Source organism: Panulirus ornatus, chromosome 65 (assembly GCF_036320965.1).
Source record: "Panulirus ornatus isolate Po-2019 chromosome 65, ASM3632096v1, whole genome shotgun sequence".
NCBI lineage: Eukaryota > Metazoa > Arthropoda > Malacostraca > Decapoda > Palinuridae > Panulirus > Panulirus ornatus.
Genome location: NC_092288.1, coordinates 12,786,936 through 12,915,845, shown reverse-complemented (window position 1 = coordinate 12,915,845; position 128,910 = coordinate 12,786,936). Strand labels below are relative to the sequence as shown.

General features: G+C 38.2%; 5 protein-coding genes across 7 annotated transcripts; 4 read left to right on the top strand and 1 right to left on the bottom strand.

Moving 5' to 3' along the window:
- Nucleotides 1-10,526: 10,526 nt before the first annotated feature.
- On the top strand, nt 10,527-18,573 carry LOC139746583 (RNA-binding protein squid-like). Of its 2 annotated transcripts, none has more exons than XM_071657976.1 (6): nt 10,527-10,809; nt 12,113-12,153; nt 15,167-15,294; nt 17,263-17,728; nt 17,873-17,968; nt 18,186-18,573. In XM_071657976.1, the coding sequence occupies exons 1-6, from the start codon at nt 10,628-10,630 to the stop codon at nt 18,248-18,250; spliced, it is 978 nt and encodes a 325-aa protein (XP_071514077.1). In that variant the 5' UTR covers nt 10,527-10,627; the 3' UTR covers nt 18,251-18,573. The 2 variants fall into 2 exon arrangements, with proteins under 2 accessions (XP_071514077.1, XP_071514076.1); XM_071657975.1 differs by having other exon boundaries at nt 10,536-10,809; nt 17,873-17,969; nt 18,176-18,573.
- A 5,718-nt stretch (nt 18,574-24,291) lies between these two features.
- LOC139746510 (ADP-dependent glucokinase) lies at nt 24,292-62,428 on the top strand. Its single transcript, XM_071657821.1, has 10 exons — nt 24,292-24,468; nt 26,626-26,822; nt 39,748-39,938; nt 40,675-40,774; nt 45,215-45,351; nt 48,412-48,575; nt 51,002-51,108; nt 51,246-51,420; nt 54,206-54,337; nt 62,255-62,428. The coding sequence occupies exons 1-10, from the start codon at nt 24,460-24,462 to the stop codon at nt 62,348-62,350; spliced, it is 1,308 nt and encodes a 435-aa protein (XP_071513922.1). The 5' UTR covers nt 24,292-24,459; the 3' UTR covers nt 62,351-62,428.
- A 15,804-nt stretch (nt 62,429-78,232) lies between these two features.
- Nucleotides 78,233-90,598, bottom strand: ND-24 (NADH dehydrogenase ubiquinone). 2 transcript variants are annotated; one of them, XM_071657822.1, is made up of 7 exons: nt 90,539-90,598; nt 89,095-89,154; nt 88,232-88,294; nt 86,184-86,374; nt 82,501-82,708; nt 79,209-79,361; nt 78,233-78,388 (listed from the first exon to the last, which is right to left on the bottom strand). In XM_071657822.1, the coding sequence occupies exons 1-7, from the start codon at nt 90,581-90,583 to the stop codon at nt 78,371-78,373; spliced, it is 738 nt and encodes a 245-aa protein (XP_071513923.1). In that variant the 5' UTR covers nt 90,584-90,598; the 3' UTR covers nt 78,233-78,370. The 2 variants fall into 2 exon arrangements, with proteins under 2 accessions (XP_071513923.1, XP_071513924.1); XM_071657823.1 differs by lacking the exon at nt 90,539-90,598 and adding an exon at nt 90,298-90,450.
- Nucleotides 90,599-93,143: 2,545 nt separating this feature from the next.
- LOC139746604 (beta-1,4-glucuronyltransferase 1-like) lies at nt 93,144-99,431 on the top strand. Its single transcript, XM_071658012.1, has 6 exons — nt 93,144-93,282; nt 94,646-94,859; nt 95,600-95,764; nt 96,533-97,507; nt 98,142-98,273; nt 98,918-99,431. Exons 3-6 carry the CDS (start codon nt 95,621-95,623, stop codon nt 99,005-99,007), a joined length of 1,341 nt encoding a protein of 446 aa, XP_071514113.1. The 5' UTR covers nt 93,144-93,282; nt 94,646-94,859; nt 95,600-95,620; the 3' UTR covers nt 99,008-99,431.
- Nucleotides 99,432-102,400: 2,969 nt separating this feature from the next.
- sotv (exostosin glycosyltransferase sotv) lies at nt 102,401-126,038 on the top strand. The gene is made up of 14 exons (XM_071658011.1): nt 102,401-102,558; nt 103,780-103,881; nt 104,674-104,864; nt 105,536-105,751; nt 107,287-107,490; nt 108,667-108,862; nt 111,094-111,216; nt 111,537-111,650; nt 113,490-113,723; nt 114,712-114,793; nt 116,244-116,410; nt 119,324-119,428; nt 120,795-120,962; nt 123,216-126,038. Exons 1-14 carry the CDS (start codon nt 102,427-102,429, stop codon nt 123,432-123,434), a joined length of 2,253 nt encoding a protein of 750 aa, XP_071514112.1. The 5' UTR covers nt 102,401-102,426; the 3' UTR covers nt 123,435-126,038.
- The last annotated feature ends 2,872 nt before the right edge of the window (nt 126,039-128,910 follow it).

Below are 128,910 nucleotides of genomic sequence, written 5' to 3'. Positions count from 1 at the left end.
AAAAGTTTTTATTGTGGCTGTAAGGCATGTGTACAAGTAGGAAGAGAGGAAAGTGATTGGTTCCCAGTGAATGTCAGTTTGCGGCAGAGGTGCGTGATGTCTCCATGGTTGTTTAATTTGTTTATGGATGGGGTGGTTAGGGAGGTGAATGCAAGAGTTTTGGAGAGAGGGGCAAGTATGCGGTCTGTTGTGGATGAGAGGGCTTGGGAAATGAGTCAGTTGTTATTTGCTGATGATACAGCACTGGTTGCTGATTCAGGTGAGAGACTGCAGAAGTTGGTGACTGAGTTTGGTAAAGTGTGTGAAAGAAGAAAGCTGAGAGTAAATGTGAATAAGAGCAAGGTTATTAGGTTCAGTAGGATTGAGAGACAAATAAATTTGGAGGTAAGTTTGAATGGAGAAAAACTGGAGGAAGTGAAGTGTTTTAGATATCTGGGAGTGGATTTGGCAGCGGATGGAACCATGAAAGCGGAAGTGAGTCACAGTGCGGGGGAGGGGGTGAAGGTTCTGGGAGCGTTGAAGAATGTGTGGAAGGCAAAAACGTTATCTCAGAGAGCAAAATGGGTATGTTTGAAGGAATAGTGGTTCCAACAATGTGATATGGTTGTGAGGCATGGGCTGTAGATGGGGTTGTGCGGAGGAGGGTGGATGTGTTGGAAATGAGATGTCTGAGGACAATATGTGATGTGAGGGGATTTGATCGAGTAAGTAATGAAAGGGTGAGAAAGCTATGTGGTAATAAAAAGAGTGTGGTTGAGAGAGCAGAAGAGGGTGTATTGAAATGGTTCGGTCACATGGAGAGAATGAGTGAGGAAAGATTGACAAAGAGGATATATGTGTTGGAGGTGGAGGGAATGAGGAGAAGTGGAAGACCACATTGGAGGTGGAAGGATGGAGTGAAAAAGATTTTGAGTGATCGGGGCCTGAACATACAGGAGGGTGAAAGGCATGCAAGGAATAGAGTGAATTGGAATGATGTGGTATACTGGGGTCAATGTGCTGTCAGTGGATTGAACCAGGGCATGTGAAGCATCTGGGGTAAACCATGGAAAGGTTTGTGGGGCCTGGATGTGGAAAGGGAGCTGTGGCTTTGGTGCATTACACATGCAGTTTCCTACTTAAATCAGCCACCAGAACTGTATCATCAGCGAACAACAACTGACACTTCCCAGACCCTCTCATCCCCAACAGATCCATAAATGCTACTTACAAATCCATCTGTTTTTCTGAGTATGTCTCACACACATTCTTCAAAGCAAATACCTGATCCACACATCCTCTACCACTTCTGAAACCACACTGCTCTTCCCCAATCTAATGCTCTATATGTGCCTTGACCCTCTCAGACAATACCCTCCCATACAGTTTCCCAGGAATACTCAACAAACTTATGCCTCTGCAGTTTAAACACTCACCTCTATCCCCTTTGCCTTTGTACAGTGGCACTATGCATGCATTCCGCCAATCCTCAGGCTTTTTACCATGATCCATACATACATTGAATATCCTTACCAACCAATCAACAACACAATCACCCTCTTTCTTAATAAATTCTACTGCAATACCATCCAAACCCACCTTCTTGCCAGATTTCATCTTCCACAAAGCTTTCACTACCTCTACTGTCTTAACCAAACTATTCCCTTTATTGACCAACCCCAGGTGTAGATGAACAGCTGGGTTGACTGATGATTGACTGCCGCAGCCAGAATTCAAACCTATACACTTGACCCTGGGCAGCCCGTGAATGTGTCACTAACCAATACACTGCCAGTTTTTGTGAATATTAGATATAATTTACAAGAAAATAACAATAGGATTAGTTTACAGGCTCCCTGTGCAGACACCACAGCCAGATGAATGTCTTTGTGACCAGGTAGCAAACAGGAGGGTGAAAGACGTGCAAGGAACAGAGTGAATTGGAGCAATGTGGTATACCGGGGTCAATGTGCTGTCAGTGGATTGAACCAGAGCGTGAGAAGCATCTGGGGTAAGCCATGGAAAGTTTTGTGGGGCCTGGATGTGGAAAGGGAGCTGGGGTTTCGGTGCATTACACATGACAGCTAGAGACTGAAAGTGAAAGAGTGTGGCCTTTGTTGTCTTTCCCAGGGCCACCTCGTGCGCGCAGGGGGGAGGGTGGTTCCATTTCATGTTTGGCGATGGTAATGGATGAAGGTAGCAAGTATGAATATGTACATGTATATATATATATATATATATATATATATATTTTTTTTTTTTGCTTTGTCGCTGTCTCCCGCGTTTGCGAGGTAGCGCAAGGAAACAGTCGAAAGAAATGGCCCAACCCACCCCCATACACATGTATATACATACGTCCACACACGCAAATATACATACCTACACAGCTTTCCATGGTTTACCCCAGACGCTTCACATGCCCTGATTCAATCCACTGACAGCACGTCAACCCCGGTATACCACATCGATCCAATTCACTCTATTCCTTGCCCTCCTTTCACCCTCCTGCATGTTCAGGCCCCGATCACACAAAATCTTTTTCACTCCATCTTTCCACCTCCAATTTGGTCTCCCACTTCTCCTCGTTCCCTCCACCTCCGACACATATATCCTCTTGGTCAATCTTTCCTCACTCATTCACACCATGTGCCCAAACCATTTCAAAACACCCTCTTCTGCTCTCTCAACCACGCTCTTTTTATTTCCACACATCTCTCTTACCCTTACGCTACTTACTCGATCAAACCACCTCACACCACACATTGTCCTCAAACATCTCATTTCCAGCACATCCATCCTCCTGCGCACAACTCTATCCATAGCCCACGCCTCGCAACCATACAACATTGTTGGAACCACTATTCCTTCAAACATACCCATTTTTGCTTTCCGAGATAATGTTCTCGACTTCCACACATTCTTCAAGGCTCCCAGAATTTTCGCCCCCTCCCCCACCCTATGATCCACTTCCGCTTCCATGGTTCCATCCGCTGCCAGATCCACTCCCAGATATCTAAAACACTTTACTTCCTCCAGTTTTTCTCCATTCAAACTTACCTCCCAATTGACTTGACCCTCAACCCTACTGTACCTAATAACCTTGCTCTTATTCACATTTACTCTTAACTTTCTTCTTTCACACACTTTACCAAACTCAGTCACCAGCTTCTGCAGTTTCTCACATGAATCAGCCACCAGCGCTGTATCATCAGCGAACAACAACTGACTCACTTCCCAAGCTCTCTCATCCACAACAGACTTCATACTTTGCCCCTCTTTCCAAAACTCTTGCATTCACCTCCCTAACAACCCCATCCATAAACAAATTAAACAACCATGGAGACATCACACACCCCTGCCACAAACCTACATTCACTGAGAACCAATCACTTTCCTCTCTTCCTACATGTACACATGCCTTACATCCTCGATAAAAACTTTTTACTGCTTCTAACAACTTGCCTCCCACACCATATATTCTTAATACCTTCCACAGAGCATCTCTATCAACTCTATCATATGCCCTCTCCAGATCCATAAATGCTACATACAAATCCATTTGCTTTTCTAAGTATTTCTCACATACATTCTTCAAAGCAAACACCTGATCCACACATCCTCTACGTCTTCTGAAACCACACTGCTCTTCTGCAATCTGATGCTCTGTACATGCCTTCACCCTCTCAATCAATACCATCCCATATAATTTACTAGGAATACTCAACAAACTTATACCTCTGTAATTTGAGCACTCACTCTTATCCCCTTTGCCTTTGTACAATGGCACTATGCACGCATTCCGCCAGTCCTCAGGCACCTCACCATGAGTCATACATACATTAAATAACCTTACCAACCAATCAATAATACAGTCACCCCCTTTTTTAATAAATTCCACTGCAATACCATCCATATATATTTGTGTATGTGTATATATGTATATGTTAAAATGTATAGGTTTGTATATGTGCATGTGTGGGCATTTATGTATATGCCTGTGTATGTGGGTGGGTTGGGCCAATACTTAACAATATTTGATTAGAGAGAATCTCCTTTGAATAGCTCCAAGGGTGAACTGAATCTAAAGTTACTTGATAGTGCTTCGTACAATTTAGAAACCTGCCCATGACACAAACATGTTAGATATGTTACAAGAGTGGGTAGAGAGAAGGTTTGGTGCATGTGATTCACCAACAGAATACTTTTGTACTAACTTTCGTTAGAGCTTCTCATGATAAAACACAGGATATAGACTTTAGAATTTTAATGATTTTTGCATCACCCTTAATACAGTAAGCTGGAATTACATCATTAAGTCACTTGATATGTGACTTACAAGACTCCTCTGTAATCTCCTTTTGCTAGTTCCCCTTTTTCAAGTTTATCCACCACTTGGGGCTTTTGCTGTAATATTTTCCACATTTTGCATCTCCAGTTTTAAATCCTGATTGTATTTGAGGCTGTATGCTTTAGTGACATTGTAAAATTCTTAAAAGCGGCACAATCAACCAGTTCTGATTGTATTTGAGGCTGTATGCTTTAGTGACATTGTAAAATTCTTAAAAGCAGCACAATCAACCTATCATTCCAAGGTAGAAGGTCTAACTTTTCCACGTAAGACTGAAGATGGTGCTCCCATTAGATAGTAGTAGTTTGGAACATTCAGCAAACACATTGAATACGAGCTTCTGAAAACACTGCATTAAACTTCCCCCCTGCCAGTGGCCTGTTAGGTAAGGAGCACTAAAGGCTAGAAAGTGGCACTGGAGTTCACCAGTTATGTACTCTTTTGCTGTGGCCATCCCTTCACTGGAATTCCTGAAAGGAATGGGCATCAGAGCTATAGATTGTAGATGATGCATTTTTTACATTTAAGTAATAATTAATGTGCTGTCAATAGGCTCAACAAGGACACATGAGGTGGTCAAAGTAAACAAGGGAACAGTCCTTACAACTTAACTGTGGATGTTAGGCTTTCATTTCATTACCTATTGCATGACAGTACGAGAATGGAAGAGTGAAAATGAGGCTGTTGCTCCACCTCCAGTGTGAATTGTTCCAATTTGCATCATACTAAAGTGGTAAAAGTGACATTCTTGTATGAGATTCTTCTTCCTTCCTTCAAACTATTCGCCATTTCCCACATTAGCGAGGTAGTGTTAAGAACAGAGGACTGGGCCTTTGAGGGAATATCCTCACTTGGCCCCCTTTTTTGTTCCTTCTTTTGGAACATAATGCAATATTAGGAGAGGATTAGGTAAGAGAAAGGGAAATAGTTGAAGCCCATAGAACTTGTGTTTTGAAAATGTTTTTTGTTTGGATAATGTTTCCTTCATTCCTAGCTCTCTTTTTGTTCACTTAGAATGGTTACATCTATCAAGCTATGAGTAGCCCAAATCATCTTGATAGCCACCTCCTCAAATTATTTTTCCTGCAGGCCAGCCAATAGGTTATCATTACTCCATATCATTTTTAATGAAGTGCATCATATGTTAAAGCTTTTCACTTTGCAATTTTAAGTTGATTTACCTACTGAGACCAAGGTTGTCATATGTCATATCTCCATACTTAAAATGTGGCCATTGCTTCCAATCCACAGTACGATAAAACATCATTTGAAATATCCTTAGCACTCATTGGTGTTAACAGCTAGCCACCTCTCAGTGTACTTCTTGTACCTTCTACTGCATGACATTTTTATGCATTACATAGTAACCTTGACTTTTAACCTTTTTACCTCATAATCGATAGGGACTTTTCTTGTTTGAACTGGAAGCACACACACTATGTGGTGATGAAATTCACCCCATTGGACTTGTGTAAAAGTGAAATCAATTCCAAAATTAACTCAGGGGTGCATCAGTGATCTGCAAACTTTTGGTCCCAAAATCAATAGCAATTATTTATTTTTTAAGTGTCTTGGTACCAAATTTGATGAGATGAGACAATGGGTTTTGCTATTACTCTGCAGAAATTTAGCAGGGACAGACAAAAATGCTGATTACTGTTGAGCACCACAAAACTTCCTTTTGCAGGGCTGTAATTAATTCCTCTGCTGTCCCTACAGACTTAGAAAGTAAGGGTGGTATGGTGAAGATGGTATGAAAACTGCTGGCTGGAGTAGTGGCACAGGTAGAGGCAGTGACGGTAGTAAAGTGGATGGCAGAGATGGCTCTGATGATAGTGGCAGAGGGGATGGCATATGGTTTTAGAGGTCATGTTGACAAAGGGGTTTGGTATAGGTGATGTAGATTATGATTTGGTGTTTCATGAATAGGCATGTACAGAATATTACTGCTACTGAAGGCATGTCTTTTTATTCATGAATGGCATTGACTTTGATCTTTACAGTATTCTGGTTCGAAAAAGCCTTAGTTTAATTAGAGGTTTATATCTAGATATGAATTGCATTCAGTGTGGAAAGCAGAGTACATCTTTAGAAAGAAACATAATCGGTGGTAGAGGTAAGGTAGTCTTATACTGTACTTTGCAAATTTTAATATACTTCAGATAGTAGGGAATGCCAAGGTATTGTGAATAATGGACTTTGAAATATCTTTCTCACTGACCTGATGAAATGTGAAATCTAAACTATTGGATGTTATGGACTTATTTGCAAAAAGAAGAGTGTATAATCTCATAAAACCTCTCAAACCTGAAAATGACCCTCCTTTTGGATAAGCAAACTAACAAAGAACCCTCTTCTTTATTATGTCTGAAAATTGATGTGAAGTACTTGCTAAGTTGGGAAAATCATGGATTCGATGCAGATGCCAAACAAATTAATAACCCACTTTCCTACAGTGTGGAAGTCGATTACCAGTTCTGTGTTATCTGACAGTAAGATAGTTATTAGTTCTGTATTCTCAGAAATAAATTGAAAAGACAGTTACTGTTTCAGTATTCTCTGAAAATGAGATGGTAACTGGTTTTGTATTCTCTGAAAATGAGATGGTAATTGGTTTTGTATTCTCTGAAAATGCAAAATTAGTTACTGGTTCTGTATTATCTAAAAATGAGGACATAGTTAATGGTTCTGCATTCTCTGAAAATGAGAGCAGGTTGTGGTTACTGGAGGGTAAGGTTGTTAAAGGTGACGGTTGGTGAAGCTGTGGTCAGTGGAGTCTGAGACTGCTGGGGGATGTGATTGAAGGATATTGTAGATGGTGGGAGATGTGGTTGATGGAGATTAATTGATGGAGTTTGAAGTTAGTAGCAGCTATAGTTGATAGGGGATTAAGTTTGGTGTAAATTGGAATGATGGGAGTTGTTTGATGCGAAATTGGGGTAGGTGTAGACTAAGGCTAAAGTTGCTGGAACCTGTGGTTGGAGGATGCTGAGGTCAGTGGAGGCTGAGTTTGGAGGAGAAGGTTGGTGGAGGCTTTGGTTGGTGAAGGGTCTGGTTGGTGGAAGATGTAGTTGATGGAGGCAGTTTGGTAAAGGCTGTGGTTGGTGGCTGATGGAAGCTGTGACTGTTGGGGAGTGTGGTTGGTGGAGGCCTTGACTAGTAAAGGCTACGACAGTTGGTGGAAGCTGTGACTGGTAGAGGCCGTGTCCACTCGAGGATGTTTGATGAAAGCTGTGGCTGGTGGAAACCATGGTTGATGGAGGCCGTGGTTTGTGGCAGCTGTTGTTTACTGTTGTCTGGTGCCGGCTGGCCTAGCAGATACTTAGGTTTATATTGATGTTGTCCTGTCTGATATTATTTTTGCCTCATAGTCGTTAGAACTAATGGTTCATACTTTAGGCTGTACGTAGACGATAGAGAGCTGAATATTTGCATTAGTATAGTACTTAGAAAAAGCTCTTACGTTTGTATATTGGTGTCTATTTTTCTAAGTTTCGTTGCTCATGTCACCAGAATGTTTTGCGAGGTACCGTGACTAAGCGGCAGGGTGTTTCTTTTTCACAGGCTGAGCAGTTTAACCGTATGTGTTATATCTTCACGGATACTCTACTTATAAAATCAAATGTTGAGCAGATTAAAGAAGGAACTTTTTGTTTAGTCTGTTGCAGAAAATTAATTTGCATGACATTGTCAAAGGCTATGATTGTGAGGCCATGTTTATCTGGGACTCTATTGCCATGTAGACGTAATGAGGTAGCAACGTAAGTTGGGCTTGTCTTGTTGATGTAACTTTAGTTAGAGAGGCGGCTGGTAATGCTAGCATCAGACTCACTCGCCTCAGCTGGTGAGGCCAGCATATGGTCACCCTTCAAAGCAGCTGGCAAGGTCAGCACCAGACTACCTCGCATCAGCTGGTGAGGCCACCACAATGCCCGCTGACATATGAGTAATGGTTATAACTTCCTTTGAACATGATTATCCGTATTATTATTGATATTGCTATCATTTTATTGTTATTCTTACGTTAGAGGTGACCTTTTCCCTGTCTATATTAAGTTTCTAAATCAGATTGATCGCTTGCTTTTGAGATCAGCAGGAACAGAACTACCAATATGGATAGCAAGAAGCTTTAGAAGCCTGCCAGAAACGACAGGGGAGGTATTGCTGCAGAAGCAAGGTGGTACATGACTGGAGCAAGGTAAGAGACGTAAATGTGAATGTTGGCGGCATATATAAGTTTAACACAAGCTGAATGATGTCTAAGTTTAGGAGATGGGGCCCCACCAGTATATATATATCTTCCCCTACTGTTCAAATAGGGAATAACATAAATGGGGTACATGCGTCGGGAAATTACATAAATGGTATATACATCGATACATTTAAACATTGGTGTGAAACAGTATGGAATTATTTAGTTATGAAGACTGTTGCTTTGGCCACCTCACTGAGGGAGTTCCTACTGGAACGAGCGTCAGAGATATAGATAGATAAATAGTATGACGGTTACGCATGACAAAAAATATCTTTTCAGGAACCGTTATCGCATAGATTTCATAACATCCGCGTATTTCTTTCAGAATCAGTGTCGCTTATGATATATATATATATATATATATATATATATATATATATATATATATATATATATATATATATATATATATATAAAATTTCATCCTTTTAGAGTGTGATCCTATTTAGATCGGCATTAACAGCCAAGGTGATAAACTTTTAAGTATTTTGCTATTCACATTAACTTCAGTATAGTTCAGTTTCTATCATGTATATGAAAAAAAGTACGTTTACGTCGGAAGAAGAAACAATAAAAAGCTTTATTCTAATTCAAGATATAATTTCAATATGGCCCGTCCCTATCATTTCGTAATATTTCTGTGCCACGTCTGTCAGTACTGTCTTATTGAGATAAAACCACTCTACAACTCAGGAGGTGCAGGCCCTATGCTCTAGGGCGGCCCGCTGGAAGTGAGGGACTGAAGCACTAGGATGAGGGGGCTGGGCTTGTTATCCACCCGGCCCCCACGAGTGCCAGGCTCCCTCCCTCATTATTAAGTTGGTTTCGCCACATTAAGCGATGACACATTATTACTTCGTTATATATAAAAATCAGGTGAGGCATTATCAGGCTTACCCCTCGTTCAGGCAGCATGACAACAAGGTAGCCCCAAACCTTCCAATGAAAACACTCTGGGGCCATGTTTCACGTCAACAAGGCAGCATGACAACAAAGTAGCCCCAAACCTTCCAATGAAAACATTCTGGGGCCATGTTTCACATCAACACAGTGGGCTGTCAATGGCCGCTGCCAAGACCCAATATAGAATTTTATCTTGCTATTAAAACTGGTCTCATGTATACCTACTTAATATTAAAGAAAAAAGTGGCATAATCTCTGCTATAATACATAGCAAAATGCCAAAATCTCTGATAACAGAAATAATTATGAGTTAGGGTTCTAGTTATACCGAGGTTCAATCACCGCAGTTTTTTGTTTTATTTTTTAGGCTAATAAAATTTCATTCATTCGGGGTAGTCATTTTAACTCCTCCTCCTAGAGTGTTACAAATTTCAGTAAGATTTATTTACGTAATATCATGAATCTATATATCTTCTGATATACCGCATGATATTCTTAGAAATATAGAAAAAATATATAGGCTATTCTTAAGTCAACACATATATATGTGACCCTGATAGGAAAAAAGTTATGTAACTTGGTGACATCAGCAACACTTTAAAAAAAAAAGGGATGCGTTCTTCGCACCAGTGTGCTCGTGCGTTTATATATGCATACGTATACGCAGGAAGACGAATAGACATATTACATCTGAATATACTATATTTAATATTTGCTTTTCATAATTATATTAATCAAGTGTAGGTTACTATTCTATTAATCTTACCATGATTGATTAATTGAAATATGAACAAACTGACTGTTACATATTTATTAATATCTTAAACCATTTTCTTGTATAAAACATGATCAGTAACAAATATTTGCCAAAAATCTTTGAATGATCCAATGTAATTTTACATAGATCGATAAATTCCCGCTAAGTAACGCCAAAATGTGCGTCTACCCTTAGCGCATGCGTACCAATATAAGGCTCATGCACTAGCTTGGCGGCCCTGTGATTGGTGAACATGTTATACTAGGAATGAAACGAGTTCCTTCATTACGGAATAGGCCACGGGGCGGCTTGTACTCTCTCAGCCGCTGGACTTCACATATGTTGGACGTGTAGATAGTATTAAGAGTAAGTTGAAATATTTGTAATGGCTGACCAGGAAATGGAAGGACAGGATTTCTCCGAAGATGTAACCGGGGAAAACTTTCAAGGCAGTGCAATGGAAAATGGTGACGGCGCCGGGAATGATGAATCAAATGACGGTGGTAAAGCCATGAGCAATGCTAGTGACAGTGGGGCAGCGGACGCTCCTGGCAGGGACGATGACAGGTATGTTAGTACGTTATTGTGAATCACCCCAATTATTGTCTTATTTGTAAATCTGTTAATAGAATTTTAGAAGTTATAAAGTACTTTAACATGAAATAAGAAAATGCTTATAGGCTTGTAATAGGTGAAGCTACAAGAGGCATCCCTGTACTTGTTTCATCCATGGATATCTCTAGCATCATGGCGTGGTTAGACTAATTTTAGTATAAATTGTAAAGCCTTGGGGTTTGGTGCCATGTTGACTTTATCCTTAAGGGGCATTGTCGCTTATATTTGTAATAAACGAAAGTAGACTATCGTTCACGGCACCTGGTGTCACGCCAAAATGGCGAAGCAGGCCACCATTACCCATGGGACGACGCCCCAGTATTTGAGTCTGATCAGAATGTAAATGATCAAATTTCTTCAAACTATCGCAATTACACCGCATCTCTTTTGTGTTTTCATAATTTCAAGTTTTAAATCCAGGTCGTTTGCAGGCTTTCATCGTCATTCCTCTTAAGCTTTGTTTTTTCCAGGTCAGATTTTAATAATTTACATTGCCCCATGTGGTGTCATGATCATGTTCTCTTCATGTCTTTGCAGTTGGTTCGCAAGTCCAATGTAAGGTAAAAGGTTTTATTTATCAAAGTTAACTTGTGTACCATGTCCGGTTTGGGGGTGGGTGTTTGGCGTGGGTGGGATGCCTCTTGTTTGCTGTTTGCAAATGGTTGTCACTTTCACGGAGTGTCCAGAGATCCAGAGATAACGTAAACTGACGCTCTGCAATCAGCCAAGTTCCGTCAAGGCCCAGCTTTATTGTGAAGGTTCAAAGTAAGACTAAGGTAACGTAAACAGGAGGCTTGAGTCCACTAGGTCCTGGGATCACCACTAACGGCGCTTGTTTTGCTTCCTCCCAGGTGGCAGCTACTTCGGGAAGAAATGTTGCCCCCTTGTAGCCCGCCGCATCCACACCAGGGTATTTATCTTGTGTTGTCTTAGTGGTTCAAAGGTTCATCTCACTGGTTCTAGCTTCTTGACCGGGCACTAGAACATTACCTCATTTTCATCTCAATCATTTTCTCCCTATAGTATGTACTCCTATGTTTGGCCCAGACTTTTCAGAGTAATTTAAAAGCAGAAAAGGCAGTTGACTTTGCCATCTAGCTTGACGTGCTGAAGTGTGGGTTAAAGATTTATGCAGTATTGTTCCCTGCCATCTTAACTTGAAGAAGAAAGTCAACCTAAGGTACAGTACTTTTAGAATTAAGTCAAGACTATTCCTTTTACTCTGTGAGTTTTCTAATGTATTTTTTTATTCCAGGAAATTGTTTGTTGGTGGCCTGAGTTGGGAAACCACGGAAAGTAAGTATTGGCAAAGAATAATCAGCTTTTGACGCAATTTAAGATCTAAGTGAATGAAAGACCTACTTAGGTGTAATGAATGTTCATGAAGAGTTAGATTTAATATATTCTGTATTGGAAAACGTGGGTGGATTGTATTCCCCTGCAAGTGTATACTGCAAGGGAGAGAGAACTGTATGGACCATGTTTACAACGAATGGAAGTATTACAGTTTTTGTGTGGTGCTTCTTACTGAGTTAATTATTTGCTCATTAATGGAGTGCAGTGTTGAAGCTGGTGGTACCTCATAATGTTGGTCTAAGGGCTATATGTTTTATTTGAAATTTGCAATTATCTTTGAAATCCTGTTTGCTGGAAGTTGTTACGAAATGATGCTTCAGTATGTATGACTAAAGCAAAAGTTATGATTTTTGCAAGGTGAAGTGTGGTTAACACATTTTAGTTGTCCATTGAAATACCGAAATAAACTCAAGTGAAAGTCTGTTTACCCTAATGAAATTAGCGTTGATTGAAATGAAGCTATTACTTGCATGAAATTGGTAAAATTGCATTGGTATATATAAATAGCAAATGAATTTTTTATACCACCTGTTGTGTTACCACAAACCCCACCTAGTGGTACTGATGTCTCAAAGAATACTGCCAGTATGTTTTTTAAACATTTTTTATATTTGTTGGTGTGGTTTGAGCCCCTTCTGATGGCAATTGGGCAGCAAGTCTGATTAACAGATTCCTTTGATTATAAAGTATCTTCTCAGTGGAATTTCACCCATTTCATGCAAGGAATAACTTTATTTGGGTTCATTGTTTTTTTTTTCATTGAGTTTGCAGACTTAGATTGTAGTTATTGTTTAGGGAGACCTTGTTGAATGCATTCTGGCATTTGGTGATTTTAAAAGTTTCATTGATTGAAAATTGAGTTTTGTCTGCAATATTCATGTTTCATGCTTACAATAGCTTTATTTAGGTTCATCATGCTTTTAGTAGGATGAATACATTTAGGTAAATCGATGGTCTCTCTTGGCGAATGTGACTCCTTATATAAACAAGTAAATTATCAGTTGAATGCCCCCAGGTTAGCGAGGTGTTGAGAACAGGACTGAGCCTCTTGGAAAATCCTCACTTGACCCCCTTCTCTGTTTCAATGTAATTTGGACTATGATTAAACATTTGCCTTATCAAATGTAAATCAAGTTAAGGACATAAAGAATCCTGGTTTTGTGGTTCATTTGTTAACTGAGTGGGATCAGGGTGAAGTGAGGATTACTTGAAATGTTCGACAACTGTTTCATTGGGAGTGGAATGGAGGAGAATGTTGCTTTTCTGTAAGTGAAGAGGCCATCCATTGTTAGCAATGTTGTGTGGCTTGCCTTTTGCTCAACAAATTCCTTTATAGGCTCATGAAGCATCTGTAAGCTTTGAAAGAGAACCCTGGGGCACATTCATAGCTGACGTTTGCTAAGCCCTAGGCCTTCGTAGTGAATTTGCTTGTGGTAAGGAATGTATTGGTGCCAGTATCAAGTTTTTATGCATCCACCTGCGAGTTCCTCATTGGTCAGGATCTGAATGGGACTTGACGACTTAGTCACGTTTTGACTTTAAAGCTAACACTTTTGGTAAGAGACAGTTGACTACCAGATGTGGGGCAAATTCTTGTTGCCTAAAACTCAGAACCATATCTTGGTGCCTAAAACTCAGAACCATATCTTGGTGGAAGGGAACAAAGGATACATGTTAGGAGCCTTCATAGAATCGATTGAGGGCTCTAGCACAACGTTGTAGGGATTTATGTAAATGACTTGATCTGCATGATTATTTGCAGATGTCTCGAAGGTCATGAGATTAAGATTGTATGGGGAACCTGGAGATGCATCAGTTTGTTTAATAATTAGTTGTTTAACGTAATGTGAAGTAATAAAGATGGGTCAATTTGAAATAAGGCTATGATATGACTTACTATTCAGCAAGAACGTTTGTGAGTTTTTCCCTAGGATGACCCTGTGGATTTTTGGAGAATAGTTAAGGAAGCCAAAAGGCCAAGTAAATATTAAAGTTACAAGTTCATGGCTAAGGAAATTTTTAGCTAGCAGATCATGCTGTACAAAGCTGTTCACATTATACTTAATACAAAAACTTGAGCTTGTTTGGTCACTGCTCTTACTGAAGCACAAAAGACCATTATAATAGAGTTGGTCCGGAGGAGAGCAGCATAAATTATTTCGGAATTAGTGTTAAGTTGTAGGGAAGGGCAAAAGAATTGAAATTGACCACCTGGAAAGGGAAGTGGCGAATGGATTTTTTAGTGATGTAGGCACCGAACTTCTTCAGAGATGTAGGAATAGAACATTGAGGACATAGCATGAAATGAAGTAAGAAACTTGTTATTAAAGGAATGAGGAAATACTTTATAGCACAAGTGGTGGAGAAATGAAATGGTTAACCTTGTGAATGCATACAGCACAAGGCATTGTAAAATGTATTCAAGTTAAGATGTGGAGCCCCCTTGGAGTGTAAAACTTGTTCCTTTATAGTATAGATAGATAATTGTATCTTCAGGCTTTAGCTTTTCCCAAATGTGCCAATGACTGTCATTGTATGAGGGTTCTTTATTATATGCCCATTTGATAGTTGTTCATATGTGGATATTTGAATATTGGTGTTGACATGGTTACCCACTTTTTGTAAGTGACACTATGAGGAATGATGAGGTCAGCATTCTAGGTAGTGGGTATTTTTATGACAGAATCCAGGAGGTGCATGTATAAGCAGTTGAGAAGAAATTGTGTAAACATGATCTGAAAGAAGCAATCGTTAGCAGTGTTATTGAGTGTTAATGGATAACATTTGAAAATCCACTGTTACTTGAAAACTGGGATTGATATTTTTGTGTTCAAATGATGAAACATTTTCAGTTCTGCTGCTGATAATAATGAAGAATACCACTCTGAATAAATATACCATTTTTGTATGTAGATATGTGCTTGTCAGTACTCACATCAATATGTTTCTTCAGAGGAGCTGAGGGAATACTTCAGTAAACATGGTGAGATCGACAGCATAAATGTTAAAACAGACCCCAACACTGGAAGATCAAGAGGATTTGCATTCATTGTCTTCAGTGTTCCAGAAACTATTGATAAGGTGAGTGTTGGTAAATGTGTGTACAGGAATTAGTTTACTGGCAGGAAGGTGGTTTATTTTCATTATATTTCCCAGATTGTGAATGTTTCTAAGCAAGCCCCAATTATTTAACACTTTTCCCTCACTTTTTTGCCTGCGTAGGATCTACTCAGATTTTAATAAGGAAATAGTTCATTGCCATTCTTTCGTCAGTTTCCTTGCGCTACCTTGCTAATGCGGGAGACAGCAATAAAGTATGATAAATAAATAGTTCATTTGCTCCGAGTAAATGGGAAGTGGAAGGCATACCACCTGAGGCTATGAACCAGTAAAGGTATATGAATTACACACAACATTCATGTGTGTGCATGCATTGTGGGAATTAGTTGTCCCAGAAGCAAATATAACATCAGTAAACCATCACAGAAAAATTTTTGTTCCCTCCATTTATTATGTATACTCTTGTCATAATTTCCTTGTGTCCACTATTTCAGCATACCCTTTGCAGCTCTTATCCTCCTCTACTAAATGTTACATCTTATAATTTCTAATTTGATTACCCCTCCTCACACATTATTCAGATTTCATTTTCTAGATCCCAACTTTTTCATGTTTTTATTTAAGGAACATACCTCAACCATAAGTTACTGAAGGTATTACTACACCATCAAACAAAACCCATCTTTGCCTTTAAAGACTGGCCTCCTTTTCCCCACACTTCACAATGCAAGAAGGACCTTTGTACCTTCAGTACATTGAAACATTCCACTTCCAAGTTCTATTCATCAGTCAACCCTCCTTACAGATATTATTCAGACATTTAATCCCCCCCCCCCCCCCAAAAAAAAAAAAAAAGTTATTTAATTAAAACCCTTGTTACTGTACATCCCTATATTACTTAAGGGACTACCATACCATGAAGTGCAACCTGCCTTTGTCCTTAAAGCTTGACTTCCCTTTCCACACTGTAGTGCATCCAGGACCTTATCTAAAACACTCCACTTCCAGTTTCTCTCCATTCAGCTTGCACGTGAAAATCATTCTTAACTTCTAAAATTTGTACATGTATTTTACTCATGCAATATTCATATTTACCCTCATTTCCCCTCACACACACACACACACACCAAACTCGTACACCAGCTTCTGCATTTTCTCAAATATTAACACCAGTGCTTTTGTGATCAGCAAACAGTAACTTGCTAAGTTATCCACTACGTGATGTATTGCCAGGAACATATAAAGGCATGGTCTTTTTTGCTTCCATCCATTCTCTGTCATGAGAAATGCATTGAAACTGTAGCCCCCAATTCAAACCAGGCTCCTCAGACTTTTGAGATTTCCCGATGACCTCTATATTTCCAGGTTCATTAACATGTTTTCTATGCACCACATTTGTATTTTACTGTTGCTATATGCTCTTTTTACATACACCCTATTGCTGACCAGGATGTGCAAAAATGGTATAGGCATCTAGGAAAGAGGAACAAAGAGACTTAAGATTAGAATATGTGCATAGAAGTGGAGGGAGCAAGGGGTATGGGGATACCAAGATTGAGTGGAGACTGAGTATAGGATAGGAGTGTACGCATTCAAAGGATTAGGGGCATGTATGGCATAGAATCAATTGAATGAGTGTGGGTGTATATGGAGCCATGTTTACTAAGGTAAACCATGGAATAGTATGGGATGTGGCTATGATAACTAGATGTATGTAGATGGAGAATGATGTGTGGTGTGGAACCTGATGGCCTTCGATGGCCTGGAAAATTATTGGGCATAAAGAATTAAATGTGAACAGAGACAAGTAAACATTTACTCAAGTGACAGTAGCCCAACCCGTTTTGATTAATTTCGGTGCATATTTGTTGTAGTTGAGATCTAGACATTGAGTTTGTTTACTACAATTTTTGAAGCTAGTCGTGTGTTTAAGGGTAGGAGTTGTAATCTGAAGTGCAAGCACTTATACTTCCGTTTTTTCTCTTACAGATCATAAACGCTGGTGATCACGTTATTAATGGGAAGAAAGTAGATCCTAAAAAAGCGAAGGCCCGCCATGGCAAGATTTTCGTTGGTGGCTTGAAACCAGATCTCTCTGATGATGACATTAAGAACTATTTTGGCCAGTATGGTAATATAATTGAGGTTGAAATGCCTTTCGACAAACAAAAGAACCAGCGTAAGGGCTTTTGCTTTATCACATTTGAGCATGAAACTGTCGTTACGGATTTGTTAAAAACGCCAAAACAAAGCATCAAGGGACATGAAGTTGATGTGAAGAAAGCCACTCCTAAGCCAGATGCTATGAGCATGATGCGCGGAGGTATGCGTGGTGCTGTGAGAGGTGGCCGAGGAAGCAATGTGCGTGGCAGAGGCAGAGGATGGGGAAACGGTTGGAACCATAGTGGTTACAGTGGCTATGGACAAGGGGGCTATGGAGGATATGGTGGTTACGGTATGTACTGTGATCTTTAGTATTTTGAAGCCATAGTAATTGAGAATTGGGACAGCTATGTAAACCATAACATAATTCGTTTCAAAATATTTTATGAATATTAAGGTCTGAAAGCTTATATATATTTTTTTCTTTTTGTTGCAGGTGCATATGACTACAGCTATGGTGGATATGGAGGATATAGTGGTTATGGTAGCTACAATGATTACTATGGCTATGGTAGTGGGGGATATGGATATGGTAAGTATCAGGCTCGTGCACCTGTACTGTGTTTTAGACGTAATAAACGAATTGCATGCTTATTATAATAAGTTTTCAGGTCTACATTTGTATTGTGACATTTAAAACCTGCATGTGGCCCCTGACCTTGGTAGTTAAATGGTTTGCTTAAGGGGCAGCCTGTACTTTTAGAGTTCAAATGAGACTGATGATTTATGGCGGTATTGGCCCTTACCAGGCGGCCAAGGGTACGACGGCAAGAGCCAGCGTGGGCGGCAGCAGACGCGGCACCAACCATATTGAGGGGGGACGACGTGAGTACAACAACGCTTGGAATGGTACGGTCAACTAAATGACAAGTTTGTTGCTGCCGTTTCTGAATTCCTGCCGTGCTGCAGCACCAACGCCCAAGTCAAGATTGCCTCATTTATAATTAAAATGTTTATAAAAACTGGAAAGCCAAAAAAAAAGTAACAAAAAGTTTATATAGTTTGTGAAGCATTCCTGTGTACAGGTAATTTCACTGTACTCTGGACAGTTCATACAATATTTTTACTTAATTTTAAGATTTTATTTCTCATCGCTGTACAGTCCGTATATGTATGAATAAAAGCGATTTTTGTGTATGAGTTGTTTTTATCTATCACCTTGTACCTAGTACTTAAAGAATTTGTCAGAAATATTCTCGACTACCAATTTGAATCATGAATGAACAGGAAAACCCAGGTACATGTGCTGAATGTGAATAAGGCACATCAAGAACTTTTAATGAAATTGAATGAAATGGCCAGAATGTTGAGCCGAGATACAATGAACTCTAATAGGCACATTGTGCAATTGGTCAACAGGCCTGCTATTAATGAATTGTCCCAAAAGCAGCACATCATTCTATATTGTGCTTAAAATGTGTTAAACTGGAAATGGATACAATTTTTCCCCTCTATGCAATGAGTACTATAGACGTTGTTGATCATGGTCGACTGAAATATCCCAGGCCTATCCATTCTAGCCACGTAAGAGACAACCGACGTAATACTTGACCTTTGGTCTTCATAGAGAGGGAACATTTAATCTCCATTACCACGCTATCTTTTTCTTCCTTTTCGTTATATATATATATATATATATATATATATATATATATATATATATATATATATATATATATATGCTTCAAAAGATGCTCCTCCAACACAGTTACCCCACGAATGAAAAGCCACCTTTGGCGAAGCTGTATCACGGGAGTACAATCACGTTTAAGAACGTCAAGCTTAAGCAGCCAAATACTTAATTTCCCTGCTACTTGAAATGCCGCAGCCTTGAAGCTGCAAGATGTCCTAGAAAAGGGGAACTGGGGCAGTTGTACATTCGTGAAAATGCCAACTGGGTTCTTCAAAGCTAAATTCGCAATAACATAGGAACACCTGTCGGAGTAAAACACGCACCACACATCTGTGTGCTAGACTTGTACATTTTTCAATGTTCAGTAATTCTTCAGCATGTCTCATTTGAAATCTTCCTTTATGAATACGATACTTCTTAATGAACCACATAGGTGTATGTTATCTATCAAATGCATTTTCGCTCTATCTTGAGAACCAATGAGGATGTTGGGATGAAAACTAAGACAAGAACAGTGGACTCCGTGTTTAGGAGAGCAATGAATTCCTTCTTTAGACAAGGAGAGCAATGAATTCTATATTTAGACAAGAAGAGCAATGGACTCGGATGTTTAAACAAAACAAAGCTGTCCGTTTTCAGCTAGCAATAGTCGCACCGATTGCTTCACAGCCATTCCAGGTTCTCTACAAATATGTACCTACATTAAATACATCATCTCTAGGGATAGGGGAGAAAAAAAATACCTCCCACGTATTCCCTGCGTGTCGTAGGCGACTAAAAGGAAAGGGAGTAGGGGGCTGGATGTGCTCCCCTCCCGTTTTTATTTTTTCAAAAGAAGGAACAGAGAAGAGGATATTCCTTCTAAGGCTGTCCTCTTTTCCTCACGCTACCTCGCTAACGCGGAAGACCGCGCTTAATCGCAATTCAATAGTTCACTTGCACTACTGAATTGCGATATCACTATAACTATCATACCGGACTATAGTGATATATATGTATATATATATATATATATATATATATATATATATATATATATATATATATATATATATATATATTGTCCGCCCCCACCCCTTCTACGTTTTCCAATGCGATGTCACACTTCAGTTTAGTACTTTGTCATCTGTACTCTGGTTTGACTACTATCTGCAGACGTATGGGAATGGAACTGGCAAGGTTCCTGGAGTATTATAGGTCCGTGTTTTGTGTCCATATGATGTTGATCTGAATGACATGTGACACTGATGAGGTGTTGCAGAACCAGCCGCATATTAATGACGTATCAGTTGTGTCGGGGAAATCAACGAGGCGCCTCATCAGTGATGCACATATACCCGTACATTTTGAAGTCGGTGATTTTCGAGATAAAGTTTACAGACATGGAATTGGCAATAATTGCTATAATTTTGGATGAAGGGGAAGAGGACGAGCATTACTCGAAGAATAGGAAGTGGGTACATGAGCCTTGGAAGAGAGGGAGTGAAAGAGTTTGCTACCTTAAACAAAAAACAAAAAAAAAGCAAGACCCGCTGGAGAAAGACTATAACACCGAGGGAATGGTTAGCAGTTTGTCTGAGGTAAGTAAAATTTCACAAGCATTTGTAGTTATTTATCTTTATATCCAATTACATAAAACAGTACATACCATCTGCTTTCATTTCTTGCCCTATCTTATTTCAAAAATCTAGTTTGAAACTGTTGTCCATATATTTTGGATTTCATATATAATAAAGAACACCAAGATTTCGAGCTAATTCTATAAGTCATTCGTCATTCATTTATGTTCACAAATCCAAACAAACTATAGGCAAGCCTGGTTGTGCATGGCTATCTTGCTAATGCGGAAAACTTTCATATATGTTTGCCATTTCCGGCATTAGTGAGTTAGTGCTAGGAGCACATGAATAAGGCTTCATTCGCTCACAAACCTTTCCGTGATTTCCCTAATGACAGCACGTCGTCCCCTGTATACCAGAACACTCCAATTTGTTCTAGCCCTTGCATACTTCGCACTCTCCTGTATGTTCAAGACCCGAACCTTCGTAGCATCTTTCACTCCATCTTTCCATCTCTTCCTTGGTTCCCCTTTTACCCTGTTTCTTCCATATCTGATATGTATCCGCAAACTGTCATCCTCTCAAAATGTCCATACCATTTCAGCATACCTTCTCCAGCTCAACCATACATACTCCTCTTAGTACCACACCTCTCTTACCTTACCATTTCTTGTTCGATCAACCCTCCTACACCACACAATGTCCTCAAACATTTCATTTTAAACAACCAACCTCTACATTTTGCTTAATACCCACGCCTCGCATCTATGCAGCACCAACGGGACTACTATACTTCCAAATATATCCATCTTTGCCCTTAAAGACAGAGACTTATCTTTCCATACATCCCGCAGTGCGCCCAAGGCCTTTGTGTCCTTACCCACCCTACAGCTCGCCTCAGCTCCCATGGTTCTATTCGCCGCCATATCTCCTTCCAGGTGCTTTAAACACTACACTTTCTCCAAGTTTTCCCAATTCGAACTGAAACTCCAAATAACCTGTTCGGCTGTTCCTCTACACTGCTAAACCCAATGACCTTGTTTTTATTCATCTAGTCTCAACTATCTCCTTTCACTCTCCCAAAGTCAGACATCCTCTGCAGTTTTTCACTCGAATCAGTCACCAGCCCCTAACCCCCCAACAGACTGCATACTTGTTCCTCTCTCTAAGGCCCTTACATTCACCTCCTTCATTACCCAATCCATATGCAACTTATTAATAACCATGGTGACATCACACACCCCTGACGCAGACCCAACCTTACCAGTAACCAATTACTCTCCAATCTACTTAGCTATGGCATACTTGCCTTACACACTTGATACTCTTCATTACTTCCAACATTCACTCGCAGAACAGACTTATATTCTTCAATACTCCTCACTACTTCTAGCACCTTTCCCCCTACATCATATATTTGGGACACCTTGCACACATCCTATCAACCTTATCATGTGCCCTCTCTAGACCCATAAACATTACATACATTACATACGGGTCCTTCCGTTTCTCTTTACGCATTTATCGCACACATTTTTCAAAGCAGACGATTCACACATCCTTTACCATTCCTGAATCAGTCAGAAGCTCTTTGCAAGCAACTATCTCTATCATTAGTCTCCCATAAACCTAACCAGTTACACTTAGCAAACTTGTACCTCCGTAATTTGAACATTCACTTTTGTTTCCTTTTATACAGTAAACATCACAGGCACTATTCAGCCAATCTCCAAGCACCTCGTCATGGGGTATAATTATATTGGGAAAATCCTCATTTACTAACCAGCAACACAATACTTCAGCCACTTTGCCGCACTCAATCATTTTGATCCGAAAAAAACTTAAAGGAGATTTTAGTGAAATGGCCCGTGTGACCGCCTTCAACCAAATTATTATTTGCAGACCAGCACAACACAAAATTCCAGAGAAAGTGAACCAAGATATATAATATTTACTTGAGACTCTGTGATCATACTCACACATGAAACGCATTCGTAGCATGCAAACTCACCAAGAAATAATACTGTGCTATCAAGCTGCTTTATCCTACCATTGCGCGAGCTGCCCTGGCCAGCTGAACATTGCATAGTTGCCAACTCTTGTTTGTCACTGAGCCAGATTCACCCTCAAAAGTATCTATAAATGTCGCTAGGAATACGTAACTGCATTCACAGTGAACTGCAAGTTAATTTGAATTTACATCTTGATTAATTAGTCAATACAAGCATGATGAAGGCAACCAAGATTATCATAATTAAAAGCAGAATGTCATATGTGACCGGGTTCGTTTTGTTAGCGTTGAGTGGTCATAATGCAGGAGATTTATATCCCGTGGCGGGATAGCCCAGCTAATTTGCATGTCTCCCGCTCACGTGGGGAGGGAGACTTGGCATGTCTGAGTGACAGATGTTTATGTTATGCCTAAAAAAACTTTTGAATATGAACTTGAATCATAAAACTTTTGAATATGAATTTGAATCATAAAACTTTTGAATATGAATTTGAATCATAAAACTTTTGAATATGAACTTGAATCATGCTGAAATGAATCACTAAGCGGTAATCACCAGAGGTATATATATATATATATATATATATATATATATATATATATATATATATATATATATATATATACCACAGAATGAGAGCTGTCTAGCCTCAGTCCTATTCATATTTGGTTAATAATGTTTAAAGTGACTACTATACAAAACCAGAGTTAACAGTCTTGGTAGAAAACCAATATGACACTAAGAACCGAGGATTCCATATTTAGACGAAGTTATATGTAACCTAAACCAAAAGGTTTGAAAATACCGTAGGTTATTTAACAACATAGTACTTTGGACTGTGCAAATAAGGTTCATCACAACTTTCACTTTGCGAAACCATGAAAGTGTAGCGTTACCTGCTATGTTTCAATGCTAGCATAATTTTGAGCAAGGATGATATCACGCTACCTAGTTCTAGTTTGATAGTGCCTATACATGTAAAAAGAAGCTGTGCTTCATGTCCTAAATTTGATTATACCTTTTTGCCAAATTAACACGTTTAGGACAGTATTCAACTCGGTTATGTAACAGGTTTCATCACTGTAACAATACAATAGAATGTTCATATATATGATTGGAATTTGAAACAGCTTTCTGCATTTTACTGTGACCTGGAACCTTATGGATATCATGAATATACATCAATTACGGAAGAAAAAAAAGGTTCCAATGTTTTGATGTACACAGCTGCACCGTTCATCAGCTGGCCGGCCCAGGATTTATCCCAGGACGGACTAGAACACTTCCACTATTGAATATACCATGGTACCGAAAAATAATGTTATATTGCATTTTTATTATCATTCAGTTTTGCCTAAAGCGGTAATTCAAGCACGATATGAAAATGTGAAGATACTATCTGTAAGCAGGATTCATAAAGGTAGTCATGCTTAATAAAGATGTTCAGGTATTTTCAGATGAGATTCACTTTGAATTTACTTGGACTTATCCTTACAGATGAATACTTTGGTAAATAGGTTTTGTTTTCGAATAAGATTTACGTAGAATTCACTTGATGGCATCCATACAAATGAATTCTTTCGTAAAAAAAAAAAAAGAGGGTAATCTTTTCTCGATTGCACTAGGATAAAAATAGGTTGGTGATAGTGGGGCACGGACTTGCCTCTCACGGACCTTGTGTTTACAGTGGCCACTATGGAGACCGGGGAGGGCAGTCAGCACCGTCCTGTCCATTGCGGTTTTATTTGCTGCTTTTTGGTACAGTCGCGATGACGGGTATTCCATATTACACAAGCGGCTTGAGCATGTCCTCCAGGCCATGTTGGAGGTAAGTAGACTCCTGTAATCTTGCGAAGAGTTAAGTATTTCGTCTTACAGTGTTGTGTGGACTTATCGCCCGGTGCGCAATGGTAGATTTGCTAATTCTTGTGGCTTCTTCCATGTCCTGATTATACTGACGCCATATTTGGATCCTCTATTAAAAGAAGGTGACTGCTTTATTTAGTTGGTATTCTTTTTACATTGGGCTAGACTGATTTTCCATGCTTCATGAAGCTCGTAATGATTTTATTTTTCTATTACGTTGCCAATTGTTAGTATTTTTTTTTTTTTTTTTTAGACGGCAGCAGTTATATTTGGAAGAGTATTCAGCTTATGAAATTCTCCTATTTATGTATGGTTATAAGAACCCCGTTAAATTTCAGATACTCTGGGAACGTGTGGTTTTTATTAGTTTTGTTGATTGATAATTTTATCAAGTATTTAAGTAACATTCACAGTAACTAAGTTCACAGTTTCCTTATCCTCATGGCTCTTCCAGCAATCGACCAAATGGGATTTCTTGTAAATGAGAGTAATCCACATCATGTTCCTTTATTTGTTATTGTATTCTCCACACAACACACCATTAATTCGAAACAAAATGGATGATATATCTGTATTCATGATGACTCAGGCAGTGGTTGTAAGAGGGAAATCATGTAGGAGTAATGACGGAATAGGTATAGGCATTGGTTTACTTAGCCATGCTAAAGTGTGGGCCCTTACTTAATTAGAACTATGTTTCATTTACAGTACATGTTGTAAAGATAATTTTCGTAAAGATATTTTAGGTAGATGTCAGTTATGAGTTACACCCACTTACTACTGTGTATTAGAATGCTGTTTTGAATTTAATTTTGTTCATTAAGCCCCTTGAGATTGTAATTTGCAGCCAGGTATGACATTGAAAGTGATTGAAGATATGGGTTCAAATAAAGGAAAAAGCATGAAAAAGTATTACACAACAAGCAGAACTTAAAGGAGTGTCACTTTTCTTTTTTAGGGGCTGAGATTTACCATTTTCTAAAGATATTTTTGAAATATGTTGCTATGTTTGTCTGCTTTTGTCTATTTGGTGTAGCCAAACAAGTTTGTAAGTCCAAAAATGACATGAAAAAGTCAGTTCAGATAATTATGTCATTGCTAAGCCAGGTGAACAGGTAACTGAGATTTGGCCTGGGCTTCAAGACCATGTTTAAGAAGCATGTAAGTTGGGATGGACTTGGTAAAATGACGAGGTTGTTGCTGCTATGTCACAAGAACTGTGGTGCTCATGATTTTACCTCCCAGTAGAGTGGGTAGGGTAGGGTTAAGGGAAAGTGATAATCAAGAGTAATTACTCTATATAACTAATTTAATTTTGTAGGTCTGAGTTTGAAAATAGAGGAAATTTATACATGGTTGTGCACATTATCAAACCTCATTTAACCCAACATCTTTATTATGCAATTTAGGGGTGTACAAATGCATGGAAAAACACTTAAAACACTGCCATCCTTAATGAAGAGAGTAATGGTGCAATGAAGCCTCAAGAAAACTGTTGAGTTCCTGGTTATTAAAAGGATTTCTTTAAAAGAGAATATTTATTCTTTAACCACTTTGAAATGAGGTTTGTTAATGTTCAGGTCACTATTTTCTTTTCAGTTGAATCATTGTAAGGATCAAAGAATTTTTGAAGGGCTCATCTGTTTGATTTTAATGTTCAAGGCTAGTATATCCATAAGATTATTTGTATGACTAGTATATCCATAAGATTATCAGTTGTTTTTTTTACACTTATACCTAATGGCTCTCAGTACTTAAAGACAAAGATGTGTTTAAAATAATCCAAGAGGCAGCAAGGAAGCATATTATCCTTCAGTACAGTATTCTGTTTGATCTTTGCTTTCTTAGAATTTATTTTTCTAGTTCGGTGATAACAGACACCATAAATTTTATTAAAATCTTACTCTCCTAATGCCTTTAGAGATGGATATATTCAAGTAAAATACCATGTTTATTTATTTTTAAGCAATTGTTTAGCTTTAGTATTATTACAGTTGAATCTAATGGTAACTATTGTGATTCTTTCATATAGAGTGTTGTGGCACATTCAGCTGTGAGCTGAGATGTTTATTGGAGTAGGACTAACATGAACAAGATATATGTTTACTGTTATCTGTAGGTGGAGCAGCAGTACCCTGTAGGTGAAGTGCGAATTGCAGTGGGTTATGGAGCATGTAAGGATATATTTGTTCATGGTGCAGATATGGTTGGTGTTATGACTCCACCATCACGGACAGCACACTTCAATCACATAGATTCCATCAATCAACTCAAGGAGATGTATGCACTCTTTTTTAGTGCTGGATCTGCTGCAGAGTAAGTTGTGCTTTTAAAAGTTGGCTTTCAAGATGCGAGATTGAATATGTTTGATTTCCAAAATTTGAAAGTGCGTATAAGATTTTTTTGCATTATTGTATATTGAGGAATGGAAGCAGAGTAAAGGGACACTTTTGGCTTTGAATAGATATTTGATGTGTTAACAGGTTAGTAATTGTTCCTTAAGTAAGTGGGTTTCTATGCCAGTGGACTTTGTGTAGGGTTTTGCATGGGGACCTCAGTTCTTGAAATTGATTTCCCTTAAAGGTACATGTAAATCCAAGTGGCAGCAGCATACTGATATTTATGCCATATATGGATTTTTATGGCCAAATTGAATATGAGAGTAATTGTTGAAAGAGGATTGAAGTTACTGATAGGTTTGTAGAGAGTAGTTTAGATAACAGGTGTGTGCAAGACAGGCCGATGGATAATGAAACATTTGACTGGAATAAAAAGTAATGAGATCAGGCTTGTTAGAAGTGTCTTTACATACAGCTGCATGGAGAAAGTTGTGGCAATTTTGATCAAAGACCAGAGGTTTAAGAAGATATTTGATTGCAAATATCTAAATTTAAGTTATATATTGGAAGTTTATGTACAATTTTGAGTGTTGCAAATGAACCATGTAATGAACTTTAAAGAAGAGTTGAGGAAAAGAGTCAAAGAGGAAGGGCTCATTGTAATGGAGGGCACAAATGGATAGATTGGAGATATGATAGATTAAGGAGTAGTAGGATGTGTGTGGGTTTCTAAAGTGAAAATGACAGTGGTAAAAGGAAATGTGGATAAGTGTTTCATTGTGCATGGGTGTTACAAGCACCTATTTCCAACACTAAGACATGTGATTTAGGCACATAGAAGGTTAGACATGACTATGAGCAATGTAATTCTGATAAATGAGTTCATGATAGTATGTAAGATGGGAGCTTAATCAGATCTTTGATAGTAATAAGTAGGTTATTTGATTATTTTAGGCAGTATTGAATTGAATGTGCTTGAAAAACAGAGTAAAAACTGTGAAATGAAGGAATGATTTTTTAATGTTTAACCACCCATTCAAAATTGATGGATATCTATATAGCATTACAAAGTGATTTGATGGACTAAACCAGGGCATGTGAAGCATCTGGGGTAAACCATTGAAAGGTCTGTGGGGCCTGGATGTGGATAGGGAGCTGTGATTTCGGTGCATTACACATGACAGGAGTGGATGAAGGTGAGCAGGTATGAATATGTACATGTGTATGTATGTAATGTCTGCATATGTGTGTCTGTGGGGTTTATGTACATGTATGAGTATATAAGTGGATGGGCCATTCTTCGTCTTTCCTAGTGGTCCCTCACTGACGTGGGAAACAGCGATTATGTATAATATGAATGTATATATATATATATATATATATATATATATATATATATATATATATATATATATATATATATTTTTTTTTTTTTTTGCTTTGTCACTGTCTCCCGCGTTTGCGAGGTAGCGCAAGGAAACAGACGAAAGAAATGGCAAAACCCACCCCCATACACATGTATATACATACGTCCACACATGCAAATATACATACCTACACAGCTTTCCATGGTTTACCCCAGACGCTTCACATGTCCTGATTCAATCCACTGACAGCATGTCAACCCCGGTATACCACATCGATCCAATTCACTCTATTCCTTGCCCTCCTTTCACCCTCCTGCATGTTCAGGCCCCAATCACACAAAATCTTTTTCACTCCATCTTTCCACCTCCAATTTGGTCTCCCACTTCTCCTCGTTCCCTCCACCTCCGACACATATATCCTCTTGGTCAATCTTTCCTCACTCATTCTCTCCATGTGCCCAAACCATTTCAAAACACCCTCTTCTGCTCTCTCAACCACGCTCTTTTTATTTCCACACATCTCTCTTACCCTTACGTTACTTACTCGATCAAACCACCTCACACCACACATTGTCCTCAAACATCTCATTTCCAGCACATCCATCCTCCTGCGCTCAACTCTATCCATAGCCCACGCCTCGCAACCATACAACATTGCTGGAACCACTATTCCTTCAAACATACCCATTTTTGCTTTCCGAGATAATGTTCTCGACTTCCACACATTCTTCAAGGCTCCCAGGATTTTCGCCCCCTCCCCCACCCTATGATCCACTTCCGCTTCCATGGTTCCATCCGCTGCCAGATCCACTCCCAGATATCTAAAACACTTTACTTCCTCCAGTTTTTCTCCATTCAAACTTACCTCCCAATTGACTTGACCCTCAACCCTACTGTACGTAATAACCTTGCTCTTATTCACATTTACTCTCAACTTTCTTCTTTCACACACTACCAAACTCAGTCACCAGCTTCTGCAGTTTCTCACATGAATCAGCCACCAGCGCTGTATCATCAGCGAACAATAACTGACTCACTTCCCAAGCTCTCTCATCCCCAACAGACTTCATACTTGCCCCTCTTTCCAAAACTCTTGCATTCACCTCCCTAACAACCCCATCCATAAACAAATTAAACAACCATGGAGACATCACACACCCTTGCCGCAAACCTACATTCACTGAGAACCAATCACTTTCCTCTCTTCTTACACGTACACATGCCTTACATCCTCGATAAAAACTTTTCACTGCTCCTAACAACTTGCCTCCCACACCATATATTCTTAATACCTTCCACAGAGCATCTCTATCAACTCTATCATATGCCTTCTCCAGATCCATAAATGCTACATACAAATCCATTTGCTTTTCTAAGTATTTCTCACATACATTCTTCAAAGCAAACACCTTTTTTTTTTTTTTTTTTTTTTTTTTTTTTTTTCCAAATATATATATATATATATATATATATATATATATATATATATATATATATTATACCCATTTATATTTCATTTTGCTTTGTCGCCGTCTCCCGCGACAGCGAGGTAGAGCAAGGAAACAGATGAAAGAATGGCCCAACCCACCCACACACACACGCACACACATACACGTCCACACACGCAAACATTCCCACTTTGCTCTGTCGCTGTCTCCCGCGCTACCTCGCAAATGCGGGAGACAGCGACAATGCAAAACAAAAACATCTGCGTGTGTGGATGTACATGCACATACATGTGCATGCGGGTGGGCTGGGCCACCCCCTCATCCGCCTCCCCGCTCCATCTCGTCATCGCGGGAGAAGGCGACAAAGCAAAACGAAACCCAAATAAACACTATATATATATATATATATATCTTTTTTTTTTCTTTCATGCTATTCGCCATTTCCTGCATTAGCAAGGTAGCGTTAAGAACAGAGGACTGGGCCTTTGAGAGAATATCCTCATCTGGCCCCCTTCTCTGTTCCTTCTTTGGGAAAAAAAAAAAAAACAAGAGGGGAGGATTTCCAGCCCCCCGCTCCCTTCCCTTTTAGTCGCCTTCTACGACACGCAGGGAATACATGGGAAGTATTCTTTCTCCCCTATCCCCAGGGATAAAAATTATATATATATATATATATATATACATATATACACATACATACACATATATACATATATATATATATATATACCTTAGCCTACACTAGGCAACTATTCATCACCCAGTTTTGAGGGCAGGATACATGGCTGAGGTGGTTGTGAGTTGACTGCCCTGCCCAGAATCTGAACCCAGGCAGGCCTGTGCACGATTCATAGTCAGCGATCCTAGCCACACCATGGAAGGTCATCTAGTGGTATATATATATATATATATATTTTTTTTTTTTTTTTGCCGATGTCTCCCGCGCTTGCGAGGCAGCGCAAGGAAACAGACGAAAGAAACGGCCCAACCCACCCCCACACACATGCACATACATACATGTCCACACACGCAAACATACACACCCACACAGCCCTCCACGGCCCACCCCAGACGCCCCACACGCCCTGACTCAATCCACCGACAGCACGCCAACCCCGGCACACCACATCAATCCAATCCACTCTATATATATATATACATATATATACACACATATATATATATATATATATATATATATATTATTTTTTTTTTTTATTATACTTTGTCGCTGTCTCCCGCATCTGCGAGGTAGCGCAAGGAAACAGACGAAAAAAAATGGCCCAACCCCCCCCATACACATGCATATACATACGTCCACACACGCAAATATACATACCTACACAGCTTTCCATGGTTTACCCCAGACGCCTCACATGCCTTGATTCAATCCACTGACAGCAAGTCAACCCCGGTATACCACATCGCTCCAATTCACTCCACTCCCTGCCCTCCCTTCACCCTCCTGCATGTTCAGGCCCCGATCCCACAAAATCTCCTTCACTCCATCTTTCCACCTCCAATTTGGGGCGGGTGTGGGGTCTGTTGGGGATGGGAGAGCTTGGGAAGTGAGTCAGTTGTTGTTCGCTGATGATGCAGCGCTGGTGGCTGATTCATGTGAGAGGCTGCAGAGGCTGGTGACTGAGTTTGGTGGGGTGTGTGAGAGAGGAAAGTTGGGAGTGGGTGTGAATGGGAGCAGGGTTGTTGGGTGCAGTGGGGTTGAGGGTCAAGTCAGTTGGGAGGTGAGTTTGAATGGAGAAAAACTGGAGGAAGTGAAGTGTTTTAGATATCTGGGAGTGGATCTGGCAGCGGATGGAACCATGGAAGTGGAAGTGGATCATAAGGTGGGGGAGGAGGTGAAAATTCTGGGAGCCTTGAAGAATGTGTGGAAGTCGAGAACATTATCTCGGAAAGCAAAAATGGGTATGTTTGAAGGAATAGTGGTTCCAACAATGTTGTATGGTTGCGAGGCGTGGGCTATGGATAGAGTTGTGCGCAGGAGGATGGATGTGATGGAAATGAGATGTTTGAGGACAATGTGTGGTGTGAGGTGGTTTGATCGAGTAAGTAACGTAAGGGTAAGAGAGATGTGTGGAAATAAAAAGAGCGTGGTTGAGAGAGCAGAAGAGGGTGTTTTGAAATGGTTTGGGCACATGGAGAGAATGAGTGAGGAAAGATTGACGAAGAGGATATATGTGTCGGAGGTGGAGGGAACGAGGAGAAGAGGGAGACCAAATTGGAGGTGGAAAGATGGAGTGAAAAAGATTTTGTGTGATCGGGGCCTGAACATGCAGTAGGGTGAAAGGAGGGCAAGGAATAGAGTGAATTGGAGCGATGTGGTATACCGGGGTTGACGTGCTGTCAGTGGATTGAATCAAGGCATGTGAAGCGTCTGGGGTAAACCATGGAAAGCTGTGTAGGTATGTTTATTTGCGTGTGTGGACGTATGTATATACATGTGTATGGGGGTGGGTTGGGCCATTTCTTTCGTCTGTTTCCTTGCGCTACCTCGCAAACGCGGGAGACAGCGACAAAGCAAAAAAAAAAAAAAAAGAAAAAAAAAAGAGGTGTGAGGTGGTTTGATCGAGTGAGTAACGTAAGGGTAAGAGAGATGTGTGGAAATAAAAAGAGCATGGTTGAGAGAGCAGAAGAGGGTGTTTTGAAGTGGTTTGGGCACATGGAGAGAATGAGTGAGGAAAGATTGACCAAGAGGATATATGTGTTGGAGGTGGAGGGAACGAGGAGAAGAGGGATATATATATATATATATATATATATATATATTTTTTTTTTTTTTCTTATATATATATATATGTATGTAAATTTCTTTGGAGTGAGTTCTTAGCCATGGATGGCTTTTCACTTGCTGTGTAACCTTATGTAGGTGGGGTTCAGTAACACCTCTTTTATATGAATATATAGCTTACTTTTTTTGTAGCTATTATTTGTGTTCATAGTAATTTCTGTTGCAGTTTGATGGAGTTGAGGAAGTCATTAGCACAGTCATCCTCAGGTGGTACTATACTGTATACTTTGCATGACATTTCAGCAAAATGCTTTAACAGATTACCTTTCCGCATCATTGCTAAGCTTTACTTTTCATTGCCAGAGTGTGGATTGTAAATTTACTTGTGTGCTGGGAAACTTGCTGTATTTTTATTTTATGTAAAAGTGAAACTTTTAACAATGACAAGCGGTGATATCCTTATAATTCCTGAGCAAACTAAGTGGTAAAGAGGCTTTCTTATTGAAGTGTTATGATTTGCTGGATGTGATGCAGTATAGGAGTGTTTATGCATCAGGAGGACACATGGTATCTTGATGATCACTAAGGTAGGTTACTTTTATCTTAGGATAAAATTGCTACAGTTTAGTTGTGGCAGAGTGGCATTTACCCTGCTTGCTGATTACAGCGTTAGGTACATAGTAAGCATTGAAACTGATGTTTCCAAAAACAGAAAAAAGAAAAAAAGTAAATTATGCATACATGAGGTTGCTTTACTGGTGTAATTAATGGAACTAACAGAATTTCTGGCCAGTGACCCATTCAGTAGATCAATGCAGGTAATACTTTGAATAGGGTATCACCTAATGCTTTGACTGCCACTATGTTAATCTTCTGGTATATTAGTTGCTTTGATTTAGTTTTAGATCAGTATCAGAAACCCTCAGACATTTTTTTTCCGGTATATGGCATAAGACATGTTCAGTATTCTCATTAGGTTTAGTTAGGGTCAGATGTATCACATGAGAGGTGGTATATTTGGGAAGATTAGACTTTCTTAGTATCTTATGTTCCAATAACTCATCAAAGTCTCAGTGATCAGGAGGATGTGAATAAAGTTCCTAAACTCCTGTTTTTACTTGAATTGAATTATTAATGCACTGCTTCATGGCAGTAGTGAATACAGAGATTGATTGTAAGGGAGCTCTGAGGATTCTACGAAATGCAATCCTCACATATGTTTGTTTAGTACCATCCAGTCATTTTGAAAATAGATTTCCTTGGCATGCACAGCTCAGATGCCCTTATTCTTAATGCCACTATATTTTCCTTTTCACCTGTTTACTTTGTATTCTACATTCAGGAGGTTTCTCACCCTTGTACCTTGTGCCTCTTTGCACAGTAAATCAGCAGTCCTTTAACCTCTGCCTTCTAATCAAACCTATCATTATGGGCACTTCCTTACTTTCTACCATTCTTTCTGCATTTTTCAGGTATTGTAGACTGCATGGTGATCTGACAGTCCTCACTTTGGACCACTTTTCCTTTGAGTCTGGTTCCCAGTTTTCATCCTTTGGTACTGTTCTCAATGTTAATTAGGGGAAAGAAGTAACTTCATTCAAAACAACAAAGCCACGAGAAAAATCTTTAATGCTTCTTTTGCATCTTTGTGTGCAATTGAAGCCACAACTCTTGATCATGTACCAGTATAAGAAGGGAAGACATTCTGCAACTTATTGATATAAAAGTTGGATATACTATCAGCAGTAAATGTAATGAAAGTAAATAAAATCGAAGGCTCAGATAAGTTTTCTCTGAAGACAGTGAAAGAGGAGAAAATGAGATAATGTAGTTAAGTCATTTGCGATGGGGAAAATTTGAAAGGAGTGAAAGTTTGCCAGTGTAATACTAATGTTCTAAAAAGTTGATAAGTCACTGCCTAAACATTTCTTTCCATTAATGTTTGTAGTTTGAATACATATGGAAATCATCTTTCAGGACAAAACTATAAACCATTTTGAAGACACTGCAAGATGAATCCCAGCATGGTTTTTGATGAAATTTTTCATTTTTGACAAATCTGTTTGATTTCTACTATGATATAATCAATGTGTATGAATAATCAACTTGTATGATAAAAGTGAAGCAGTTGATGTCATCTGTTTACATTTTCAGGAAGCACTCTATAAAGCTGTGCATCAAAGGATACTAGCAAAAGTTGTCACATGATATAGATAGGGTTGTACTATGTTGGATAGGAAATTAATTGAATGGCTGTAAACAAGAGTGCCACAGGGATTTGTTTTGGGACTGGTTCTCTTCCTCATCTATTTTAATGATATTGAAACTGGGCTGTATTGTAAGATATCAAAATTGACAAATGATACTAAGCTGGGAAATAGATGTACTACTGGACATGGTTGTATGCATCTTCAGACTAAAGCTTTTGTTATTGTTTTTTCTGTGTTGTTGTTGTGGCAGCTCGTTACTCCTCCAATCCTACTTTGATGTGTCCATGTTGATCCACGTTGAGCTAGGGAGCTTACAGAGAACTCTTACTGTGGTGCAGAAGATAGTCTTTCTCAATTTGAATTGATAGTTCCATATCACGGCTCCTTTGTCTTTGTTATTCAAGGTCTGTTGTTAGAGAAAGAAAGGACTGCTTTTCTTTTTTCTTTTTTATGATAGTGATCAGGGTTGGAAGTGTAAGGAGGGAATGGGAAGCATTTGTATGTTTTTACAGTGCTTGGTTGTCCTTAAATTGCTTTCTTTAATTCTTACCATGTAAAAAGGGAACGTCATACACCCTTGGTGAAAAGAAGGGAATAATAGAAATCTAATGGAATAGTAAAGAAAAATCTTTTTAAAGGTAATATTAGTTTGATTGCTGTTTTAACATATAAGTTCCCTCTTTAAGACATTAGTGTTCTAAGTGGCGGATCACCAGTAAAAAAATGAGGCCTTTCTGAAGGTAATGTTAGTTTGATTGCTGTGATGTCATATATGAACCTTCTTTAAGAAACGATGATATAAGGATTGAATGATTCATTGAATACAGTACTTTATAGGTGGTCATTCTATGTTGAGGATGGATGAAGGTTATAAGCTGTGCTGTAAAGCTTGAAAGTGACTAAACTTCCTCCTGGGATGTAAAGGAAAAAGTAATCTGTGTAAACAGGTATTTCTGGTAAAAGGGCTGCAAACCACAAATTTAAGGCTTGATGGGGAGTAGCTTTTCAAAAGAATGCTGTAATATGAGAGATGTTTGTAGTAGATCATAATGCCCATGATCACCATTTTGTGTTACTAGTGAGAGAAAGGTAGTTAGTTCCATGATTCTTTACCAGCCTTTCCTTTCTAACATAATGATATTAGAATAACTAGGATTTGATTTTAATTTCTTGGTGCTTTCCCTGACAGATTTTAAGATTTCTAAACATTTAGATAATATTTTGATGCTTCCTCACAGAGCAGTTATTGGTGAACAAGTAAAAGATTGTTTCAGGGGTACATAGTCATGGCCCAAACTTGACATGCATTAGATCCAGCTAATCAACAGTGTCTGATGATAATGAAGATGTAGTTTAATTTCAAGCATATAGGGCCTTACTTTTAAAGTAGCTGTAGTTTTGGACTGTGAATGCAGTGACATGAAATGTGATTTCATAACTTGGGATGATTATTTTTTTTGTGTTAGAACATTAACATGCCTCATTCCAATTTTTTTATTTATTTAATTCTTAACCATTACTTGCATCACAAACTTAAAAACTGATTCCTGCTGAAAGCCACACAGCAATAAATGGATTGACATTTTTTCTTGACATCAAAACTTTTTCTTATGCTTCAGTAATCCTAGACAGCTGTTTTATCTAGCTTTTATATTTTTATAGGACTTAGCTAGAAGTCATGATGAGTATCTGACTCATTTTTAACTGTAAGAAATATTCTTTGATCTGCTTTTTTTTTTGTCTTGTTTCTATTTGCAGAGGTACAACATAGGGATTCATTTTTCTTATACTCTTTTGTCAGTGTTATATCCATCATTGGTGTCCCCACTGTGGTTCACATTCTGTAAATATTTTCCTCTGTAAAGCAATTGTAACAGTTTGATATATATTTCTGAGTAAGTTTGTTGTACCAAAGCATGTTATTGTGTTACCTAATATTACAAATTGTGTGATGTAATTCTATAACACCTGAATGTAGCAGTGAGACAGTGACTTTATTTTTTTCTTTTTCAAATATGTCTCTGGATAACTTTAGTTGTTGTAAGATTAGATATTGGTAGAGTGAAACAGAATGTGTGAGAAAACTAAATAAGAAATATGCTGAATAGAATTAGATAGTAAGCTGGAGACACATATGGAGTATTTAGAAGGCTGAAGCAGATGTTAGATTTGTAGATGATTAAGCCAGTACAGGTATTATAGATAGAAATAAGCAAAAATAATTAAGTTGTGGGAGATTGGAAGATATGACGAACATAAAGGGAGATCAACCCCATATTGATTCCAAGGCATTTATGAAGGATGAAACAAGGGATTGTGGGTTGAAGTAAGTAACTGAGGTATTAGATAAGGGGAAGAAGTAAATAGGTTATCATGGAATTGGTATAAGTTTGTAGGATCTTAGTGAAGTACTAAGCAATCATATGATCATGGAAAGTTGTGAACGTAAAGCTCTTAATAAGATAGAAATTTATTGATATGATTATCATAACTTTTGTAGTTAAGATTGATATTAAACTGGACAATTTGAAACAAAAACCAATATTGTAGGAGAACTGGTTGAAGTTATGGAGGAGTATTGCTAGAATGATAATGAGGTTAGTGTATCTCAAGTGGTATGATGTAGAAATAGATTAGATGTATTAGATGTTAGGAGGAACATTAGTCAAGTGGTAACAGAAAATTTTGATGATTATGAGAGGTAGTGTGAAACAGGATCAAATTGGATATATGGAGCAGTGTATTAGCTTTAACCTTTTTCACTGCAGAAGGTACAGACAGGATAGTCTTTTTTTTTTTTTCATTTACTGCTGATGGAACAAATTGGGCTCCCCTTTTTTTGAAAAAAAAATGCTTTACAAAGTTTTGGAATGTAAATGTTAATGTTGTCCACTGACAACGAGCTTGTGTTGCTATACAGTAGATGCTATTTTTCTCTTTTGTGGGTTGGTAACCCTTAGATGTAGGAGATAGCAATATGACAATTTTGCACTGCTGCAGCAGTGAAAAAATACAGATAGTTTTAGGGATTGATTAGATTCCTTCAGTATAAGCATTTATGTAGAACAGATATCAATGTAAATTGATATGTGCTAGCACAAACTCGATGTACCTGTAGAGTATTTGTATAAAAGAATGAAGAAAAATGCAATGGCTTATTCAAACATTTGGCAGCACTGACTGGTTTGGATATGGTGGCTGCCTCATAGCAATGCTTTTGACAGTTGCATCCAAATGAAGTTCATACTTGTAATAAGAGATAGAAACTAATCTCTGCCACTGATAAAATATAAGATTTTTTCCTTTTCCTTTTCCAAAAATACACTGCACAGGATGTGGATGCTGGGTCATAAGCCTACTGCAGTGACAGGGTTAAGAGAAATGTTTAGAAAGGCATATGTGTTCATTTAGTATTTATTAATCTACAGAAATGTATACAACAGAAGAGGTCTGTTGAGTGTTTTTATTGTATGATGTTGGAGAGGTTTCTGATGTAAGTATGCCTTGTATCAAAAAGTGAGGAATGAAGGCCTTTGAGGTTGCTGTAAAAGTTACACAGATATTTGATGTCTCTGTTGTTGTATGATGGCTTTAGTCATGGGATGATGGAGAATTTGGCTGGCTAGTAGGGTTAGAATTTGAGAGAGCGAGGAATAGAGGTTAAGGATGTTGGCGCATTCATATGATATGATTTCAATGTTTGAGCTTTTGGTCTCTTCACTGCTCCATGTATCATATGACACGCATGGAGGTAAGCTCTTACTTTTCCATGTGTTATGATTATTTTTCTCCCTATGTTACAATATTTGTACATAGTCCTAAAAATTGATTTACAGCAAGTTAGTGGATTGACTTAATTTGGAATACAATTTTGGAAGTGAGAGGGTAAAAGTGAATAAGGAATGCAAGCAAAAGTCAGATGATGATTCAGTTTCCAAGGAAAAGATGTTTTATTGTGAAAGTATAGTTATGTAGCGGGATTTATACTTATGAACATTTTGGGAACATTTTCAAAAAGTGTATAGGAATATATGCTTGGATGTATGGGAGAGCTTTGAAAGATGGATACTGTATTGTGATGGAGATGAAGGAACAACTTGAGACCTTAGAGTTCTGTCAAGTTCATTTGGAATATATCATTTATCTTACTCATGTGTAGGACTAAAATAAGACTGTAGAACGACTAGGAAAATGCCATCGATGGATTTTTTGTTGTGGGGGTTAGGGTTTAGTTGCATGAGATTGGCTAGAGTGAATATGAGGATGTAAAAGAGAAAAAAGTGTGGAGAAAGTGGTATAGGGAATGGTGTTGTTATGATAAAGGCTGAAGCTATGGTTGTATGGGCATATGAAATTATGGATATGAAAGGAATGACAAAAGTTTAGTTTACTGAGATGAAGTGAGGAAGAGGGAGAATAAGGCCAAGAATGTGAGGGGAAGATTAGATCACTGAGACTATGGGTGAAAAGTTTGCCATTCTGGAATAGTAGAAAGAGATATATAAGGAAGTGAATGGGTAAAAAAGACTGCTAAGGTTACCAGGGTGGATTTTAGAAGTATCATATTGTAATTAGAAGGTGACTAAAAGAGGTGGGAACGGGAGGCTGGAAATCCTCCCCTATTGTTTTACTTTCCCAAAAGAAGGAATAGAGACGCAGGCCGAGTGATGCTACCTCACTGATGCAGGAAATGCTGAATATGTATGAAAGAAAATGATAGACATGCATAGAAAGGATGGATAGATGAAGTGCAGATTGTATATACAACAAAAGATTGGCACAGAGGATGATAGTTTATGAAAAGAATGTATTTAGAGAAAACAGCATGCAGTGTTTCTAGATTTTGACTAATCTTGTTGAAATGAAATGGGGTTGGAAATACTAAGGGTTCATGTTGGCTGAAAGAAATAAACAATGAGACTGTGTTGAGCTTTATTAAGTTGATATTTTGTGGGTTGTACTGTTTACTGTAAGTGACATGTTAAGATAATGCCTTTTCAAGTTTAGAAGTGTAAACAGTTAACATGAAAACCACATCCTTGAAAACAAAGGCTGATCTGGCTTTGAGTTTGTTATTCAAGTTGGTGGTAAAATCTGTTCAGTTAAGGAAAAGGAATGAATTTATTTTCAGACGGTATGTGGCAAATGAAACTCTTTTTAATGAGTTGTTGGCTGCAGCAGAGGCAGTGCCGAGCTCTTATTCAGCCTTAGGGGGCAATGCACCAGTGATGGCCTCACGATTTGCCAAGGAAGGGGCAAAAGTACTTCTTGCTGCTAAACGTAGCCCGTATATAATGGAAAAAATTCATCCAAGCATTATTGGTAAGGATTGCACCTTCTTATTACTGATGATTTTGATGTAGGTTATCATATTTAATTATTGTTATAAAGAACAGATATGAGAATTATTTTATTCATTTTTTCAGTTACCTGCCTAAGTTCATGGTAAACTGATGTTATATGGTAGATGGTCACCATGCAACAAAAAGTCTGTTGGAAAATATCATGTATCATGTTTTTTAAGCATAGCTCTTTTTTGTTTGCCTTTTTGCAAGCATATTGTTTTTTGCTTGTCATTGACCAATATAAATAATTTTATGTGGCACATCTCTCAATTCATCCCCATGTGTGTAACTCTTGTTTTTATGCTGGACACTAAATGGTGTGGTACAATGGGGCTGAAATGTGAGACTATGCTGTAACTTTTTATTGCTGTTTTTGTATCATATTTGATATTCTGGGTCATGGGAAGCCTTCTAAAGCACTAGCTTTCTCTGGTATGTGGTAAATCCATGACACTTAGAAGTAAATTTCTGGCCAGCATAATTCAAGCAGAATATGTAGTGAACTAAAGCCCCTTGGTGATTCTTGTTCATCAGGAATATGCTGATTTACTTCTGTTCAGTGTTGAAGCATTTGATAATTTTTTCAGTAGGTTGTATGATATACCAGGGCATATTATTAATTGGACAAGGTTGGTATTGCTTGATGTTTGATTATAGAATCAGATGATGAAAAAGCTCTTTTGATTATTTGTACTTTCAATATTTACTATCAGTTGGAGGAGTAGAAACAGAAGGTGCTGAAGACATCCACCTTATCATGGAGTACAAAGCTGGAGAGAACTGGGGCTCCTACCGGGCCCCAAGGGCTAACAGGTATGTTATTTCACAAGCATACCATGATGTTGACCTAGGTCATTTGAATTAGCAAGATTTTTTCTTGTTTTGTGCTTATGTCTTTAGCTTGTAAGATGTACATATGAAATGTAAGGGTTTTAATCAGAAATGACTTCATAAGTTTAGAAGTTTTTATAAAAGTTGATTACTAATTTTGTAATTAGAGTGAAATATAGCATTAAAATGTCATGTATAATTAGAATTGGTTCTCAAAGGTTTGAGAGGAAAATTTTTATTAGTTATTTTACCAGTCTATGCAGGTTTTTGAGCACAGCATTATTTATCTGTGCAATAAGTTTAATGATAAATGTGTTTAAAATATATGAGTAAGTTAGAAGGATATATGGTAAGGAAAAAGCAACTGGCATCGTGGAAGGGGAAAGTGAAGACATTTCCATAGAAGATCCAGGGGGATGTAAGGGAAATGCTACTGAGATGAATTTGGATAGGGTAGCTTGGAGACCTTTTCTGCATTTTCTGCATTCTGGGGATGCATTAGAATGTATTTTAGGGAATGAGAACTTGGATTTATTTACTTAATCTTTGGATGAAGATCTAACTAGTTCATGTGGTAGTCTTGTCCTTAGGATTTTTTGCCTGATACTCCAAAGTATACATGAGTTTGCAGCATCATCTTTTATTTCTATTAGGACAATTATTAACAACAAAATAAACAGCCTGCTGGCAGATGTGAGATTCATCTAAACTAAGTAAATACTTTACCTTCAAGGAATATATTTTAGGCCCGTTTGTTTTGTATGAGGCTGAATAACTGCATGCACCTTTTACTTTTTGTTGTATATCTTATTAACTTAATGCATACAGTTCTCATAACTGCTGTCCCCATGGCTCATAAAAATATTACAGATGTTTAGAGGGAGTTAATTTTTAATGATATTTGTAAATTGCTTATTATGAAAATTTCCAGGACTAGATTCCTTTTTGGAAAATATAGACTGGGTTGCAGTATACTATATCAAAAGCATGTGCTTGTCATTCTCACATAGGTATGTGATTATGCTCATAAAGCACTTTAATATGCTTTTTTTCCTTTTGTAAAGTTTAATTTAGTTGAGAACACCAAGAATATGTATGAATCTGATAATAGGCCTGTTTTAATACAATTTGACATGATATAGGTACTATATACAGTTGGACTTTTAATGTTTCATAAGTTCACTATGTTTAAGATTTTGAAAATTGTCAAATTATCAAGGACCTTAATGTAAAAGTCCCCAATGGTCCCCAATGTTCCTTAGAGCGGAGGAACAGAAATTGATCAAGTGGGAAGGAATTCCATAAGGACTGATTATTAAAGGAAAGACTTGTGAAATTTATGGTGCTTGAGAAATTTGATTGAGACATTCAAACACATTTTGAATACAACAGTAAAAATTGGAGCTCTATAGGGCTGTAGTTGTAGGTCAGCACACTTTCTTTATGTAAAGGTGTCCTTTACTTCATGAATAATCTGTGATTTTTAGTGGAGTCAAAGCTGAGTGAGGAAATGTTATAATGCTTAACTTTCTGGGCCCTGGTTCATATGGATTCAGAACAAAGCCATGGCTTCTAAAGAGAAATATTAATGGAAGTTGGGATGTTAATACCTGTACCAATGACTTTCTAAGCATTTTCTGTACAGAAAATATCATCAGGGAGAAGCAGTAGTCATCTAAAGTAACATTGAAGAAGTCTCACATATTAGTCCATAATTGGCATATTGAGGGGAAATAAAAGGAGAGGGAGTCAGAAGAAAAGTGGTAGCTACAGGATTGTGATATGAAGGTCCTAGAGGCTGTAGTGCTGTGTTGCTGTAGTAAAGTGGCATAGAGATGGGAAAGAAACTAAGGAATAAGTTTGGTTGTTAGGTTGTTACACTGCAACGTTAATAAGAAGTCTGACTAGTGTTGTGAGTATGTCGAGAACAGGATTAGGTCTCAGTGCTCAAGTATTTTGCTTTATTAAGTACAGGGGCTGAGTATTATAGTAAGTGATTTCTCTTATTAGAATGATAAATTGAATATAAAAGTAGCTTGTAAACTGCAGTCTATTAAAGAAGCACTACTGTCTTGAGCTAGGAGTGTTAACGGGGTGCTAAGAGCTATCGTTGACCCTTTGTGTCAGGATTGCTGGTCTTACTTCCTGTTTCATGAAAACTAATTTGAGTAAGCCATTACATCTCCCAACATACATCAGAAAGTGCATCCCTTTTTTCATTCTCTGTCCACATGTTTTCACTTCTGTATATTAGAAATGGTATGTTCCTTCTAAATCCCATGGCATCTCCCTTTTGGAAAAGCAGTTTTTCCACCTCAGAAACTTGTAGTTTATATTCTCCTTTTCTCTTCACCCTTAAATGGCATTTTAGTTTCAGAAATTCCATTACTGTGTGTGAAATGAATCCTTTTTGAATTGATGATTGACATGCAAAAATATAAGAAAATACACAAAAGGTGTTGACTTGGTAGAATGCTGAGTAAGTGGGAGGATGATTGGCTGGTATGTCTGACAGCTTCAGGTAAGAGGGGAAATATGGAGATCTAGTCTCTTTCTTTCTCTTGAATAAAGTTTCACATTGTACTCTTATTTCTTAACCAAGCACAGCATTGGTGGTGAGTTACATGCATATATTTGGAAATGCTACACAGTGTCCACTCTCACTATCATGCCCACTCCTGGGGTTTAGATGCCTAGGAGTGGACATGGTAGCAGATGGAACTATGGGAGCTAGAGTGAACCAGAGGATGGGTCTAATTGACAGATGTCCTTGTTGTGAGTGAGGAAGGAGAGGTCACTGGCTGTGAGGTCAAAGATGGGTTTGTTTGATGATATAGTTGTTCCATTGGTGTTGTGTTGGTATGAGCCTTGGGCCTTGTATACAAAAGTACATAAGAGAGTGGCTGTGTTTGAAGTGAAATACTTGAGGACAGTATATGATATGAAGAGGGTTACTTGTGTAAGGAATGACAGTGTAAGCGAGAGGTGCGTTTGTTAGCCTGGTATGAACTGAGAGCGCCGAAATGGTTTAGGCATATGGGAAGGGTGGATGAAAAGAGATTGACTAAGATGATACATGTGTCAGAAGTGGAGGGAAAAGGGGGGGAGTGGGAGACCAAAATGAGATGGAAAGGTGGCGTAAAACAGGTTCTGAGTTATCAAGGCCTAAACTTGTGGGTGGATGGGAGGTATGCATTGAGTGAATATGAGTGATATAGTATACAGCCATTGATATGCTATGTATGTGTTGAATCAGGGTATATGAAGAGGTAAGGGGAAATGATGGATTGGGCTGTGGGTTTGGCTGTGGACATGGGGCTTTGGTTTTAGAGCACTCTCCATGTAATCTTAAGAGTGTATTTGAACAAATAAAAATGTTGTTCTGTCCCTGGCTATCCCTTGCTGTGTGGGAAATGACATAAATAAAAAAAGAACAGCTGGTGGAAGGTGTGTGGCCAGTATTTCTGGGGTAGTCCTTCCTCACCTTCAGATAAGGAGAAAAGAGATGGAAGTTCTGTTTGTTTGTATCAAACTCTACTCTTATTTCTCATATAGGCACAACATTGGTGATGAATAGCCAGGGTATATGTAGATATACTCTACTCTTATTTCTCATATAGGCACAACATTGGTGATGAATAGCCAGGGTATATGTAGATATACTGAATTCACCATACACGACATTATACACATTGCATTACATACTTTTAAGTGACACTTTACAGTCTTTACTTTCACCACCTCAAGATTACATCCAGGAATAGTAGGTGCAGTTATTATGTAATGTATTCCATGTGACCAGACAAAGGCTGAGTGCAGGGTTGGTTAGGAAGCAGCTAGCTGGAGGGATCCTGTTCCCTGTTTCCCCGCTCAGTGCTCCTGCTAAAATTACTCATAGCAACTTATTTCTTCATAATTCTTCTTTGATTCTTTTTCATTATCTGCACCTGCTGATACATGTGATGATTATTATCCATCTTCATCACTTAGGTCATCTAACAACGTACATATTTTCCACAGGGACATTGTCTAGTATGCACTGTTTCCGAGGTTGATGAACATGCACCTGTAATGGTTGCTGCAGAGTTACTGAGGAAAGAAGAAATTTTTCCTTTGCTTGATAGACAACAGTAAAGCCTCATTTGGCTACTAATCGTGTGATATATCAGCTGTATATTTAAACAGAGGTTGGGAAGAATTAAGATCATTTGATGCTGGCCATTGTTCTTTGATAGATCATGCTATGTTGGCTTCGATTTAAGGGTTAAAACCTGGAGCTGATAAGGACATATGTCTGGGCTATAACCTTCTGCATAGAAGAATAAGATAGAATGTTTGCTGACATTGTAAAGCATAAAGGGCTGTTTGAACATTTATGTTCACAAATGAAGCTGGTCTGGTACTACTTTATTGCTGTTGCAGGTTCATCTTGCATAGTGATGATAGCAACCCAACTCTAAGCTCAGTAGAAACAATTGATGAGCAGCTGGCAACATTTGACCCACACTTGTTTGTGGTTGGTGGTCTGCAGATGATGGATAATTTTCCATTTGCTCCTGGTAGGTATTTAATTTTTTTAACTTTGTGTATGGAATGTTTAATACCATTGTACATCACTGTGAGCAAAATTGCTATAATTATATTGAGGATGGCTTAGACAAGGATTTTATGGTACTTTTATCCAGGTAGCAAGTTATAGTGGAGAGGTTCTTATAATGAGAGATATTAAGTAGAGGTAGTTTTCAAATACCCTTGTGGGGAAGCAAAATATAGGAAGCATATGGTTTTTAGATTGCATACAGGAGAATCTCTGGGACCAGTATTTCTCAGTACATAAGAGAATCAGGTATAGACATAGACCATCTGTGTTAAATATCATTTTCTCACATAACATTTAAGAAAAAACATGAGCTGTGCTAACCCATTGAGAGAAAGCAGTTTTTTAGTGCTTGGGTTTGATTGCATATTTAATGAGGATATATGGAAGAAAGTCAGAGGAATCCTTTCTGTAAGTGAAGATACAAGTAAAGAAAATAGGCAGAGTAGAATAACTTCATTGAAAACATAAAAAACTGGGAATTGGAATTCTGGAACCAGTGTAATGAGAGATTCTCTGAAATCTTGAATAAGGGCATATGTAGATGGATAATAAAAGCGGAAGAGGGAGGAATAGGAGGTAGAGAAAAAAGATCATTTACAGATGTCGAATGGTTAAGGAGAGCATAAATATTCGGTGATGTACATAATGACACAAGAGAGCAAGGATTAAGTGCAGTAGAGTAAAACAGTAGTCTGGAGGAACATTAGATGGCAGCCTTTGCAAACACTGCACTAAACTTGCCCCTCTACTAGTGGCCCAGTAAGGATGAGGTACTAAAGGCTAAGAAGCTGCACTGGAGTTCTTTAGTTATGGAGACTGTTTCCATGGCTACTCTCTTGAGGAATTTCCAATTGGGAATAGGCATCAGAGATAGAAAACAGGCAAAAGAATTATGAGGAAATAATGTGGGTAGGGCAAATGGACATCCAGAAATCATCCATAAATTTTTCAGGAGCAATTTGTGATGTAAGGAACACATTTTTTCATGAAGTAAATCAGAGGGAAGGGTTATTGAAAATGGAAGATGTATTTGTGGAGTCGGCTACTGTTTTGAAGTATATTCACAATTGAAGATACAGCCCACAGAAGTACCTGCCTGGGATAGAGGAGGTACCAAGGAAAGTATTAAGTTTGTTAAATGAGACAGAAGCAGGCTCATCTATGTATTTTTACTTTCACTTCTGTTCCTAGTATGCATAGGATGGTCAAGTGCATGCATTCTTTAGTTCTCTTACACACATTTTCCATATATGCTTAGTGCACTTAGGTAAATAAGTAAGTACGTAAGTAACTTGTTATTTAATCTATATGTGTACCAAGTTTATTACTCCTGTGATATTAATGCTTCCATTTACACCTTCACCATCACAAAACATTGACTCATAAATGAGCTGAAGTGTAAGATAGATGGCCCTTATAATGTCTGACTATGGTTATTTTAGTGAAGTTAAGAAGAAATAGACAAATGACTTATGATCTTTAGGAACTCCTTGCCAGATGGAATTATATTAAGAGAATGAAAGTGAGTAAATGCACTCTTTAGTTTTCTTACATTTTCCATGTATGCTTAGTGCACTTAGGTAAATAAGTAAGTACTTAAGTAACTTGTGATTTAATCTTTTTGTAACCAAGTTTATTACTCCTGTGATATTAATGCTTCCATTTACACCTTCACCATCACAAAGAATTGACTCACAAATGAGCTTAAGTGTAAGATAGATGGCCCTTATAATGTCTCACTATGGTTATTTTAGTGAATTAAGAAGAAATAGACAAATGACTTCAGATTTTTAGGAACTCCTTGCCAGATGGAATTATATTAAGAGAATGAAAGTGAGTTAATAGACCCATATTTAAGATCAGAGATAGGGCAAATGTTAAATTAGATACTCAGCTGGCCCTCAGCCCCACATCACTAGGATTCTTAGTAACTCCTTGCAACATGGAGTAGTACTAATATAGTGAAAGTGAATAATTTTACCCATATTTAAGATGAGTGATATGGAGACTCTTAAAATCTCTAGAGATACTCAGCTGGCCCTCAACCCCACACTTTCATGTACTGAGCAGAATCTCTTTTAGCTGTCATTAGCCATTAAATCTAGTGAAATACAGAGCAGACACAGATGTTGCCTCAGAAAGAGAGAGACAAACTCAAGCAGAGCCTACAGTGACATTCTTTTTGATAAGTTTGGTTTATAAACTGCTGGAAAAGAGATGAGAGCTTGGAAAGATGAAAGTGCCTCATTAAGAGGTAGCATGGGTCCAGAATACTTTGCTATTCAGTCTTCTTTATTGTCAAGCATTCCTATGATGAAGAGTTTCCTACACCCATTCCCTTGATATTTCATTATCTCCAATTAAATTTCTTATTAATGATACTGTTTGCTCACAATCTTTTATAACCACTCTTAAGAATAACCTTTCAGGTGGCTTGGTTCTCTTTTGTTTCTCTGTGTCTTTCAGCAGAACTCATTGTGTCTGATTGTAGAAATTTTCCTCTCATTATTTCCCATAGAGTGTGGTAATTTACTTGCTTTTCAGAACAATGATGCACATGGTTTGAATCATCGATCTTTGCTTAAAGTACTTCTTCAAGTTTGAAACGTCTAAAATTTCTACTTTCTGTCACTGCAACTATTTTCGTTACAGTAACTTTCCTTTCACAAACACGTCTACCGTGTTTTTATGAATATTCTTACACACTCTGCTGAGTTTCATCACTTGATTAATGCATGCCATTTTTTCTTCATGTTGTAAGACCCCGTTTTCTGAATGCCTGCTTTCCTTCCAGAGACTGTACTCTGTTTCGTCATTAGATGATGATACATTGCCAAAGGTGACTTTTTGCTCATGGCATAACCACAAGCAGTCCGATAATGCCTTTCTGTCATTATTACTCCTTGTAACATTTCTAGTTCTCATTTGCCAGCATTTGATGGTTTGCATCAATTCATGATTTCAGAATTAACATAGGCAATAAAGTAATGATCAAAAAGTTTCTTTTTCGATATTGCAGGGATAAGAGATGAACGTCTGATTGCAGTAAAGAACCAAATGATTTCACTTTCACCCAGTACTCGAATCCATTTTGAAATGGCTTCTTTTACGGACACAGAGCTTCTTAGTGGCCTTATTGAACACATCATTCCTTATGTTGACTCCCTTGGAATGAATGAACAGGTAATAAAATTTGTCTCACTTGTAATGAATTAAGTCTGATTTTTACTATGTCATCAGTATTTCATTTAAAAGTTATGGTTTTTTAGGTTGCATGGTGATCAACAAAGTTCATTCATTAAAGGTGTATTTTAACTCACCTGATTTGCCTGAGCAAGAAGTGCAGAGAAGCTGTTGTTACCATTCTTTATTAGCAAGCTTTCATGTGTTGTACATTTTTCTTTTGCATAAATTACCATAGGTATCCTTCTTTTTAATAAGGGGATGTGTTCCTGGAAAGTTGTGTGCAAATTGAAATGGCTTAGAATAACAGCAGTTCCTTTGGGAAAGTGATGTGTTACATTGTAAATGTCATTTACACCCCATCTAATTGCTCATGTATCACTAGATATGACCAATACAAAGGAAATAATATAACTGTTATTTTTGAATCCTAATCTATTATTTATTTTTTCCTTCCCTCGATGATGGAATTTCCAGACCATGCTTACAGTTTAAGGTTTAAAGCCTAAAAAGATTAGCAGTAGCAACATAGTCAGTACTAGCTGCCTCATTTATTAACTTAATCATGCAGAAAGACTGGCATTTTTGAAGCATCTCATACCATTGTTTACTTGCAAAGAATGATTTGTTTCATGCACCAGGTTATTGTATATCTTCAGTGTTTCTGCTTGAATTATAGAAATTAAGCACACCAATTGTCTGTTTGAGTCCTCTATCCATAAAGCCAGTTTTTTTTGTAGCAGAGGATTCCTTACTCTTGTGGTACATGTCATTTATAGTTGACTTGATTAAAGAGTGAAACTTTTGCATTTTCTGTGCATTATACTTGATCGACTGTAGAGTGACTCACTAATGTTTTAACAGCATCCAACTGCAGTGTCTTCCTCACCCTTCAAGCCTTTCAAGAACATTTACTTTTGTTTCTAATGTTATTTGCATATGCTTTTTTATTTTTTTTTCCTGTAGAACTTTGTGACTGCTTTGGGGTTGTCATCTTAATGAAAGTTGATGAAAGTATGTTCTATGTTATAGAAGGTAGGAACAAGCTGTCTTGCAAACAAAAACAAATTTGGAATTGTTTGTGCCCATAATATTCTTTTTCTTGTGTCCATAGTCAAAGCTGGCTTGTTAATTACGAGTGGGTGGTAAGATTTAGATTTTTAAGAACAAATTCATGTATACTGTGACCATCAAAAAAGTTATGAAATTGAACTCAGATAATTCAGAATTAGTTATCCTTGGGGATAGGGGAGGAAGATTACTTTCCACGTATTCCCTGCAGGTCGTAGAAGGTGACTAAAAGGGGAGGGTGCTGGGAATCCTCCCCTTCTGCTTTTAATTTTCCAAAAAATGGAACAGAGAAGGGGCTGAGTGAGGATACTCCCTCTAAGGTTCAGTTCTCTGTTCTTAACGCAGCCTTGCTAATGCAGGAAATGGTGAATGTGTATGGAAAAAAAATCAGAATTAGTGCAGTTGAGAATTATTTTATCATCAAAAATGGCTGCTGCTAGTGAAAGAATAAAAAGAAATTTCATGAATTGTTTTGTCAAGGTATATTACATTTATTCATGTGTGCCCTTGCATTTGAGGAAGTATGGTTTTATATGTAATTTATTAGGGCACGTGAAATTTTTCTTCATACTTACTGGGTCATTTACAACCATTTTACCTATTGTAGTCAGCTTGCTGAATTAGATTTTTAGAGATGGACTGACTGGGGTTATATGTGCCTTTGTCTAGGAAAGGAAGTTATTGTTGGACATGAGGTTGTAGAAGTTCCGAACTTATACAATAAAGGCAATATTATTTGAAGAATATATGAAAAATATTATCTAAACTATTTAGCCTGTGCAATTATATTCCTTGCATGGTTATTTATGGAACATGGGAAAGTTTTGATACCCATTTAGTGATACACATTCATGTTTCTCATGGAGCATCACTTTAGTATGTAGAATAATAAAGATGCATATTTAGAGTAGCTATCCTTAGGGATAGGGGTGAAAGAATACTTCCCACGTACTCTCTTCATGGCGTAGAAAATGGCTAAAAGGAGGAGGTTTTACTTTAACAAAAGAAGGAAAAGAGAAGAGGCCAAGTGAGGATTTTCCCTCTTAGGTTCAGTCTTCTGTTTTTGATGCTACCTTGCTAATGCAGGAAACAGCAAATATGTATGAAAAAAAGAGTAGCATCTTGTTATACACAGGCAGGATGTAGTAATTACTGGTTAATGTTAATGACAAAGGTAACTTTCAAATATTTCTAGATGTAGGAGATTTGATAAGATCAGAATTACAGTGTTGTGTAAATGTAAAGGTGTAAGTTTCAGTTACTTGTTATGCAGATAAGAGAGTGTGTAAAATTCTCCTTTTACAGAATCAAATTTTATTCCATTTGATGTATCTTATATATCATATTGGTTACAGGAACTGCCAAACCTTTACAGTATGATGAAATTTGGGAATGTAAGCTTAGTATCGGACTTTAACCCAAGAGTGGCAGTGGTGCTTGACCAGATGCGGGATATTTTCCGGTAGGTATTTTCTGTCTTATTTAGAGAGCAGGTGTAACAGGAGATACTGTTTGATATTACATTTAGTATTTATTTGTTATTATACATATTCTACAGGGAATCATGTACATGAATAAACATATAATGGTGTTTTGTAGACAGCTTCAGATGACTCCAGGTGAAAGAGGTCAACGGCGCTTGACAAGATTGCATTTACACACACTTGCCTACCAGGCTATTATGGTACAAAAGGACTCAACCTGGACAAACTCTCTGGCTGCTGCTACCAAGGCTGCTCTGACTGCCAACCGCCATGTTTGTGGAAATTCTGAGGTAGAGCTATTATTTTTTTTTACGTGAATAAAGAGATATTGGTGAAGTTTTTTTTTTTTTTTTTTTTTTTTTTTTTTATACTTTGTCGCTGTCTCCCGCGTTTGCGAGGTAGCGCAAGGAAACAGACGAAAGAAATGGCCCAACCCCCCCCATACACATGTACATACACACGTCCACACACGCAAATATACATACCTACACAGCTTTCCATGGTTTACCCCAGACGCTTCACATGCCTTGATTCAATCCACTGACAGCACGTCAACCCCTGTATACCACATCGCTCCAATTCACTCTATTCCTTGCCCTCCTTTCACCCTCCTGCATGTTCAGGCCCCGATCACACAAAATCCTTTTCACTCCATCTTTCCACCTCCAATTTGGTCTCCCTCTTCTCCTCGTTCCCTCCACCTCCGACACATATATCCTCTTGGTCAATCTTTCCTCACTCATTCTCTCCATGTGCCCAAACCATTTCAAAACACCCTCTTCTGCTCTCTCAACCACGCTCTTTTTATTTCCACACATCTCTCTTACCCTTACGTTACTTACTCGATCAAACCACCTCACACCACACATTGTCCTCAAACATCTCATTTCCAGCACATCCATCCTCCTACGCACAACTCTATCCATAGCCCACGCCTCGCAACCATACAACATTGTTGGAACTACTATTCCTTCAAACATACCCATTTTTGCTTTCCGGGATAATGTTCTCGACTTCCACACATTTTTCAAGGCTCCCAAAATTTTCGCCCCCTCCCCCACCCTATGATCCACTTCCGCTTCCATGGTTCCATCCGCTGACAGATCCACTCCCAGATATCTAAAACACTTCACTTCCTCCAGCCTCTCACCATTCAAACTCACCTCCCAATTGACTTGACCCTCAACCCTACTGTACCTAATAACCTTGCTCTTATTGACATTTACTCTTAACTTTCTTCTTCCACACACTTTACCAAACTCCGTCACCAGCTTCTGCAGTTTCTCACATGAATCTGCCACCAGCGCTGTATCATCAGCGAACAACAACTGACTCACTTCCCAAGCTCTCTCATCCCCAACAGACTTCATACTTGCCCCTCTTTCCAAAACTCTTGCATTTACCTCCCTAACAACCCCATCCATAAACAAATTAAACAACCATGGAGACATCACACACCCCTGCCGCAAACCTACATTCACTGAGAACCAATCACTTTCCTCTCTTCCTACACGTACACATGCCTTACATCCTCGATAAAAACTTTTCACTGCTTCTAACAACTTGCCTCCCACACCATATATTCTTAATACCTTCCACAGAGCATCTCTATCAACTCTATCATATGCCTTCTCCAGATCCATAAATGCTACATACAAATCCATTTGCTTTTCTAAGTATTTCTCAAATACATTCTTCAAAGCAAACACCTGATCCACACATCCTCTCCCACTTCTGAAACCACACTGCTCTTCCCCAATCTGATGCTCTGTACATGCCTTCACCCTCTCAATCAATACCCTCCCATATAATTTACCAGGAATACTCAACAAACTTATACCTCTGTAATTTGAGCACTCACTCTTATCCCCTTTGCCTTTGTACAATGGCACTATGCAAGCATTCCGCCAATCCTCAGGCACCTCACCATGAGTCATACATACATTAAATAACCTTACCAACCAGTCAACAATACAGTCACCCCCTTTTTTAATAAATTCCACTGCAATACCATCCAAACCTGCTGCCTTGCCGGCTTTCATCTTCCGCAAAGCTTTTACTACCTCTTCTCTGTTTACCAAATCATTTTCCCTAACCCTCTCACTTTGCACACCACCTCGACCCAAACACCCTATATCTGCCACTCTGTCATCAGACACATTCAACAAACCTTCAAAATACTCATTCCATCTCCTTCTCACATCACCACTACTTGTTATCACCTCCCCATTTACGCCCTTCACTGAAGTTCCCATTTGCTCCCTTGTCTTACGCACCCTATTTACCTCCTTCCAGAACATCTTTTTATTCTCCCTAAAATTTACTGATAGTCTCTCACCCCAACTCTCATTTGCCCTTTTTTTCACCTCTTGCACCTTTCTCTTGACCTCCTGTCTCTTTCTTTTATACTTCTCCCACTCAATTGCATTTTTTCCCTGCAAAAATCGTCCAAATGCCTCTCTCTTCTCTTTCACTAATACTCTTACTTCTTCATCCCACCACTCACTACCCTTTCTAAACAGCCCACCTCCCACTCTTCTCATGCCACAAGCATCTTTTGCGCAATCCATCACTGATTCCCTAAATACATCCCATTCCTCCCCCACTCCCCTTACTTCCATTGTGCTCACCTTTTTCCATTCTGTACACAGTCTCTCCTGATACTTCTTCACACAGGTCTCCTTCCCAAGCTCACTTACTCTCACCACCTTCTTCACCCCAACATTGGTTCATATTGGTGAAGTATTGGGATAAAATCAAATTTGAGGAAGAAATCGTAAAGATTGAATTAATATTCCGTTCATGTCTGGTATTAAGTGCCTAATGCCAAGTAAACATGAAAAAAGAAAAAATGTATATATGGTTGAAGGCAGGTGCCAAAAAGGGATGTACTACTGTTGGGAGGCATATTGAAAGAGGTGCAATGAGCCAAAACAGCAGTGGCTGTCACGTTTTCCCTGGCCAAGGTCACTGTCTTTCCTTGTCTGCTTGGTATATGCTTAAGTTGCTGGCACTCATTCTATTATCTTCTGCATTATTTCACTTCTTTTAATTCATGAAAGTTATATGTTACAGATAAGTCTTGAACATGCCAAAATGTTGATGGATGAAGGTTTCACACTGTCTGAAGCTGATGGTGCAGGTCGGATTTTGTTTGATAATCATCGGCCTGTATCTTGTTGGACAGAAGGTGACGGAAAGATAGAGGTGAGTTGAAGTGGTAAACACTAATGCTGTCTGGAATTATAATAATGTCAAAAGTAAAAGTAAAATATAGTTTATTGTCATTCAAGATTTGAATATAATTTCAGATTGTATTAGGGACATATTCAGGCTTCCTTCTAGTGTTATAAGATGTTCTTAATTTTTACACTTATGAAATTAATATGAAAATCATACAGTATAAGCATTAGTATTCAAAACACAGTTTGTTTTCAAAGATGACTGATTTGTAAGTAGTAGTTGGTAGGCAGCCAAAACCAGGGAGGGATATTAACTGACATTACCCGCCTGGGTATCGGGAGGGTTAGTGGTGGCTGTGTAGTGAGCCAACACTTTAGTGGTTGTCAGGTTGCACTACTTTGACCCATGTAGCTGTCTTTTCTTTCTGTCTCACCCACATGTAGACTGCTGGAATTCTGTCAACAAATATACAGTCTCCTTGCCACAAATTACAGTTGACAACACTTACTTCACACATCTCATTCGTTGCAACTGTAGATTTTCCTGCGGTGAGCTCTCTGGGCTAACCCAGCCTTTTTAAAAAATGGTAGGGTCAATAATTTGAAATAGTTGGTAGGAACGTTAGACTGTTGCTTTTGGTAGAAACATTAGGTGTAAGTTGAAGGCAGGAGCATTAGAAGTATGTGGTTGTAGCGCTATGCATGAATATTAGGGAGATGAATTAGGTAGAAGTAGTTGGTAGGAATATTAGGTAGGAGCTTCTGAAAACACTGCGTTCAGGTTGCCCTCTTTCAACAGCATGTTAAGGGTGAGGCACTGAAGGCTAAAAAGCGGCACTGTTGTTCAACAGTTGTGAAGACTTTACAGTTATGGAGACTCTCTTGCTGTGGCCATCCATTTGAGACAGTTCCCATAGGGATTGGATACCACACACTCCCACAGCTTCTGCTTCTGCAGTAGTGGTGCTCCTTCCTTACCTCTTGTCCTCTCACCAACCCCTGACTTTGCTGTAAAGACATCCCCAAGCCATTATTCCCCTTTACCCCTGAACTTTGTTTCACTCAGACCCAGAACATCCAGGTTTCTTCCCTCAAACATATCCCCCAGATTTTCCTTTCTTTTCATCTTGGTTACATCCGCATACATTTAGACACCCCAGCCTGAGCCTTCAAGGAGGATCGAGTACTTCCTGCTTGGCTTCTTCTGTTCCATCTTTTAAAGTACAAGAAGGGGAGGGTTTACAGGTCCTTGCTCTTGACCCTTTTGTCACCTTCTATGACAGCAGGGAATACAGAGATAGAATTCTTTGTCCCTTATTCCAGGGATGTTATGCCTATTGAATGACGCAAACAAAGAAAATAATATTATGTGGGCCAGTATTTTTAGAAAATTGTGTACCACAGAAATTTACCATTTGCATAATTTTCCCCAAATCAGTGGTTTTTAAAATACATCATCCTGATTTCATGCAAAACGTTGCCCCAGAAAAACATTTCCTTTCTGCTTCTGTTATGAAAATAAGAAATAAAGAGTGCATTTCTATCTAATATGTTGTTTAACCTACGAGTTAGGTACATACCAGGCTTCATATGCAAGCTATTTTGCATCAAAACACTGAAGATATGAATAATGGAGAATTGCATGTTTTTTTATTTAATTTGCTTTGATATTACTTCTGGTATGTATAATTTTTTTTTTTTTTTTTTTTTTTTTTTTTTTATACTTTGTCGCTGTCTCCCGCGTTTGCGAGGTAGCGCAAGGAAACAGACGAAAGAAATGGCCCAACCCACCCCCATACACATGTACATACACACGTCCACACACGCAAATATACATACCTACACAGCTTTCCATGGTTTACCCCAGACGCTTCACATGCCTTGATTCAATCCACTGACAGCACGTCAACCCCTGTATACCACATCGCTCCAATTCACTCTATTCCTTGCCCTCCTTTCACCCTCCTGCATGTTCAGGCCCCGATCACACAAAATCCTTTTCACTCCATCTTTCCACCTCCAATTTGGTCTCCCTCTTCTCCTCGTTCCCTCCACCTCCGACACATATATCCTCTTGGTCAATCTTTCCTCACTCATTCTCTCCATGTGCCCAAACCATTTCAAAACACCCTCTTCTGCTCTCTCAACCACGCTCTTTTTATTTCCACACATCTCTCTTACCCTTACGTTACTTACTCGATCAAACCACCTCACACCACACATTGTCCTCAAACATCTCATTTCCAGCACATCCATCCTCCTACGCACAACTCTATCCATAGCCCACGCCTCGCAACCATACAACATTGTTGGAACTACTATTCCTCAAACATACCCATTTTTGCTTTCCGGGATAATGTTCTCGACTTCCACACATTTTTCAAGGCTCCCAAAATTTTCGCCCCCTCCCCCACCCTATGATCCACTTCCGCTTCCATGGTTCCATCCGCTGACAGATCCACTCCCAGATATCTAAAACACTTCACTTCCTCCAGCCTCTCACCATTCAAACTCACCTCCCAATTGACTTGACCCTCAACCCTACTGTACCTAATAACCTTGCTCTTATTGACATTTACTCTTAACTTTCTTCTTCCACACACTTTACCAAACTCCGTCACCAGCTTCTGCAGTTTCTCACATGAATCTGCCACCAGCGCTGTATCATCAGCGAACAACAACTGACTCACTTCCCAAGCTCTCTCATCCCCAACAGACTTCATACTTGCCCCTCTTTCCAAAACTCTTGCATTTACCTCCCTAACAACCCCATCCATAAACAAATTAAACAACCATGGAGACATCACACACCCCTGCCGCAAACCTACATTCACTGAGAACCAATCACTTTCCTCTCTTCCTACACGTACACATGCCTTACATCCTCGATAAAAACTTTTCACTGCTTCTAACAACTTGCCTCCCACACCATATATTCTTAATACCTTCCACAGAGCATCTCTATCAACTCTATCATATGCCTTCTCCAGATCCATAAATGCTACATACAAATCCATTTGCTTTTCTAAGTATTTCTCAAATACATTCTTCAAAGCAAACACCTGATCCACACATCCTCTCCCACTTCTGAAACCACACTGCTCTTCCCCAATCTGATGCTCTGTACATGCCTTCACCCTCTCAATCAATACCCTCCCATATAATTTACCAGGAATACTCAACAAACTTATACCTCTGTAATTTGAGCACTCACTCTTATCCCCTTTGCCTTTGTACAATGGCACTATGCAAGCATTCCGCCAATCCTCAGGCACCTCACCATGAGTCATACATACATTAAATAACCTTACCAACCAGTCAACAATACAGTCACCCCCTTTTTTAATAAATTCCACTGCAATACCATCCAAACCTGCTGCCTTGCCGGCTTTCATCTTCCGCAAAGCTTTTACTACCTCTTCTCTGTTTACCAAATCATTTTCCCTAACCCTCTCACTTTGCACACCACCTCGACCCAAACACCCTATATCTGCCACTCTGTCATCAGACACATTCAACAAACCTTCAAAATACTCATTCCATCTCCTTCTCACATCACCACTACTTGTTATCACCTCCCCATTTACGCCCTTCACTGAAGTTCCCATTTGCTCCCTTGTCTTACGCACCCTATTTACCTCCTTCCAGAACATCTTTTTATTCTCCCTAAAATTTACTGATAGTCTCTCACCCCAACTCTCATTTGCCCTTTTTTTCACCTCTTGCACCTTTCTCTTGACCTCCTGTCTCTTTCTTTTATACTTCTCCCACTCAATTGCATTTTTTCCCTGCAAAAATCGTCCAAATGCCTCTCTCTTCTCTTTCACTAATACTCTTACTTCTTCATCCCACCACTCACTACCCTTTCTAAACAGCCCACCTCCCACTCTTCTCATGCCACAAGCATCTTTTGCGCAATCCATCACTGATTCCCTAAATACATCCCATTCCTCCCCCACTCCCCTTACTTCCATTGTGCTCACCTTTTTCCATTCTGTACACAGTCTCTCCTGATACTTCTTCACACAGGTCTCCTTCCCAAGCTCACTTACTCTCACCACCTTCTTCACCCCAACATTGGTTCATATTGGTGAAGTATTGGGATAAAATCAAATTTGAGGAAGAAATCGTAAAGATTGAATTAATATTCCGTTCATGTCTGGTATTAAGTGCCTAATGCCAAGTAAACATGAAAAAAGAAAAAATGTATATATGGTTGAAGGCAGGTGCCAAAAAGGGATGTACTACTGTTGGGAGGCATATTGAAAGAGGTGCAATGAGCCAAAACAGCAGTGGCTGTCACGTTTTCCCTGGCCAAGGTCACTGTCTTTCCTTGTCTGCTTGGTATATGCTTAAGTTGCTGGCACTCATTCTATTATCTTCTGCATTATTTCACTTCTTTTAATTCATGAAAGTTATATGTTACAGATAAGTCTTGAACATGCCAAAATGTTGATGGATGAAGGTTTCACACTGTCTGAAGCTGATGGTGCAGGTCGGATTTTGTTTGATAATCATCGGCCTGTATCTTGTTGGACAGAAGGTGACGGAAAGATAGAGGTGAGTTGAAGTGGTAAACACTAATGCTGTCTGGAATTATAATAATGTCAAAAGTAAAAGTAAAATATAGTTTATTGTCATTCAAGATTTGAATATAATTTCAGATTGTATTAGGGACATATTCAGGCTTCCTTCTAGTGTTATAAGATGTTCTTAATTTTTACACTTATGAAATTAATATGAAAATCATACAGTATAAGCATTAGTATTCAAAACACAGTTTGTTTTCAAAGATGACTGATTTGTAAGTAGTAGTTGGTAGGCAGCCAAAACCAGGGAGGGATATTAACTGACATTACCCGCCTGGGTATCGGGAGGGTTAGTGGTGGCTGTGTAGTGAGCCAACACTTTAGTGGTTGTCAGGTTGCACTACTTTGACCCATGTAGCTGTCTTTTCTTTCTGTCTCACCCACATGTAGACTGCTGGAATTCTGTCAACAAATATACAGTCTCCTTGCCACAAATTACAGTTGACAACACTTACTTCACACATCTCATTCGTTGCAACTGTAGATTTTCCTGCGGTGAGCTCTCTGGGCTAACCCAGCCTTTTTAAAAAATGGTAGGGTCAATAATTTGAAATAGTTGGTAGGAACGTTAGACTGTTGCTTTTGGTAGAAACATTAGGTGTAAGTTGAAGGCAGGAGCATTAGAAGTATGTGGTTGTAGCGCTATGCATGAATATTAGGGAGATGAATTAGGTAGAAGTAGTTGGTAGGAATATTAGGTAGGAGCTTCTGAAAACACTGCGTTCAGGTTGCCCTCTTTCAACAGCATGTTAAGGGTGAGGCACTGAAGGCTAAAAAGCGGCACTGTTGTTCAACAGTTGTGAAGACTTTACAGTTATGGAGACTCTCTTGCTGTGGCCATCCATTTGAGACAGTTCCCATAGGGATTGGATACCACACACTCCCACAGCTTCTGCTTCTGCAGTAGTGGTGCTCCTTCCTTACCTCTTGTCCTCTCACCAACCCCTGACTTTGCTGTAAAGACATCCCCAAGCCATTATTCCCCTTTACCCCTGAACTTTGTTTCACTCAGACCCAGAACATCCAGGTTTCTTCCCTCAAACATATCCCCCAGATTTTCCTTTCTTTTCATCTTGGTTACATCCGCATACATTTAGACACCCCAGCCTGAGCCTTCAAGGAGGATCGAGTACTTCCTGCTTGGCTTCTTCTGTTCCATCTTTTAAAGTACAAGAAGGGGAGGGTTTACAGGTCCTTGCTCTTGACCCTTTTGTCACCTTCTATGACAGCAGGGAATACAGAGATAGAATTCTTTGTCCCTTATTCCAGGGATGTTATGCCTATTGAATGACGCAAACAAAGAAAATAATATTATGTGGGCCAGTATTTTTAGAAAATTGTGTACCACAGAAATTTACCATTTGCATAATTTTCCCCAAATCAGTGGTTTTTAAAATACATCATCCTGATTTCATGCAAAACGTTGCCCCAGAAAAACATTTCCTTTCTGCTTCTGTTATGAAAATAAGAAATAAAGAGTGCATTTCTATCTAATATGTTGTTTAACCTACGAGTTAGGTACATACCAGGCTTCATATGCAAGCTATTTTGCATCAAAACACTGAAGATATGAATAATGGAGAATTGCATGTTTTTTTATTTAATTTGCTTTGATATTACTTCTGGTATGTATAATTTTTTTTTTTTTTTTTTTTTTTTTTTTTTTAATACTTTGTCGCTGTCTCCCGCGTTTGCGAGGTAGCGCAAGGAAACAGACGAAAGAAAAGGCCCAACCCCCCCCCCCCATACACATGTACATACACACGTCCACACATGCAAATATACATACCTACACAGCTTTCCATGGTTTACCCCAGACGCTTCACATGCCTTGATTCAATCCACTGACAGCACGTCAACCCCTGTATACCACATGACTCCAATTCACTCTATTCCTTGCCCTCCTTTCACCCTCCTGCATGTTCAGGCCCCGATCACACAAAATCTTTTTCACTCCATCTTTCCACCTCCAATTTGGTCTCCCTCTTCTCCTCGTTCCCTCCACCTCCGACACATATATCCTCTTGGTCAATCTCTCCTCACTCATTCTCTCCATGTGCCCAAACCATTTCAGAACACCCTCTTCTGCTCTCTCAACCACGCTCTTTTTATTTCCACACATCTCTCTTACCCTTACGTTACTTACTCGATCAAACCACCTCACACCACACATTGTCCTCAAACATCTCATTTCCAGCACATCCATCCTCCTGCGCACATCTCTATCCATAGCCCACGCCTCGCAACCATACAACATTGTTGGAACCACTATTCCCTCAAACATACCCATTTTCGCTTTCCGAGATAATGTTCTCGACTTCCACACATTTTTCAAGGCTCCCAAAATTTTCGCCCCCTCCCCCACCCTATGATCCACTTCCGCTTCCATGGTTCCATCCGCTGACAGATCCACTCCCAGATATCTAAAACACTTCACTTCCTCCAGTTTTTCTCCATTCAAACTCACCTCCCAATTGACTTGACCCTCACCCCTACTGTACCTAATAACCTTGCTCTTATTCACATTTACTCTCAACTTTCTTCTTCCACACACTTTACCAAACTCAGTCACCAGCTTCTGCAGTTTCTCACATGAATCAGCCACCAGCGCTGTATCATCAGCGAACAACAACTGACACTTCCCAAGCTCTCTCATCCCCAACAGACTTCATACTTGCCCCTCTTTCCAGGACTCTTGCATTTACCTCCCTTACAACCCCATCCATAAACAAATTAAACAACCATGGAGACATCACACACCCCTGCCGCAAACCTACATTCACTGAGAACCAATCACTTTCCTCTCTTCCTACACGTACACATGCCTTACATCCTCGATAAAAACTTTTCACTGCTTCTAACAACTTGCCTCCCACACCATATATTCTTAATACCTTCCACAGAGCATCTCTATCAACTCTATCATATGCCTTCTCCAGATCCATAAATGCTACATACAAATCCCTTTGCTTTTCTAAGTATTTCTCACATACATTCTTCAAAGCAAACACCTGATCCACACATCCTCTACCACTTCTGAAACCGCACTGCTCTTCCCCAATCTGATGCTCTGTACATGCCTTCACCCTCTCGATCAATACCCTCCCATATAATTTACCAGGAATACTCAACAAACTTATACCTCTGTAATTTGAGCACTCACTCTTATCCCCTTTGCCTTTGTACAATGGCACTATGCACGCATTCCGCCAATCCTCAGGCACCTCACCATGAGTCATACATACATTAAATAACCTTATGTATGTATAATGTATAATGAAATTAGAAAATATTATGTCTCATTATGTATTCAGTTCTTTTTATGTTTCTTGATCCTGAGCCCATCATTGCAGGTGTGCATTGCCCCCGTCTTGATTTGTACGTCAGTTCGCCACACAGCTGGTGGAGGGGATAACATATCTGCTGCAGGGTTAATCCTTCAAGTATAGTGAGAGTTAACTTCTCTTTAGGAATCAAGGTATTGGGTTATTAAGCTGTACTTTAAATTAAAGTATTACAAATAAAAATTTCATATGTATTTATGTTAAAGGTATACAAGAAACAAGTTATGATGAATTTTGTGTGCCTGAGAAATTTATGTAGTTTCTTTTAAATGTTATTTAAAGGCATAATAAACAATTAACACAGATAGACAGACACACAGACGGACACACAATCACAAAAACACGAGTTCTATACTAGACAAAATGTATACTGGACATTAACATTGTAATATAGAACTTTTGATACTATTAAAAGTATCAAAAAAAAAAAAAAAAAATGAGGGGAGGATTTCCAGCCTCCCGCTCCCTTCCCTTTTAGTCGCCTTCTACGACACGCAGGGAACACGTGGGAAGTATTCTTTCTCCCCTATCCCCAGGGATATATATATATATATATATATATATATATATATATATATATATATATATATATATATATGTGTGTGTGTGTGTGTGTGTGGGTGGGTTGGGCCCTTCTTTTGTCTGTTTCCTTGTGCTACCTTGCTAAATATAAATGAATATATATATATATATATATATATATATATATATATATATATATATATATATATATATATATATATATATATTTTTTTTTTTTGTCACTGTCTCCCGCGTTTGCGAGGTAGCGCAAGGAAACAGATGAAAGAAATGGCCCAACCCACCCCCATACACATGCCTTGATTCAATCCACTGACAGCACGTCAACCCCGGTATACCACATCGCTCCAATTCACTCTATTCTTTGCCCTCCTTTCACTCTCCTGCATGTTCAGGCCCCGATCACACAAAATCTTTTTCACTCCATCTTTCCACCTCCAATTTGGTTTCCCTCTTCTCCTCGTTCCCTCCACCTCCGACACATATATCCTCTTGGTCAATCTTTCCTCACTCATTCTCTCCATGTGACCAAACCATTTCAAAACACCCTCTTCTGCTCTCTCAACCACGCTCTTTTTATTTCCACACATCTCTCTTACCCTTACGTTACTTACTCGATCAAACCACCTCACACCACACATTGTCCTCAAACATCTCATTTCCAGCACATCCATCCTCCTGCGCACAACTCTATCCATAGTCCACGCCTCGCAACCATACAACATTGTTGGAACCACTATTCCTTCAAACATACCCATTTTTGCTTTCCGAGATAATGTTCTCGACTTCCACACATTCTTCAAGGAAAGGTTGATAAAGAGGATGATACATGTGTCAGAGGTGGAGGGAACAAGGAGAAGTGGGAAACCAAAGTGGAGGTGGAAGGATTGATTGAAAAAGATTATGAGTGATCAGGACCTGAATGTATAGGAGTGTGAAAGGCGTGCATGGAATAGAGTGAATTGGAACGATGTGATATACTAGGGTTGACATGCTGTCAGTAGACTGAACCTGGGCATGTGAAATGTCTGGAGTAAACCATGGAAAGGACTGTGGGGCCTGGATGTGGATAAACAGCTGTGGTTTCGGTGTATTACACGACAGCTAGAGAATGAGTGTGAACAGGTTTGGCCTTTTATCGTCTGTTTGGCGCCTTGCTGACGCGGGGGGTGGCAATGCTGTTTCCTGTGGGGCATGGTGGTGCCAGGAATGGATGAGGGCAAGCAAATATGAATATATACATGTGTATATAAGTCTGTGTATGTGTATGTATAAGTGTATATGTTAATGCGTATATGTGCGCGTATGGGCGTTTATGTATATAAATGTGTATATTAGTCAATTGGCCATTCTTTGTCTGTTTCCTGGTGCTACCTTGCTGATGCAGGAAACAGTGATCAAGTATAATATATAAATAAATATGAATAAATATTATTATTGTTACAACCATTCCAACTCTCATAGACTTTCATTTCATTAAGAGTCTGTAGATAGTAGGCTCTTGGTTCTCAGTAAGATCTTAACACAGCTTTGTTACAGTTAGACAGTTGCCTTACCATCCATGTTATGTGTTCATTTTTCACTGAAAAAGCCTGATTTCTCTAACTGCGATGTGTAATCCATGAGACCAAGTGCTATTTGATGGCATCAAGTTATGATTTATGGAGAAACCTCCAGTATTTCTGTGGAAAACCCACAGGTAATAGGAGCATTTTCAAGATTATTTTGAAATATAGTAGTTGTAAAACCAGTTTTTAGAAATTTTATGAAGACAAACAGGTGAATTGCTTATTTTGTGGAAGCAGGATGATTTTCATCTTCCATAGGGTTCAACTTTCATTCCATTCTGTTAGTTTGTCCATTCTTCATTCATTCACTCACTTTGTTTCCTTTACATTTTACCAAGTGAGAAAAATGTATTCTTCTTTCAGTGAAATGACTTTTTAGTATATTTAACAAGATATTTTCAAAGTAAGGACATTAGAAGAGGTAAGGGAGACACACCATCTGTTAAGAACTTATGTAATCTTTCCCCTTCAGTTTTAGAGCTCTAAAACAAATCCTTGAAAATATAGATATTTTTGTGTTTTTATCTGGTTGTATTCAGCTAGTTGTACTTTCTATATCTAAGATATACCATAAATTCGTATAAATTACAGTGATTGTGGTTGCAGTATAATGCTTTGATTTATACAGGATATTGGCATTTTCTTCTCAAGTTGAGAAAATCTTTCAAAGGTACTATATTGGATATAAGAAAGTCTCCATGAGTGAATATAATCATAAATTCAGACTGAAGGAAGATACACTCATATAAGATTTTTAAACATATGTATATTGATTAGTTCCTAATTGAAGAGTTTGTATCAAATGAAGTTTATTTCACATATTCATGTTTGCTAGTCAATAAGTGTATCAATGTGTGCCATAGTTTTCAGGATGAAGGTGGACTACACATTATTGTCTTGAAGTGCTGACACATTGTAAGTTCATTTTATAATGTGGCCCACATTGTTTTAAAGCTAATAAGAATTCCTTCGGATCAGATTTGGAATATTATAAATGTAAGAAGGTGGACAGCCTTTCTGTTACAGCACTAGGGTGCAGGGGATTATCTGTGGATATTCATTTAAGAGGATTACATTCTTTACTTTTTAAAACAAATTTCTCAAATAGAATGGAATGTACTTGACATTAAAGTCAGTCAGTGATGCTACAGTGAGCCTTCTTTTATTTTAATGAAGTAAACATGTTTTACCATAGGAGTAAGAATGTACAAACTTTTGTTGACTACATTTAATATGTGGTTTTAGCCTGTATTTTAAATGTAATTTTTAGCTTGTGTGTTACATTTGTTAGAATTTTATTACAGTATATACCTGTGTTATGTAGTTTGATTAGACAGTTGATTAGAAGCATGTAAAATGTCATTTCTCTGATATGAATGACATGTAATGCCCAGATAATTGTCAAGGTAGAAAAGTAGTTGAGACAGAATGACTTATGTCAGGTTCTTTAATTTTCTCAGTAAATAGTGTATTTTCTCCTGGGAATGCCAAGAACCAAGCTTTTAAAGCTCTGTAACATTTTGGGACATTATTGATCCCTGGTTCCTCAGATAATTAAACACCAGAGTATCAGATTGTTTCTCATATGTGTAATATAGAGCCTGAAAAGGACCCTGTGGTGTGTTAATGTATACATTCCTTTGTATAGGCTGGTAAACTTGTAAATTATTATAGCCACCAATTTTGGAAGAATTGTTTAATGAAAATTTCCATGGCAATGAAGCATTATGAAATATTTTGATATCTGCTAGGTTAACTTAGATATACATTCGGGATACATACAACATTATGTAACCTTTGATAATGAGGGAGTCTACCAGATTTAGTGGTGATGTATCTCAGTTATGTTCTAGTCAGATTTAGCTCAATCCTAGAACATTAGGTGTTGTGAATGTGAATCTTAACAAATGGATGTTTAGTAGACTAGATCCTGGTACACTAGATGTCTTAAATGTAATTTTGATTGAGTAGGCATAGAATTTTATGACAGAAAACAAGTTTCTAGTTACAGAAAGTGAGTTTCTAAGTGATATGCTTTCAGTATATTACATGAATATTTACTGTTTGTGCATTTCAGATTATGCAGTCAAGATTATTTTAACATACTTCTCATTCACAATGTAGTTCCTTAATGGTTTGCATGTTGCAATTTACTTTTTCTTTGAAAAGCCCTATGTGCTTATTCCTTTATGCTGTTCTTGCTCATTACATATGCAACTGCACCTTATTAACAGCAACTTAAAACATTAACCTACCACTGTTCATAAAATACCTGCCAGACATCCTTCTTTGTTTCCATCTGGGAGCTGCTTTGAGAAATACAAGGTAAACAAACATCCCACATTTTTAAGTTTCATCTTTGCTTACTGAACTTATTTCCTCTTTTCTCCATGATTTAAATTAGTTATGTTTACCAATACTTCAGAATATGCAGTGAACCCCTTAAAGAAATTTAATAACCTCTTTTTCATTATTTTCTGTTTTGCTCACATGAACTTTTATTTTGGCAACATTTTTGTATCTTTTATGATTTAAGTAAGTGTCATTCTGACTCTGTTGCTGTGGCCACCCCTTTGAGGAGGTTCCAATTCGAACAGACATCAGAGATACAGACAGATAGACATTATTACTGTATAGACGTTGTTACTGTGTCTTTGGTCCTCAATACCTGTCAAGAAATTAAGACTGCAGAGAAACAGTACATAATGACATCATGAAGTGATATGACTGAAATTTTAAACACTTGGACATGGTGCAAGGGCTGTGTCAGTAAACAAGCATTATTACTGTAATTAGATGATAGTACACGATAAAAAGGAAAAATGGAGAAACTCGTAGACTTATGGGTAGAGTACCAAGCCCAAAATTACCCTTGATTTACAGCAAAGTCATAAGCAGAGTTCCTCAAGATGGTAGAGATAGCAGGGTAGAAGGACATAGAGGTACACAACCTTGCTTTAAGAAAAATTGAGAAGCCCTTAGGCATATGGATAGAGAACCAGGCCCAATTAATACCTCCTCAACTGACAGCAAAGTTACTTGCAGAACTCCTTCTGGTAGGAAAAACAGCTGTGTACAAGGGTATAGAGTCAGACCCATTTGTGGAGAGAAGCATTAAGGTTAGAGGAGATCTCCAGGCTGTAATGACTTCCTTAAAGGATTGCTAAGAAAGCCCTGAATGAGAGAGCCAAACAACATCAGATCATCACATTCTTGAAACCAGGTGCTGTCTTTCTTCAGCCTTCTATTTCCTGTTGACATACTGTCTTGCCATTTGCATTTTTAATGTTTGTGTCGTTACTGAGGAATGTAAACCTCACAAACAGAGTACTATTCTTTTCTGAGGATTGAGTGAATTTTTAGGACTTCTTGTTAAACTAGTTTAGGAGTGTGAATATTGTTTAATATTAGACAAAAGCACTAATGAAACAGGATAGATTCTCAGATAATTAGAGTTACAAGTTCAGGTGTACCTAGTTTTTTAAAAAGTTCATACATATTTGGTGAAACTTATTTTTCTTAAGATCTGAGATGTTGCTGCCAAACTTCCCTGCTTTTAAAGAAAATGAAATGGAGTGGAATATAAGGAATGAAGTGAGCAACAGTGGAGTTTGATAATGTTTTCTGGTGAAAGTTCCTTTAAGTGTGTGCAGTCGAGGCACAGGAGGATGAAGAGGCTAGAGGGTGCCAGCTGGTATGACTCTCATTTCATGTTGATGACTCTGAAACATCCACATAGTGTAATGATCTGGGGTTGCTTTAGTGGGGCAGTGGGTAGGGGAGGGTTGTGCTTCTTACCTAAAAACACTACAGTGATTGGAGAGCAGTACATTAAGGTGCCAGAGGACCATCTGCTAACTTTTATGAGATTCATGGGTGTGATCACTTTATGCAGGATACTGCTCCCTGCCAAAAGGCTAGAAAGGTGATGAACTGGTTAACAGAGAAAAATATTCAACTAACAGAGTGGCCTTGGGAACTCCCAAGACTTTAACCCAATTGGGAACTGGAACCAGATGAAAGGCAAGCTTGCTTTTTGCAACACCTCATCAGTGCCTTGCCTCATTCAGATCAAAACATGGACCTTGAATACTTCAGGTACCTTGGCATTTCCACACCCTGAGGTCTGGAGATGATAATGAAGGCCAAAGGAGAGATTACAAGGTATTAAAATGTAAGGGGGTAGCAATGCTGTTTCCTGTGGGGCGGGGTAACGATAGGAATGGATGAAGGCGAGCAAGTATGAATATGTACACGTATATATATGTATATGTCTGTGTATGTATGTATGTGTGTATATGGGTGTTTAGGTATATATATATATATATATATATATATATATATATATATATATATATATATATATATGTGTGTGTATATGAGTGGATGGGCCATTCTTCTGTTTCCTGGTGCTGCCTTGCTGATGAGGGAAACATCGATTATGCATAATAAAATAAATATATAAATATATATGTATGGAGTGAATTTTTTTTTTCAGACTGACTATTTGTGCTTCTTCACTAAAAATATCTGCATGAATGCTCCATCTCCCATTCACTTAATTTGGCATTTTAAAGAATATTTGTAAATTAGCTATACCCCATAACATTTGGAATAAGGTTTGCAAGCAACAATGCTCAAAATACACCACAGCTGATGAGAAAAAGTATTGCTTTGGAGGTGAAATTGGAAGTACTGAGGATACTGGAAGCAAGTGAGTAGCAAACTAATGCAGTTCGAACTTACAAGAATTTTAAGAAGTGCTGATAACATTAAAGCCAAGACCTTCACTCCATTAACAACTAGGAAGTTAACCCAGTCTAGAGGAAGCTTATTAGAGAAGATGCAAAGCAGGTCAAGCATGTGGGTGGAAGACCTCATTGCAGTAAGCCAAATTAATCTATCATATATCACCCAGGGTAAAATGCTGTTAGGAGTCACATACCACAGTGTTACAGTGTTCCAATTGAAAGCTTTTAATCCCAGAAAGGATCTATAGTGTTTAATTAGGTATTCCTGTATATTACTTTTTTTTTTTTCTTTTTTTAAAGAGGACTGTGGTATGGAACAAGCTCCACTATTGGAGTAGATTCTGTAGTGATAAGCCAGTTCAGTGATAGGAATTGGTTGTTGGGATGGATAGGAATTGGTTGTTGGGATGCTGATAGGTATTAAGCTTAGCTTTTAAAGCTTTATATGGTCTGTGTTGTTGCTTTTTCTTTTCAAACTGTGGATGAGGCGCTTGCTCATTATATATGAAAAATTATTTCAGAGAATAACAGCTAAGATTTATTTTTTTTTAGCTTGGTCTTGATGATCGTTTCTTATTTTCGTACTAGTAAACAGAAAACTGATAAGTTGGTAATTGGATAGTGTCCATTAACCCTAATGTGTGTTTAACATACGTTAGTTTTAAATTCCGTACATGAATGATGCAGCGTAGAATTACTACAAGTAAATATTTAGTTTATTGTAACACTTTTTATACTGTCAGATCAGTACTGAAACAGTTTAGGTAATTAATGGAGTATTTTAATGAAATTTAAAATAAATTTCACATCTTATGATTGATGGTGGTATAATGTAATAGGACCACTTTTGTCTTGTATACTGTCTGAAGAAAAGAATGGTTTGTAACCAAAATATAGGAATTCAAATGTTAGGGTAAAGTACTTATGAAGGGGTGCGAATATGCATTTATTGTAAAAGATATGAGTTTGTCCAGGTATTGATGTACAAACCATAGTAGTCTAGGAAATGTGGTATATCATTTTTGTGTGTCAGAAGATGCTGTACATAACTCTTCTTTACATGTCTTGTACTTATATATACATATATATATATATAGGGGGTTCTTTGGGTTTGTAAATTTGTGCAAGTGTTCTCATGTTTTCCCTTTATATCCTGCAGGTTTCATGCCTAAGCTACCTTTTATTGTCATATGAATCCTGTTCTGCTACATTAAGCATGTAATTTAGTCCTAATAATCCCTAGCAAAGTTTCGTTAATTTTGAGAAATCGTTCAGGTTGTCTGATTCTTAAGATATATGAACATGAAATACTCTTAAATTGGTGTATGAATAGCATTTGAAGAATATTTACACTATCCAGTTAATTTGTGACATGTAACCAGTGTAACAGCTTACAGGAATTAGCTGAGGTATGGATACCCAGAGTAGCATTAAATGTGCTTGCAAGTGCTCCCTCCTGTGTCATATTTTTTCAAATGGAAGTAATTGCAAGGTAATCTTTTTTGAAGCAAGTTATCAGGACAACTGAATATTTCTTGCAATGTATTTGCTGCTGACTAGGAGTCACATGTCAATGTAAGTTCTAAGGACTGATATTAGAAGAAACAGTAATGTGTTTAAGACATACTATTTTCATAGTCTTTATGGGTTATATGGGTTAGAGTATTTACTGATATCAGTATTTTGTAATTCATATGTATTTTATGGATTATATTTTTCACTGCAGTGAAAAAAATAGTTATTCTTAAGCATAAATTTTGTATGGTGTACTGGTTGGTTAGTAATTACAATCCTTTATGGATATGCTATGAGTGCTCTGGTTATAGCAGTTAGTCATCAGAGATCATAGTGATCAAATTATTAAATACATCAGGGTTGCAATTATTTAAGAGATAGGGACAAAGACATGATTGCTGGCATAGTTGACTTAACCTTTAAAAAATCACATCGGTATTTTGATGTACATACAGTTAGGAAAGACTTATCCCCAAGCCCTCTGGAGTTCTCAAGTATTGTCCACTGTCAACTGACTTTCTCTGACTACAGCATCGTCCATATTTCACTTAGGTATTTTGATGTACATACAGTTAGGAAAGACTTATCCCCAAGCCCTCTGGAGTTCTCAAGTATTGTCCACTGTCAACTGACTTTCTCTGACTACAGCATCGTCCATATTTGTTGTTTAACTCTTATCAACTATCATTCCAGAGTCTGAATCTGTACTCATTATATTCTTCTATCATAGTGGTTGCTATCTTCTTTTGTTAACAAGCTATCTGCATGATCTTTTGTAGTATAACCAACTTGCTTTGTTCATTGTGCACACACTATTCTGTGCATTCATTTTGCTTCATAGCTTATATTACTCTTATACATTTAATCTCATCTTTGTATTTTTTTTTTTTTTTTTTTTTACATTTGTGGCTTTTGTTTGCCCATGAACATGTGGCGTATGTTTCATTTGTTGTTAGCAAATGGTTGTGCTAGCTGCTAGAATTCAACTTTTCACAGTATTGCATCATTTTATGGTTACAGTTGTTGTTCTTTCATGCTTTCAGTTGACATGAGTTCTGTGCTCTTTCATAAGTTCTGTGCACTATTTATTACATGTGTAATAGTTCAGATGCAATAATGTATTTTTTGGATTATTGTAATGTACATGACATGGTTGCCATTCACTCCACTTCATATAGCAGGTTCTTTTTGGAACACATATCCCTGACCACTTATGCTGAACCAGTGTCATCTCCATGCCTTCAGACTTTTCAGACTTCTTTTATTCCCAAATATGTTTTTGGCTAATCTGCTAAAACCCTTTCTCTCAGTATGTAGGAAACCCTCTTAATTGTGTTGCTTAGGGTAGCAACAGTAGGGTTCTTCATTGTGCACCTACCCAACTGGCCTTTTGAAATTGAGTGCATTACTTGTGCATTGTAAATTAATGTGGATAATTAAGATAGCTGTGATTCAGAATAGCAAATTACTTAATTGTAAGTAATTGCAACCTTAGTGTACTTACAACTTACATGAAGATTAATATTATAGCATAGCATTGGGAGTTAGCATCAGTTTCATAATGCTAAATTGTAGGCATATATTTCACAGCCAAATTAACACCTTTCCTTATCAGAATTGCTTTTATTTTGCATAGAATTTAGCATTTATCTCTGTTTTCATATTAGAACAAAATGCTGATACATACTAACTGAATGTTAATTTCTGTGGCAGAAATGCCCAGGAAGTACTACTGTACCGAGTTTCAAGTGATTCACATGATGGCCAGAAACATCTTATGCTTTTTGTTCTTTAGATTACTGGTCTTGCTCTCACTGAAAAGTTGCAGCCAGGCTAGACAGTTCTTTAGCTGGAATACATCGTACATGAAAAATTCTTATTTCACCTTTTGTGTTTCTACTTTCTCATCTCTTTCATAATCAATTTTAATTTCCACCTTTTTCATTCAGGGTATGGCCTCAATGAGGCCATGCTGAAGCTGTGGGAGATGGGAACTGTGTTATCCACGTTACATACAGAATTGATATTTCTTACTCTTTAGAAAGTATTCAGTAAATATTTACAGGTCCAGTTGCAATAAATGGCTTTCATTTACCTGGAAGGGTTTTGTGTACAAAACATGAGCTGTTGTATTAAGTGAAAATGAAGCACTTTAGTACTGTAAAGATGCTCTGCACTCAAAACTAATGTAGGTATAATCCTGTTACTATACTTAATTTAAAATGGAGTCATTCACAGTGACCTCTGTAAGGCTGATTAGGGGTGTATTAAAGACACAAAATGAATAACCCTTGACATTTGGAAAGTGGACAGCTTATGGAAGTGTAAAACAGAGTAAGTGATTTCTTCAATACTTTATAGGAATTAAGTTTACTGAAATTTACAAGAGAACTCAAGAAAGAAATAAAACGCTTTAAAAAAAACTCATTAATTTGACCACCAAATTCAAGATATATTTGCTTCCTTAACAGCTTATCTATTTGTACAGACTGGGAGGGTATTGCTTATCTAATTGTGCACATGGGGAGGGTCTTTACACTGAGGAGGGGTTCCTGTGTCAAACATGTATTTCTATCATATAAACTTAAATTTCCCATCAATATGAACAAAGTTTATAACATTGTTTCTGAAGATTTTTTTTTTTTTCCTTTCTTGCATTATTCTTTCCCGTGCTAAGTACAAACTGTACTTAACAACTTAATATTATCTATGGCATTTCATTCCTTCCTTTTTTTGTATATCTCTCTTGCTGCTCTTTCATCTGTCTTTCTCCCTCTCTCCTTTCTTTCACTCTTTACCATATTCCATAAGGTGAAGAGCAAATTAGTCTTTTGACTTCAAGAAGGTACAACACCTGGACTGCCATACAGTGAGATTATTAGTGGATGAAGTACTCATTATCTCTCCCTTAGTTTGACAAATACAATAGATCACATTTAATTTACATAGCAATCTGGAGAGGTTTGTGTGAAGAGATTCTCTTTGTAACGTTGAAAATAAGTTTCTGAAGCAATTTGATCTTTATTTGAGGAGGAAAATTTAAAACGTTACTGTACGTGAATAGTTTTGAGATATTTTAACATTTAGTTATGGGCATGTGTTCAAAACACAGTCCTCATGAAATGCACTAAACTCCTACTCTGGAAATCACAAAGAATGATGCTTGCTATGAGCAATTGTAAATAGGCTGTAATTTGTCAAATTTGTCAAATTTATGGTCATCTAGGAGTTTGTTAGCAGTAAAATCTTTATAATTCATGTTCAAATAAATCTAGTGCCTTCTTAATGAGTGTTTAAATCTATTCCTCACTTGATGCACATGTTCTCACCTAATTACAATTGTTGCTTTGATTGCAGTATTATTAATTTTTTGAGAGTATAAACCTCATGGGCCACTAATAACTTTACACAAGAGTATTATACATGTACTTCAAAATTCCTGCAGGAGGGTGAAAGGTGTGCAAGGAATAGAGTGAACTGGAACGATGTGGTATACCGGGGTCGACGTGCTGTCAATGGATTGAAACAGGGCATGTGAAGCGTCTGGGGTAAACCATAGAAAGTTCTGTGGGGCCTGGATGTGGAAAGGGAGCTGTGGTTTCTGTGCATTATTACATGACAGCTAGAGACTGTGAATGAATGGGGCCTTTGTTGTCTTTTCCTAGCACTACCTCGCACACATGAGGGGGGAAGGGGTTGTTATTCCATGTGTGGCGAGGTGGCGATGGGAATAAATAAAGGCAGACTTTATGAATTATGTACATGTGTATATATGTATATGTCTGTGTGTATATATATATGTATACATTAAGATGTATAGGTATGTATATTTGCGTGTGTGGACGTGTATGTATATACATGTGTATGTGGGTGGGTTGGGCCATTCTTTCGTCTGTTTCCTTGCGTTACCTCGCTAACGCGGGAGACAGCGACAAAGCAAAATAAATAAATAAATAAATACTTCAAAATTCCTTCAAGTACCTCACTTCTGGGCCTTTCTTATACCGAAGCCTAATTACTCAAAAACAATCACCCCTTTCTTGTGAAATTTATTATTAATCCCAGCTTTTGATGTTTTACCAAATATCTTTTTGCAGTACCTCATTTTCATCATCCAATTGCCATAAATCTCACTTTACATGCAAACTCATCCTAAATGCACCATATCCACTTCCTTATAATTTACAATATTTGAGTCCTTTCAAAATACTCCATCTCTTCCCACATTTGTAATAACTCCCCATTTTTGGAGATAAAGGCAAGTCATGGACCCAAGTTTACACCAAGGGTAGGCTTTAATTAGAAGATGAAAAATATTAAAGTGGGAAATAGGAAGAGTAAATCTTCTCATAGCTTTAAATTAAAAAATATACTTTTAACCATCTTTGGTGAGTAGCATTTTTCTGGCTCACAGTTGAAAAGATGAGCAAAATGATTTATTAATGAGTAGGTGCACAAAAAAATATATAATGCAATTTTTCTTCAGAATTTAGATTAAACCATTCCTAGGTTAAGGAAAAACATTATTTCTCAGACTGGCCAACCCCAACTACGGAAAAAAATTACCTTTTACTGATGCATGCCTTTGGCCTTGCCAAATGCAGTTTTAATTGTTTGGTGCCAACCAAAAGAAAAGTCCCACAGTGAAGCTTTACTCTGAAGCCATTAGGCTGTGCCAAACGCCATTAGAATTGTCTCGTATCAGCCATAAAAAATACCAATGAATATAAAAATATTAAAATAATTTTTCTTATGAATTAAGATATGTATTATTAGTTTAGCAGGGTAACATCATTTACTTGACTAGTAAATCCTTTTGTTGTGCAATTTATCCTTACAGCAAAATAAAAAAAAAATTTCAAATTAATTACTGCACCAGAAACACCAAAACCATTACTTTTTATGAATTAAGTGTTAACCATTTCTAGTGGAAATGAAGTGCTTTGGTACCTGGAAGTGTGGATGGTTGTGAATGGAACCATGGAAGTGGAGGTGAGTCAAAGGGTGGGTGAGGAGAGGAAAGGCTTTCGAAGTACCGAAGAATGTGTGGAAAGAGAAGTCATCGGGTGGGTGAGGTGTGAGGAGGGGAAAGGCTTTCGAAGTACTGAAGAATGTGTGGAAAGAGAAGTCATCAACAGGGAGGGTAAATACAGGCATTTAAAGGTATAGTTGTCCCAACAATGTATGGAAGTGAGGCATGGGCTACAGATGAGAATATGAGGAAGAGGATGCGTGTTGGAAACAATGTACTGAAACCTGAGCCTACTAAATTGGATTCATCCTTACGATGTGTATGAGTATTTCAGGGAATTTATGTTTACATGATCCTCTGTTCACTTGCTTCACAAGTGCTCTAAAGGTGCTAGCAGATGAAAAATGATGATTACATGCTTCTAATTCCAATAAAATTTCATAACTTGTTATACTGCCTAATCTTAGAATTTGGTATACTTATATATAACCTGATATCGGTAAGGATCACATTTTTGTGCGTGATCAAGATATTCCTATGAGTCCACAGGGTAGGAATAACCTGATATGTGTATATTATGAAAGAATTTGGAAACAAAATCCATTTGTGTAATGTAACATACGATCTTGATGTCTGATAACTTTTTCATTCAATTATGAATGTAAATTATGAAAGACTTAGGATAAAAAATGCAATATACCATAAAACCTTGATGTCAGATTCCTTTTTCATTCAATTAGCAAGACTAAACCTTTTAAATACTGAAAACAAGTTTCAACTATCTCCAATCTAGATGGAGTACCAGTAAACAAGTCAAAATGATATGCAATTCTGAAATGTTATAAAAATGATCTTTTTTAATATCTTTCAACTTTCATTCATTTCTATATCAATTTTTTTGCTACCAAACCAAGTTCTTATCATTAAAAATTTGTGTTGAGAACTTGACGGGGCAAACCCTTCAGTACACTAAAGTATAAAAACAATAGTAAGGGTTACTCAAACTTCTTAAATCTCTAGACTGTGATTTGTATGTATGCTCTCCACACCTAATGACAACAGTATAAAAAATAAAATAATAAGCAAACTAAAAGGGATGGGAGTTGGGGGAAGGAAACCCTCCCCTCCTTTTGATGTCACTATCCAAAAGGAACAGAAAAGCGAGCCAATGATTGCTCGCAAAAGGGTAAGGCTTGGTTATTTTTGTTTTTTTGTTGCTGACACTATTTCACTAAAGCAGAAAAATAGTGAACAAGTATGGAAAAAGTTTTACCCTCAGGGTGTGTGATTTTAAGAGATTTTATGACCAGAGCTACCCAACAGTCCTGAATTCCAGGCAGGTGTTCTAAAAGAGTCAAAACTAAAACGATTGCTGGGACCTGGCCTACATTAATATTAAAAACAATAAATTCAAGCATCTAAATCCCAGTGTACCTTATAATCTACTAAATTAATGTTCATGCAGGATTAGTACTTGTCAACAGGAACTACTGTAATTCTACGAAACTCTCAACTTCCACAACTTTCTATATCCGACTTGTTCTATTTAGGGACTCCATCAAGGGGGTACCCAAGGCAAAAGAGTCTCCATAACTCATGAACTCCAGTGCAGCTTCTTAGGTTTTAGTGCCACACGTCTAACAGGCCACTGGCATGGTGCACCGCTAGTGTAGTGTTTCCAGAGCCTCCTACCTAATGGTCCTACCAACTACTTCTCCCTAATATTCCAACCTATTGCTCCTACCATTTTGCCGAAAGGCAGGGTTAGTGCACAGCACTGGCAAATCTAGAGATACATGTTGTCAAATGTTATGTGTGATATGGAAAGATTGCATGTTTTTCTGGACAGAGTGCCAGTAGTCTACGTGTGGAGAGGCAGAAAGAAAAGACAGTAACCCGAGTCAAAAGAGAGCATCTTGACAACTTTTAAAGTGCTGGCTCATCATGCAATTGTCATAAACCTTCACAATACCCAGGCAGGTAGTACCAGTAACATATCTCCCAAGTTGGTGGCAGCCTACTAACTAACGTCCTTATTACTGTATTCACACTTGATGTACCTCAAAAAATATTTTTTTGATATAATTTCTCCAGAAATCAAGTTCCAATTTAAATGATTCATCTGAATATTAGAAAATATCAAATTACCATTTTTGTCCAACTTTAAATTTACTTTTTCCACCCATATTTCTTACTGCAACCTGTCTCTTTCCCAAATTACAGAAACACATAACCACAGCTGTTACCCTTAAAACACTCACACCTAGCTCTAATCACTTCTTAAAGCAGTTCTCGGCACCTCAAAAATCAAAAATACCTCTCATTTTTCCCTGATCACAGTATTACCGCAAACTGCATCAGGTGTATGTAGTAGGTAAGAACATTACGTGGAAGCATATGGCAGACGTAGTGGTTGGAACAATAGGTAAACTCATTAGGGTACAACCAGTCAGTAGGAATATTAGTTAGGAAGCTCTAAAAACACTGTGCTACAGTTGCCCTTTACCAGTGGCCTGTTACAGATGAGGCACTAACGGCTAAGAACTGGCAATGAAGTTCACCAGTTATGGAGACTTGTCACGGCCATCCCATTACTTACTGAGGGAGCCCCGAAAGGTTATATGTACTAAGAAAACTAGAATAATGATTACAACTTTATGTACCTATATACAGACAAAAATTAAATATTAAATTCTTTAATTATGGATGCACTAAATTTTCAACCATCAGTACGCATCCTCTTTATGGTGCAATCTTGTATTCGTCAGCTATGCATACTTTACAAATCATCACGAACCTGAAAATTAATTCAGATATTTTTCATGTACATTTAATAACCAACAAAATGTTTTATATATTTATCGGGACAGTGAATTATTTAGGTTAAACATGACCTTCTAAAATGAGTTTAGAAGTATTATGAAAGTGAGCTGTATGGGAAGCTGTGTTGTAAAAAGAAAAATTCAGTTGACTAAGTCCAAATAAAGTATTTAAAGTGAAAAATTTATCTCATGATTTTTACAGGATAAGAGGTAATTTTGGTGATACTTAGCATTAAATGATAAGTTTTCCAAAGAAACAGAATTATTTACATCTAAAGAGTGCTTGCTATAAGTTGCTAAGTCATATGTCATTTAAATATATGACATGAATAGGTGGTGAGAACTATTCCTGTTACTGCTGACAAAATTCAAAGATGTGCTCAGTATGACCAGCTACTTAAATAACTCACAGAAGTGGAGTTAGGGAAAAGGTGGAAAGAATTCTAAGTCTTCATGGGTATTCTATCCCAACAGCCAATTAATATGATGGTCATTCAGAAAAAGGTGAAAAGTTTGTATAATTATTTCAACTAAAAAAACTTTTTTACTTATACTTTTGGGAGAAAATTTGACCTGAAATGTCGCCAAGGGAAGACATATCATAAAGTTATGTTAAATCATGTCACTTAAAGTTGCACTTTTCAGGGATGTATCTCCAAAGTGTAGTAACGATTCCCAATACATTACCCCAGATGCTATGAGAACTACCCACCATAAACTAGTTAAATAAATACAGTATATTCTTGGTTAACTACTAAATACAGAAATAGCTATAACAGCAGGCAGAGCACTAACCCCGAAACCTGGTCCTGGTGGAGGAGCAGTGAGTGATGTAAGACCTCCAGCAGGTTCAGCAGCAAAGCGGCCACTTCGTGGTCCAGCCTTAGGTTGTTTCCCAGCAGCTAAGCTATCTAGTATTTCTTCTGTGTCATGTATTTCGAGATCCTCCTGTGAAAAAAGTGATATATTCAGCATCTTATTGTTCATGACACATATCCCTAAGTTCAAGAACACTTGATGTGCCTCTCGAGGTGAATATGGTTTTACCACTGAAAAATAAAGTGATCTGAAGCCGTACAATTCATGACAACCCAAAGCCATCAAGACCAAGGGTGCCAATTTCTGTTACAAAATCAGAAAATTTTACTGAATAATCTATATTCAAGTGCTAACAAGCCTACAATCAAAACCAATGTGACAGTTTTTGCGATTTCTGGTTTACAATATCAAGATGTTATTTCTATTTACATTTATTATACATAATCGTTGTTTTCCACGTCAACGAGGTAGTGCCAGGAAACATGGAGAATGACCCATCCACTCATATACACACACACGTACATATACATAAACAAATGCCCACATATGCACATATACATATATATACATTTATTCATTCATTTATTATACTTTGTCACTGCCTCCCGCATCAGCAAGGTAGCGCAAGGAAACAGACGAAGGAATGGCCCAACCCACCCACATACACATGTATATACATACACATCCACACACGCACATATACATACCTATACATTTCAACGTATACATATATATACGTACACAGACATATACACATGTACATAATTCATACTTGCTGCCTTTATTCATTCCTGTCGCCACACATGAAATGACAATCCCTTACCCCTGCATGCATGTGAGGTAGAGCTAGGAAAAGACAACAAAGGCCACATTTGTTCACACTCAGTCTCTAGCTGTCATGTATAATGCACTGAAACCACAGCTCCCTTTCCATATCCAGGCCCCACAAAACTTCCCATGGTTTAACCCAGATGCTTCACATGCCCTGGTTCAATCCATTGACAGCATGTTGACTCCGGTATACCACATCGTTCCACTTCACTCTATTCCTTGCACGCCTTTCACCCTCCTGCATGTTCAGGCCCCTATTGCTCAAAATCTTTTTCACTCCATCTTTCCACCTCCAATCTGGTCTCCCACTTCTCCTCGTTCCTTCCACCTCTGACACATATATCCTGTTTGTCAATCTTTCCTCACTCATTCTCTCCATGTGACCAAACCATTTCAATACACTCTCTTCTGCTCTCTCAACCACACTCTTTTTATTACCGCACATCTCTCTTACCCTTTCATTACTTACTCGATCAAACCATCTCACACCATATATTGTCCTCAAACATCTCATTTCCAATATATCCACCCTCCTCCACACAACTCTATCTATAGCCCATGCCTTGCAATCATATAACATTGTTGGAACCACTGTTCCTTCAAACATACCCATTTTTGCTTTACGAGATAACTTTCTCGCCTTCCGCACATTTTTCAACGCTCCCAGAACTTTTGCCCCCTCCCCCACCCTGTGACTCACTTCCACTTCCATGGTTCCATCCTCTCCCAAATCCACTCCCAGATACATATACATATCAACATATATATATACACATAAGCAGACATATACATACATACATATTCATACTTGCTTGCCTTCATCCATTCCTGTCACTGCCCCGCCCCACAGGAAAACAGCACTGCTATCCCATGCTTCGGCAAGTTAGCGCCAGGAAAACATACAAAAAAGGCCGCATTCGTTCACAATGACTAGCTGTTATGTGTAATGAATTTAAAGCACAGCTCCCTATCCACATCCAGGCCCCATAAAACTTTCCATGGTTTACCCCAGACACTTCACATGCCCTGGTTTAGTCCACTGACAGTACCTCGACCCCAGTGTACCACCTCGTTCCAATTCACTCTATTCCTTGCATGCCACTCACCCTCCTGTATGTTCAGGCCCCGTCGCTCAAAATGTTTTTCACTCCATCCTTCCACCTCCAATGTGGTCTCTCACTTCTTGTTCCCTCCACCTCTGAAACATTCATCCTCTCTGTCAATCTTTCCTCGCTCATTCTCTCTATATGTCCGAAGCATTTCAAAACACCCTCTGCTCTCTCAATCACAGTCTTTTTATTACTACACATCTCTCTTACCCTTTCATTACTTACTTGATCAAACCACCTAACACCACATACTGTCCTCAAACATTTCATTTCCAACACATCCACCATCCTCTGTACAACCCTATCTATAGCCCATGCCTCACAACCATATAATATTGTTGGAACCACAATTCCTTCAAACATTGCTATTTTTGCTATCCGGGGTAATGTTCTCTCCTTCCACACATTCTTCATTGCTCCCAGAACCTTCTCCCCCTCCCCTACCCTGTGACTCACTTTTGCTTCCATGGTTCCTTATGCTGCCAAGTCCACTCCCAGATATCTAAAACACTTCACTTCCTCCAATTTTCTCCATTCAAACTTACGTTCCAATTAACTTGGCCCTCAACCTTGCCGAACCTAAACACCTTACCTTTATTTACATTCACTCTCAACTTTCTCCTTTCACACACTCTTCCAAACTCAGTCACCAACTTCTGCAGTTTCTCATTTGAACCAGTCACCAGTTCGGTATCAATGGTGAACAACTGACTCACTTCCCAGGCCCTATTCCCTACATACTGCATACTCGCCCCTTTCTCCAATACTCTTGCATTACCTCCCTCAACCCCATCCATAAACAAATACAACAACCACGGTGACATCATATACCCCTGTTGCAAACCAATTCACTGGGAACCATTTACTCTCCTCTCTTCCTACTTGTGCCCATGCCTTACACCCTTGATAAAAACTTCTCTGCTTCTAGCAGCTTACCTCCCACACCATACATTCTTAAGACCTTCTACAAAGCATCTCTATCAACCCTATCATATGCCTTCTCCAGATCTAATATATGCCATATACAAATCCTGTTTTTCTAAATATTTCTCACACACATTATTCAAAATAATCATCTGATCCACACATCCTCTACCACGTTGAAACCATATTGCTCCTCCCCAATCTGATGCTCTGTTCATGCCTTCACCTCTCAATCAATACCCTTCCATATGACTTACCGGGTGTACAACAAACTTATACCTGTGTAGTTTGAACACTCACCCTCTGCCTTTATACAATGGCACATGGTGAGCTCTTATAAAATGTACAGAAAGTATAAGCCCTAAAATCAGCTGAGTAGACAAAATAAATTTTGATTAACTTACATAATAATCATCATTGACCTGAATCATGGGTGCATTGACACAGGCTCCAAGGCATTCCACCTCTGACAGGGTGAAGAGACCATCTTCAGTTGATTCCCCTGGCTTAATACCAAGTTTCTTGTGAATTGTGGCCAAAACATCATCAGATCCTCGCAGCCAACAAGGTGTGGTGGTGCAAACTTGAATGTGGTATTTGCCAACTGGATTTCTGTAACATTTAGATACAGTGATTGCAATGAATTTATATAATATCAGCTAGTAGCAGACTGGTTAGGAATGGTTGCATAAAGAAGCAATGGTATGGAAGAACAGCACTGTCCTACCCCCTCCCAAATCATGGGTACTTTACTACTACCTGGCAGCAATGGTAAAGGCAAACTAATTTAACTATTGTGAAATGGGAACAGAGAACCTCAAAGACAAAGTAAAAAAATAATGTAGGTATTTCCTTATCAAACAACAAATCACAACAGTAGACCAATTATGAAATAAATTCTCCAATGAGGAATCAATTTACCATAGTTTATCACCAATTAACCCCCTCTTTCTAAGAGAAAGAAGCTCACTTTGCTGTGGGTAGAAACAAATCCACTAGCTCTTCATTCAGATCAGACTGTCTCGTAAGTTCCCATGCCTGCCATGCAGGAGCCTAAAGTACAAAAAACAGGCAAAGGAATGAATGGCTTTCATTCCCAAAATAAATCGCTTCTAATCATAAACATTGTAATTTCTATGTCTTAACTGGACTATACAGGAAAAGGCTTTGAAATGCAGAAAACTGAAGAGATGAATATTGGCTTTAAAAGATCAGTTTAAGCTTTAACCATGAAAGAACACATTAAATCCTTTTTTTTTTTACCAAGTTTATTGCGTATGTGTTGCCATATTGGACTTTTCTATTTTGTCCACATGGAAATACAAAGTCCCATGTCAACTATGAGTAGTTTTGTTTCTTTTTCTTAAGACACTGTGGTTGGCAAGGTACAAGGATGAGGGTAAATAGGTTGTTAGGGGGAGAAGAACCTTGGGATACCTTAACTCCCATAATACACACTTCCGCTTAAAAACATGCATGTTAATATCTAAAACAACTTGCTTATTCTATACGAGTTAAAGAAAATGATGTACAAAACTAAGGTAATAACTTAAGATGGGAGTATGTCACTTACAATGTACAAAAAGATAAGGAACTATATATATATATATATATATATATATATATATATATATATATATATATATTATCCCTGGGGATAGGGGAGAAAGAATACTTCCCACGTATTCCCTGCGTGTCGTAGAAGGCGACTAAAAGGGGAGGGAGCGGGGGTCTGGAAATCCTCCCCTCTCTTTTTTTTTTCAATTTCCAAAAGAAGGAACAGTGAAGGGGGCCAGGTGAGGATATTCCCTCAGAGGCCCAGTCCTCTGTTCTTAACACTACCTCGCTAACGCGGGAAATGGTGAATAGTATGAAAAAAAAAAAAAAAAAAAAAATATATATATATATATATATATATATATATATATATATATATATATATATATATAGGGTGTTTTGGTCGAGGTGGTGTGCAAAGTGAGAGGGTTAGGGAAAATGATTTGGTAAACAGAGAAGAGGTAGTAAAAGCTTTGCGGAAGATGAAAGCCGGCAAGGCAGCAGGTTTGGATGGTATTGCAGTGGAATTTATTAAGAAAGGGGGTGACTGTATTGTTGACTGGTTGGTAAGGTTATTTAATGTATGTATGACTCATGGTGAGGTGCCTGAGGATTGGCGGAATGCGTGCATAGTGCCATTGTACAAAGGCAAAGGGGATAAGAGTGAGTGCTCAAATTACAGAGGTATAAGTTTGTTGAGTATTCCTGGTAAATTATATGGGAGGGTATTGATTGAGAGGGTGAAGGCATGTACAGAGCATCAGATTGGGGAAGAGCAGTGCGGTTTCAGAAGTGGTAGAGGATGTGTGGATCAGGTGTTTGCTTTGAAGAATGTATGTGAGAAATACTTAGAAAAGCAAATGGATTTGTATGTAGCATTTATGGATCTGGAGAAGGCATATGATAGAGTTGATAGAGATGCTCTGTGGAAGGTATTAAGAATATATGGTGTGGGAGGCAAGTTGTTAGAAGCAGTGAAAAGTTTTTATCGAGGATGTAAGGCATGTGTACGTGTAGGAAGAGAGGAAAGTGATTGGTTCTCAGTGAATGTAGGTTTGCGGCAGGGGTGTGTGATGTCTCCATGGTTGTTTAATTTGTTTATGGATGGGGTTGTAAAGGAGGTAAATGCAAGAGTCCTGGAAAGAGGGGCAAGTATGAAGTCTGTTGGGGATGAGAGAGCTTGGGAAGTGAGTCAGTTGTTGTTCGCTGATGATACAGCGCTGGTGGCTGATTCATGTGAGAAACTGCAGAAGCTGGTGACTGAGTTTGGTAAAGTGTGTGGAAGAAGAAAGTTGAGAGTAAATGTGAATAAGAGCAAGGTTATTAGGTACAGTAGGGGTGAGGGTCAAGTCAATTGGGAGGTGAGTTTGAATGGAGAAAAACTGGAGGAAGTGAAGTGTTTTAGATATCTGGGAGTGGATCTGTCAGCGGATGGAACCATGGAAGCGGAAGTGGATCATAGGGTGGGGGAGGGGGCGAAAATTTTGGGAGCCTTGAAAAATGTGTGGAAGTCGAGAACATTATCTCGGAAAGCAAAAATGGGTATGTTTGAGGGAATAGTGGTTCCAACAATGCTGTATGGTTGCGAGGCGTGGGCTATGGATAGAGATGTGCGCAGGAGGATGGATGTGCTGGAAATGAGATGTTTGAGGACAATGTGTGGTGTGAGGTGGTTTGATCGAGTAAGTAACGTAAGGGTAAGAGAGATGTGTGGAAATAAAAAGAGCGTGGTTGAGAGAGCAGAAGAGGGTGTTTTGAAATGGTTTGGGCACATGGAGAGAATGAGTGAGGAGAGATTGACCAAGAGGATATATGTGTCGGAGGTGGAGGGAACGAGGAGAAGAGGGAGACCAAATTGGAGGTGGAAAGATGGAGTGAAAAAGATTTTGTGTGATCGGGGCCTGAACATGCAGGAGGGTGAAAGGAGGGCAAGAAATAGAGTGAATTGGAGTCATGTGGTATACAGGGGTTGACGTGCTGTCAGTGGATTGAAGCAAGGCATGTGAAGCGTCTGGGGTAAACCATGGAAAGCTGTGTAGGTATGTATATTTGCGTGTGTGGACGTGTGTATGTACATGTGTATGGGGGGGGGGTTGGGCCATTTCTTTCGTCTGTTTCCTTGCGCTACCTCGCAAATGCGGGAGACAGCGACAAAGTATAAAAAAAAAAAAAAAAAAAAAAAAAAAAAATATATATATATATATATATATATATATATATCTTTCTTTTTTCTTTCATACTATTCGCCATTTCCCGCATTAGCGAGGTTGCGTTAAGAACAAAGGACTGGACCTTTGAGGGAATATCCTCAAATGGCCCCCTTCTCTGTCCCTTCTTTTGGAAAATTAAAAAAAACGAGAGGGGAGGATTTCCAGCCCCCCGCTCCCTTCCCTTTTAGTCGCCTTCTACGACATGCAGGGAATACGTGGGAAGTATTCTTTCTCCCCTATCCCCAGGGATATATATATATATATATATATATATATATATATATATATATATATATATATATATAGCACAATAACATTACCTCATAAACATTGTGTAAAAAGTGGCAACTTCATACACTCTCATCCTTGGCATGTTCAATATCTTTGCAACTGCATGCATTGCAGAAATGGGGAGCCAGTTTCCAACCTGACGCTGAGCCAGATCCAACAAAGGAATAACAGCTGCTTTTTTATGACCATCTGGGTAGATTGATATAATTGCCTCAGCACGCTGTAATATAAATGAAGCTGACCGTTATGACAAATCAAATGTATCCGAGTAAGTAAGTTAGTAAGTCATGTTCTAAAACCTAAAACTTACGTACAAATGCTGTTTGCAAAAACTTCAAAGAAAGAAAGTCAAGTAACAAACTATGAACTTAATAACAAGAGAGATAGATAAACAGGCAAATTGATGGTAATATATGTAATGGAAATAATTCACGAAAATTTTTTGGAAAAAAATTAGTAATAGGTAGTAAAGATGAACTGCTGAAAATACTTATATGAAACCTCAGGAAGGGACAAGGAACATACATGATATGATACGAACAACCATTAATAATGAGAACAGCACAGTGAAACCCTGTTCTAATGGACTTCAATGCTTACAAAATTGCCTCCAAATGGACTCTATGGACTCCATCAGACTACTTATGGGATCTAATGAAACATTCCATGGAAGTCCATCACATGACAAATTCAGTTCAGTAAAGTAAGGACCATCTGGACTGAGTTTGGGATGTGACAATAAAGTCCATTAGTTTCTGACCACAATCTGGGTTTTCTGCATGTGCAGAACAAAATATTTCATGCAAAGAAAACTAGATACATCATTTTCTCACACTTTTTTCATATTTCACAAGATATCTTGGGTTACAGTAATAATAAAAGTGCATATGTGGCATCTTTTTTTTTTTTTTTTTACAGATTATCATAATGTTTCATTTAGTCTGAATGCACACATTCAAAAAATGAAATAATATACTTTTCTGAAATATGAGTACAGGTTTAATTCACCAAATAAGGCCTCCATGAAGGCAATTTGCCACTTATTCTCTTTAAATCATCATTATACCTTATAACTTTTACTGCACAAATGTTTCTTAAATCTTCCGCACTCACAAACAGCCTTGAAAGGACACAGTGGTCTGTTGCTGTTTGGATTCATTTGTATTTGTATTCCTTAGCTATTCTCTTAATATGGGTCTCTGGTGACAGGTTAGGAATAATGTCTGCTTCAAAGTCCTTCTCATAAACAGAATCATCAAGCTTACTTCCTGTTAGATAATAATCCCATCCTCATCACCTTACAATTGTTTGTAAGCTGATGTCTGCCAGTCTGTGCTTACATAGATATGTGGGATTGTTTGTCTGTGCACATGTGGGTATGTGGAGTGCCTGCCTGTATATGTATACTGTATGTGTGCGTGTTAAGTTGATATTTGCTGGGCTGTGCTAACATGAATATGTGGGGTTATTGCCTGTGCACATGTGGCTGTGCAGGATGTCTACCTGTATGTGTATATTGTATGTGTGTGCATAAAGGAGGACATTCTGTCTCCATTTTCCTATTTCTACCCCAAATAAAAAATAAAAACCAATATTCTTATGTCATCATGAGAAACAATAACACACTTATGGTGATACAACTATATGAAAAACATTATGGATGCCTCAAAAAGTGTACAAAGCAGAGCAACTGCTGAAATAAAAGCATAAATCATGAATAAGATGGTGTAGTGAAATACAAAGAAAAGAGAATTGGCAATCTGGGAATGATTGTGCAAAATCTACAATATGACGACCAATATGTACAGCAGTGTGTGAAGATGGCCAAAATGAAGGAACATCTGTAGGAAAAAATATCATATTTATCCTCCAATGGGCTGCTGTGACTTAATAATCACACAAGGAGCATAAAGCATAAAGCCAGAGCAATTATAACTTTTAACATACTGGAAAATGTGAAAAATCAGGCATCCACAATGATAGTCTTCAATCTAATTTCAATAAATAATAAAACTACTATAACAGTTTTGAATTTGGTCAGACACCTTAGCAAAATGAAATAAAATTATAGCCTTACCTTTAAATTTTCAGATGTAAACTCAAATGGAGTTTCAACATTGTTGCTCGGTGAGTCTCTGTGCTGTAGTGAAAAAAAGAATAGTGTACAAATCTAAAATGCAATAAGAAATTTTGAAATTCATCTTTGGAAAAGAATCTGTAAATCATGAAGCACTTCAAGTTTTCATTCACACCCTTTATGTGTACTACTGAAAGTCAAATGGAAAGAGATAAAGATACAGTTTTCACTTATTGATTGCTTTTCAATACTTCATCATTTGCAAGGTATAACATAACCCTACCAAAGACATTTCTGAAATCAACTACATACTAATCATCATCAGAAATGCCATCATGTAAGAGCAATTGTAATCATCTCTTCTTAGCTGACGAACACACATTACTATTACAAAATAATGAATCAATGTCTTCTAAACATAAACTATTAAAGGCCTATATAAATGAGACATACTGGATGAAGGTTTTGGACACGTAAGTTTCAGAACAATCAACTATGATTAAAAATCAAAGTAATTTCAAAGAAACTAAATAATAAAAAAAGACTCCCACCATACAAGGATTGAAACTTACCTTGTCTTATGGCAAGTGTTTCACAAACCATCATACAATGAAAAGCCATAGATCCAAGATAACCATGTTTAAAAACTGTGATCATAGTTTCGAATAATGAGGTGGATTTCTAATTATGAATAAAATTAATTTGCTCGATGTTTCTATCATCCTGTCAAATAATTTAGGTACCAACACATTGTAACATGCGTAACTTCTCTTAAACATGAGCCAAGATTATCCAGTTCATAAGGGAACAGTCCTAAAGTTTCAAACTTCAAGTTGAATTGCTTTAGATGCTGAGTAACTCACCACGAACAGGTTGTCACTGCAGACAGCAGCACTTCTGTGGATGCTCCGAACACTCTGCACCTGCAATGGTAATAAAAGTATAGTTGTAAATGTCTCCTAGCTCTGTGTTTTTCTATGACACATTGAAAGGCTCTTCATTCTAACAATTTTGGCAAGGCTTTGAAATTTTTTTCTCCATCAAATGCAAAGAATCCTCTTTTCAAACATCAGAAGAGATACTTGTATGAATGAATATGGCTAATCATAACCCTGAGTTTCCATGAAATATCAATAACTGCAACAACTTTTCCTCCATAAGGTTAGTTAGCCACAAATAAAGGGAAACAAGAGCAAAGGTGGGAAGTTACTCAGAGTAATTAGCAGAGTAAAAGTAATGCCTTAAAATAACCAAGCCATCAACCTTACTTATCTCCAAATCAGGGTTTAGAGGGTCCTCTCCCTAAACTATTCTAACCTTAATAATGCTCAAACTGTGGGACTGTCCCATGTAAGAATCTTTTCACAAATATGTCTCATGTAAGAATCTTTTCACAAATATCTGTAGGAGTCTCAGTGATATATCACCCTTATTTTCTACGAGAAACGTCTATGTATTGGGTAATAGTGATGAAAGGAAAGTACCAAACTGCATTCTACCTGCAGCATTCACTTAGACAAATGTCTGGTTTAGAGTTAATTGGCACTGTCTTCCCTTCAATACTTATCTTTAACAAAAAAAAAAAAAATAAAAAGCAATACCATCATAAAACCCTCATCCAACCAAGCACAACCAATCATTCTTTTAAGTGATCACTGACATTAAGTAATCACTGACAATCTAAGAAATAATCCAATCTCCTTTATCACATTACTGCATTGTAATAGCTGTGATGGGTTAATAAATAACCGAGTCTCACTTGATTATTAAACTATGTGCAATATAAAGCTACAATTTGACAACAAAGTAATTCTTAAGATGGGTTAATGAACTATCAATGTACCTATCTATCTAATTACTGTATGTAGAGAATAATAAGGATTTCGGCTTCCCTTAAAGGTTAAAACAGCGACAGTCTCGGATCTTTACTGTTTTCACCAAGTCATAACACACAGGGTTGTGCAAGCAGTCTACCGGCAGCTGATGTTATCCTTATTTACTCACAAAACCTATATATTTGCACCTGTAATACTTCAATGTAACATTATCTACACAAAATTACATACCGAAGTGGAGGAAAGTTTCCTGGCGAACGAGGATAACATGATTACACAATAAAGAGTCTCAGTATCGCTAACCAAAACACGGATCAGCTGTGATGGTGTTCCTGCTGCTGCCACCTGGCGGCCGCCCTCACAATTAAGCGTAGATATGACTACCAAGACAAGAATGGGTATAGCAAAGTCATTGAATTATCGTGAACATCTTCCTCGTGTTCAAGATTTTCCGAGTGATGGTTATACTTACGTGAACGGCATTAAGAACCCTCGCAGTCAATAGACATAAGTCCATATAACCAACCAGAAGGACTAAGGTCCAAAGTCATCGGGATTTTGACCCTCCCAAATCTACACGGAACCCAGGAAAATGTGTTATCCAAGGGAACCCTTGGTGGGTTTGCACATGTATTCAAGAAGTATAATTCAATCCCCCTTTTTTTTAATACCCTTGCTTTTGCCGACTATTACACTGATATATCACCTGGGGTTACTTTTTTTTTTTTTTACTTCGGAATGAGCAAATCCTCAATAATCAGCCTATTGTTGTCATACATGTGTGCAAGAAACACGATGATCCTCGATCAGTTTCTGACGGCCCCACGCCCACATACATTGTCTTAATATCGTACACCGATAATCATCTAAAGTATCTGAAGGGGATTCACGTGTTCGGGCTTATTCGTCTGGTGGCCATAATTTAACTTAGGTTTAATGACCAGGTCATCCGAAAAAAATCTAAATCCATGACTAATTTATTACCAAGACAGGAAAGATTAACCATCTATCTATAATTACGATCTGGCAATAGAATTTGTATGCTAAAAATATCAACGAACGTACAAATATATTAACTCTGGTACAAGATGTTAAGTGCTGAAGTGCCTAATTCTTTCTGAAATGCTGTAATGATTGAGAGTGGGCTACAGAAATACAGGTAACATAATATTACTGTATCAACAAGCCCAGGAAAGTGCAGGTCAGTGCAGCGGTAGGAAGCGAGCTCGGGTAGTAGTCTCGCGATGCTGAGGCAGGAGGGATGATGAATCTTACGGATCTAATTAACGACCGAGTACCAGTTTATGCTTCATGGTGCTGCTGCAGGAGGGAGGAGGCGTTGTTTAGGCCCTGTGGTTGTGCAGCAGAAAGGAGGATGCTGAGGTCCCATGGTTGTGATGGTAGTGACCAGGACGTGTTGTACAGATCCCGTATCTGTGCTGCGAGGAGGACATACCGTTGCAGCGGTCTTTTGGTTGTGCTACAGGTGTTGCAGGAGGGAGGTGGAGTTGCCGGAGTTTAGAGGTTGTGCTGCAGGGTGGAGGTGTTGCCGAGGAGGAGATGTAGCCGAGCTCCCGTTGTTTCGACTGTGGGTTCTGGAGAGAGAGAGAGAGAGAGAGAGAGAGAGAGAGAGAGAGAGAGAGAGAGAGAGAGAGAGAGAGAGAGAGAGAGAGAGAGAGACATTGGAGTCATTTGCCAAAAGAAGTTTGAACCCTTGTGTGGGCAGCCGACCTGCTCACTTCGCTCATTCCCAGTGGCTGACCTGCGACTTGTGGCTAGTTCCAGCCGAGGTATCAAACATGATGCATGTAGAAAGGTCGATGAAGTTATGTGTCACTGAGGTGCGAAATAATGTTGCGACTGGAAAGGTCTTTGTGGCGACACAAAGGCTTGCGCAAGGCACCAGCTAACGTGGCACCTGGCTGCGAGCAAGAGAGAGAATTTCTTGGAGTGATCCCAGCTGTGATGGACAGTGGGTACACACACCCTTGTGGTTACGCAAGGCAGACAGGTCATTGACGCTTCCCACAGTAAGACCTCTGACCACAGACTAGGTAAGTCTTAAGTCTTGGAACAACAAGAAGGGTACAGACGAGACACACGGGTAATGGTAATCACGTCTGTGGCTTAGGTGCGGACAATTGAGGCGATGCTGGGGATGTCTCTATAACAGGGTGTGAGATTCGTGACAATATGATGGAAAATGTTCTTCAAATGTAACGAGAACAAGCAGATGACACCAGGGGAAGGAACTCTTACGTGGACTGTCAACAAGAGTCAAGAAGGGTGGGCGTTCGGGTGACGCAGAGAATGCCAGGCTCTTGCGCAGCTCCACTGCGTACGTCATTAAGCAAGTCAAGGAGCTACGATGGCTTTTTCTTATCAGTATATTTTTACTAATTAGCTGTCAGACATCGGCAGATGCAAAAGATGAAAAAGAAGAAGTCTTGGACGTCTGCGATAAATTTACTACTGAAATGAAGAACAAATCAAAAGATAAGTGACTTGATTCCGCATCTGAGAAATGGATACAGAAAACGGGTAAAATCATAATGCTATACAGATATCTTGAAGGGCTACCACAGTTATTAGACCAATAGCTACTCCTGGTGTGGGAATAGGAAAAGAAGTGAGGCATGAGGGCCCTTTGACACTGCTGTGGTGCTGGTCGAGGAGGAGGAGGCGTTACTGAGGTCCGATGGTTGTATTTCACTAGGGAGGCGTTGCCGAACTCCTGTGGTGATACTATGTAGTGCACTGCTTATCTGGAATACGTAACAAAACCACTTGCCATCCTCTACACATCAGAGTGACTTTAACTTCAGCTCCAAATCTATCGTTCATAAGCCCAGATTTTGGCGCAGTAACTTATAGACAGATTTCATCTCCGATAAAGGAATCCATTCTTGTAACCACCCTGAGCAAGAGGGAGATGCCCATCCTTATGAACTCCAGAGAATTTCGTCGTAAAGAATGATGGCAAGTGTGTCTTCAATGGCGCTGCATTTTTTTTGGTGGTGCATTGTCTTCCCACGGCCAAGGCAGTGCTGTCCGGGCCACGATTTAGGGGCTGGCGCCTCCACGATAGAGACGCACGCAAGATGATAGCGGCGCTATATAAAGTGCAACAACCTCGCTTATTGTCAGTGTGGCTTAGATTGGACGTTGGTATCCATACATTATTTGAAAGCAAGGCGTGAACAGGATCTATAGAGGGTGAGTGCTTTTCTGGAATAACCACGCGTGTGGACTTATCGAGAGTTTTGAAAAACACAAGTTCCACGCAAGTGAGAAAAAAAACATTGGATCTACAGGAGACTCCGTGAAGATGAGGGCTGGACCCCGTACTTAGATTCTAGTGTTACTCCACGTAAACCCTAGTCAAACCGTCATGTATAGCATATCAGTGTACAGTCTTCCTCTATGATAGACCCACGGTCTGGGGGATATATTGTTCGTCTCTTCAGTCCAGACCCTTTAGTCGTGGGTTTCGAACTTTGCCTTCCTGTAAGCGTGTCAATAAGAGAATTGAAATTGAATTAATTGTGTTACGATCAACGATATGCAAACACAGGCGATAGTTTGTAGGTGTACAGATTGTCAGCAGATCCAACATCCACTCAGCTTATTTTGTTTATATATGAAAACGATAGTTCTTGTATTAGAAAAAGACTGCTTGAAGTACTATTATCAATCGAACATTACTTATGAAATCAATTCATTCCTGACAAATGTGATTCACGGTGCTTAGTGCCTACTTTTCCCTGAGGATGTGAAATACGCTGGGCTGGAAGATGGTGTGGACATAAGATAATTGTCCTTCTGATCTAAAGCCACTGATGAATTTGTTTTGTTTCATGTATATACACGTTTTGTTTATTTTTGTTCCTGTTTTTCCAGGGTAACGCAAGATATAAAGTGTAGCATAAGAATGTATTCTACACAAAATCAAGGTCTGTAGCGCTCAATGTTACTTTGCAGATGACCTTCCAAACCTTATTTCTCTTGAGGGCAATTTGTATAAAGTGCCTGAGGTTTGGAGAAGATTACGCTGCTCAGTAAAGAAGTGTTTCAACCCCTTTAACGCACTCTTGTTTCAACATAAGCTACCGCGGGATAAGTATAGGTTGATAAGGAGGCCTCAATGGCATCTTATCTCTCGTGTCGAGGTGGAGGCAGGTCCTGGGATCCACCATCTGTGCAAGAAGGCAATAGGTGCCTGGGAGATGACCAGGTGTGCAGTACGACCGGCGTATGACATGACTGAGCACATATGTTCGGGGAGGTAATGCAAATGCATAGAAGGAACCAAGAGGCAATGAAATACTTGTTGCGATACGTCAGAACCAGAGACTTAACAGCTTTAACAACCATATGGCTGTAATTGTTTAAGCAAAGCCTGGCACTGTCATGCAAAACTTTTGGACTAGATTGTAAGCTGCATATAAAAGTCTATCTCCAGGACGTAGGTTAGACACCTTGATTGGACGAAGTGGGCAAGACTCTTGTTCTTGTACCTCGTATGATTTTCATCTGATATTAAGGGAAGGCTATTTTTTTTTTAATATTTTTCTTTCAGTGTCAGGCTCCTCAACCGAAACGTGCAACTGTGATGGGAGGGGTTATGAAAGCAGGCATTTGAGCACAGAACTCCATGGCATCTGAGCAGTGGGTGGTAGCTTCTAGTACGGTGAATACCTCCTCAATAGTGTGAGTCTGTCCTCCGTGTCATCCGCATCCAGCCCTAACCTGCAGACCGTTCTACGAGCTGGAAGTCCTCTCGTGGACAACTTGTAAGTAATCTCAGAATAACTACAGTCACTTTACTGGAGTGTCACTTGATTGAACTACTAACGTATATAAGACGGGTATCATTCCATAGCGTCACCAGCAGGCATTTGATTGACGGCCAAAGAAAAATACCGGTTGACAGTGACGCCTCGTCATAAGCAAATTCATGTTGACGTAAAATAAGGAGAGTAGCTGGTAGATTGCAGGTTGTTTGTCATATTCTTGTGTGTCACGACTTCTTGTGTGCTTTGCAGAAGAAGGTTAAGAGGCTTATGTTGAATTTTCAGTGTTGCTTTTTGCAGTTTTCTTCTTTCGCTCTATTGCTCTGCATGCTCTGCTCCTTAAATGAATATCCACTTTTTACAGTAAAATCTTATGCCCAGAGAATTGGCTTTATGCTTGTACCTTGATACTGTTTGGTATAGTAATGATCATATACTCAAGATAGAGATATGGTTGACAATCATGTAAAACCTGCAGTGAACTGTGTTCACTATAAACTACATCCCAATTATCTCTGATATTGGCTTCACGTCCAGTCTCAACCCTCATGCGACCCCTCACGTCGTTTCAACCCTCATGTCATCCTTCACGTCCTGTCTCAATCCTCATGTAACTCTCACGTCTCACCTCACCTCATATGTCCTTTGTGAGCTCATATACAACCCTCGTAACCTGCCTAAACCCTTATGAACTCTTTCAACCTTCATGTGACCCCCTGACGCCCTCACTGTCCCCGCAGGTAAGACACCCTTGGGAAGGGATGCGGCGGGGGAAGCTGATGAGGTACGTGGTGCTGGTGCTGGCAGTGAACCTGTTGCTAGTGGTGGTGTTGCAGATGACAGCGGTCACCCGCCAGGTGTTCAGGGGGCTTCGTCTGGCGCCTTTTGCAGTCTCGGACAGTCAGGTGAGCCATTCAAGCTAGTGCATCGCAGACGTACATGAATACATACACGCTTACGTATATAGTCATATATACTTATAGATATTCCCTGGCTTACACTCCCAAGTCCATAGATCGGAGTAGTGGACTTATGAGGTCAAACTTCGGTCGTATGTGTCAGGAAGCACAATCCCCCATCCTTCACATTAGTCGTAAAATAGTTGCAGAACAATAAAGTAACAATTCATGATATAGGAACCAAATATATAAAACCTATTGCATGGCTTGCATGACTACGTCCCTTATCATCATTATAATGATCAGCCTCATCACCTGCCCAGAGGTATGGGCCAAGAAGACCTTACATTCACCAGATCTCTCGGTTTTAGGTGTTGAAACTGTTCTAGCACACAGGTCAGGAGCCTCATACATCCCTATCCAATGTTGGGCGTCGACAGACTTTTGATCCTGCTTAACGCAATTTGGGAAGCTCTACCCTAATCTAGGATCACACACACACACGCACACACGCACGGGGTGTGTTGGTGTAGTGGTTAACGTAGTTGACCATTATTCACGCACGGGCTTGACAAGCCCGGCCTCGAGTCCCGTATATACATATGTTCTCACAATACTACTCTCGCCTTCACAATTGTTTACTATGTAGTCATAATTTGAGAATGGGTATATTTCGTCATACTCTGTTAACATACTGATGTATATTACCCTGTTGCTGTTGTGATGGTGTGTTTCTGATGTATACATATAAACCTGTGGCGGGTTGATGACCAGGCTGTGGAGGAAGAGGAGGAAGACATTCTCAGCTATGAGGAATGTGGGGCTTGGTGGTCACAGGAGGAATACCTCAGTAACCTCGACCCTGGCCGTGGGGTCCTCGATGCCTCGCGCACCTTCAAGACCCACCCGTTCATCTCAGTGGGCGGACAGTGGACACGGCTCAGGAATACGTGGCAGGTATGTCTCTCGAGCCAGACCTCGGCCGACCGTCTCTATTGGGTGGGGAGGCAGGCCCGGACGTGGACCGGGCCTATGTCAGTGGCGGTCTTCGCTCCCGGCGCTGACTACACCGTGGCTCTGATCGTGATCAGGTTACTGCAAGGTTGCTTTGTCGGTGTGCGTGACAGAGTCTCCTTCCATATATCTTACCCGAGGGTCCTGCCGCCCAAACGCTTGCCCATCAACGAGGAAATGCTTTTCGAGTTCCAGTGTGATCACCTGGAGTACATCAACAAGGAACTGGTGAAGAAAATGCGTCCCGAGAAGCTGAAGAAGAAAATCAAGCATTCGCATTATCCAGAGAACCTTCTGAGGAACATAGCCCGGCAAGGCTGCGACAGCACTTTTGCCTTCGGGCCAGATATTGACATGGTCTCCATTCCGGGCATGGCGGGGGCGCTCAACAGCTTTCTTCGTCGGGAGGAGACACAGCAATGTGCCGAGTGTGCCTTCATCATCCCCACTTATGAGATAGACATCAGGAGTCCTAGCAACCCAATGAACAAATTAGAACTGATGTCTTTCCTGAAGAAGGGTCTGGCGAGGTCTTACCGCAAGGATGTCTTCACCTCCAGCCAGGACAACTCTGAGCTGGGACTCTGGGAGAGCGCAGGTATGACGAAAACGCTGCAGGTTCTGTACAACATCACTACCTGGATGGACGCCTGGGAACCCATCTACGTGGCCAAGGAAACCATCCCGCCTTACGATGAACGATTCAAAGGTTATGGATTTACGAGGAGCAGTCAGGTGAGCCCTCTGGTTGGAGGATCTATACTATAACCAGGCCTTCATTTGTTTTAGATTTTTCCTCATGTCCACAATTCTCTTGCTGCTGAAGTAATGATTCCTTAAGTTCCTCTGTACACTTTTGTCTTGCCTTACGTTCCTCCGTACACTTGCCTTACATCCCTCCGTACTCTTGCCATGCCTTACGTCCCTCTGTAAACTTGTCATGCTTTACGTCCCTCTGTACACTTGTCTTCCCTTACGTCCCTCCGTGCACTTTTCTTGCCTTACATCCCTCAGTACACTTGTCTTACCTGACGTCTCTCCGTACACTTGTCTTGCCCAACTTCCACGTGTTCCCTCTTGTTCTGGACCCACACCCTGCATCGAAGAACTCTCCCATGTGCACTTAGCCATAGCCTCTGAGAAATTCATAAGCAACCATCATCCCTACCCCATTTCTGGGAAACGGCTGAGGGGGAGAGGGGCAAAGAGACAGGTATAAATAGAGGTATATGAAAACATTTATGAATAGATATTGTCATAAAATCCTCAGCTCAAGTGGTGCTAGGTGGGTCAGCTAGGGATGCAAGTACCTGTTAGTGGCCACGAGCCGAACTTCATCTGTCTGAGCGATAAATGAATATCCCCGCAGGCACTGGAGATGAACATGGCGGGCTACAAGTGGCAGATGCTGAGCAATCTGTTTCTGACTCATCGAGGCCCCCAGGGCAAAAATAGCACAAGTCGGATGCAGCAGTTCAAGGCCAATTCATTACGATATGAGGTAAGGTTTCTGAAGGAGAGGCGCCGTGTTGTCGAAAACTTCCACAGTTTTAAAATTTTATTATTCTCCACACGAGCGTTAGAAGGTAGGGACGAAGTTCCTCCATATTCCAGGCCATGAAGGCAAGGTGTACCACACCACAATAAGGTGCTGAAGCATCGGAATGACCAAGAGTATTATGAGACCCCTGAGAGGGGTGATACGGTGCCATCGCACTGGAGGATCGTACCGTTGTGCTCAAGGTGGCATGTACCGTTGTGCTCAGGGGGACGTGTACTGTTGTGCTCAGGGGGACGTGTACTGTTGTGCTCAAGGGGTACGTGTATAACTAGAGAAATGAAAGTCCATACGAATAAAAGTGAGATTATAAAGTGCATTACCAGGCTAAGACAGGATGATCTGATTGTGTCTGAAACAGAAGGACGTGATGGAAGTGGAGTGCAACACTTTAAAGGTCGTCTTCATCCCTCCCAAGGGGATCATAACGGAACTGATCCACATATAACTTGTCCTCGTTATCATCATGGTGGATATTTTTCAAATGTTCAACTTCACTCTTCCTCCCGTTATCATTATCTGTGCACTGATATACAGATATCGAATATTTCCTTCTCATCCCACGCTTACAAACGTTCTCTTTACAGGTTTTCAAAAAGGAACTCCACGCAAGATATCAGATCAATGGAACTACTCTCAAAGTACGAAATGATAAACAAAGTGATGTCAGTCAGTAGACATCAAAAATATGAAACAGAATGCAGTGATGATGATGGATGGTTCACTATGAACTGCATAGATATAAGACGAGAATCGGACTAAGTTGGATCGGTCAAATAGCCGTAGGTGTAGGCGTTACCACTCCAATCTATCTGGCAGCATCTCATCCATTATCTACCACACACTGTTGCATGATTACAGACATTGTTAACTTAAGCTTTTATAGATAATCATAATGCATCACACTGTATCATTTTGTGATGTCACATTCTTTGTATTACATTATTAGAGGATTTTTTTCTAGCTTCTAATTAGTATTTGGGTTATCATCATGCACCCGAGGTTCGAATGTTGAATTTCAGGTGGAAAACCTCATTCCCATCCATAACAAATCATTAGTTAGAATCAAAGAAGATATGATAAGATAGCATAACTGGAAAATTTATTTGCATGATGTGCGTCAATGAGAATCACGTAAACACAAGAGTCTGGCGTAGAATACAGAAATAGAAAATGGTAAAACTTCATTACAGAAAACCTCCATAATTTAGATGTAACTATAATACTTTTAATATCCTCTCCAACACCACTCCACTAGATAGTGACCTGATGTGAAGGATCTATGTACCTTCTACCCCATGATGATAGATTATCTCTAGAATCCCTCTCGAATTATTTTGTCTACATTCAGGTACCCCATCGTCTAGTACTTGACAACCTTAGCGTGATACTATCGTCCATCACAGTGGAGACCACTCCACAGAACACTCATCTTTGGTTCACAACTAGGCCTTCTCATCCGCAACCCTAACTTAAACCTCAGTCACTCCACCGTCGGGTGACTGAGGGAGCACCTTATTAGCCATGTACTGCTACCTCGGAAGAGTCAAGAAACGCGCGCTTCAACTATGCATACTGTCAGGCCTATGGCCCTCCAACCATCGTCAGGTCTCCTGCACTGATTACTTCAGCATATGTACCAGTTGGCTCTCCTCTCTCCCTCCCCTCCTCTCTGGCAGGGGTTTCTTGGCTCCTACACTACAGTCATAGGACCTCGGCAACAGCTGTCTTGCAGGACAACCAGTGAACCTTGGTAATGTCATCTTCCTCAAGCAGCACATGCAAAACAATTGTGGGACCCCCAGTAACTCTTCTTTCCTTCTCGCAACACAGCCACAGGACCGCAGTAAAGTTTCTTTCCTTCCGCTGCACAAGAACGGGGCCTCAGCAACACAACTTCTGCAACAATCTCCCCGACTCCTCCTCCTGCCTTCCACTGCACAACGAAAGTCCCTCACCAACGCCTCCCTTCTGCAGAACAACTTCGAAACACGACAAACTTCTACGTTCCCGAGGCGTAACCACGGGAACATCGGAAACGCATTAACCCTCCTGTAGGAAAACGGAAATGCCTCCTCCCATGTAACGCGCCCTGCAGCAGCATCATTGTATCAGGCAATGACACACCTCTCCAGCAGCAGCACCACGAGACTCCTACCTCACCTCACCTCCCACTCTTGTACCAAGAGTAACAGCTTGACTCTTGGGCTGCACTTTCATGAGGTTGTTATAGCATTGTTGTGTTATCCCATGATTCTATATTCTCTCTCAGTATATATATATATATATATATATATATATATATATATATATATATATATATATATATATATATATATATATATATATATATTGCTTGTACATGTGTCATCTGTTTATCAAGATAATCTCATTCAATGTATTTTGTTATATATCAACTAACTTTAGTAATAATCTATTCTTATTCCCAGAAATGTTTTCTATGTTTATTTCTTTGCACCCTACACTTTCCCGTTCTACATTCGAACTAATGACGTAATGCGTGAATATATATATATATATATATATATATATATATATATATATATATATATATATATATATATATATATATATATATATATATATATATTCCGATGAGTCCACGGGGAAATGAAACACGGTAAGTTCCCAAGTGCACTTTCGTGTGATAATCACATCATCAGGGGAGATATAATAAAGAAATATAAGTCAATTGATATACAAAGAAGAGACGTCTCTTCGTTGTGTATCAACTAATGCTTGCTTCATCTATTTTGTCTCTAACTAAAATCCTAAACTTTTCCCTCTTCTTGGACGCCTGCCTTAGTGCAGTCCACTGAGGCTTCTAACTCTTTCAATTATCGCCCCATCGCTCACTTTTGGTCTTCAAAAACCCTAGACACACTTTCTCAGGCACTTATAATTCTTCCTGATCTTACAGATTATAAGTATCTTTGTATAGATTGATTTACCAGTAGAACTATATAACACTATATGTACTACCCTGTTGAGATAAGTAGAACTGTGAATCATCAAATGTACTACCCTGCTTAAGATAAGTAGAACTATGTAACACTATATACACTACCTTGTTTAAGATAAGTAGAACTATGTGACACTATGTTTAATACCTTGTTTAAGATAAATAGAACTATGTAACACTATCCTGGTCAAAAGAAACATGTCTATGGTTAAGAGTTTTCTATAAACAAATGTACAAGCAGAAATAACACCTTATGTACTGCTGTAAATCACTGAAAAAGTTATATGTACATAGACATGCATTTGTTATTCCCTTCGAGAGATTAAAAGGGTTAGAGTAATGGTAAGAATATATCATGTTGAATTATGTAGGTCAGGGGGGAGGGTTTACCTACGTCGCCCCTCCTTCGATTGATACTTTCTAATCAGCGTTGCAAATTCAGTAACCAACCCATATATCAATTGCACAGTATCACTGATAGCTATCAATGTTAAAGATGGATATTCTAATAATCTTTTTTCTTCCACTGAGTTCAGATAACTTGTCATTACAGCGTCGAAGAATATTTTTTGCCAATTATTTTGATGCATCCTAGACTACCAGATACTATACATGTGGCCAGCTACTATACATATCAATATGGTCAGCTATTATACATAGCAATATTCACCTCTCACTATTAGATTAATTTTCAGTTCTAATATGTTTTCAAAGGTAAACATTTTGCAATATAACTGAAAAACGAAACTACTTACAAACTTCCTAAGCAACACGAAATAGAAATCAGTTGAATGCACAAAAAGATAGCGTAAGTCTGAACATTAGAGATGGTTGATAGTCTCCAGTGACTCACAACTCTAAGATAAGATCAAAGGAAAGATGGAGACACCCAATGATTGTAGCTGCTAATCCTAATCTTTGGCTGCACTTCAACCAAAAGATTATATTAAGTCATATCAAATATAACCCCTAAATTGATAGTATATTTACCCTATTTCAAAATATATATCTGCATATTTTAATTATGACACTTAAAGATTTTTTCAAAATGCTTTGAATTACACGAATAACCGAAAAAATAATTATATTTCTCAGTCAGTTGTAAGTTTGGTTATGGGTTGTGATGCACCCTCGGTCTGTTTGTTTACAAGAGCGTCAGCTGGTGAGCCCCAGCCCCAACCATCAAGATGTCACAAGTTAGCATGTAATATACAAGGAAACAAGTGTGAGGGAGCCTCCACCATGGTGAGCAATGTAAATTTTTACATATCTTACAAACGAAAGAGGACTTAGGGAGGATGGAGGGATTCCTAGGAATGAAACTATAGAAGGGGGATTAGTATGCATCTTGAAGTAAGTTATCACGGCCGTCAGTTATCTTTTGTTGATAATTTACATTGTTCGATGTATGGTTTAGGAGCTGTGCAAGGATAACATGGATTTGGGGGATAAAAACTGTGTCATTGGATTCGTTACACTTGTGTAAGGAATGTCGTGGGTGATCGAATTTACCAGTTGCACTACACTTCGAGATCAGCTTTGGATATTGGGTAATTCTATCTTGCAGTAGTATAGTGTTTCGAAAATAGAGTAAAAACATATGGAACATAATATGGAACCATAGCATCTGGCTGTGTTTATTTGTGCCTGAAGGTAAAAAAAGAAAGTGTGATATTCCTAGTTCAATAATCAGGCGAGATCAAATAATGCCAGTGGTATACGCAACTTGCTATTCTTAGATCTAGATTTAATCTAGTATATTAACGTGGTTTGTTTTGTGTTTTGGTAGGATGTATGATATAGTATTCATGCGAAGCTGTCATTTTTCTATTCAGACAGTCATACAGGATAAGAGGACGGTAATTTTGTAGATTACGTATACCACTCATGTAGATGATAAACATAAATGCAATTTTCAGGAGTGGAGAGTTACTATGTGTAGAGGCGATATTAGTTGAGGGATTTTGGTTTAGCACCTGTAACACTGTCACTTTTAAGATTCTTAATGTGGACAGGTTTTGAAGTAGAGGGAAGTTGTGGGGTAAGAAAGTTCAAAATCAACAGTTGACATTTTAAGTTATGCATTCATAATACCGTCATTGCAAATAGTAAATGAACAGGAGGGATGCCCATGGTGTTTATTCCCATTATATTGCAGATCGGTTTTGATATATGCTCAGTCTTCCTAGTATATGTAAGCAGTTGTAACTTATATATGATTCTTGTGATATTTCTTGATTTATCTTAATTTGTTACTGGTTTCTCATTCTCCTGTCACTGTATTAGATGTTCTGACTGGCTGAACTTAACTCACCAGAAATGTTCACAGTACATTGTAAATTATATGAAACATAGTAGCTGTTTCATGTTTTTCATTTGAAACAATTGTAGAACTATTCATAATTTGATTTCATTAAATACAATGTCAAAACAAGTATTATCAGTTATATTTTTGTGTTATTCCAGAATTCCTTTGACAGTGTGTTTAACCATCGGAAGTACCGCAACTTCTTCATCTCTGTTTTAGTTGTCCTTGTGGTTGCCATCACATTTTTAGGATGCATACAGGTGAGACTAGCTCTTGCAGTGAATGTTGAATGTGTCATATATTAAAGGAATGCTAAATGGAAATATCTGGGGATACAGTACTGTTGAATGAGTGATGAATTAAGCGTTCAAAAAATTAATGGTGGACAGTAAATTGCTGAGGTATGACATAAGTAGTAAAAGAAAAGAGGAATTATACATGATTAATAAAAAGAAAAGAGATATGCAGTTGTGGAGAAGGCTGCTGGAAGGAAGAATGCAGCCTTCTATAATCGTATGATACAAAAAAGGGGTTTGGGAATAGAAGGTATGATATAAGAGAACCAGTGCTAGGGATTTGTTGAGAAGAGCATAATGTAATAGTTTTAAGAGCTGATAGAGCGAAGAGTAAAGAAAATTCTTCAGGATATTGTGTGGAATTTGTACGAATTGAATTTGTATTTGAGTGGGATAGTAGTTTAGAGGGAAGCTTAATACATGATGGAAGTTTTATTTGCAGATTTAGATGTGTGCTTAAACATAAATGTATGAGAGTCATGATAATTTGGAATTATTGCTGGAGTTAGTAGGTTGACGTAACACTATGTTGATGAAGAAAATGATCTGTATTTCAAATTGAATTGATTTTGTCTTTACTGTATTTGTATGTAAAATGTATTGGTATTATTAGAATGACAAAGGTTGAAATTTTAAAGGGTTGTGATTTTTCAATAAGGTTTTAAAGAGTTTAATATTTCAGTGAAATTTGATTATAACAGCATTTACATTATGTGGCTGTAGTATTAACAAACTTGTCCTTGGTTGTATCTTCAGCTGTTGGGCATAGGATTAACTCCTGGAAACCAGGATGCTCGCTTAAGCTTGGAAGCTTCAAGCCATTGGCAGGAGCTTGTAGTAGGTGATGATGGCACTCCTCAGCCAATAGAAACTAGGAGTGACTGCAATTACTTTACTTGCTTCAATGTGTATCGTTGTGGCCGCAGTGGGAACCAGCGTATATCTGTGTAAGTTTCTTTTGATATTTTTATGTTTACAGTACGTTAATTTCTTCTCAATGCTCATAGATGGTAACTTGACCTGGTTTTATTTAGAATGCGTTTCTCGTATAAGTAATTTTAGTTTTCGTGAGTGTGATTGTTTTCTTTGAATAGTTAGATTAGTTAATTTTCATGATTATTAGCATCAGATATGCTATTTTTAGGTATTAGAAGTTTTCTTCATCTTGACATTGATAACTTCACACAATGGAAATTATGTTTTTCAGTTTGTTGCTTTGTGTTTATTAGAATTCATTGTAGTTTTTAGTCTGTTACACTAGTTATAAAAAATGATTTTTTTACAATATGGAACTTCCAGGTATACTGAAGCATAGAAGATAAATCATACCACATGAATATACTGTTGTAAATCACAGACTCTCTTCGATGTGTAGAATTAATCTTCAACTTCTCAAGTGTTGGAGCATTTCCTTGCAGTTGATTGTTTTGTTATCGATAACATGAAAGCCATTTTTTGTGTCATGTATTTATTTGAATATTGGAAACATTTAAAGATTAATCAGGTATGTTTTTTTCTGGTTAGATGCATGATTCCTTTGTTGTACTACCTGAAGTGAAATTCAAGTGACAGGAACGTACTATGTAGAATGTCAATTCATCAATGTCTTTATCACCAGATATGTGTATCCCATGACTCGTTACGTGGATGAGGATCATGTGGCCATAAAGCCTATGTCTCGTGAATTCTATGAGATCATTGACACTGTTCTCAACTCAGAATACTACACTCCTAGTCCTGAAGATGCTTGTATTCTCATTCCCCCAATAGACACTCTGAATGAAAACAACCTAAGAAAGGATAAGATAGCTCAGGCACTGGCCATGCTTCCACAGTAAGTTTATTGTTTTTGATTTGCTGAAAGTAATTAGTAATGCAAAGGCTTTTGTTAGGTATTATTATAAAAGCATCTTAGTAGCACTTGGATGAAATATATATCACCACTCAACCATTTCTCGTTTATGGTGTCATAAGCATTGGCTTTGGTTTTGATCATAAAAAGGCTCTATTTATGGACATAAATGTTCAATCAAGATTTAGACAGATGGGAAAAATAAAGTGTTTATTCTTCAAGAGCTCATTGGCTCGTCTCTATAAGGAAGACACCATTAAAGTTAGGGAAATGTAAGAAGGTTATGAGTTTTGCAATCCAGCCATTGAGGAAAAGAAGCAGACTTTGAATAGCTGATCCTTAAGTTGCATATGCTCAAATGTTGTCTTTGTGATGCAGTGCTGTAATGCATGCTGTTTGACCAAGCCAGAGGAGGAAGCATACAAACAGCCAATTCTTTAACAAGGCAAAATAGATATATGAAAAATGGAGAGAGAGAAGCAACATTGCATTAAAGAGGAAGAAGTTCAAGTTGTATAGTGGAAGAGGAAAGTTGATAAGAGGAATGGTCTTTCACTGAATACATGTAACAGGTTTCTATTTTTAATTGATTGTGAGTTGTAGTATCATCAGTTAATGACAAAATTAATCTTATTGAATGTAGGGTCATACAAGTATAGTTGATTTGAAGATGTCTTTTCTGTAAAATATGTATAAGATTATATATCTTCAGCATTTACCTTTTCAGATTGCCATATTTTATACTAAAAAAGTATTTCTGTATTTTAATGGGGCTTGTTCCTGGGGTCAGGAGAAGAGGAGAGGACAGGACAAGGAGATTTAAAGGATGGGAGTAGGAGTAAAAATAAGGAGGGGATTTCATGCTAAGAATGATGCAGAGTAAGAAAAGGAGAACGGGGAGTAGCAAAAGGGTAAGAAGACAAGAGAGAAGGAGGAGGAGGAGAAGGAGATGAAGAAGGGGGAAGAAGGAAGAGGATAATGGGGGAGGTAGTGAGGGAAAGGGAGGAAATGATAAGGAAGAACAGCTGCTGCTAGGTCAGCTACTTTGATTTACTGTATGCACTTCCTTGGTCTTATTGAAACTAGCACTATTATAGACATGCAGTTACCAACACACTCATCATATAAGATACTGAAATTGAAAATAGTCATTCCTTCAAGAGCCTGTTCAACCCTTTCACAGAAATTTTAGCCAAAATCTGTTTGCTACAAATGAAGGATATAAAAGTTTGTGGTCGTGACTATTTGTTTTGGTCGTTGTAAGCTGTGCTTGGTTGGCCTTCTGTAGGTAACTTTAGGATAGAGGGAATCTCAGTATTGAATTATTGTCTTCATGCTCAGATAGGTGACTCAGGAATCCTGAAGTTTCTTGGGACATTTTATTAAGGGCACAATAAATTTTTTTGTCAAAACATAATCACTTGCTTTCATTCTCATTTAATGTTTATAACTCATACATGTTTGCTTAGAAGTTCTAGCATGTGGTCCTAATGGAGATCTCTGCTGTAATTCTATAGCTGGTCTGAGGGAGAAAACCATCTGCTGTTCAACATGTTGCCAGGAACTCCTCCTCAATTTGATACAACACTGAACTTAGCACGTGGTAAGGCACTCGTTGCTGGTGGGGGCTTCTCATCACTGACGTATCGCCGAGGATATGACATATCTCTTCCTGTGTACAATCCAGCTCATCAAGATTCCCTTGTAGGAAGGAAACCAGTGTAAGTCAGTGATTCACCTGTCATAGTTATGGAACTAGAATAGTGCTAATTATTTAATGTTTTTTTAGTATCTAACTGTCTCATACAGGCTTTTACCATTCATGTAATAGGACATTTATTTATCAGGAAAGTTTAACATTGATTAAACTTTAGTGCTTGAATTTTATTACATGAATGAAAAAGAAAAATGCTGGCTTAGATTTATAGATGTTCCTTAAGGGTATAACATAATTGTTATCCATAATATCCTTAGTATGCAGAGCACTCCTAATTCTCACTCCATGTCACTAAGTGATACATGCATTAAGATCTTTTCTTTAACTTCTGGCAAAGCCAGTTTCTCGTTTTGCTGAAAGATTTGTGTAAACTAAACCCATGATCTGTAGGCTGTCAATGGCCAGTCATTGGAAGGCAGTATGGCCCACTCTTAAAAAGTTTGAGATACCTTTTAGAGGATGTTCATGTTGCCATACTCTCAGATATGTCATAGGTATGTGTCTGTATTGTTCATAGTTTGTCCAAGTAGAAGTTTTTTACTTCAGAGCACATTTGTTCATTATTTTTCTCTCCAAAGTCTTTAAATGACATTGATTATTAGGATCATCTTGAAAACTGTCTCTTACCTCCCCTCTATTGTATATATTAGTCACTGGTGTATTGAAGTATCATTAGAACTAATGAAATTATGTGTAAATGAATCTGCAATAGATGTAACAACCACTTCAGTTGTTTGTTATAATATGTGCATATATACTGTTGAACTCTGTCTTACTACCTATGTCTCTGCTGCCCATTTCTTTTGGGAATGCCTTTAAGGGAGTGGCTACAGTGAAAGAGTCTCCATAACTGGTGAACTTCATTATTACTCCTTATCCTTTTAGTGCCTCATCTTTAACAGGCCACTGACAGAGGGTATCTCTAGTGCAGTGTTTCCTGCTGTCTACTCCTATCTAATGTTCCAGCCTACTACTCCTACTTAATGCTCATGCCTAAATGTTCCTGCCTTCTACTTCTCTCTACTGCTCTTATCTAATGGTCCTACCTACTACTTCTGTCTATTGCTCATATTATATTGCCAAAAGGTAGGGCTAGTACATAGCACTCACTGCAGGAAAATCTAGATATTATGGAAAATGAGTTGTGTGAGTTCAGTATCATGATGTGCTTATGTTACAGAGACTCCCGCCGATGGCTGGTAGTGTCATCACAGATCAATATACACCGTGACTACCGTGAGGACCTAGAGGCCCAGCTGCTGGATAAAAGGACTCAGCATGATGATCTTCTCATCTTGGACAAATGTCTCCCTTTCACTAACCTCACAGTCAGATGCCATGGTTCACAGGTGTTCCCTTACCCCCAGGTTTTAAGGGTAAGAACATCACTCTTTACAAAGGTTATTTAATTTTGTAGTTTGTAAAGCCTCCCTGCAAAGTAAAACTGGCAAAAATTGCCTGCAAATAGTTACACTGTGAGTATGAAGTCCCATTCAACAAAGCTGTATTTTTGTCAGTGATGAAAGGGAGGATAGTCTTGTTGAGAAGTGTGTTATTTCAAAGGAATCTATCATTTCCTTGCTTCTGCCTGGAGTACAGCCTCAAAGCTGTAGGAGCCCCACAAGATTGTAAATTGATATGAATAATTACATACATAGCAAAGAAATTAGAAAGCAGTGATAAATAAGAATTTTTGATGTGATATTAAGATGAAAGATTGAAACCTAGGTTGCTAGAGAAAGGGTAAATAAAAATGCAAGTAAAGTAATCTGAGTGATTAAAATGCGATGGTGAGTATGTGCATGAATAGCTAGAAGTGTTAGATATAATGTGACACTCTTTATTAACATAAGAGGAGTCATGTGGTAAAGTTATCTGTCATGAAGAATGAGTTGAGCTGAGGTTTTCTGTTGGGCTGTTTATAAGTTAAAAGATATTTTGGACATTTTGATTATGCACTGCATCTCCTTCTGTCAGAGTCTAGGTTTGGGGCGGCTTATTTTAAGTGAGTACCTAGTAAAACCCCATTTCAACATGAGTTTCTTCCAACATGATTTATTAATCTAATATCCATGTACGAACTGTTTGGTTGTCCTCTTGGCCTTCATGCAGGATTAGTAATTTCTGAAACTACCTAAGAACAAGATCAGCTTTTGTGAATTGAGTTTCAGATGTGGAACAATACTGTTTGAAAAGTATAAGATGTCTTGAACATCTATAAACATTGACCAATAAGGACAGCTTTAGAGCTATATGATGGGTAATACATAGTACTAAGATGATTGCATGAGGAAAGTGTCAAAGGGATTAGGATCTTTCGTCACATCTTACCACAGGGTCCTGGTGGTTTTGCCCCATAATTAACATCAGGTAATAGTAGTTGCCCAAGAGTTACCATAATTTAAGTGTCCAATCCCCTCAGCAGAGTGTTGAGTGCTGTTCATAATCATACAGTGCTAATCCCTTCATATATTTTAAGAGTTCAGTTTATCTAAGGGATCCTTTTGGTTGTTCTGCATGTTAATTAGGAACTACTGGTTTGGCAGTTGAGTACATGTATTTGTTTTGTATATTAGGGAATGTATGTTCAGAACTTAAGGGGGCTCATATAATGTGCTTTTTCTAAGCTTTGGAAATTGCTGGCCTTCATGTATGGTATGGCTGGTAAGATGGGTAAAGTCACATTTAGTTATGTTAGATATCCTTAGGGGTAGGGGAGAAATGATATTGTTCATGTATCTCCTGTGTGTCATAGAAGGCAACTAAGAGGGACAGGAGTAGGGGGCTAGAAATCCTCCCCTCCAGTATTACTTTTCAAAAGAGGGAATGTAGGAAAGAGGCAAATGAGGATCTTTTTCCTCTAAGGCTTAGTCATCTTTTCTAGTTGCTACCTTGCTCAAATGGAAAATGGCAAACCTTTATGAAAGACATAAAGGAAAGATATGGAAAGAGTGTGATTTACAAGATGTTTTACTTATCAATTGGTTGAGTATAATTTGAAATCGTGTAATCAGCTGTTTGCTGTGTAATCTAATGACAGCATATTGTCCATGAAACTATGTGACTATTACTCTAGAATGAGACTATTTAGCTTCTTGCTGGTCTTTTATTAACTGTTTTCCTGGTACTTATTGCCATGATGAATTTTATTCATAAAAGGACTGAGGACCTGCTAGTTTTTAAAAGGACTTGGATGCTTTATTCATTTATTTTGCATTGTCCTGTACTTAGTTTATCGCATTTGCATGGAGTGATAAATACATAGATACATAACCAGCATGTAGTTTTTGATATCTCCTGCTGAGTCCTCTGTATCTGAACAAGTATATACAAGAGGAAAAGTTTAAGTAAAACAACATGAGAAGGCAAGTCAATGAGATAAGTAAGGAATGGGAAAGAACATTCATGAAGGATTTTGAGGACATGGACATTGTGTAGTAGCTTAGGGGTTGAGACTTTGTTGTAGTGCAACCAAAGAAAAGTACCATCTTTAGGAAAAAAGAAAATCTCTTTACCTTTTTTTGTCTTTTTTTGGTAATTGAATGTAATGGGCATTATATTTCTGTGTGTTGTATGAAGTTACTGATGAATTATTTGATTTTTTCAGGATGCCAAGTTTTGTTTGGTTGTTCGTGGAGGTCGTCTTGGGCAAAGTGCATTATATGATGCTATGCGTGCTGGATGTGTACCTGTCATTGTAGCTGATGGATATGTTTTACCATTTTCTGAGGTAAATAAACTTAACAGTCTTATTTACAGGCCACATTTTGTGTTCACCCTTGAAATCAGTTACACAATTTTCAGTCGTAGTGCATAATTCAGAAGTTATTTGTACCTCCTTTCATCTTACTATTTTGAATATTGATGTATTAGTAATGTCATAGAAATGTGAATATAGATGTTTCTCATTTATTACGCCCATGAAGTATTTTTTACTTTACATTTGACATTATTTTTTGCATATGTATTACTTTTATGTACAGGAGTCAAATCCTGTCCTAGTACATTATATCCAAAGGAAATATTTGAATGTGTTATCCTTTATGTTAGGTTATAGACTGGCAAGAGGCTGCAGTGCAAGTGTATGAGGAGGACTTACCAACTGTTATGCAGTTACTCAAGAAGGATGTATCCCAGGAAAGACTTATCCACATGCAGAAACAAGTTTGTAATATATCTGATTCGCCTCTGTTGAGCTCACTTTAAATGATGCTGCACTTGCCTAGTTTTTTGTGCATGCCAATAGACCATAAAGATTAGTGCTTAAGATTTGTATTAAAAAAGACTGTAATGGACCCATAAGATGTTGTCAGGCCACCTGATGGAGTTGTCATAGGGGGAAATGCTTTTGAATCCCAACTGAATTTCTGAGTTGATTAGTGGCCCATAAATGCTATGGTTAATATTTTCTTCCAGATGGAACATGTTGATATTGTTTTAGCTGGGGCACATAGAAAGTTGCATCTAGAGTATGAGGTAATCATGTTAGGTACTTGGATTATGTGGATTCATACCTGAGGAATATACATATGCATTTATTTTGATATATAGAGGAGCCTTGCCATACTGTGGCTATGTTGAAGTCATTGTATTAAACCTGAATTTGCATCAAAAGATGCTTTTTTTTTTTGTACATATATGTTGACACTGTTTCTTGTATCTTTTATTCTGCCTTTTAAGTGCAAGAACTCTATGGATGTTGCAGTGTCTTAGAGTTAACTTTTTCAGTTTCACTCTCATAGCTATGTTTTTGGTATTAGTCCTTTCCCAAGCATCATAGTGTTTGCTTTTGTGCCACATACCTGATAATCCTGTGCAACCCTGCTTTCCTACTCCTTGGCCCTTACACATCATCATGTCTTACACTTCTGCAAGAAATAAAGAATGTGTTGGAGGTTGTACATCATGCAATAATGCAATAAGTATTGTGACTTTATAATGTATATATGTGTATGTCTGTGTGTGTATATATATGTATACGTTGAGATGTATAGGTATGTATATGTGCCTGTGTGGATGTGTATGTACATACATGTGTATGTGGTTGGGTTGGGCCATTCTTTCATCTGTTTCCTTGCGCTACCTCGCTAATGCGGGAGACAGCGACAAAGCAAAATAAATAAATAAATAAATATAATGTTAAGCTTTGAATTTAAGGTCACAGCCAATTATTGTTTAGATATTTAGATATTTAACAATGAGATGATGAAGACATAGGTTTGATTACTGTGGTTGCATATTTTGATTTTATATGTTTAGTGTCTTCACCTTGCAGTACATACATAGTATTTGTGTGCTAAAACATCACACTCAGAAGAGGTAGAATCATACCATATGTAGGCATGACTTTTAAGGAACAAGGGTCATGGATAGCATGTGATGACTTATCACAGAGTGGCAAGCTACTGCACCATGAACCTAGTAATCCCTTGTCATCTTCCCCTAGTGTGTTGTGTATGTATGGTGTGCATGGAGAACCTCTGAATGTTGTTAGGAGCTTTTGTAAGGGAAGTAGTGCATATATGAAAGTAAGTGGTAGTATGAGTGAGTGGTTTGAGATAAATGTGGGTGTTCAAATTGTTTCACTATATTTTTGTCAAAAAGCTCCTTTTTATGTTTTTATTCGAGAAATAAGTTTGATGTGCTTACACCTGTATGATAGAAAGTTTCGTACAAATAGATATTTATTTATCCCTGTCAGTAAGGAGTATCAACCTATCTCATAAGAATTTAGCATTGATTAAGTTGTGTGTATTGAAATGAAAATTTCTTTTCAAGTTTACTGAAGTGTTTAGTATCATCTTCTCTGGCACAGTAAGTTTTTTCTGTGGCCTGAAATGGTAAAGTTACTATCTCTAAACTTATCATAGTGACTGGATTCTAGACAACCTAGGAGCTCTAGGGATTTTACATGGATATCAGGGTGTATGAGCATGAATACTTGCAGCATCCCAGCATGTGTAGTAATGACAGATGTTATTTTACTTATTTTTTCACTTGCAGGTCCTTTGGCTCTATGAAAAGTATTTTGCGACGATGAAAGACATCACTCTCACAACCTTGAAGATCCTAAACGACCGAGTATTCCCAGCACATGCACAGTCCCTGCAGCAGTGGAACACAAGGATTGTACCTTCAGCTGTTAATAATCCTCTTTTCCTCCCCCTCACAGCTCCTGCAAATGAAGGTTTCACTGCTGTTATTCTCACTTATGATCGTTTGGAGTCCCTGTTTCAGGTATTCATTTGATGTACTGTTATGGACTATAAAAGTTTAACTGTCATTTGATGATCATGTTAATTCAGGATTTCCTGTTTAGGCATTGTGACATTACAGGAAAGAATTGATGTGCTCTATTTGACATTTACAATTGAAACTTTAGTCGTAAATACAGTAGATGATTAAGGACGTGAGGCTGAGATGTCCAGTGTGCTCAAGTGGAACAAGGTCTTGCATGCTAATATAAGCTTATCTTACTTTTTCATTTTGTTTTGAATATTGGTTAGTGAGATTAAAGCCTCCATTTACATTTTCATATTCAGAGATATTTTCTTTCAAACTATTCGCCATTTCCCGCATTAGCGAGGTAGCGTTAAGAACAGAGGACTGGGCCTTTGAGGGAATACCCTCACCTGGCCCAATTCTCCGTTCCTTCTTTTGGAAAACCAAAAAAAAAAAAAAAAAAGATATAAAAACTTAAATAAATTCAATAAAATCTTTTTCCACTAGTATCTTTAAAAGAAACTCTTCTAACTATAATTAGTTTACTCACTGTGTCTTGTCTATCTCATGTGTTGTAATCTTTTATTTCTCCTTGCACCATTAATTGTATGATATATAATTGTATATTTGAAGGTAAAGTAGATATCAAAAGTGATGAACCAGAAGGTGCAGAGAATGAAGGGTTAGACTCATCACGTCAGTATCATGGAGGGTGAATATTTAGTCTTAGCTAGCTACTTAGAAAGAGAATGAAGCACACAGTATTAAGGTGATAGCTGAATGCTGATGACCTTTGACCCAGAGTTGTAGATTCCAAAGGTCCATGATATCATAAGGAGGATGGCTTTGTCACCTATCCACTGCAGGCACAATATTGATATTGCCAACATATGCAAGGATGAGATAGGGTCCTCAGAGTTGAAGAATTTCCTCTCCATTTTCTTAGGTGGATAATGACACACACATTAGAGAAAACCTAGAATTATTTGATTTTTCTTTGTAGGTGATCCAGACAATGGTGCAGGTCCCCTCACTCTCAAAGGTGCTTGTTGTATGGAATAATCAGAAGAAAGCTCCTCCTCAAGGTTAGTATATGAAAGTTAAAGCTCATTTTTGATGAATGAAGGAGCTGTTTTGAAAACATGGATGCCACATGTGTCTTGTTTGTAATACCCAGGATGGTTGGAATTATGTTGAGCAGGAATGGTTGATCATTTAGCATGATGGGAGGGGCTGAGAGGGATATGATGGATGTTTTTAGAGAGTGATTCAGCATACATGATACAGTGTTGAATGTTTGTTGATGCTTGGGTAGTGTCAGGGTGCTGAGATGTGATTATGAGGTCATTATCTCATGAGAGGTGATGGGAGATTATGTAGGAAGAGACTTAGTATAGATTGATGGAGAAAGAACTGCTCCCTGGAGTACTCCATTGCAAAGCTAGAGAGTTTTGGAGGTAAAGCCTATGTGAATGACTAGTTTGTTGGCGAGTGTTGAAACTGGTCAACTACTTTTTGTCTTGATTGTGAAGTGTGGTGTAAAGTATCTTTTTCGTGAGGATGTGTTGGGAGATAGTGTAGAATGCTTTGCTGATATCTGTTGCTACTATTACTGTGTAGGAAGTGGGTTGCGGTTGGCTGAAGCCATCCAGGGTAAACAGTAGCTTATTAGGAACTATCAGCTGACTGTTCTCCATTTATCTGATTTTGTATCTCCCCTAACAATGTGATCATTACATGAAAGTGCACTTGGGAAATCATGTTTCATTTTCTTTGTAGTTACATGCACATGTGTATTTATGTATATGTATATGAGAAGGGTGACCTGATCACTACATTTAAGTTTTTAAATCATATTGATGACATAGGCAGTGAGCAGTTCTTTGAAAGATGTAGATACAGAACAGTCAGGGGACTTAACATGAAATTAATCAAGAAGCTTGTTAAAATACTTGTAAAGAGGTACTTTTATGGTATAAAAGTGTCGAGTGGTATAAAAGTGTCGAGTGATTCAAGTAGAATGAATGAGGAAATTGTAGTTAAGGACAGCATACTGAAGGTTAAAATGTATGATAGTACAGAAAGTTCATGCAATGGTGCCTTATAATTGTAAAATTCCTTCCCTGTGCTGTACTAAAAGGTGATTACCCATATGCTTCTAAGTTGTATGATTGTAGGGAAAGTTCTTGAGATGAAGTCCATCTGTTGTAAAAATAAGTAATTTTACACATGCTCATCCCTGTTGTAAATTCATCATCTATGATTGATGCCTTGCCATAAAGAAATATCATCAAGATTAGAATTTGTTTGTTGGTAAGGGGATTATTTTTAGGCAGTGATTTGAAATTTTTATCCCAGCATATCTAGTTAAGGAGCTTTCCTGTTCATATATATTGAAATGAATATCTGTTTTGTACTTGATCATCATATTTTATTTGATACATTTGATATAGGGTATGTTTTTTAATGATTAATGTCTTCATACCTTATCACAGTAGCAAATACTTTTTATATATTTTCTCTTTCCCCTTGCAGCATCAATGTGGCCCAAAATAAATGTACCACTTAAAGTGGTTCAAACAAGAGAAAATAAACTCAGTAATCGCTTCTATCCCTATGAAGAGATTGAGACTGAATGCATTCTTGCCATAGATGATGACATAAACATGATGACAGCTGATGAATTAGAATTTGGATATCAGGTAGTGTTTGATATATTATTTTCCTTCTGTTTATGACATTAGTTCTTTCTCCAACTCTTTTCAGTCTCTTCCTATATGAACTTCTGCTACCTCCTGCAGACCACAATATGAAGGTCTTCACACATGCAGATGACCTTACAATCACATCACAGAACCCTGAATTCACAGGAGCAACAACGAACATGAAACTCTACATTACACAGTTGGAAGAATGGCTTACCTTGAACAGGATGTCCATATGTCCATGAAAGTCTTCAGTCACCCTTTTGACCCCAAATAGACACAAATCCAACTTACATCCTCCTGTTACCGTAGAGGGCCAATTGCTTCTACTCAACAAAGCCCTAACAATTCTGGGCATGACACATGACATTTGCTTCCCACACCACAAACGTCAGCACCAAAGCAAAAGGTGAATTAGATGGCCTTAGAACATTAACTGGTATCAGATTTGAGCAAGATAAAAAATCCCTTAGTATTCTCTGTAAGCAGTTCAGCTGCTTCACCATAAACTACACCTCACCTTCATGTTCATCACCCTTTTTCAAGAGCAGACCTAACAAAGCTGAACACAAAACAGAACACTCAAAGAAATCACTGGCTGCATGGCAACTACAAACACTCTGTGTATACACACCAAAATGAAAATCCTCCCAATAGAATCCCACTGTCAATATGCTTGGCTCTCAGTTCTTTGCAGGTGTACTAAACCTTTCTCATCCAAACCACTCTTCATAACTGACAACTATTAGTAACCTATACAGGATGTTCCTAGAAATTTCACCTTATATTCACACAAAAATATGAATAAATTCCTAGGAGATTTGCAGTACAATACAGGTACATCATTAGTTAAAATATTTAGATAAGAGATACAGCTTACAAAAAGTTAGTATTGACCTCAAGCTAAAACGCAATATAGTAAGTATGGGCATGTTGTGTTGATTCTGATCTTCCATCTGGAAACTTTTCACTACGTTCTCTATAATTTCACCCTGGGCACAAGGGGAATTACCTTGCACCAAATGGAGGCACATTGCTCATATGTGCAAGCCAAGAGCTCTGGCAGTATTAACACAACATTGATCACCATTAAAGTCCTTCAGTATGTTTAACTTTATCTGTAAGCAGATACTTTTCCTATTCTTCTTTCCACAAACACAAGACTCATATGGGTAGTTTCTGATCATAACTAAGGGATTTTGAGTAGTTTTACTGAACCTTTTAATTTTGTATGTGTCTGCATTGTTCATTTTTCATGAACACCACCAAAATGAATCATCAGATTATGAAGCACCTGATTGTGGATATAGTTTTACTGTTCTCAGTCATTAGAATTTTTTTAAGGTCCCCTTCCTTTCCACTTGAAAGGGAAGTGTGTGTTTTCCACCTTGTAGCCTCCACTCTTCGTTTTGTAGGACAATAAAGTCATTCAAGACATCAGAATATTCTTTTACGTTAATGATAATTTGATGCGAAATGACTCCAGAGATTTTATGGTGTAGCATGTAGATATTATTTTAAAGGCTGTTGAAAGATGTTTTTCAGTTGATATGGAAGTCTTTACCCTGTCTTGTGAAGAACTTTGGTTCCCAGGATAAACTTTCAGTTTTTTTGTTGCTGGCATACCATGGCAGATGTTTAGGAATCACCTTGTCTGATGTGTGTCTTCCATTATTAGGAGTTGCATTTTAGCCTGTAATTTAACCATGGTCATAACTTAGAAATCTTAATTAGATACACATTAAACTTTGTATATTTGTTTCCTATTATCAAAGAATTGAATGGTGCCTGTAAAAACACTGTTTAGAATTGCCATTTGCCAATATCTTGTTAAAGGTGAGTCACTAAAAGGTAAAAAGCGGCTCTAGAGTTCACCATTATTGAAGACTTTTGCCGTAGCCACTCCTTTGAGGTAGTTCCCAAAGGGAACAGGCATCAGAGTTATAGATGGATAGAGAGAAGACCCTTAACTCTAGTTATAATTTTGGACCATAAAAAGTTGTGAGTTTGAACTTGATTTATAAGTTGAAGAAAATCACATCTGTAGTTTTGGAACTCATTTTAAAGAAAAATAAACCCTTTCTGATTCCATGCAGATTAACTATTTGAAGAACTGCACTGGAGCTCACCAGTTATGGACTCATGCTGTAGTCACCATCCCCTTTGAGGGAGTTCTGGAGGCAATGGGCATCAAAGATATAGATTGATAGATAGAACCACTATGTTGCTCTGTAGGGAACACAAGTTTTTCGTGGGACATCCATCTAGTTCACAAATGCTCTCAAATGATTTTTTGGCCAAACAAAAAAATGTACAAGGGCTAGTTCAAGGAGCTTTGCCCTTGGGAAAACTGACTTTCTAAATTATTGCACATATTACATTTTGACTCACATTGCTGCATATGATGTTACATTCCCTCATCCAAACCTTATATAATTATGGTGCCTACTTTCTGTATTTGAAATGTGCTGTCCATGATTTATGTAATCTAGAAGAGTTATTAATCCTCACCATTCTTTATTTGTATTTGTGCACTGCTATTTGTCTAAAATGTTTGTTATACATAATTATCTAGGATGATTAACCAAACCATCATTCACTTTTCTAGTAATAATATTCTGTTTTTCTGGTATTAAACTTTTTCCATTATACCAGCTGAGATTAGCATTAAGCATATCTCTACATAACTGTACTGTTATAAACCCTGGTACTCCATACATGATATATTCATCATATATTAAGTAGACCAGCAGAGAGGACCTTACATAGATTTTTAATGGAGAGCTTTCTAAAGATCAGTATAGAATTTGGAATGAATTTCTGTACTAGATTACATGCATATTATACCCAAAACACTTTTCATATGCTTATTCTGTACATCTGATGCTGATTAACCTGTCTTCTCTGTAGGTTTGGAGAGAATTCCCAGATCGCATTGTTGGATTTCCCCCAAGAAATGTGTTGTGGAATAACGATACACATAGCTGGAAGTATGATTCGGAGTGGACTAATGAGGTAATTCAGTAAGATTTATAAAAATAGCATCTTCTGTAAGTAAGGGTCAGACACTGACGTACTGAATTAGTTTGAAGACCATGTATATTTTTACTCTGATAACTGACTTGGCATGGACAAAACATGTTCCGGGTATGACCATCTTGGTTGAATAGGGAATATGATTTGAAAACGAAAATGAAAAATAGTAGAACTCCTCAGGTGCTTGTAGACATGACCCTTAAAGATGCAAGATTTTAGGAAGAGGAAAAGGCAAAAGAAAAAAAACTTTTTCACAGTTTTGCTGTTTGAGGAAAGGTGGTGCCATAATGGTCAATTGTTATGTGGCCAGTCATTACACAGAAAATTTGGGAGGCAGCACCCAGATGCATGTCACCTAGTCCAAGCCACTTTGTTGACTGATGAATGGTTGGGCAGGCCACATATCTTCAGGGAAGATTGAAAGGCTACTAGAGGTAGGAGGTAGAAATATTTGGGTTGGGTGAGTATGGACTTATTGCCTTCACTTACATATGAGTGGCCAGGCCATGTTGACCATTGCTGGTCACTCTGTATGTGAGTGCCTTAGACATAAGGGTTTAGGGCAGCAGCTTTCCTCAGTGTCTTTAATGGACAGCTACTTTCAAGCCTACCCAGAGAACATCACTGCTCATTAGATCTTTCCTTGTCAGATTTAAGGAAACACCATCATATGCTGTCTTCATGTTACCTTAAAGGGCATACCACCCCATCAAGCTTTCCCAACTTGCCATGTAAACCATGCTCCATATGTAATATGTCCATCAAATGATAGACAAGCAAGGGTGTTGGAAGGGAGGGCATTTGGGAGCAGCTGTATTTTCAGATTGGAGAATAGATCTTTCATAAAACAGATTTCTTCTTGAAAAATGGCCATTTCCAGGTTCACCCATATAGGTTGGGAAGGACAAGATGGTGATGGTGAACTGTTCACTTAAAACAAAAGCTCCTAGTAATGACAGGGAATAGAGTCCTTTAGAGGCATGCTGTGACTTGATTATCATAAGTGTCTAATGAAAGGTCCTCATTCAAATGAGAGTATGCAGGTATTATCACTTAAGGTTTTGGTGGATGGAATTGGCATTCCCACCCATTGTTTGCATGCAAGATTTGGATCCTTGCTCTACAACAGTTTTCCCCCTAAAAGTACAATTATGAATGCCCTTGATCTGTGCTATGGGCATGGGAATGGATTCATGATAAAGTATGTACTGTGATGTTTTTAGTAACTGTAAGGGAAGTAGAGTGCCAGGTGTAATGGTTTTTAATAGCTGTAAGGGAAGTAGAGTGCCAGGATTTGACGTCTCTTGTTTGTGTGTGTATACTAAACATAACATAAATATTGCAGGTATCGATGGTGTTAACAGGTGTAGCATTTTACCATAAGTACTGGTCATATGTATACACCACTCAGCTACCAGGCAACATCAAAGAGTGGGTGGATACTAATATGAATTGTGAAGATATAGCTATGAATTTCCTTGTAGCAAATTTGACAGGAAAGGCTCCCATTAAGGTAAAATTTTATGTAATTGCAGAGTTTTTTTATTGATGTGTTTTTTGTAATTTTAGTTTGATCTTATTTGAAATTACTATATATTTTCATTAGGATTCAGTGAAGTGCATTAGAAATACTGTATACTATTCAAGCTTGGCAAGGAGCTTGTTAAATGTTCCTTTTTATTCAGATTATTTGAACTCCACTTTATGCAATATGCAAGAAAATATTATTCAGTCTTCCCAAATAATCGAAAATGCCTTGTCCCACAGTACAAAACAAAGATTGTCAGTTACCCAAGAGGCATTGTACTTCAGATTTCTCTGCCTGTAGACACTACAAAGGCTTCTTTTCTCCTCTGATATTGACAGCTCTTTATTTCAAGTAGTGAAAGTGGGTAGATGTAGTGTTGCATCCTTCATATGCATATAGAATGCATTCTGGTGAAAGACAAGATGGTACTTGTTTATTTCTGAACAGCCAGATGCCGTGATTGTTCAAATTTCAGTGATATGAGTGTGAAGGGGGCTTCTTTTTGGCTGATCAGCATAGGTGATGCTTTAGTTTTGGATCACTTGTCACATGAAATAGATTTCACTCCAAGCTTGGAAATTTGTCTGTAATAATGTGTGGAAATAGATGCAGGTACTTTCACAGAGCTCTTGTTCTGACTTAAAATAGTTTCATGTACAACACATAGGTATAGCTGATTATCAGCTTGTAGCTTTGTAGGGACTTGACTCAACATATTGGTTTGGCTTGCTAGGGAAAATTTGGTAACCTGTAATGGTGTTGAGCAGATTTTTATTCTTGTACTAATGTTTTCCTCCTGTAATCCATGCTGTGTTTACAGATAAAATAATGGTTGAGCCCTGCCACTCTTTTCTTTTTTTTTGAATAGGACACAAGTGGTACCAGTACATTCCTTAGAATCGATGGAAGTGTTTTAAACAGGCACTGCATGATTTGGAGCATTTTTTTTATCCTTAGATGATAATTGATAATGCAAAGGCCACAATGATCAGAGAAAATTCGGAGTCTATTAACATAAAAGTAGGTAAAGCATATGCAGAAATCAAAAGAACATATGAAACCCTCACATTGTAAGGAGCCACCACCTGTAAGGTTGCCATTGCTTGTCAGACTGAGTTGGTAAGAAGATCAGGTCTTTCTTTATTCTGTGCTACTGGGTGAAGTTCAGGTTGCTTTTAGTTTTACTATAAAAATAGGTGCGTACAACTATGGTATTCTGGGCCTTATGACACACTAGTGAATGGTGTGATGAGGTTGAGCAGTCCCCCCTCCTCAGGTAGCACTGGCACGGGTTATATTGAGTCTGTTAAAACCCATTTGACAGTGTATTCAAATAACACATCAGCTATTATATGTTCAGACTTCCTGGATAACAGCAGCCTGTGAGAACAGAGTCTATGGGAAGCCTGTCAACACCTTATTCAACCATATGTCAGCTCTACGTGTTTTACACAACAGATCAGCTCTTATGTGTTCAAACATCCTGATTAACAGTGGCCTGTGAGAACATTGGGTCCATGGGAACATTGTGTGATGGAACTAAGTTTATGTAACTCATGGTAAAATTAAAACAAATAGAAAAATTTATGGCATGCTTGTGCGAGTCTTAAAACATTACTTCTCAAGCAGTTTAGGTTTATCTTAATTTTCAGTATTATAGTCAAAATACTCATGTACCAGACACTTCCATGATTTAGCATTGTATTAATTAGCAAATAATCTAAATGCACAGCATGCCTGTTTCTGCCACTGCCCAGCTTCCCCAGCCGTAGGTCACATTGATGTTGATGTATTTTGATAAAAATTTTGGCTGCAAGAGGATACTAGGTGAGGGTTTCATAGGTGTTTCATCTACCGTTATTTTGATTGACCACACATTTTCCTTCATAGCCCACCTCACTGTGTCAAATCTTACCGTGGTATAGATAGGAAATATTTCAAATCACACATGGCCAGGCTAAACCAATTTAGTGGAAGGAATATATTGATAACAGTTTCATCTAATTCAGTAATGAAGTAAGGTGGTGGAACTAAACTGACACCCTACCTTAGATAGGTATCCTAGCCTATGAATGCCTTACCTCAACCTACCTAGTCTGAGAAAATGTAGGGACGATTTTGTAGGTGTAGCCACATACTTTAATGCTTCCAAAATATTTGCCACTTTTAAGGCTTAGGCCTTAGGCTGATTATTGCCTTCATTGATTTGCATGGTACTGTATTATTTTCTTTTTTCAGGTAACACCAAGGAAGAAGTTTAAATGCGGTGAGTGCACGAGCGGAGATTTGTCTGCTAATGAGGCTCATATGGTGGAACGTTCTCAGTGTGTCAGTCACTTTACACAGGTATTTGGGACTATGCCTCTAAAGACTGTGGAGTTCAGGGCAGATCCTGTTCTTTTTATGGACAACTTCCCTGAGAAGCTCAAATTATATGACAATATGGGAAGTTTGTAAGTACTTTGTTAAAACAATTGTACTGGTGATGTTTATGAATTTTCTGGATCTCGGTGTTTTTTATTTTCAGTTTTGGCTAGATATAAATCATATCTAAGTTATTATCTTCAACCTTGTTTCAAGAAAATGACCAAAAAGCTTATCATTTTAGAGTGGGTTCCTCATTGTGTTAGGTTCATAAGCTTGGTTTATAAGCCTGTTCATTGTTATATTTTACAAGACTGTACTGTAATACTTTTTGTAAGGATTAATGGTATTTGAAATATTTCAATATTTTGTTGGTCAGCTCTGCTGGTTATGACTGTTATTAATCTGTCCTCTTAAGATGTTGAACCATTTGGCACTAGTTATCCATGGAAGCATCTCTGATGAAATATTCTTGCCCATTTCACATGCCCTTTCTCGACCCTCAAAACAATGAAAAAAATACTCGTGTCTTTTTACTGAAGATATGTATGTACTTGCCTATTAATGGTTTTACTGAACTGAACTATGCTTACATATAGTAACACTGTGAATGAAGCCACTGTCATTGTGTTTGTATGATCATCAGTGAAGAGGAGGGTGTACTTTCTTTGGCAATTGTAAAAGATTTTCTGTCTAGTAACTTAACCTCAACATTTTGTAGATCACTCCTATGCAGCAGGAAATTAAATGAACATAGGTATTACTGTTAATTCATGGGAATAGTGGAGAAAGAAAGAAAACTGCCCACATACCTCTCGTGTGGCATAGAAGATGACTAAAAGTGTGAGGCTGGAAATCCTCCTATCCTATTATATTACTTTCCAAAGTTGGAACAAAGAAAGGAACCAATTGAGAATTTTTCCTTTTAAGTTTCCTTTGGCCATTTCTGTTGATACCTTGCCAAAATGGGCAATAGTGAACAGGTATGAAAGAAAAAGTATTACAGTACTGTAATCATTTTACTGTATTTTTAAGTTATATCTACCTTTGAAAGAATACCAACATAAATTTATGCATTCCTAGGGATGGGCTGCAAATTTAAATTCATGTTTTATGTTTCCTGTCTTTTGTTTTTATCTATAAAGCTGTAGCTATCCTGTATAGTTTCAAACATAAGAGTCTTGTTCTCTGGAAAAAAATTTCCATCATCAATTGCAAAGAAAATAAGGACTTTGCATTTGCATGGTTGTAGTCAGCAACCCATACCACTCTCGGAATGTCTTCTAAAGGCAATGACTGAGTATGTTTAGATGTTTTGTATTTTAGATTTTTCATCATAGGACTTTGTTTCATATATTTTATGAATGTTCATAAACAGTCTGTAAGAGATTTCAAGGAAAACTAGTGTATATCTGGATGATCAGATATGCTTGCATGTTCTTTTTAATTGTTTTTTGATATTTCATGTCAGTTATTTCTTTAAGCATTCACAGTAACAGTTGTAAAGGGTTAATCTGGTGTCTTTTCCTTGCTAGGGTAATATGTGTATCTGTCTACATCTCTTATGCCATTGTATCTCTTTTTTAATGTAGGAAATAAGTGTATGTGTGTGAAAAATGGAAATGCAGAATTTAAAAGTTTGTTATTTTAGATTCTATGTCACAAAAAACAGAGAGAGGTGTGCTAACTGAAATTCAAAGTTTATGCTTTTATCAGCCTGCTTTGAATGAGTGGAACAAAGTACACAATTCTCTACACACAAAACATTGTTCAGGTGTTGATTAGAAGTATTGTGTTAATTTTTTCAGGGGAACATATGTTTAAATGATGTGATTAAAGTGTGAAAAGGCTTGTATTTTGAAATATGTATTCGATGATGGTTGCTTTATACAAAAGAGAAGAATAATGTAGCATCAATTATTTTGTATAGTTTTATGAAGTATTTTTATAGATTTCATTATATAGAATTTTTTAATGTTCATTGCATGTTCCAACCAAATAATACATAGTGTTATAGGGTGCAGAATCATGATATGGTTCATAACTGAATTGTTATGTTTTTGTACAAAATCCTTAGTTTTCTTGTGAAGAGTTGATTTTGTTTTTATACTAAATTCTCTGTATTGTCTTCTGATTTTATTGTAATCTCAAGTGCCATTGTATAGTGTAAATATAGATATCCCTAAATTTAAGTTTTTTATGGTTTTTGAAAAAAGAAAGAATTGAAAGCAGAAATAGGAAGGTTTTAATTTCTATAAAAGTATATTTTTTTTGGAGAAAAGGAAAAGGTATTGCGTGTAGTCACAAAATGTGTTATTTCTTAAAATTTATAGATTTTTCATTTTTTGTGTTAGATTTTCATAGAATCTAGTACATAAGTCTGCAGCTGAGCCATTTATCTCAGACAAGTATAAAATACTGCTATATCTCTAAAGATCAGCCCAATGATTACAAATGCTTCTGGTTCCAGTGGCATATTGGTGCCCACAGAAATGTAAGGCCTGTTCATGAGTACAGGTTACCACTGGAATTGTGATGCAAAATGTGATAAAACTCATTTCTGAAATATGTAGATTGTAAATCTAACTTTTGTTCAGCGATAATACTCATTTTTTAGTATTCTAGAATTATATGAACAAAAAAGGCTTTAATATTTGTACGTGTAATGATGAAAATAAAGCTTTTATCTCACTTTAACTAGCCTGTTTTTAAAACATTTAGCTATTTAGAATTGCACTGCAAGTCCTATTCATCATGAATGATAATGAATCCTTGGCTAATTAGATTAGGTAAATAAGAGTTAACATTCTGGATAGCATTGTATGAATTCACTATGTATATGCAAAATGCCAAGGATATTGGGTTCCAAATTTTTAGACATGGCAATCAGTCATGCTGATGAATTTCGATAATTAACATTGCTGGTAATGAACATTTGCAGAGTACTCCTTACTTTTAGACTGGATATCAAGTACTGGAGACAAATTTAAACTAAATGTAATGCGCCTCTTCATCATAATGTTGTATTTCCTGGTGCGAATGTAAAAACTAAGTAATAAGTCTGATTCCTAGGTACTGGGCATCTTTTCCCCTCACAAGCTTGTGGGGTTAGAGCTTAGGACCTCATATATTGTGCTGTTAACCTTATAATGACCTGCAAGTAATTAGTTCAAGTTTTTCCGATTACTGGCTACTTTTACACTGAGAAGAGCATTTTTATTTAAAATGGCACCATAGATACTGCTACTCATGAATTTACATAGATACATCCAGTCCAAAATTTGTAAACTGGTCTAGTTAATGGCAGGTCTTTTGGGCACGTAGTGAAGTAATGTGTATGGAAGGGGGAGCAAACAAATCCTTGCACAGCAAACCAACCTGATGACATTCCATAGCCCAACCTCCCAACTGTAACCTGTAATGTTTGATTATCTCAGGTAAATGAGTCCGAATTTGCCAAGTGTACTAAAGACGACTACCCAGCTCATCAGCTTACCCTATCTTACCTACTCTGAAATCATTACATAGCTAAGTCAACTGAACTCACTAAAGTGAAAACCTTGCCCAGACTTTCATACAACATTCATTAGTAATGTTGACTAGTCTACCAATCCAAACACTATTATTACGTTAAGTGGTCTACAAATCCAAACACTGTAATTATTTTGGGTCCAACTGACACAGCAGGAGGTAATGACCTACGATGGCCAATCTGAACTCACATTAAAACACATCTTACCCAACCAAGTGAACCCAATTCTCATGCCCAGCCTACTTAATGACAGCAAATTATCTCACTCCCAGCCTACTTAATGACAGCAAATTATCTCACTCCTTTTATCTAACATCAAAGCATATATCTAACCCAGCAACACAAGTGAACAAGGGATACTAGAATTTGGAACTTCATCTTAAATTCATCATGAGAAAATTCAGGTAGTGGACTCTTGATTGAAATTAAAGAGCTCAAGGGGAAGCATTATTAAAATAGAAAAGGACTTGTGTTGAGATCTGAACCATGTTGAAAATGTATTTACTGTTGAGGACATATTATCTCTAACACAATCTGAATGGGATGAGGAGAAAAGATATGAGCTTCTGTGGTTAACAATGCTGACCAAGAATTACACACAGTTACACCAGAGTTCAAATCTTGGAGAGGACAATCAGGTCAGGGCCAACTCACCTTCCCTTCAGGGATAAATGATAAGTGAATACCAGGCACAGCCTGTACAGGATATGTAATATATATGAGACTGCCAAGATTGGGTCAAACCTTTGCCTGTGTCATCTCAGCCTTTATAAGGTAAACTCATCATACTGAAGGAGTGTACAGAAACACTAAGAACTTACTGAAAGAGGAATTGGTACAAAGGTAGTGGATCAGAGTAAATGAGCAATTGAGAAAAAGCACAGGCCACTGTCACTGACAAGTGAGGTCTGTAAACTACTGCAAAATATAATCAAGAAACAAATAGCTAGAGTAGTTGTGAAGGATAAGCATCCTAAGGGAGAAACAACAATAGACTGAGATGGCTGAGGTCATACATTTCAAATCTGAATTTCTATAACAATATACAGATTGAGTATCCCTTATCTGAAATGCTGGGACCAGAAGTGTTTCGGATTTTGAATTTTTCCAACTTTGGAATATTTGCACACACATAATGTGTCATGGAAAACAGGATGGTATGGAAACAAACGGGTTAGAGCTGAGACACACCTCAATGTTTTGACCGTTTAATGGTCATCCTCGGGAGACACAGATTCCAGCATTCAGTGGGGCCATATTCTCTAGCAAGTGATGGTCATCCGGTCGAGGTCCTTGGCATATTGTTCTCTGGACGTAACCAGCAGATGAACCCAAACCTTGTGTTAATGTTGTCTTTCGGATTTTCTCGCTCATTCTCTCCATGCGACCAAACCATTTCAGAACACCCTCTTCTGCTCTCTTAACCACACTCTTTTTATTACCACACATCTCTCTTGCCCTTTCATTACTTACTCGATCAAACCACCTCACACCACATATTTTCTTCAAACATCTCATTTCCAGCACATCCACCCTCCTCCACACAACTCGCAACCATATAACATTGTTGGAACCACTATTCCTTCAAACATACCCATTTTTGCTTTCCAAGATAATGTTCTCGACTTCCACACATCTTTCAACGCTCCCAGAACTTTCGCCCCCTCCCCCACCCTAAGCTATACTTCCGCTTCCATGGTTCCTTCGCTGCCAAATCCATTCCCAGATATCTAAAACACTTCACTTCCTCCAGTTTTTCTCCATTCAAACTTACCTCCCAATTGACTTGTCCCTCAACCCTACTGTACCTAATAACCTTGCTCTTATTCACATTTACTCTCAGCTTTCTTTTTTCACACACTTTACCAAACTCAGTCACCAGCTTCTGCAGTTTCTCACCCGAATCAGTCACTCACTTCCCAAGATCTCTCATCCACAACAGACTGCATACTTGCCCTCTTTCCAAAACTCTTGCATTCACCTCCATAACAACCCCATCCATAAACAAATTAAACAACCATGGAGACATCACACACC

Bases quoted from the DNA above. Each gene is read 5' to 3' on its own strand.
- LOC139746583 (XM_071657975.1), top strand. From the start codon at position 10,628: ATGGCTGACCAGGAAATGGAAGGACAGGATTTCTCCGAAGATGTAACC. The intron at 15,295-17,262 runs GTGAGTGTTGGT...TTTCTCTTACAG, and splicing joins TTCCAGAAACTATTGATAAG to ATCATAAACGCTGGTGATCA. The intron at 17,970-18,175 runs TAAGTATCAGGC...TGGCGGTATTGG, and splicing joins AGTGGGGGATATGGATATGG to CCCTTACCAGGCGGCCAAGG.
- LOC139746510 (XM_071657821.1), top strand. The intron at 26,823-39,747 runs GTAAGTTGTGCT...ATTTATTTTCAG, and splicing joins AGTGCTGGATCTGCTGCAGA to ACGGTATGTGGCAAATGAAA. The intron at 48,576-51,001 runs GTAATAAAATTT...TATTGGTTACAG, and splicing joins CCCTTGGAATGAATGAACAG to GAACTGCCAAACCTTTACAG.
- ND-24 (XM_071657822.1), bottom strand. From the start codon at position 90,583: ATGGACTTATGTCTATTGACTGCGAGGGTTCTTAATGCCGTTCAC. The intron at 88,295-89,094 runs GTGAGTTACTCA...TTTTCACTACAG, and splicing joins GCAGTGACAACCTGTTCGTG to CACAGAGACTCACCGAGCAA. The intron at 86,375-88,231 runs GTAAGGCTATAA...TTTATATTACAG, and splicing joins TTACATCTGAAAATTTAAAG to CGTGCTGAGGCAATTATATC.
- LOC139746604 (XM_071658012.1), top strand. From the start codon at position 95,621: ATGCGGCGGGGGAAGCTGATGAGGTACGTGGTGCTGGTGCTGGCAGTG. The intron at 95,765-96,532 runs GTGAGCCATTCA...GTTGATGACCAG, and splicing joins TTGCAGTCTCGGACAGTCAG to GCTGTGGAGGAAGAGGAGGA. The intron at 98,274-98,917 runs GTAAGGTTTCTG...TTCTCTTTACAG, and splicing joins CCAATTCATTACGATATGAG to GTTTTCAAAAAGGAACTCCA.
- sotv (XM_071658011.1), top strand. From the start codon at position 102,427: ATGGGTTGTGATGCACCCTCGGTCTGTTTGTTTACAAGAGCGTCAGCT. The intron at 111,217-111,536 runs GTAAATAAACTT...CCTTTATGTTAG, and splicing joins ATGTTTTACCATTTTCTGAG to GTTATAGACTGGCAAGAGGC. The intron at 111,651-113,489 runs GTTTGTAATATA...TTTCACTTGCAG, and splicing joins TTATCCACATGCAGAAACAA to GTCCTTTGGCTCTATGAAAA.